General features: G+C 35.3%; 14 protein-coding genes, 2 non-coding genes and 2 pseudogenes across 33 annotated transcripts; 4 read left to right on the forward strand and 14 right to left on the reverse strand.

The window, feature by feature from the left end:
• Nucleotides 1-4,312: 4,312 nt before the first annotated feature.
• Nucleotides 4,313-6,038, forward strand: LOC108983401 (NAC domain-containing protein 2-like). Its single transcript, XM_018955011.2, has 3 exons — nt 4,313-4,736; nt 4,903-5,177; nt 5,297-6,038. The coding sequence occupies exons 1-3, from the start codon at nt 4,577-4,579 to the stop codon at nt 5,732-5,734; spliced, it is 873 nt and encodes a 290-aa protein (XP_018810556.1). The 5' UTR covers nt 4,313-4,576; the 3' UTR covers nt 5,735-6,038.
• An 8-nt stretch (nt 6,039-6,046) lies between these two features.
• Nucleotides 6,047-9,091, reverse strand: LOC109017898 (annotated as a pseudogene).
• Nucleotides 9,092-14,772: 5,681 nt separating this feature from the next.
• Nucleotides 14,773-15,408, reverse strand: LOC108983380. Its single transcript, XM_018954982.2, has one exon. It carries the CDS (start codon nt 15,406-15,408, stop codon nt 14,773-14,775), a length of 636 nt encoding a protein of 211 aa, XP_018810527.2.
• A 1,641-nt stretch (nt 15,409-17,049) lies between these two features.
• LOC108983396 (aspartic proteinase Asp1-like) lies at nt 17,050-21,395 on the reverse strand. Of its 2 annotated transcripts, XM_018955006.2 has the most exons (8): nt 20,680-21,395; nt 20,445-20,559; nt 19,674-19,897; nt 18,634-18,858; nt 18,396-18,534; nt 17,843-18,040; nt 17,671-17,740; nt 17,050-17,395 (listed from the first exon to the last, which is right to left on the reverse strand). In XM_018955006.2, the coding sequence occupies exons 1-8, from the start codon at nt 20,898-20,900 to the stop codon at nt 17,283-17,285; spliced, it is 1,305 nt and encodes a 434-aa protein (XP_018810551.2). In that variant the 5' UTR covers nt 20,901-21,395; the 3' UTR covers nt 17,050-17,282. The 2 variants fall into 2 exon arrangements, with proteins under 2 accessions (XP_018810551.2, XP_035550582.1); XM_035694689.1 differs by having other exon boundaries at nt 17,096-17,395; nt 17,671-18,040.
• A 1,473-nt stretch (nt 21,396-22,868) lies between these two features.
• LOC108983395 lies at nt 22,869-31,938 on the reverse strand. The gene is made up of 7 exons (XM_035694688.1): nt 31,844-31,938; nt 30,670-30,735; nt 28,783-28,941; nt 28,242-28,696; nt 28,034-28,145; nt 27,210-27,938; nt 22,869-24,174 (listed from the first exon to the last, which is right to left on the reverse strand). The coding sequence occupies exons 2-7, from the start codon at nt 30,730-30,732 to the stop codon at nt 23,218-23,220; spliced, it is 2,475 nt and encodes an 824-aa protein (XP_035550581.1). The 5' UTR covers nt 30,733-30,735; nt 31,844-31,938; the 3' UTR covers nt 22,869-23,217.
• Nucleotides 31,939-32,989: 1,051 nt separating this feature from the next.
• LOC108983383 (aldehyde dehydrogenase family 3 member H1-like) lies at nt 32,990-43,118 on the reverse strand. 2 transcript variants are annotated; one of them, XM_018954987.2, is made up of 13 exons: nt 43,012-43,118; nt 42,723-42,867; nt 41,974-42,075; nt 41,631-41,883; nt 40,865-40,933; nt 40,651-40,747; nt 36,075-36,281; nt 35,792-35,907; nt 35,611-35,715; nt 35,365-35,537; nt 35,175-35,265; nt 34,591-34,740; nt 32,990-33,621 (listed from the first exon to the last, which is right to left on the reverse strand). In XM_018954987.2, the coding sequence occupies exons 2-13, from the start codon at nt 42,758-42,760 to the stop codon at nt 33,382-33,384; spliced, it is 1,641 nt and encodes a 546-aa protein (XP_018810532.1). In that variant the 5' UTR covers nt 42,761-42,867; nt 43,012-43,118; the 3' UTR covers nt 32,990-33,381. The 2 variants fall into 2 exon arrangements, with proteins under 2 accessions (XP_018810532.1, XP_035550583.1); XM_035694690.1 differs by lacking the exon at nt 43,012-43,118 and having other exon boundaries at nt 42,723-42,961.
• Nucleotides 43,119-46,591: 3,473 nt separating this feature from the next.
• LOC108983384 (aldehyde dehydrogenase family 3 member I1, chloroplastic-like) lies at nt 46,592-52,236 on the reverse strand. The gene is made up of 7 exons (XM_035695104.1): nt 52,009-52,236; nt 50,760-50,829; nt 50,112-50,282; nt 49,427-49,542; nt 48,745-48,906; nt 48,047-48,196; nt 46,592-46,831 (listed from the first exon to the last, which is right to left on the reverse strand). The coding sequence occupies exons 1-7, from the start codon at nt 52,234-52,236 to the stop codon at nt 46,592-46,594; spliced, it is 1,137 nt and encodes a 378-aa protein (XP_035550997.1).
• A 2,187-nt stretch (nt 52,237-54,423) lies between these two features.
• On the reverse strand, nt 54,424-58,385 carry LOC108983377 (annotated as a pseudogene).
• Nucleotides 58,386-66,830: 8,445 nt separating this feature from the next.
• LOC108983398 (multiple RNA-binding domain-containing protein 1) lies at nt 66,831-77,256 on the forward strand. 2 transcript variants are annotated; one of them, XM_018955008.2, is made up of 16 exons: nt 66,831-67,027; nt 67,641-67,748; nt 67,870-67,984; nt 68,766-69,454; nt 69,692-69,740; nt 69,851-69,933; nt 70,109-70,198; nt 70,292-70,415; nt 70,680-71,003; nt 71,932-71,996; nt 75,304-75,475; nt 75,593-75,697; nt 75,784-75,885; nt 75,965-76,138; nt 76,577-76,708; nt 76,800-77,256. In XM_018955008.2, the coding sequence occupies exons 1-16, from the start codon at nt 66,984-66,986 to the stop codon at nt 76,965-76,967; spliced, it is 2,544 nt and encodes an 847-aa protein (XP_018810553.2). In that variant the 5' UTR covers nt 66,831-66,983; the 3' UTR covers nt 76,968-77,256. The 2 variants fall into 2 exon arrangements, with proteins under 2 accessions (XP_018810553.2, XP_018810554.2); XM_018955009.2 differs by lacking the exon at nt 69,692-69,740 and having other exon boundaries at nt 69,802-69,933.
• A 593-nt stretch (nt 77,257-77,849) lies between these two features.
• Nucleotides 77,850-79,545, reverse strand: LOC108983378 (protein DOG1-like 3). The gene has a single exon (XM_018954979.2). It carries the CDS (start codon nt 79,059-79,061, stop codon nt 78,105-78,107), a length of 957 nt encoding a protein of 318 aa, XP_018810524.1. The 5' UTR covers nt 79,062-79,545; the 3' UTR covers nt 77,850-78,104.
• Nucleotides 79,546-80,076: 531 nt separating this feature from the next.
• Nucleotides 80,077-89,139, reverse strand: LOC108983389 (cyclin-dependent kinase E-1). 7 transcript variants are annotated; one of them, XR_004802553.1, is made up of 18 exons: nt 88,751-89,130; nt 88,218-88,328; nt 87,416-87,519; nt 87,280-87,322; nt 87,019-87,117; nt 86,099-86,168; nt 85,571-85,665; nt 85,421-85,454; nt 85,248-85,332; nt 83,237-83,314; nt 82,282-82,329; nt 81,888-81,920; nt 81,603-81,705; nt 81,307-81,525; nt 81,158-81,227; nt 80,710-80,755; nt 80,575-80,612; nt 80,077-80,399 (listed from the first exon to the last, which is right to left on the reverse strand). XR_004802553.1 is itself a non-coding variant. In XM_018955000.2 (17 exons), exons 1-15 carry the CDS (start codon nt 88,979-88,981, stop codon nt 81,159-81,161), a joined length of 1,422 nt encoding a protein of 473 aa, XP_018810545.1. In that variant the 5' UTR covers nt 88,982-89,130; the 3' UTR covers nt 80,077-80,399; nt 80,575-80,603; nt 81,158. The 7 variants fall into 7 exon arrangements, 5 of the variants coding, with proteins under 5 accessions (XP_018810545.1, XP_018810544.1, XP_035550559.1 ...); XR_001994859.2 differs by lacking the exon at nt 80,710-80,755 and having other exon boundaries at nt 80,520-80,612; nt 88,751-89,139; XM_018955000.2 differs by lacking the exon at nt 80,710-80,755 and having other exon boundaries at nt 80,575-80,603.
• A 9,946-nt stretch (nt 89,140-99,085) lies between these two features.
• Nucleotides 99,086-107,684, forward strand: LOC108981681 (fatty acid amide hydrolase-like). Of its 2 annotated transcripts, XM_035694385.1 has the most exons (21): nt 99,086-99,193; nt 99,369-99,499; nt 99,825-99,934; nt 101,051-101,111; nt 101,550-101,737; nt 101,938-102,067; nt 102,155-102,232; nt 102,372-102,519; nt 102,782-102,894; nt 103,107-103,182; nt 103,285-103,356; nt 103,467-103,521; nt 103,997-104,068; nt 104,207-104,287; nt 104,892-104,995; nt 105,073-105,165; nt 106,411-106,479; nt 106,753-106,817; nt 106,953-107,014; nt 107,119-107,214; nt 107,392-107,684. In XM_035694385.1, coding segments are annotated over exons 1-21 (1,869 nt in total). In that variant the 5' UTR covers nt 99,086-99,191; the 3' UTR covers nt 107,455-107,684. The 2 variants fall into 2 exon arrangements, with proteins under 2 accessions (XP_035550278.1, XP_035550279.1); XM_035694386.1 differs by lacking the exon at nt 99,086-99,193 and having other exon boundaries at nt 99,316-99,499.
• Nucleotides 107,685-108,751: 1,067 nt separating this feature from the next.
• On the reverse strand, nt 108,752-108,823 carry TRNAQ-UUG. The gene has a single exon. It is a non-coding gene; the product is annotated as a tRNA-Gln (tRNA).
• Nucleotides 108,824-109,752: 929 nt separating this feature from the next.
• TRNAM-CAU lies at nt 109,753-109,838 on the forward strand. Its single transcript is given in 2 exon segments — nt 109,753-109,790; nt 109,803-109,838. It is a non-coding gene; the product is annotated as a tRNA-Met (tRNA).
• Nucleotides 109,839-110,165: 327 nt separating this feature from the next.
• LOC108990436 (filament-like plant protein) lies at nt 110,166-117,249 on the reverse strand. 7 transcript variants are annotated; one of them, XM_018964407.2, is made up of 6 exons: nt 116,623-117,162; nt 116,460-116,484; nt 115,985-116,145; nt 113,895-114,075; nt 111,638-112,989; nt 110,166-110,689 (listed from the first exon to the last, which is right to left on the reverse strand). In XM_018964407.2, exons 3-6 carry the CDS (start codon nt 116,093-116,095, stop codon nt 110,348-110,350), a joined length of 1,986 nt encoding a protein of 661 aa, XP_018819952.1. In that variant the 5' UTR covers nt 116,096-116,145; nt 116,460-116,484; nt 116,623-117,162; the 3' UTR covers nt 110,166-110,347. The 7 variants fall into 7 exon arrangements, with proteins under 7 accessions (XP_018819952.1, XP_035550903.1, XP_018819953.1 ...); XM_035695010.1 differs by lacking the exons at nt 116,460-116,484; nt 116,623-117,162 and adding an exon at nt 117,169-117,249; XM_018964408.2 differs by lacking the exon at nt 116,460-116,484 and having other exon boundaries at nt 116,664-117,162.
• A 3,767-nt stretch (nt 117,250-121,016) lies between these two features.
• Nucleotides 121,017-124,495, reverse strand: LOC108990429 (trafficking protein particle complex subunit 2-like). 2 transcript variants are annotated; one of them, XM_018964394.2, is made up of 6 exons: nt 124,391-124,495; nt 123,827-123,913; nt 123,179-123,264; nt 122,998-123,059; nt 122,434-122,519; nt 121,017-121,383 (listed from the first exon to the last, which is right to left on the reverse strand). In XM_018964394.2, the coding sequence occupies exons 2-6, from the start codon at nt 123,905-123,907 to the stop codon at nt 121,291-121,293; spliced, it is 408 nt and encodes a 135-aa protein (XP_018819939.1). In that variant the 5' UTR covers nt 123,908-123,913; nt 124,391-124,495; the 3' UTR covers nt 121,017-121,290. The 2 variants fall into 2 exon arrangements, with proteins under 2 accessions (XP_018819939.1, XP_018819940.1); XM_018964395.2 differs by lacking the exon at nt 124,391-124,495 and adding an exon at nt 124,250-124,366.
• Nucleotides 124,496-125,413: 918 nt separating this feature from the next.
• Nucleotides 125,414-127,952, reverse strand: LOC108990431 (ammonium transporter 3 member 1-like). The gene is made up of 3 exons (XM_018964399.2): nt 127,274-127,952; nt 126,168-126,453; nt 125,414-126,008 (listed from the first exon to the last, which is right to left on the reverse strand). The coding sequence occupies exons 1-3, from the start codon at nt 127,934-127,936 to the stop codon at nt 125,488-125,490; spliced, it is 1,470 nt and encodes a 489-aa protein (XP_018819944.1). The 5' UTR covers nt 127,937-127,952; the 3' UTR covers nt 125,414-125,487.
• Nucleotides 127,953-131,623: 3,671 nt separating this feature from the next.
• LOC108990434 (probable magnesium transporter NIPA6) lies at nt 131,624-136,893 on the reverse strand. Its single transcript, XM_018964402.2, has 9 exons — nt 136,457-136,893; nt 136,294-136,350; nt 135,862-135,952; nt 135,586-135,746; nt 135,345-135,472; nt 135,060-135,197; nt 133,681-133,773; nt 133,469-133,586; nt 131,624-132,222 (listed from the first exon to the last, which is right to left on the reverse strand). The coding sequence occupies exons 1-9, from the start codon at nt 136,575-136,577 to the stop codon at nt 132,092-132,094; spliced, it is 1,038 nt and encodes a 345-aa protein (XP_018819947.1). The 5' UTR covers nt 136,578-136,893; the 3' UTR covers nt 131,624-132,091.
• Between the last annotated feature and the right edge of the window lie 473 nt (nt 136,894-137,366).

The raw sequence follows: 137,366 nt of genomic DNA on the forward strand, positions 1-137,366 counted from the left end.
TAACGCAACTCCAAAAAAGCCTTTAGGCCTCGTTTGGTTACACAAACTATCTAATCGCATATAATCTAATCATTACAACTTTCATAAACTCCTGCGTAAAATATAATAAATAATTCAACTTTTTTAAATTCTAAAATAAAAATAATATTATAATATTATTTTATTTAACTTTTAATTTTTGTCTAATCTCATATGTATAACCAAACGAGACCGTCTTATCAATTAACGGGCTTTTATCTCTTCCTCTCTTATCTCCGTATTTGTTGTGGGCTACAAATATATTTATGGGCTGGGCTTACAATATATATGGCTTGTGATATTCATACCCAACAACTTATCAACTTCAATGACCCCACTGTATATTTAAGATATGATCTTTATACAAGTCTTCAGATTCAAAACTGACTTCTGATATTCATGTATAACCTAATTTTAGTTATAAAAAAGAAAAAGAAAAAATGCTTTATTTCATTCATTTTGTGTGTTTATTTTCTCCCAACCCAAGTAATTTTAAATTATAAACCAGAAATATTTTTAATTTAAAAAAAAAAGTTGTAAATGAAATATAATTAGGAGGAAGTGGACATGAATCCAGCCGCATGCACAGTCGACAACACTGATGTCTGATGATGTCCTGGATAACGTTGAGAGTATCTGTTCCTTGGGACCGAAACGAATTAAGGCATATCTGGTCAATGTTGACAGCTTGTCTGAACTTACTCGGAAGAACCTTCACAGAAGGCAGCCAAAAGCTAGGTTAGTGAACCCCACCCCCACCCCACGTGTTCATTTCACTTGGACCAGCTTTTCTTTTCTTTATTCTTTCGTTTTCATCCACTGCTCAACTGTCTCCTAAGAGCATTGGCAATGGACTAGCCATTGCCAAGTCTAAAATTTGGCTAAAATCTTACATTTTGGCTTTTGTATTAATTTTTGACTATCACATTGGACTAGTCATTTTAAAGTCAAAATAATATTATTATAGTATATATTTTAATAATATTTGACAAATTTTTTTTTTCATATTTTGTAAATATACTTCATATATTTTAATAATATTTGATAAAAAAAAATTATACAACAATTCTTGAAACCAACAAATTAATTTTTGCTAACCTTTTTTTTTTGCTATTTATATTTTTATATTGTGTATTAAGCTAATAATGATAGAAAATAAATGTACCCTCAATTAGAAACTTTATCATAAAAAAAAAGTAATTTGACAAGAAAAATTACCAAAAAGGGAGGGAAAGGGAGGGAAATTGAGAAAAAATAATAAAAAACTCATTTGGTCCTTCAATAGTGTATAGCCAAATATAGCTAGGTGGGAAAAATTACTGTAGCTCAAAACTAAAATATATGGCTATAGCTAGTTCAATGTAGAAATTTTGTGATAAAAAAAGGTAAAATTTGCACTTGGCTTTGGCAATGGCTAGGCCATTGCCAATGCTCTAATGATTCTGTGTCTCTGACCCTCTTTTCCTTCTACATTCATTCATTCTTTCTTTCTTTAGTTTGCATTCAATCCTTGACAAAGCTCCACAAAACGGCGGCCACTAATGCACTCATGCTTTTTCACAGATTATATTATTTTAATTTTTTTAAAGACAATAATTTTTAAAAATAATTTATAATTTATAATTTATAAATTTTAAAAATATTTTATAATATAATAATTACTTAACGAAAATAAAAGTTAAATTATTTATTATATTCTGTGTAAAAATTTAAAAAAATTATTTTAAAATTTGAAAAATTTAAATTATTTATTATATTTTATATAAAAATTTAATAAAATTATAATAATAAAATAAGATGAGATAAATTGAAATGAATAAATTACGAATACAAATAAGGCCTTAATTGGACAAATCGTGAAAGGTAGATTGACGAGAAAAAGATCCAAGAAAGCTGATGGGATGTTGAAAAGGATTGATTATTATAAATTAAGGATCATGAAGATAGAGTGATGGACAAGGCAATTCGTGGAGGGGGCAGGCATGCATGCATGCATGGAGGTCGGCATTGTTCCGAGTAGCTTCCAAACTTATCTTCTCCATCCTTATCTTTTGTATGCATGTGATGTGTGTGTATGTCATGCACCACGTCAGATGCAACCTCTAGCTAGGGATAGGACCCGGACCAGGAGACACGAGTTTTCCACACCTACCCGCACCTCTCTGACTTTATCATCTATGTGGAATGTTCTGCCATCTCCTTCACTTGTGGCCGACCGTCAAAATGGCTTGCTTTTTCCTTTTGTTTATTTTTCCAAATTTGTTTTGGGTCAAGAGGGGTAGTCAAATTGAGCTTAATTAAGCAGCCTAAGGAATGGAATATTAGCAAATAAGAAGGGAAAGGAAGAAATCACATTAGCCCAAAATCTATTATTTTCTTCATTTTTATTCTTTATTTCAAGTTAACTTATTAAAATAATTTTCACCATATCCCAATCTATCTCATATTTCAAGTAAGATTCAAGTTGCGTCAAGTGAGACTTTGATCCTATACAAGTTGGTTTTAATTCGGTCTACTTAATCAAATTGACTAGACTATTAATTATGTAATAGATAATTATGTATTAGACTGTTATAAAAGATAAAAAATTTTACTCATCATTCCTACATACCACACGACATACATTATATTAATTTATTTTTCTCTTATCAAATGTATGGTGTATGAATGATGAATATAATAATTTAATTAGTTTAAGAAAAATAAATCTCCAAAAAATTAAAATATATATCCTTAAAATAATAATTAAAAAAGAAGAAGTTACTTTTGTGTACCAAAATCCAGAACTTGTTTTCTCTCTCGCTTTCGAAAATAAATCGTTGTCTCTAGGAGTTTGATCCGTTCACTGGGGAGAGGGGGGGTTGAAGCTTTGGCTTCGCCCACCTCCCTCTCTCACCAACCTTAGTCTCTATTTAGATTTTTCTTTCCTTAAATTTTATGTTAGTTTTTCACCGGTTGCACCGAAACTAGTTGATCTGTTGCTTTCCAATGAGCAAAGTCTGACACGCGCCCCACCATCAGCCTCCTCAGGTGCCGATCTTCAAGACGGCAGAAGAAATCTACTTATTCGAGCGGCACATAGACCTCATGCGTGGTCTATACTGTGAGTGAGTTTCACGTGCTACCACACTTGCAAAAGCTTCTTGCCGCCACGCGCAGCACCATTGGATCTTCCTGTTCAGTCCTTTCAACCCTTCCTAAGTGTGGTGCGTGTACTGTATGCGTCGGCACAACTAGTGTTGGCCCCTCGCTGGCGATTTGTCTCAGTTTTTGGTTGCTACACTATATTTCCGCTTTCTCTAATCAAAGATCAAGTGAAAGTGGATGTGATAGTTTCTTCCAGCCAATCCAGACCAACACGTTACAGCACACTCTTTTGTATTGTGGCTTCTAACTGCAGTTTAATAGTCTGTTCATCAGACTATATAAAAATCGTTACCAAACAGTTTCTCCTTGTGGGAATTGGGTGTTAGTCAATTTTTTGACTCTAATCACTCTATTTGTATTTTACTTTCATATTATAATGTGTGCTAACTTTAGAAAGATTGTAGAGGATTTCTATTCCACCAAATTTATGTCTTATATCTATTAATTTATTTACAAATGCTTCCTTGTCGAGAGAAAAAAAAAAAAAAAAAGTAGTTGTACAAGCGAGAAAATGATGATGGTAATTATAAAGGTTGTTCACGTTGCTCAAAAGTCCAACTTGAGGTCGATAAATATCTGAAAATATTATATTTTCTGTCCTAATAAAGACTATTAATTACTTAAAATTAACAGAGACTAATTGAGGTGTTGATGGGACTAATTACTTACTTAAAAATCATTCCGACCGCTGACGTTGTTGCACCAACGTGGGCGCCAAGGCACCTGACGTGTAATTCAACTCCAACGTTGAATTCCTCGGGATCCACTACACCGCCATCTCCGCTAAGAATGCCACAGCGGCCACTCACAATCGAGCATTTCCCATATGGCCAACACATCCTCACCTGAAAGTACGAAACAGCCCCGTTAGAGAGACGTGGCAAAGAACGACTGGGTGAAGTCACGATCAATGTCACCGAGGTGAGACCCGTAACAGTCAACGACCAACCTTTTCTTCTCCGGGGCATGTGAGCCGACTTTGAATGACGCGGACAAAGCAGGTGACGGAAGCAGTGACAGAATCGCCTCGAGAGTGGGACAGGCAGCACGCGCGTCAGTGTTGGATTCGCCTGTCGTCGCATGGCGCCGCCTCTGGCTGCGGTCAGCACGTTTTTTAATGACCACCAGATATGACCCGCACCACGCTCCGATCCCCAACCTTTTCCACCCCCACGTTGTTTATTTATCAATTCAACGTTCCTTGCTGGTATATAAAAGTCTCGGCATCCTGGTGTGCTCTGCACTCTCAGGTTATCCGGAAGACGAAACAACAAAGGGCGACAATTTTGGAAACACAGAGTGAGAGAGAACGAGAAGAAGGAGAGAGCTTGTTGGTATTCTAAGTCCACTTCCAGAAGAAGAAGAAAGGAAGAAGGAGAAAAAGCGAAGCTTGAGGGGATCGGAAAGGTGAATGACGAGTGAGCTACAGTTACCACCAGGTTTCAGATTTCACCCCACTGATCAGGAGTTGGTGAATCATTATCTCTGTAGGAAATGTGCGTCTCTGCCTCTCGCCGTTCCTATTATTAGGGAGATTGATCTCTACAAGTTTGATCCTTGGCAGCTCCCAGGTATTTCTTAAATTTCACTTCCACCTTTGCGTCGTGGGTCAAGCTTAATCTTACTTCAATTGGCTTAGAATTGTTCAGTTTCTTCATATAGATAGGTATGGGATTATGTATTTCTCTCTCAATTTTCATTTTCGTTTAATTTCGTTGTTTTTGTTGATTTGAGCAGAACTGGCTCTGTACGGTGAAAAGGAGTGGTATTTCTTCTCCCCAAGGGACAGGAAATATCCGAACGGTTCCAGGCCGAACCGGGCGGCCGGAAACGGGTACTGGAAAGCGACCGGAGCCGACAAGCCCATTGGCAAGCCAAAGCCCTTGGGAATCAAGAAAGCACTTGTTTTCTATGCCGGCAAAGCCCCCAAAGGAATAAAAACCAACTGGATCATGCACGAATACCGCCTTGCAAATGTAGATAGGTCTGCCGGAAAGAAAAACAACTCCAGGGTACATGTTCTTATCCTTATCAAACTGCGACAAAAAAACTGAGAGAATAGAAGAAGTAGAGATCTTTTCTTGTTCCTAAATTTTGGTCTAATTTGTTGGGTTTTTGGGTTCCATTGCAGCTTGATGATTGGGTCTTATGTCGAATCTACAACAAGAGAGGCACAGTGGAGAAAAACCATACTACGACGGAGCAAAAGATGGCAAGTTTCCCGGAAGTCGAGGAGCAGAAACCAAAAATTATGGTGCCGGCCGGGCAGAACATAGCACCGTCACCGATGATCGGTAACTACCAATTATACACGGAGACGACGTCGGATTCGGCGCCGAGGTTGCACACGGAGTCGAGCAGCTCGGAGCAGGTGGTGTTGTCGCCGGACGTGACGTGGGAGAAAGAGGTCCAGAGCGAGATGGATAGTGGCTTCAATTATTTTGATAATCTTCAGTTCAATTTCACGGATGGGTTTGCAGAGGACCCATTTGCGTCTCAAGTTCAGTACCAAATGGACCAGCTCACACCTCTTCTGGACATGTCCATGTACCTGCAGAAGCCATTCTGACTCAACGGTTGAGATCTATTTAGATGAATTGGGACCCTCCAAAATGTGGGCGGGCCCCAAAAAATATGTTGATTCGTTTTATTGTTCTATACAGTAGTACACTTCCATGGTGGGACCAGACAATCTTTGTCTGTGTTTGTGCACGTGCGAAAGAGATGTGCTGCATGATCCAGTGAGATCAATCTCTCAACCGGACGTGTTAGATCTTCTCTGTGTTAATATGTGTTGACCCATGTAGGAGAATTGTTGAATCTTTCAAATCTTTTGAAAATCATAGCCAAGCATATATTGAAATTTCTAAAAAGAAATTTCTGTTGCGTTTTCTTATTGATCGTTGGTGGTTGGAGGTTGAAGATTCAGACCTTTGGGTTGAAGGAATTGAAAAGGTGATTGATTTGAATGAAGAATTATTATAATAAAGTGGGAGGAGATAGGCACTAGCTAGCTAGGCAGGGTTACATAACAGATACAATCGACATCAAGTACTTGTGAACACTGCATATTGCTCTTAAGGATGTCTTTGATACAATAGCTCTTAAGGATGTCTTTGATGCTACCCAAGGTGAATTGACAATTGTTTGAGAAAGTTTCACTCATCACTATCATAGATCTCACCCATCTCGTCTTGCATTGAGATGTCTGTAAACAAAAAACATAAAACAAGAAGCAAAAATTAGAAAGATCCCCAACGCAGCAGACGCAGGCCAAGGGGGTGGTGTTGGGATGTTGAACTTTATGCTAACACTTACTTTTAGATGTTGGAAGCCGATCCAGTTTGTAGGGAGGCGGGTCCCATCCAATCAACTGCTTCTCGTTGTCATAGATCACCATCTTGTCTTGCATTGAAATGTCTGTAAGAGAAAAAAAAAAGTGTTAATGCTCCATTACTTGATGTATCAACCATTACCTCCAATGATGTTCAGACCCTGCCCTACTTCTGTTCCGTCTAGAATTCCCAAGCAAACATTCCCCTCGGGCTTCTGTGATAGTCGTCAGCATTCTGAAAGAGAATGAAAAAGAACTATGGAGAGAATAATCGTAGGACTTACCGAGATTATCAAATATGCTTCTGGGGGTAGTTCAAGCTGAATTTTAGCTTTCCCACCATTGGTGAAGCTCGTGAATGCTAAGGGCTTGAAGTATTTCCTGACATCTTGAAGGCTTTGGAATGGCATTCGACCTCTCCAACAAAGAGGGAGAGTCTTGTCACTCACCAAAGAAGTTAAAGCTTCATATAAGCCTGAGAGTTTAGGTAGGTATAGGAGCTCCCACTATCAAAAACTACGAGTACTATTCTAGGGTAGTTCACCAAAGAAATATCCTCCACCTCAGCCACTTAAAATATGTCCAAGGACGTTTCGCACCAAACCCTGCCTACTAAGCTGAGATATAATGCTGGACTTTCCATTCCCAAGGTCAAGTACTCCATCAAAGGGATGAGGAGATGACCGGGAATCTGATCATATCCACAGCTGTAGACAAGAAATTCAGAACACAATAATATCAGTGTACAGAAGCAACTCATGAAACTTATGATTAATTTGTTCTCACGCACATCACATATGGTGCACCTGAATAGCAGAGAAGAGCCCTTCTTATCAGGATCTGGTAACACTTGGTTATTATCTACATCCACCGAAGTGGCTATACCATTCAGAACTAGATGTCAGGATCACATAAGGTTTGCCATCTATCTTATATGGGTCCATTTGAAGATATAGGCGGCACAGTCAGGTCAATTAGATTAGACAAAACAACTCAGAAAAATTTAATTCATGGTTACCATGTTAAAACACGATCCTCGTACTTGACTATGCATGGTGTTTATCCAAACAAATTTTCCTGTGCTTTTCTCCTGAAATGAGTTATATTTAATTTCCAGTTTATTTCAGTTTTGCCATCTCTGGTCCTTAACAGCAATTGTGAACAACCTGACCCATTGATGGGTAACACTACCAGGGAAAAACATTTTTTTTTCCTGCCATTAGCTGTCGAATTACATTTCCCTGTCTCTCATATAGTTTTTCATAGATGAGAGCTCCAAACAATTATTGGGTCAACAATAAGCAGATTGGTTCCTGCTTTTTTGGAGTTGTAGGGGGCCTTTTCTTTAACCCTATTTTGGCGTGGAGTTGAAAGAACCATCAGTCTTATAGATATGGATCAAATTGTTACAGTTACCAGTTGGAAGTGTCCTTGGTCCTCAAGTTCATTTCCTATCATAATTTGCATCTTTGTATAAGAACAATTGTAGAAGAGCCCTTCCATTCAAAGGCATGATTCTCTGAGATCACTTAAAGAAAATTAAAATTAAGAATGAACAAAAGTAATTGAGATCAAGTACTAGGGGCCTACAAAGAAAACTAGAATGAATTTTTCGTCGTTAATTAATAACTACTAACATGTCTGACATATATGAGCAATAAGAAACGCAAAGAAACAGAGAAGATAGTGATTATTGCACAATTTGACAAGAATATAATAATCTATGAAAAGCTTGAAGAATTAGACTTTGTATTCTAGAAACTCTCATGGTCCCATGGCCTTACTAGGCCGGGCTCTAATGGTCCACATTTGAGTTTTATTTTAAAAAGATTAGTCAAATTTGTAATTTAAACAACGGTATACGCTCATAAAGCTCCATCATACCCTGTAAATATCTCGTGCGGACTTGACAAACAACCTTCACATATAATTCATCTACCAATATGGGGACTTGATGATTTGGGGTACCACAACAAATAAGCTTATGCTTGTTTGATGAAAAAGCTATATAGAATTCACTTTTACGAGAAAGAACACGGAAAACCGGTCATGACAATTTACCTCGATGCACTGGACGCAGGGAGCGTCATTCTGGAGCCATATGAGGTCACTACCAGTATCAGGATCAAGAAAATATGGCTTTGATGGCTGGCCTATGTTGAGGGTAACGTTGTAGAACCCGCCAAATACGATATTTAAGCGCTACATTCAATAGATTGTGTCTTAATAGGCTTGTATAACCTGGAAAACACTACATAAGTGGGCAAGAAGTTGTAAAAGTACGTACGTACCCGATAGAATACACGTTCCCGTAAACGGGGAAAACAATGGAGGATCCAACTCGGTTGAGCACCATTGACGATGTCGCTTCCGCTGGAAGCATCGACTTCCTCCTATCATCATAAACACAATACACACACACCAGCACTTGCAGCAGCAGCATCACTCCGACGTTCTCTTTCTTCATCTCTCTCTGTGCGTGTTTTAGATTTGTTCTGTGCCCCTCAATTGGCAAATGAATGGAGAGGAGTTGTAATGAATGAACTATGTGTTCGACAAAATGACTGGAAGAGAGTGGGTACGGACAATCAATTGTGCGTTCTTGGCGTTTGTGCATGAACCCAGTTCAGCCCTTTGAGATTATTAGAGGTGGGAATCTTCTGTATGGGTAGATGCAAAAGGAAAAATATAATTTTAAGTGATTATGTGTATTAATACGTGCATTCATTCAATATAATTGGTTATAAAGTATATTTTATTGAAAACAATGCTAATTTAAATTTAGAATATAAAGACAATAATATTAGTATGCAGATCGGTACGCAAACTTGTTTGTACATAATAAAACTCGATGCAGAAATAGAGATATTTTACTCACACCAAAATTTAACAAAATTAAATTTACTTAATTTTATGTGTTCCCTTATAGTGTAAAATTATTTTTATTATAAATTAAATCTAACGTATCATATGAAACTACGTTACTATATAAATTTACTTGTGTGTTTGTCGCAGTGGTGCAAAAAAGAGTCATACGACATCTTAGTATTACATCTTTAAGAAAATGATGGACATACAATTCTTTATGCAACTTTTTCCAACATTATGTTTTAAATGAAATGTATTTTTGTAAAATATTATTGTGAATATATTATATATGAAAAAATCTATTCATCATCTTTTTTCTCATCATCTCATGATGTGATATTAAATGATAAGTTCGTAAGTGAAATATAATAAATAGTCTCCAATCATCTAATACCATATTATAGAATGATGAGAAGATAATAAGAAAATAGATTATGAGTAGCATTACTCATTATACAGATATACAGTAAAATACAAACAATGGAGGAGGGGAATTCAAACAAACACCCCAACGTGCTTGATACAAAGTAAAGGAAAAAAAAAAAAAAAACGTGTAAAAATTTTAAGCTGGCTTGTTGAGTTCATCACATTTTCTTGACTTTGATGCACAAATAATATTACCGGGTAGCAAGTGAAACTATGCGCTTCAATGATTTTCATGACTTGCAACGAAATAAAATCTGGGTCTTCCTCGATCCATATCACTTCATGCTCAAATTGCACCACTGCCTTTGCTAGTGAATGAACCACTTCATTGTCTTCTCTATAGATGTACTGCACGTTCTAAATATGTCTTCAATGATATGTCCACAGAGAGACAAGTTCTCTTCTCCCCTGTTAATAGCATTCATCACCGCTTGGGCGTCCCCTTCCAAAATCACCTTATTCAACTCGAGATCATTACATAAATCCAGAGTCTGCCATAGTGCTAAGCTTTCTGCCAAAGCTGGGTCTTTGACTGGTTGCTTCTTATAACAGGCATTTGCCATTACTTCACCTTTTTATTCACGAATGACAATACCTATCCCCATGTTTTGTTCATTAAGAGAAGCATCCTAATTTGCCTTGATAAATCCTTGCATTGGTTTCCCCCATGTCTGCAACCTTCTTCTGTTAATATTACCCTCTGCAGATATTCCCTTTGCCCCTGATACTAGAGCCTTCTCATTCTCTTGTACTAACTAAAAATATTCAAGGATTGATCTTGCTGATCTGACTATATTGCTAGGGCTTTTAAACTTTTCTTCAAAAAATGAAAGAATTTCTTCTGAGCCAAATCATTCTCATTGTGACTGCAACCAAATTCAACTCCTCTTCTTTCAACGTTTTTATTAATTTCTCCCATGAACCAAGAAAGCTCTCTTCAGTGCTTGACCATTTTTGAGCAGGTCTTAAAGAATCTGCCCAAACATCCCTTGCTGCTGAACACTACCAAATGACATGCATAATAGTCTCCTCCTCTTCACAACATATCGGGCAATTGGGATTTTCAACTATTTTTCTTTTCCACAGATTTTTCCTCAAGAATGTCATTTCCAACTTTTCACAGAAATAATCTAACCACCCCTGGGACCTTTAAACTCCAAATGTTCTTCCATCTCGAATCATTAACCTGCTCCCTTCATGATTCTCCCCTTGTGGACCTCTTTCTTTCTAACTCCACAAAATAAGCACTCCTCACAGAGAATATGCCTTCGTTTAAGGGACCCCATATCATCTTGTCATCTGATCCCATCTTACTAAGAGGTATACTACATATTTGTTCAGCTTCCTCTTTCACAAAAATTGCATTCACCAACTCCTCATTCCACCCTTTTCCACTCTGATCCAACATCTCACATACCCTTGCATTTTTATCACGGATCTTAATAGAAGATTGAACACAATAAGAGGATAGAGAATTAAGCCATTTATGACCCCACACATTAATACTTTTGCCATTTTCAACCCTCCATCTCAAGCCTTCTTTCAACAAGTCTAAAGATCCCCAAACACTTCTCCAAATCATTGATGGCTTATACCCCAATTTGGCATCCAACAAATGCTTTGTTTTAAAGTATTTCTCTCTGAAAATTACTGCAACCAAAGAATTAGGATGCTGCAGAAATCTCCATCCCTGTTTTGCTGATAGGGCTGTGTTGAAGCTTTCAAGATCCCTGAACTCCAAACCTCATTTAATCTTTTGATTTCCCTACTTTTTCTAGCTTTGCCACTGCACCTTCTTCTCACCAGCTTGACTACCCCACCAAAATCTTTATAACAAGCTATTTAATTCTTTGCTCAGATTTCTTGGTAGTTTAAACACACTCATCGTGTAGGTAGGAACTGCTTGCAAAACAACTTTAATCAATATCTCTTTGCCAGCTGAGGATAGGAACTTGTTCGTCCAACAACTGATTTTCTGCCATACTCTATCCTTAATACCTTTAAAAGTGTTTAATCTTGATTTACCTACCACAGAAGGTAGACCTAGGTATTTTTCATAGCAACCACATGCCATTTGATCCCATAGCCCTCAATATTTGTTCCTTAACTTTTGACTTTGCATTTGAACTAAAGAAAATGGAAGTTTTTTCTTTGTTCAAAAACTGACCCGAGGCCCTCTCATACTTCTTCAATATCCCTAGTAGCTTGTTCCATTCCTCAATCTTGGCTTTTCCAAAAAGAACACAATCATCAGAAAACAACAAATGATTAATTTTGGTACCTACTCTTGCCATTGTCACCCATTTAGTTAACCCTCTAGCATCAGAATTATTAAGCAAAGAACTCAATCCCTCTGCACATATAATGAACAGGTAAGGGATAATGGATCCTCTTGCCTTAAGCCTCTTGTAGGTAAAAACCTTCTTCTCGGTCTGCCATTGATGAGAATTGAGTATGAGACAGAAGTAACACAACACATGATCAATTTTATCCATTTCTCACATAAACCAAGCTTCTTCATCATAGCCTCGAGGAAACTCCATTCAATTATGTCATAAGCCTTGGACATGTCCAACTTGACAGCCATGGTCCATTGTTTTCCTTTTTGTCTTGATTTCATGGAATGAAAGGCCTCATATGCCACCATAATATTGTATGTAATCAATCTTCCTGGAATGAAGGCACTTTGGGTAGGGGATATAATAACTGACAAAAGCTTCTTAAGTCTGTTAGCAAGCACTTTTGAGACTATCTTATACAAAACATTGTAAAGACTAATAGGTCTATATTCACTAACAACAATAGGATACTTCACTTTAGGAATAAGGGCTATGTGGGTAGAATTTAGCAAATTATCAAAACTGCCACCATTTAAAAAAGACAAAACAACTGCACATACCTTTTCTCCCACTATCTGCCAATGTTTTTTATAGAAACAGGTCCTTAGACTATGTGGTCTTGGGGACTTTAAAGGGCCCATTTGTTTTATAGCTTCTTCCACTTCAGTTCTGGTAAAACTTCTAGAGATGCTTTCATTCATCTCCACAGTGACTCTAGGCTCCACCACCCTCAAGCAATCTGTTATCTCTTCTACTATGGGACTAGTAGAGAGAAAAAGCTTATCAAAATACCCATTAAAGGCTTCTTCAATGTCTTCTCTACTGGTTAGGGATCTTTTTTGTTCATCAAAGTCCTGAGCAATACAGTTTCTTCTTAAAGGAGCACAAGCCTGTGGTCTTCTTAAAGCTTCCATCCATTTTTTATTAGTTACTACTCTGTCAAGCCTTTCCTTCGTAAAGGTTTCATCCCCATATCTGTTACTCCAAGTGAACTTACTTTCCATCCTAGATCAGATATCCCCCCACTCTCTAATGAATTTATGAAGTTACTCATCAAACTGTCCCCTCTAGGTATGCCTCCATTCTTTTCATCATTAGTGATTATCTCGTTGAAGTCTCCAATAACACACCAGGCTTGGTTATCACTAGGTTTAATTGATGATAAAAGATCCCATGCCTCTTGTTTCTTGTTTGTCTCGGGGTGACCATAGAAGCCTGTTAATAACCATTTTTGTTTCCCTTGTCCATCACAGATCCATGTACTAATGTGCATTTGTGCAAAGTTTAATATCTCCACCATTAGCCCCTCTTTCCAAAACAAAACTAGGCCTCCTCCACTTCCTATTGATTCAACCCCAAAACAACCATCCATTCTTAATCTCCTTTGAATATTCTCCAATCTACAGGTCTTCAGCTTAGTTTCCATCACAAGCACTATACTGGGTAACTTATCCTCTACTAAAGAGAAGAGGTCTTGAACTGTCCGAGGGTTCCCAAGCCCTCGGCAGTTCCAGCATAAGATTTTCATGGTGATTGGCGGGCTGTTTAACAGCCTTCGCCATACTCTCGGATGTTGTCACTTCAACCCCCACCCTACATAGCTTAAGCTTCTTTTTCACCTTCTCTCCTAAGCTTTTCTCTTCGTTACCATCACAAGGTCTTTTTGCAGGGGAATCAACATGTAAAAGTTCAGACACCTTATCTTTTGCACGAGCCCTCCTCTTCCATGCCCTCCCACTTTTCACTAGGTCCCTTATAACCTCTTCCTTTTCCTCCACATTGAGCACTTTTTGAACTGACTCACTGGAATGTTCTACATCTTCACTCCCTTTTTTTCTCATCCTCTTTGCCCCCTTCAGCTTCATTCAATCTCTCCTCTTCAGACCAATGTTTTGAATACCGTACCGGACGACGTACCGGTCAAGGCACTGGAACGAAATATTTCGGTACCGGTACCGGTACCGTTTCGAAATAGCGTTTCGGGATAACGTTTCGGGATAGTCGATATATAAATAAATTATATATATAAATATATATAAAAATTATATTTCAAAATAATAGTCTATATATAAATAAATTATATATAAATACATATATATATATAAATTATAAATAGTCTAGTCTGAATTAGGAGTTAAAAAATAAATTTGTAATTTGAAAAAAAAAAAAAAAACACAGGCCGAAATATCGGCCGGTACAGGCCTAAATTTAGGCCGAAACGGCCGGTACCGTCCGGTACGGCCGGTATTTTGGCCGGTACGGAACACATATAGTACCTGTACCGGCCGGACAGCCGAAACGAAATATTTCGGCCATACCGGCCGGTACGGTACAAAATTTAAAACTTTGCTTCAGACACTTCCTCATCCATAGCATACACTTGGTTTTCAATCCCACCTATTCTTGGACCCTCTCCTTGACTCATGCTCAACATCTATTTTCCTCCTTTTTGGGTCGACACAACCTCTTCTCCTTCATCATTTCTCCATGATCATTCCCTTCTGTTATCTCTACTAAAAACCTAATAAATCCTTCTCCTTCCCACTGAACTCACCCTTAGCTAGGCCCCAAATTATCCTCTAACTCATTTTTTTCCTTCTTTCTGTTTATCCTTCTTAGGACATCCGTGAGGACTATGGATTATCCTACCACAAGATAAACATCTATGAGGGAATTTCTCATACCTGAAAGAGACCCACATTTTGTTACCTTGGCTGTAATTGTTCTCCCTCTCGCTAGTGGTTTGGTGAGATCCATTTCGATAAAGACCCGGAGACAACATCCCCATCCACTCCCATCATCTTGCACGTCAACATCCACCACCTTACCCATTGCACTTCCCAACTGCTCACCTCTTTTCTTCGTCATGTAAGCTAAGGGGAGATTATGCTTCTGCACCCATAAATCCTCTCGTTCAAAAATCATCTTCAGTGGAGGAATGAATCCATCAAATATCTGCAGCACCATCAATTGGTTGTTGAATAGCCAAGGTTTCCCTCCCCATACTTTATGTTTGTCTGTATGGGTTGCAAAGATGATGACAAAAACATTCTTCCCCACTTCTAGAAACTTAGCCACCCTGCTTAACTTCCAAACCTTTGCAATCGTAGATTCTATAACACCTTGACTAATCTTTCTTTCCATCCACACTTTGCCAACCAAGCTTCTATCTCCCTTATTCTTGATCTCCTCAGGAATACTATCGTTCGGTTCTACATTCCGCTTTTCTTCTTCCATTAACCTGAGCTTTTCCCATTGTTCTTCTAGGCTTTTCATCTTCAGCATCCACCGTCGTGCCCAATGTACCTTAGCCTCTCTCCTCCCTCTGCCACCAGTACTGCACAGACAATCTTCCTCCCTCTATGCTGCCAACTCAACACTCTCTACCACCAATTCTGTTTGAATCTTCCTTAGGTGTAGTACTGCTCACTGAAGAAATTTATGGGCCTAACTCATTTTATAAAACCGATTCTACAAGATAGGATTGCTCATTGCTTATAAACATGTCCAGGACCTTATCCACAGCCAATGTGAGATTATTCTTCAACACCCTCCCTCACGTGCAAGCCATTATTTTTTCTGGTCCTTGTCACAGGGTAAGTAGTGTGGGCCCCCATTCGTTCTGTGGCAGGCTCTGATACCATGAAGAAATTAATAGACTTAACTCATCTCATAAAATCGGTTTAACAAGAGAGTATTACTTATTGCTTATAAACATGCCCAAGACCTTATCCACAGTCAATGTGAGATTATTCCTCAACACCCTCCCTCACGTGCAGGCCAGTATTTTTTTTTTGTCCTTGTCACATGGTAAGTAGTGTGGGCCCCCATTCGTCCTGTGGCAGGCTCTGATACCATGAAAAAATTCATGGGCCTAACTCATCTCATAAAACCAGTTCTACAAGAGAGGATTGCTCATTGCTTATAAATATGTCCAAAACCTTATCCACACTCACTTCTCCTCTATTTTCTCTGACAAAAAAGAGAGAGAAGACTCTTGGTAACATGTTGAGATATTGAATATCTCCAGTGGAATTGTGCTAACAAAATTGTTAATTCCGTATGCGATGATGATTATATTGGTCAAGAGGTCAAGAATCTCTCATTCCTTCCATCCTTTTGGAACAAAAGATTGATTGTATTTGTTAAAAGTAAAAAAAAAAAAAAAAAAAAAAAAAAGAAAAAAAAAATTAAAATTAAAGAAGTCAAGAACCAGAACGACAAGTAAAGGTGTAACCGGTCCGGTTTTGGATATATTTTAAAATCAAATCGGTATACATCGATTTTAAGATTTGAAGAACTAATACTACATTGGTTAGACCCCTAAACAAGTACTTCTGGTTTTACCTGTTTCGGTCCGATTTTTCCAGTATATTATATATATAGTATATAGTATATAGTATATATGATATGTTATATATATATATATTATAGTATATAATAATATAGTGATAATATATTGTAGTATATTATAATATATATTATAATTATATTATAGACTATAGTGATAATATATAATTATTTATATAGGATTTGAAAATTTAATGTTATTTTAATTAGTAATTTAGCATATAATACAATATTATTTTATATATAATTATATATATTAGATATAAAAATTATATATAATATATAAAATTATATATAATATTCAAAATTATATAAAAAATATTTTATATAATATAAAAAAATTTTAAAAAATATATATATTTATATGAACTAATCCGATGTTAGAAAAATAAAAATCGGAATTGGACTAATTTTGACCGGTCTTGAAAAAAATAAAACCTATACCGAACTGAAACGATTTAGAACCGGATTGGACCAGTGCACCATTTTTTTTTTCACCCCTAATAACAAGAACTTCAAAATAAAAAGTAAATATGTATGCATGAGAGCTGTTCCAGTTGAAATATGGGGGAAATTCTTGGAACACTCTTTCCCACTCCTTAAAAAGTTTTCCCTAGTTTAAAGTAGCACCGCATGGATGGTAAATTTTATTGAATTAATCAACAACTATATCTGTAAATTATTAATGTTAAAAGATAAAACCTTCTACCCTTTTTACCATATACATAAACTAGTACACATAATTATTTTCTTAGCCATATTTACATGTGTGATAATAATGAGAAATTGACTCATTATTTTCACCAAATCCTAACAGTTTTAGGTTTTGGAATCCGATCACACTTGTCAGACACCCATCCAATCAACTGCTTCTCATTGTCATAGACCACCATCTTCCCCAGCATTGATATGTCTGTTAAAAAAAAAACAATAAAAAACGTTTTAAGTATGGGGATGTATGATTTTATGATTGTGGTAGGGTAATGTTACATACAGTCGTGAAGTGTATAAACGTCGTGCAATCGTTTTGAAAAAAGTGAGATCCACTATTAAAAAAATAATTTTTTTTATAGAGGTTCCATATTTATTAACTTTTTTTCAAAATGATTGTGCGACGCTTGCACACTCACGATTACAAGTATCATTTCTGTTTTGGTAATGCTCCATGACTTAATGACCAGCAATTACCTCCAATGATGTTCAGACTCTGCCCTACTTCTGTTCCATTTAGAATTCCCAAGCACACGTTACCCATAGACTGCAATAAACATGTTGTTTGAGTGTTTTGATACACAGTGACTTGCTTGCAACTGAGACATAGATCGAAAAGAACAAAGGAGAAAAGAAAGGTGGGACTTACTGAGATAATCAGATAAGCTTCTGGGGGGATTGCAAAATGTTTAGCTTTCCCACCATTGGCAAAGCTCAATGCTAAGGGCTTGAAGTATTTAACCACATCTTCTATGCTTTTGAATCGTCTTCGACCACTCCAACAGTATGGGAGAGTCTTGTCATCCAATGCTTCTCTTAAGTGCTTTCTAGGTAATTCTCTCTTCACCTACAACATCATATAAGCAAAAAAATAAAAAAATATATATGATTTTTACTGATGTTTAATGTAAAACTAACTTTTTTAGTAAGAACAACAACTATGGTAGCAAAATCTTGGAACGATCATTTGGTGAATGGTAAAATAGAAATATAGCACCAGTGTGAGTACAACACAACCATATGATATAAGAGGAGATGAAGCATCTATTCTCTATTAGCATTCAGGAATTGTGCAAGTAATTCAGAAATTCTTGAAAAGATTAGATGTAAGAGATAAACTAGAGCCTAATCCACATCATTAGTATGAACGTTGGGTGCTATTTTAGCTCTAAAAGATTGGAGAAGATACAGATTTCACTCACCAAAGAAGTTACTGCTTCATAAGCCTTGGAAGTTAGGTAGGTGTAGGAGCTCCCACTATCAAAAATTACAAGTAAATTTCTAATTTCAGTAGGCTTCCCTCCAAATATCAGTTCTGCAAACCCCGGTGAGTAATGTTCGCTGACATATATCACAAAAGAGTGTGATAAGAAGAAGAAAATATGAAATATAATGAGGAGTTTGTAAATTGAACAGAGGTGATCCAGAAGGGCTAATTACGGATGATTGCGTGACATTGATGTCCAAACCACACGTGAAGCATCATAAAGGTCATTCCCAAAGAAGAAATAGCCTCCGCCTCGGCCACTTAAACAATGTCCGACGACATTTCTCACCAAACCTTGACTGCTAAGTTGTGATATAATGCTGGACTTTCCCTTGCCAAGGCCAAGCATTCCATCAGAGGGATGAGAAAATAGACTGGGACTCTGATCATATCCACATCTGTAGACAATAGATTCAGAACATTATGATCACAGTGTACAGAAGCAACTAAAAAACTCATGATTTGTGCTTACATGAATTACATATCGTACACCTGAATAGTAGGATAAGAATGCTTCTCATTTAGCATCTAGTAACACTTGGTTATAATTATAATCCACCATCCAAATATACCTTTAAAAACTACATGTCAGGATCACATCAGGCTTCTGATTTATCATGTATGGGTGCACTTGAAGACATGGTGGGGATAGTTAGCATAGTTAGAGGGGACAGAATAATTTAGCATAATGTCATGATCGGTTATCAAGTTGAAACATAGCCAGAAATAGCATACCCAAATGAATTTTAGCCTAAATTTCTACATTTATTCCAGTTACACCATCCCTGAATTCTAAACAACCACTATTACATGAACCGGGAAAACATGAACAGAAAATTTGCTTGCAGTTTACTGCTGATTGCTACATTTCTCTGTTTTTAACAAGATAGCTGCCTTGAGTTGAAAAGAGCCATCATGGACTAAAAGAACTCAGAACTCAGATAAAAGTCACATTTGGAAATACAGTTATAAAGATTAAACATGCTATTCAAATTATTTTAGTTAATATTTGGAAGTGACATTTGTCCTTGAGCACCTTTCACATCATAATTTGCAACTTAGTACAAGAACAGTTAGAAAAAAAAAAGTTGATGTGAAAGGCTTGCAAGAAAAATTCCATTTAAAGGCATGATTCTCCAATATTACTTCAAGAAAATTGAAAAATTAAGAGAGTGAAAACAATTGAGATCAACAAAGCAAGCAGAGTAACAACCCAAGGGCTAGATGAGGTCTAAGGAGTCCTCCATTTGTTAAGTTGAGGGAAAACAAATCCTTGACAAGGAACCCCATGGATGAAACGCCATCTGCATAATCAATCTCATAGTCACATTGTTCTGGGGTTTCGCATTTGTAGTCACCGGTTGGGTGCAAGGATTTACAAAGAGGGTCCTTACAGGCTACCAGATTGTTAGTGTGCCTGTAAGGTGGATGGGGAGCCTACAAAAAATGCAGAAAAATAAAATGAATTTGCTGTTGTTAAGAACTATTTACTTGCACTAAGATACACGGGCATTTAAAACACTATTGCATCCGGGATAATATGAAACTTTCAAAGACAAGAAATAGAGAAGGCGGTGATGATGTTAAAATAAAAATATTTAACATACAGTATAATATATATATATATATATATGTAATTACTTTCAGAAACATTTGTTTAGATCTCATATTCGGGGCCAGTTGGCGGAAGCCATCCATGTTAACAATGTATATTGAATCATATCAGTAGTAATAAAGAAAAATTGCTCAAATTTGCACACAGTTCTGGTGTTACATGCAAGTTATTCGATGATATGAAAATTTCCTCTTTTCTTTTTATATTTCCATAATTTTAATAAGCATTAGCGACCACAAATTAAACCCCCTGTCCACTTAATGCCCGTGAGTCATGACAGTTATAAAACTTGTGCGTGCTGGATGAAAAAGCTATGAAGAAGTCATTTTTACAAGAAAAGAGCATAGAGGACTTGTCTTGAGCATTTACCTCAGTGCACTGAACACAGGGCTCGCACTGGAGCCATGTGAGGTCACTGCCGGTATCAGGATCAAGGAAGTATGGCTTTGATGGCTGTCCTATGTTGAGAGTAACGTTATAGAACCTGCACAATACAACAGAAGCGTTAAATTCAACAGATTGCTGGATATGGGTTTAGAGTCTTGACACATTAAATGGAAAATTCTGAAAGCGGGGAAGAATTATATAGGAAGTATGTACGCACCCAATAGGATACACGTTCCCGTCAACGGGGAGCACAATGGAGGAACCAGCTCGATTGAGCATCAGTGACGACGACGCTTCCGTTGGTAGCATAGACTTCCTCCTATGATACTGCTGCTGCTGATCAAAGTAAGAACCTGATGACGATGATATCTCGCATAAACTCAGCGCAAACACCAGCACTTGCAGCAGCAACATCACCCCCACCTTCTCTTGCTTCATCTCTCCCGTTCTCTCTGTGTATACTCTTTCCCTCAGTTAGCAAATTATGAGAAAGAGCGAGTTGTAATGACCGAATCTGTGTTTGATAGAAATAGAAAAAATTACAGATAAGATGGATCAGGATCAATGAATCGTACGTTCTTGGAGTTTTGTGCATGAACCCAGTTTTATATTTTGAGGTGATTTGTGGGTGGAAAGCTATATACTACTTGGGTGTGGATAAATGGGTCATCTAGTTTTAGGATATTAGCATTACTTCTGATCAAAGGATGGATAGGTATTGCTTGGCGGTTGCTCCCTTAACTCTGTTTAATTGCCATTCTTTTCTTTGCTGTTTGGTTTATTAAAACACCCTTTATTGGACTAAAAAAGAAGAAGAAAAGAGAAGAGATTTCTTCTAATATTCTTTATTCCTTCCCTCCTTTGAGATCGGAGGATTGTATTAGTGGGCTTTTGAAAGTAGTTTTGTTTCATAGGAAAAGAATAAGTCAACAATTGTTTATTTTGTCTGCACAAATTAGAAAGGTAGAAATAGAAAGATGAGAAACCTCAGAATTAAAAAGGTATAAGGGTTTCAATGTTGAGAAAAGTACTTCCAGTTGAAATATGGGAATTTCTCGGAAACTTCCCTGTGCATAAGCATTCTCTCTCTCTCTCTCTCTCTCTCTATTATAATAGCACATGCAGGAAAAGGAAGCTTCCATCCTTGATGCATGGGAGTATCTGCTATACCTTTAAACCTTTATACAAAGACAGGTATTACATGCTCTTTGCAATGTTAAGCGTACGATACCGTATACATATAAACACACACTCCAATATCATTTTCTGGTTAAAATTTGGGGAGGGGAAAGAGGCCGCCTCGTTTGTTTTTACAATTCTTTTCAATTCATTTTATTTCATCTTATCTAATCATTATAATTTTATCAAATTACCACATAAAATAAAATAAATAATTCAACTTTTTCAAATCCTAAAATATTAATAATATTTTATTCAACTTTCAATTTTAATCTCATTTCATCTCATATGCAAAAATTAAGGAAACTCGTTAAACTCAATGAAAAATTAATATTGATGCTAAACATGTGATACATTTGAAAAGAGCAGTACAGACATCAAATTACTCTTGATAACCAACAGGGCAAAGTAATAAAGAATTGAAGTTTGAAACATGCTAAATATGTTATGAATCCACCCAGAGTATCCAACGTAATGATGGGAAATCTATCCATTTTTCCACTTTTATCCAACTTTATGCTCATATAGAAGCTTAAAACGAAAATCTGATCATCATGAGGCCTCCTCGTACTTGAGTAGGAAAATAAACAAGTCACAAACGAGCAGCACTCAAAAAACCTTCAGCCTCTTGGTCAAGGGGTTATTAATTTTTCTTTAGCGTGATGATATTTTTCTGAAGTCTATTGTGGCAGGAAAAACAGCAAAGTCAAGGCCTATCAATGATGAAATTGTTCAACTATCCATGGATCTAAGGACCAGCGCAGCAGCATCAGGTACGAATATAGCAGGAAAGATGGGAGTACTGTTAGAATATATGCTCCTTTCAGGAATCTAAGCAACATATTTGTATTTATGCACATTCATCAAAAGGAGGAAAAAAAGTATAGGTGTCCGTCCTCCTCAAAGCATAACACCCTTCACCAATTTCACAAGTTACATGTAAACCTCTTTGACAGATTAAGCAAAAGGCAGGTGAGCCCTCTAGAAAGTAGAAAGGGATCAAAGACTGCACTAGCACTAACACGGCCTGAAAATCTTGGAAGATTTGCCTCTCCTTCATTCACAAGCTAAGCCAGCATAAGTTTACAGGAGCTTATTGATAGCAACAAACTCTCAGCGAAAATCTAATGCAAGATGTTATTCCATTTGGCTTTGATCCTTGAAATGCAAAGTGAAACAACAGTAGCAAAAATGACGAATCAGACAATGTTAATGTATGTAACGATTACACTAATATAATATTTCTATCATTGCAGCCATCAAAGACTTCATCACACAATCATCTTTAACAACTCGCTACTCTTAACATTACTATTAAAGAGAGAATGGATAGATATTTCTTATGCACATCTTCACTAGAAGAAATAAAAACTGACGTCCGTGATTCTACAAAAACAAAAAAACCCATCAAATGCTAACTCTAGTAACAAAATTGCAAGTTATAATGCTAGTGCTACAAAAACAGAACATTCAAGTAACTATTGTTACTATCCAGATATTGCTGCAGTCCACTTTTGAAGGCCTTTCCAATGCTTCACTTGCTTCGGTTTGCTATTCAAGGACAATGGCTGTCTCATCATGATTTCTGCTCCAACCTCCTTTTCGGAGGCCTCCCTCGTCCTCTAGGTTTTAATCGCTCCTGCAGCTGTGAAGGTACTGATGCTTCTTCCATAGTTGTAGCTAAAACTTGTTTTCGTTTGGGAGGCCTCCCTCGACCCCGTCTGTCAGGCTGTTGCTGCTGCAATTCATTGTGTTTCTGATTACCCAAGGGTATTGACACCTGCAGATCTGCATCTGCCTTTGACATGGTTGTAGGAAGCTCTGTCTGCCCTTGACGCTCTGCTATTTGATGATCATTTTGGTTCTGAAGCACTGTGGGCAGTGCTACCATGGCAGTAGTAGTAGGATCTATATCTCCCTTTGACTTAGGAGGCCTCCCTCGGCTTCGATGCTTTGGCAGCTGAGGCCCATGATGATGCTGATCATCTGAGAGCAATAATCCCCCCAAAGCCACTTGCAAATTTGGCTTAAATTTTGGAGGCCTCGCTTGGCCTTTGCGCTCAAGTTGTTGCTGTTGATTGTGCCAATTTTTTGAAGGCAATGAATCCCTCACGGTATCATTTACAGCCTGTTCAGGTTGGGAAGCACCTTGGCTTTGATGACTTAACTGCCTCCCCTGGTCTAGATACTCCAGCTGTTGCTGCTTACAGCGATTCCTATGTGCTAGGGGAAACAACGGCATGGCAGTTTGATCTTCACCGTCGTTTTGTCTGTGAGGCCTTTGCCAGCCTTGGCCCTCCTCCTGTGGCTGTTGCTCATGACGATGCATATCATGTGAGGATAATAAGTCCCCAATTGCTGTCTCCTTTGCCTTTAACTTTAGAGGACTCGCTTGATCTTTATGCACTAGTTGTTGCAGCCTGTAGTGATGCTGCGAGGGCAATGATTTTATAATGGCATTATCTACTGCCAGTTCAGTTTGGTATGCGTCTTGGCCTTGAGTTGGTTGCTGCTCCTGCTGCCCGTGCTCAAGCTGCCAAATATAAATGAACTTGAAATTATGTTTGGCATATTCTATAGTTTCTTTTGAACTTTAACTAAAGATTCCAATCTGTGGACTTTACTATTACATCGATCATCAATGGGCATTAGCTAAGAGATCAACAGAAGCTTTTAAATGATGTCATATTGCACTCAAGTGCCTTTGCCTAATTACAATCATTTCCATGGGAAGCCTGGAAACGAAGTCATGTATCTTCATTGATTGTTATATTAATAATATGTAATATTTTTGGTGAATTATTGTACACAGTACGTGGTGGGGATGATTGACAGTAGCGGACTATTAGGTTATCCTGATAAGGAGTCAAGGAAGTGACTCTCATAAAATCTCGGAGGTGGAGTCTGAGCCCCAATGTATTCTATACTCGTACTAAATATGAATAGCTAATGGCTATAGGAAAAGAAGTCAAACATCATTGCCACCAAGCATTAAAAGTACCTCTGACTCACCACCATTGGACAGCTGATGGCTCCAGGCAGTAGCTGTCTTTGCAGTTGTCGCCATGTCTATGGCTTTATTTTATCAATTAATTGAACTGTGAATTCAATTACTTATTTGTTTCATATTTTTTGTGTCTTTTTTGATAAGCAAAGACATCTTTCACCAAAAGAGGAGGAAGCTCAAATACAGAGTATATCAAAGCTGCCTGAAATTCAGAAGTTCTAAAAATTCAAGTTGTTAAACAGACATTGCCTACAAAAAACCATACAATCATTTTTTTTTATAGGTAGAAATCCATACAATCATACAGTGAATTAGAGATTGATTGAATCACAAATTGGTTTCAAATGGAAAATATGGTAAGTAAAACATCCAATTCTTAATATAAAATATTTTAAATACTTTGCTTAAGTCCTGCAAATCTCATCGAGATGTTTAAAAACTAATATTTGTTATTCTGTTATATAACCTCTTGGAAAATCACATAAAAATTCGTGTCAATATATATCTTCAAAGATAATATTCTATCTTGTATTTTATAGTATCTAATAACGTTTACTAATTGGTTACAAATAGAGTATATATTTAAAAACAAAATTTGAATTGGTCACAAATAGAGTAAGAATTGGTCAAAAAAATCTTGAATTGGTCACATCTCGAGATGGCACAATGTGATCTAACCCAAACAGGCCAAAGATCATGTTCCATAATATATACTAGCTAGCTCGCAATTGAGTAGAAAAGATGATACACTATTTCCCCCAATTTCCTTACACATGTAACACCAATCAACTACTACAACTTGCCACTTCCTCATGTTATCCACATAAAAAAACTTCCATAAAGCTGACGTCCATACAAAAATTACTTTATTTTAAGTCATTTAAAAATTATATTTTAAAATAAAAAATATTGATTAAAAATAAAAATGAATAAATTATTAAAAGATATAAGTTGATTTTTTCAACTTTTTATTATTTGTTCTTTTTTTGCTTGAGGAATTATTCATTTTTTTAATATTTTGTTTTTTAAGAAAACTATTTTTCTTTTTCTATTTTTAATTTTAAAAATATATAACATTTTTATCTTTTTCGCCTTTTTACTTTATTGAAAACTTTCTTATATTTTCAATTTTTATTTTTGAGCAAGGGTATTCGATGACTATTGGGGTAATTGTAAATTGGTGGTCGTTTGATGGGTGGTTGTGTATTTTCCCCAAAAGGAAAATTTCTCAAAAGACTAGGGTTAGCTTAATTGGGGCAGTTTACCAAAGATAAATGCAATATTGTTTCTGTCAACTACTAATATCTCATGCCACCAAAAAAAAATTCTCGAACCAACAAGTTTCACCAAGAACCTGTATATCAGAATTTCTTATTCCCACAAGGTTATCCAGCAACAAGTTGACTTACTCACATATGTACTCGGATCAATTTACTTCTCTCAAAACTTCTTTAAGAGTATTTTATCTGCAAGTATTTGATGGGTGAAATTCTCATGCAATCAACAATAGGATCCTAAAACTCTAAAAGCTTATGCCTCATGCCTCAAGAGGATTATTCCCTGCCTCGTATAGTTGGGGATGGGTCTAGAATTAAATTCTGGAATGACTTATGGTGTGGAGATTGAATCCTCAAAGAAGCCTACCCAATACCATACAACATTGCACAAAGAAAGGCGGCCTCAGTAGCAGAGCTTATGGATCTCTCTAGTGGTTCACCCCAATGGAACATCATTTTCCTTAGAGCTGCCCAAGATTGAGAAATTGACACATTTACAAATTTCTTCAATCTTGTACACACTTGTAGTATGCCTGGAGGAGCGGATAAGATGATATGGTCACCATCCAAGAAGGGGAGATACAATGTACAGTCGTACTATAAATCTCTTATGACACACTCTACAAGAACATTCCCATGGAAGAACATATGGAAGACTAAGGTCCCCCTAAAAGCTTCTTTTTTTGTATGGACAGCTTCGTTAGGGAAGATTCTCACCTTAGATAATCTAAGGAAATGCCACTTCATTGTATTGGATTGGTGCTACATGTGTAAGAAAAGTGGTGAGTCTATGGATCATCTATTATTGCACTGTGATGCAGCCATGAGTTTATGGAACGATATATTCGCGAGAGTGGGACTCAATTGGGAAATGCCGAGAAGGGTTGTTGAATTTTTGGCCAGTTGGCAAGGAATCCAGGGTAATTCTCAAATTGCAGCTATGTGGAAGATGATACCGACTTGTCTATGGCGATGCATATGGATGGAGAGGAATGGATGGAGAGGAACGGTTGGAGCTTTGAGGATTGTGAACGGACAAATGGATGAGCTTAAAACTTATTTTCGGCACACTTTATTCCATTGGTCGATTGTAATAGACTTTAATGGCATGAACGTACATGATTTTCTTGTATCTTTAGACAGTCATGCCTAGGTGTGGCTCTTCTATATGTCCCGTGTACTTGGCTTCGCCTATTATCAATAAAATACTTATTTACTGATTATTCCCTATCCTCGTAAATAGCTCTCTGTAAAGAAATCTGGACAAATTTTCATTTCTTTTACCTGGTAATCATGTGCCTTTCCCTTGCCACGAAGTGTAGCTTTCAGCTGCTGCTCCTTTTGACCTGATGGCTCCAGCCTTGATGATTTAAGCAACAGGGGACCCCCTGAATATGGAAGCTCTAGTTGCTCTACATACCCCAGCTCCAGCGAGTCTGAGAGTACATCAAGAGAATTCATAATTGGTAACAACTCCAATGGCATCGGGTGGCTGCAAAGTTCTGAATGGTCTTCAGGAAAGTCCAGTAGCTTCATCCCAAGCTGTCCTGAGGCCACGTTGAGAGAAGTTCTTGATATGGACGCCTCTTGCTCAACATTTTCTGTTTCCGTTGCTTTTAAACAAAATTCTAATACTCTCTCTGAATCCTGAAGCTCTTGCTGCAGCTCATTTTTGAGACGTCTTGAATTTGTTAGCACATCAGAGGAAGTTCTTGTTGGTTTTGTCTGGCATTCTGGCACCTCTTGCTGACCACAGAATTTTTTAACTTGCATTTTCTTTTTTATAGATTTCTCCTGCAATGTTTCTACTTCATGCCGTGGAGGCCTTCTTTGATTAGAAAACTCAACTTGCTGCTTGTGATCGGGCTTCATTAGATTTTCCTTCTCTTGTTCTTCCATCACAGGTTTTAGAGTGTCATGCTTTGACACCTGACTGACACTTGATGAGTTAATAATATCCATCAGATGTTCCTCAATCTTCTTTGTCCTCTTCAGCAATTCTATAAACTTATCCTATCATTCGGAGTGTAATTTAGTAAAACCAAAGCTTTGATAAGATGAATAGAAAGTGGTCATCAAAATATTCAGACACACTTCTTAATATTTACCTTTGAGAGAAGTGATGAGCCTTCATTTTCCAATCTCCAGCCTGCAAAATAAGAACTCTGGGATCTCACAACAGCTTCACCATTCTCTGGCTCCTTGGATAGGTTCAGATTACTGTTTATTAAACAAATAAAGGGGGGGCTTGTAAAATCAAGAATACAGACAAAAAAGGGCACAACAAGCATAAATAATAAATTGAAAGGGGCAAACCTAAGGCCAACCATCTCACTCCTCCCTTCAGTTTGCAGCTTATTTTGTTTCTCAATAGCTTCATTTTTTTGCCATTGTAGCTCAATTAACTTTTCAATTACTAGAATTTGTTCTTCTTGTAACTGAATCTGTTTTTCAATATAATTGGCGTGTGGCACTGGTTCACTTCGTTCTTCTGCAGGCTTTTGTTCTTCTATTGGTTTAACTTGACCTTCAGCTCCATTCAACTGCCAGCGCTTCCTTTTCAGAGAATTTTTGTTTCCCGTAGGCAGCATATAACAATTTTCAGAAGTTTTAACAATCTCTCCACTCTCACTAAGCTTATTCAAATGATGCCTCAAAAAACTTGCATGAGCCCACGGCAAATCCTTAACATCTTCCTTAATAAACTTTGATATTGCTTCCTCAGTTGAGCCCTCTTCCTCATTCAATCCTTCAATTGCTCTCCATATCATCTACACGAATTCACATGTAAAGGCAGGACATCTAAAAATCATCAGAGAACTAATGGAGAGCACAATCAAAGAAAAAAGTATAATACCAGAGCATAGGTGGGATGATCAGGAGTGTGCAAATCAGAGAGTTTCTCGCAAACACATTGTTCAATGTGCTTCCTGAGATCTGGTCTGAGGGTATTGTAGGTGTATAAACTTCTATACTTTCTCATTGCAGCATCAATGATCTTGTTTAACTTTAGTCTCTGTGCATGGCATAAAAAATATGTTGTCATCAGGGGTCTTGGAAATATGTGTAAACCCAAAATATAAATTAGCCCATATAACAGTTCAACAATAACTGATTCAGCCATCTGTATGAATGGCTGAGCCATTTAAATTATCTAAGCTGTGTCATAAAAATAAAGCTAAAGGTTAGGACACACACTGTGTACATGACAAGTGGGTCTTTTTATTGGATAACAAGGCCCTTAATTAATGATAGCATATTAATGGAGATGAATTTAGCAGGAAGGATTAAAATCATTTGTGATAGATGCATCATGAAGAAGCAATTTAATATGAATTTACATCTTACTTGTTCCAACTCTTTCTAGTTCAGGCTAGACTCTTTCCTATAGGGTTAAAGGCTTTTTGCCGATTAATATTAAAATACAAATAATCTTACAAACTTCTAAAAATATCGTGAACTTGTGATACCACATTGCTTTAAAACCAAACCAAAAAAACAAAAAAAAATCAAAACACAAATGCCTTATGGGTAAACTTGAGATAAGGGAGAGCATCAAGTATATAATTTTGGGGAAAGCACATTTTGTACTCTCAAACTACCGACATTTTTTCAATTTGCACCCCCAAACAACAAAAGCCATCAATTTTCACTCCAAACTAACACTTTTTGGAGTTTACACCATCGATTGTTATCTCACTGGCAAAATTGTGCCACAAGTCCTATTTTTCATTGATCTAAACAGCCAGATTTAAATCAAGGGTGTAAAATTGTAAATTGCCAAAAATTGGTAGTTTAGGGCCGAAGTTAAAAAATGGGTAGTAGTTGGGGAAGCAAAATGCACTTTCCCATATAATTTTTAAATATAATTTCTGATTACCGTGCTCTTCTTTCTCCAATGATATGTGTTTTCTACCAGTTTGGAGTGTGGCTGGCAATGTGACATGGGTTTACAGGTGTTCAATCTGCCCAACCACCACTTTATTGACAAGGAACACTGTGATATCATTATAGCCCATAAACACGCAGAGGCTAAATGAATCCTATGTATAACAAAATACAAATATTCAGACCATTGACTGAGATCAGAATTAATGAAAGCGCAAATTCGCTCTAATCTTTTCATTCTTCTTTGCCACCCCAATGACAACTTTTCCATAGAGGGAATTGGAAAAAAAAGAAACGCTACTAATGTCAAACATATTTTGAGGAAATTCCCAAATTAAGTTGAGTTATTTGCGAGTATATAAGGATTATGAAAGAAAAGGAAAATCTCTTGAGTATATAAGGAAACAGGTTAACAAAAATATGTTAGTAAAAGGAATGAATCTGGAGGAGGACTAGCCCAATCAACCCCAGGAATAGCTCTACCAACCAAATGGACTCTTCATCTCCAATCTCCAAATACAGCTTCAGGAGCAACATTTTCCCAACCAATGGGCCCTTTAAATCCCGTAATTTTTAGCCATACAGCCTTGTCTTTTAATCTTAGGCACAATCCAAATCCAGTTTTATACAAATTTTCACAATTCTGGGCATTTTATCAAAGCATGAGTTATAACAGCCACAATTTAGTTATGAATATGAACTTGCACCAAAAATTGAAGCAAGCGACCCAATATAGAATTTACATAAATGTTTGTATGCCTGTGTGTGCGTGCATGTACAAGGGGCAATTTAACAGACCCAGAAATAAAAATCACATGTAGAATAATTGCACTGAATTGGACAGGGAGAAACCTACATGATACGGGCCCCCATCAGTTTCCGCCCCTGCTTTTGCTTGTTTATTTTCTGCGTTCTGCATTGACTGTTAAAATAAAAGATAATCCAATATGATAAACTTCAAACCAAAAGACAAAGAAACCCGGAAACAAAAGGAAAAGAAAAAAACAAGAATGAACATTATCACTCTGATTGTTAAGCAGAATCAGAACTGAACTTCAGACTGTTAATCCTAGCGTCAATTATTTATACAAATTGGAATTCTCGATCAAAGTTAATAATTTTGATCAATTGGATAACATATCTCAAGTGGACGACCATACTTAGAAAGCGAGATTACAGTCATTATTGCGGAGCGGAGCGGATCGTCACAGCGTTCAAGAAGGGTTCCAAGGTTATTTGAAAAGGTTTGGTTTTGGTTAAGGATGTTCGTCCTAGGTTTTTGTCGGTTTTCGGGTAAAGGAATCTACTGTGCCGCCGGCTGCATCTTATTCCCAAGTCGTTCCAAACGGCACTTGGAAACAGAGAATGGGAAACAAAGGTAGTTTCAGCTGGGGTTTGATGGCAATAATCTGTATCTTCGTAGGCCCACGAGTGGCTTCAAGAAAGGAAGAGGAGGGCGCTGATGGAAGAAACGCCATGCACCTTCCCTTGCTCCCATTGATTGTGGTAATCTTTCCTAAAAGCTTGGTATTTAACACATCCTGCACACCCTCCACGTCTGCAACGTAAATTGTCATTTTTATCATAGCGGGGGGGTGAGGAATGGCTGCCAACGGCTCTGAAGCTATCACAATCAAACTGGAGCTATAAAGATCAGAGAGAGAGTGTTCCGAGTAAAACTGGAAGCCTGGGTTTGATTTTCATAAGGGATTTTAGGGCCTTTTGGTTTACGTTTGAATTTTAGTTTTCCGAAAAACAAAGAGGAAAAATGAGAATGGCGAAGTCTCAAGTATGGCAATCAGTTCTGCTATGGTGTACGTCTTTGAAACTAATAAATCGAATACCACAATCGAAAATGCATTGTATGCAACTGGAGCTATAAAGATCGGAGAGAGAAAGAGACCAAATTCTATTCGGGAAAATTCATTAATGCCATGCCCAGAAATGCCATGCGGCTGTTCAATCCTTTCGTTCTTGAATGGCAAAAACTGTTTAGATCAGAGAGAATTAGAAAGGAAAATTATGATTACCTTCCTCTGCCACCAACGGCTAGAAGTGCTATGCGGCTGTTGAAGAAGAAGGAAGAAGAATAACCACTGGGTCGGAAATGCTATGCTATGCCCAGAAAAGCTCTGTGACTTCTGTTTGTTTGTTTGTGTTTGTTTTTTTAATTATTAATAAAAGGCTCCACGTCACCACCTCCACGTTGAACTGTTCCTAAAATCTTGGCAAGTCTGTTTAATTGAATATTTGGATAGAAGATACGTTTTTTTCTTTTTTCTTTTTTTTTATTAGAAAATACGTATTTAATATCATGATATTGGGCCATGCAATAAATAACGTCATAAATGATTTTTAAGTAATGGTTGAGAGATTATTAAATAAATAAATTTTAAAAAAAATTGATAAGAATACAACCACTATATCAATATGTTGATAGAAAAAATAAGAGTAATACTATTATATTCTCTAATTTATATCACTCATTTTATATCTTTGATGTAGTACACGTGGTGCCACGTGATTTATTAAAAAAATTTCAAATACAAATATAAAAGAGTAAAAGGAATCTAAGATTTTAATCTTTTATCTTTTTGTATTTTCAAGTTCCATTTTGTTTTGAATATATATATATATATATATATATATTTTTAAGTTTTTTTTTAATAAGCCACATTGCAAGCCACATGGGTAAGGTGAGTGATATAAATTATGGAGCATAGTAGCATTACTAAAAAAGTAATAGAAATAAGTAATGTTAGATACAGTCTTAGAGTGTGCAAGTTTCATACACTCTCTTTGAAAAAATAAGATCCATTATTAAAAAATAATTTTTTCTTATAGATCCCAAATTTAATCATTTTTTTCCAAAAACGTGTACCGGAGATTTGCACATTGCAAATATCATTTCTGAATAGGAATATCATGAATGAAAAAAAGTATTATATTTTATAATGTTTTCAAAGAGTTTTGATTATAATATTTATTTTAAAAAAATATATATATATATATAATATGTATAGATTAAATATGATTTGCACCCTCTTGATCTTAGTAGAGTTGCATGAAAAAAGGTAAATCTTTTCTTGTCTTGCCATTTCGGATTCTATGAAAGGAATTAATACGTTGAAAATAGAAAGAAAATGAAAGAAGTTGAGAGTTTTGAGTCCTCTTGCTTGACCAAGCCACATGCAGGCAACATCTTTTCCTCTCTCTTTTCAACATCTTTCCATTGTACTTTACATTAACAGTACTTCAACTTCCCATACTTTAATTCACCAAGTCCAACTGCATGCTAAATACTGGTTACAGATTACAATAGCAAGCATCCCACCTAATATATTTGTGATACCAGATCCACCACCAACTGTCCATGCGATTGGCATCAACTAACCTTGCATCAAACTGAACCTTGAAACTAAAAACTCCAGACTCATTAGTGCATTGGCAGCCATTATGTATTCATTATGCAGAACAAATCTGGACATTGATTATATGAAACAGACATGCATGAGAGAACAACTGGAGAAAAACGGATCTTCGTTGTGATTCGTCCGCGTCTATCTTTTCAATCTCTTGACCATCCAATCAAAGCAAGTATTATGGAAATTATGTTACCACTGATCAGGGCCTTCAGTAGTCTTTGCTTTTCGGGCGAGTATGGTGGGTACCTTATGGATGCATCTCCAGCAAAACTTCTGTATAGAACTGCCTTCTTATGGCTAAAAGCATCAAAAGAGAATTTCCCATGGTATGAGCCCATTCCACTCTCCCCAACTCCACCAAAAGGTAAACCCTCCGTAGCAACCTGCATTGTGAAGTTTATAACATATAAAGAAATGGCCAATTAGCTTGAACACAGGTAAAAAAAGAATGCATCTGTCCAGATGTTGGAACATGTGTGTGTGTCTGCATGGAGAGGCGTTTTTGCTTGTATATTTGTAAAGTAATTTATTCTATAATTGACAAACTCTGCAATCCTTCAAAGCTAATTCTTTTTTTTTATTATTATATATATTTTGAAGTGAGAAAAGATATTTGCAACCATGAATTGTGCAATCACCACGTAATTACTTTGAAAAAAGTGAATAAAACATGAGACCCTCATGAAAAAAATTAATTTTTTAATAGTGGACCCCACTCTTTGTCAAAGTGATTACGCGGCATTTACGCACTTCACGGTTGTATGTAGAATTATTCTTTTGAAGCACTTTGAAGATAATTTCTGAAGGTATAAGACACTCATGTTTCATGTATTTTCATGGTCTCCTTGGATACCAATGTCACAAGTGGCCAAGTAAAAATTGGTGACGAGTACGTGTGATACTTGGAACCTCATCTGTACTCTTTCGTTTAAATCTGTACACCTCATTCATATCCATTACTTAGTGCAAGTCTGTGAGGGAAGTGTTTTAAATGTCTATGTCATGCTTTGTACTGCACAAAGCATAACACAAATACCTGTGAAATTTAAATCCAGAAATTAAATGATTCTGTTCACTTGCTCAAATTTACTAATCTGCTCTTTCACTCAGAAAGAAAGTTGATGCACTAGTAGGGTCTTACACATTTACTGATTTAAATATCGGCCAATCATCAAAAGGTATTAACATGTTTAGTAGATAGATATCAATTATCCAGATCAGACTAAACTAATGAGAAGATAACTATTTTGGTTTGTATCGATATCATAATCCAACCATTTCTATAGACATGAAATAAGATCATGATGGAATAAATTTGGCTAATCTATAAGTTTCAGGATGAGAATAATCACATGCACAACGGTATCATTGATGAGCATTCCTCCTGAAGATATATTTTGCACAAAATCCTTCTTCAGCAGCTCATCATTAGTGAAGAGATATGCAGCAAGAGGCTTTTGTTTCGAGTTGATCACCTCAAAGCTGTCTTCCAACTTCTCAACCTGTAACAAACCAGAAGAAAAGTTGAAACATTTATACATGTCCTGAATCTCACTAAAGTCACTGCTGACAATAACTTCTTTTAGAATCCATTGCCGTGCAAAAATCTTGGCAACGTGAAGCAAAAATTATGCAGGAAGAAGAATTGAGGGGAGAAGGTCTTCCATTTGACATGAAGAAGAGCAATGGTTACACCACCATTAACTTTTGAGAAGGAAGAATAGAGGGAGAGTGAGAGAGAGCATTCAAAGTTGGTCTTTATCATTTGGGAAGGATGAAGCAGGGTAGAGTAGCAAGGACAGTTCTTTTTACTCACGAGATGACTGGATAGAGTCATTAGTTGACACTATCAAAATAGATAGTTTTCTCCACAGACAATAAGCCCTTTACATAGTCGCAGAGGAAGATGTAATCTTTAAGTAATTATAAAACTCACAGTGTGGATGGGCATTAAAGGCCCAAATATCTCCTCCTGCATTATCTGGGAGTCCTCTGGGACATCCAACAAAATGGTTGGAGCTATCTTTCTGAAATAAAAAATGACAATTCATGGAATGATGGTTCATCTAACTTTTATAAGACTGTCAATAAGTTAAATCAAACAAGTAATTAACTACCATACTCACAATTGATTCTCATCCCTTTGACCTCCAAACACAACTTTATCAGATACATTTTCCTCATCCAACAGCTTTACCAGACGAGCAAAGTGGGATGAGCTCACAATGCGGGAAATGTCTTTTGATTTCATTGGATCTTTCCCAAAAAATTGCTCCAGTTCATGCCTTAAAGAATGTATCTATATAGCAGGAATGTATTAAGAAACATGCTACTGATACATATCATTACTGTCTTCCAAGAGACAACCTTACCAACTTTGGAGCAAAGGCATTTGTTGTTATGATATAATCAACACCGATACAAGCTTGCCCGTTATTGCATGCCCACTTGCCAGCAATTATCCTCCTAACAGCAACCTTATGCGTGCAAAAGTGAAATCAATTATAGAAACTAAGATGGAAAACATAATTCAAGCTCTAGGAAAAATCTTACTTGTAAGTCAATGTTTGAATCAACAACAGCAGGGCACTTTCCTCCAAGTTCCAGGATTACGGGTGTAAGATGCTTTGCAGCAGCAGCCATCACGATGCGAGCAACCCTTGCACTACCTGCAGAAAACTCAAAAGTTACTACATAGAATATTAAATATGAGTAAGTCAGGCATGCCAGGGTATCTTACTGCAACTGCTGTTTATATGTATAACTACTATCAACGTTTCAACATCCTAGGATTCAGAAGAAATTACAAAAACCAATAAAGTGCAATAAAAAAAACCTGTGTAAAGTATCTTATCCCACTTCTGCGCAAGTAGTGCAGTAGTTTCATCAACAGCCCCTTCAACAACTCTTATGGCAGAATTGTCTAGATATTCCTGTACTAAATTTGAGAGCAGCAATGATGTGGCAGGAGCAATTTCTGATGGTTTTAAGACCACAGCATTGCCAGCTGAAATGGCTCCAATGACCGGATCAAGAGATAACACTAGAAAATAGACACAATACATGTTACTTTAAAAAACTTACTTTATATGAGGATAGATTAATAATAGGAACCTATTATGTCATCGGTGCAGAAGACACCATAAAGCCTGAATTAAATTCAAAGGAAAAAAAGGTTAAATTTATTTTGCAATGTCATGTAGCATTGATGAGTACAAGTTAACCAATTCAAAGAAGGAAAAAAAAAGTCCAGCTGTTGAATTATGAAGCTGATTACATGTTCTTAAGGTTTCTAGTAATAGAACCATGGATGTAAGTTCAAAATTCATGAATCCCCAACAGGTGGACATTTAGCAGCAAAGCATGCTCCGGTGTCTAAGTGTTACATGTTTGCCCATGCTCACATGTCTTGCTATCGGTCAAATTCAAAGGTTATGAGATCTAAGTTCTTGTCAATATTGGTCTGAATACCTCTTTCCATTGTTTTCCTTCATTTATATAGAAAAGGGTTACAACCGAGCACTGATTCTAGCGCTTAATTGCTGCTGGTCTTACTATACACGTTAGCTGCTATTTACACGTTAAGTCTATTTACTGTACACGAAGAGTCTATTTACTATACACGTTATCTATTTATCTGCTATGCTATTATAGAAAGCATCTCTGTAAAAGTATCTCTGTAACATCCCCCCTCAAATTGATGCTGGTGGATCAAGAAGCATCAATTTGTCAACCAAGAACTGATGCCGGTGCCGAGAAAGAGCTTTAGTGAATATGTCTACAGTTTGAAGTTCAGTGGAAATGTGAGGGAGTGTAATCACATGTTTGTCAAAGGATTCACGTATAGAATGACAATCGACCTCGATATGTTTCATACGCTCATGGAAGACAGGATTAGCGGCGATCTGAATAGCATTGGTATTATCAGAATGAAGAGGAGTGGGATGTAGCTAAGGAAAACCAAGTTCACTCAATAAACCACGAAGCCATGTGATCTCAGAGCATGTGGACATAGCACAATACTCAGACTCAGTAGAGGACTTGGAAACTCTGTCTTGCTTCTTACTCTTCCAAGAAATGAGTGCATTGCCTAAGAACATGCACCATCCAGTAACAGAGCGACGAGTATCTGCACATCCGGCCCAATTAGAATCACTATACCCCACCAACTATAAGGAAGATTCTTTAGGAAAAAACAACCTGCGTGTAGAAGTGCCCTTCAAATATCAGATAATGCGACGGACAACGGCTAAATGAAGATGTCGGGGAGCCTGCATAAATTGACTAACTTGCTGTACAGCAAAAGAAATGTCAGGACAAGTAATTGTCAAGTAGTTCAAACTCCCAACAAGTTGCCGATACAAGGATGGATCTGATAGAAGCTCCCATTCTTCCTGACGAAGCTTAAGATTTACCTCCAATGGAGTAAAAACAGAGTTACCCGATTTGAGACCACCTAATGAAATAACGTCCTGCGTGTATTTGTGTTGGTGTAACAACGTACCAGTTGGAGTAAGTTGTACCTCAAGGCCAAGAAAATACTGCAGGGGACCAAGATCTTTCATGTGAAAATAGGCCTTGAGATGATGTTGTAATTGCTTAATTAACTCAGTATCGGAGCCAATGATCACAATGTCATCAACATATACGAGAAGCAATACGATTCCTGCATAAACTTGCGAAGAAAAAGAGAGGAATCAAACTGACTCTGAGTAAAATGAAAAGCAAGCAGGTTAGAGCGAAATTTTTCAAACCATATACGCGGAGCCTATTTCAGTCCATACAATGATCGGCGTAGCCGATAAACCTCTAAGGAAGGTGTAGCGAACATGCCGGGAGGTGGGGACATATAGATTTCTTCCTTCAAATCTCCATGTAGAAAATCATTCTTCACATCTATCTGCAGGAGAGACCACCCTTGCGACGCGGCAAGTGCCAAGATAGTCCGCACAGTAGTCATTTTGGCAACAGGTGCAAATGTTTCTTCATAATCAATACCATACTCCTGTCGGTTCCCAAGAACACGAGACGGGCCTTATATCTGTCCAGTGAGCCATCAACTAGAAACTTGATTGAGTATACCCATTTACAACCAATAGCTTTGACATCAGAGGAACAAATTATAAGGTCCCAAGTATGATTGTCTTGAAGAGCTTCGATTTCCTCTTGCATGGCTTGCTGCCAACACGCTTGGGTGGATGCCTGGGTATAAGAGTGAGGAACAGAAATAGTGTCGAGAGTGGCAGTAAGCGAGATATGAGGAAAACCATACCTATCTGGTGGATGTGTAACCCGAGTGGATTGTCGAGGTATAGGAACCGCAGAATCAGATGATGGATCAGTGTCTGGAAGGGGCGTTGAAGAAGGGGGAAGACGTCGATGATACACCATACCTGGTCGAAATCGCTTAATAGAAGAAGACACATCATCAAAAGCGGGAAGAAGAGTAATAGGAGGATCAGAATTAACCTGAGACTGAAAGAAATATTGATTTTTGAAGAATATCACATTCCGTGAGATTCGGGATTTATTTGTATGAGCATCATAACAAACAAATCTTTTCTGAGTAGGACCATATCCCATAAAGGCACACGTGACAGAATGTGCAGCAAGTTTGTGACGCTCAACAGGTGGCAGATGAACAAAACAAACACACCCAAAGGTATGAAATGATTGATACTCAGGAGATATGCCAAATAATTGAAAAATATGGAGAATCATAATCTAGAGTAGTAGTAGGCAAACGATTTATCAAATAGATAGCAGTAGATAATGCTTCTACCCAGAACTTAGAAGGTACAGAAACAGCACTTGTAACTCCCAACGAGTGCCGACAGCCACAAAGAGGCACGGCCACCACGAAAAACCACTGAGAGAAGTGGCCCGCACTGAAGGACAGAGTCCGACAGCCACCAAAAACTCAAACCACAAGGTTTGACTCCACAGAAGTCGCCGAGACCCACTAAGAGCAAGAAATAACTTGCTGAATCAGAGAAAAAAAAAATTCTCCCAAGAATAGCGAAAGAAAATCGCACCCTGTGATTAAGACCAACGCGACGGAAATCAGAGTGGCTCTGATACCATGTCAATATTGGTCTGAATACCTCTTTCCATTGTTTTCCTTCATTTATATAGAAAAGGGTTACAACCGAGCACTGATTCCAGCGCTTAATTGCTGCTGGTCTTACTATACACATTAGCTGCTATTTACACGTTAAGTCTATCTACTGTACACGAAGAGTCTATTTACTGTACACATTATATATTTATCTGCTATGCTATTATAGAAAGCATCTCTGTAAAAGTATCTCTGTAACAGTTCTAACAAAGGTGTAGGAACAAATTTCAGTTTCCAGCAACAGTTCTTTATATCAGTGATATGTGTAACAGATGGGATCTGCATAAGGAGTTGGAGTTGGAGGAACACCAGCTGTTAAATTTGATTGTGCATCTACATAAACAGTTTTTATGTATGGGGTTGTTTCAGTATAAATTAATAATAAACAAACAGGCACCTCTTTCTTTAAAGGCTAGATAACAAGCTGTTGGAATTGAACCCTATTCAACTGGTGCATTTGAATAATATCCTGTTGGACCTGATAAATTGATCATGCTCATTACCTTCCTACCTCTACAAGTTACTAGTGATTCTAGAGATAGGTATTGTAAAAAGTATCATAAGCCACTAAACATGATAAAATGGTCTGTTTAATTCTGTCTAGAAGACAGCAGTTTAAACCTATGCAAACCACAGAAGCATAGAGTCATCAGCAATATCTTACAACAGTAAAGCAAAGGTACTGTAGTCACCACATTTTGATCTACCATCAATACACCACCATCAGTTAAGCTGTACTAAAAAAAATTAACTTCAAATTTGAAGTCAAGGCTTGCGCAATGTATGAGCAGGAATTTATTAAAAAAACATGAAGAAACAACATTTGGCACAATATCGGACCCTATGCATGAGAAGTAAAAAATCATGTAACTAGACAAACCTACAGTCACATACATGGGAGTTTCTCCCAGCAGAGCTATGCAGTTTCCTAATGAAAGTATAATAGCATAAACCTATGTATCGATCCAAGAACAGGTTTGAGCAGCTCAATGGTGGGTAAATACAGACCTATAACAAGTCCAGTTATCTTGAGAGGGAAATGTCAAAACAAAGATAAAGACCGTAGCTGGAAATTCTGAATGCCTTCTTCTGAGAGCTCTTCTAATTAAATAGCAAAGGGACAGAAAGAACAAAGAAAACTGTCGTTCCACCTCTAATACAAAGTTGTTATATATAGTTCTTAAAGAAACACAAGAAAACAAATGTGATTTCTAGGGCCGTGAACTCAGAAGTGCAAAAATTATGGTGTGTAACAAGTTTCAGATTGCATGAAACCGCATTCTATTTTACATACAGAAAGGAAAGTTCCATGTCGAGATGACCAACACAACTCCTAAAGGTTCTGACACGATTTCTGCTGATGAAGGATATGTGGTAAGTGAAGTTTTGACCTGAAAAATATTGACAATTTGCATTACGTAATGTTTGTGATTCTTTAAATTTGAGGACAGTCCCAACAATACATATCACAATTGTTAACAACCATAAGAGTAGCTACAATTAATCACCTTTTCTGGAATCATCCAACTGCTCAATTCTTTTAGTGCCAACTTACATGAGGATTTTACCTGTGAAATCTGCATCAAACATCAAGCATATTGACTACAGACCATGTGAGGTAGAAAAATTCTATTCATCATCCCCACACACCATATTTTTTTTTTCTCTTACCAAATGTGTGGTATATGAATGATAAGTAGAAGAATTTAATTAGTTTAAGAAGAATAAAACCCAAAAACAATTTCAAAAAAATTAAAAAACAAAATGTGGTGTGTGTGGATGATGAGTAGCAAAGCTCATAGAGGTAAATAGGTGAGCAAAGAAGTAAAAAGAAATGGAGAATCTGCAAATACATACCTGCATTCATATATTGTGTGTGTGTTTAAACCTATTGTCAGGTTAGTTCTCTTCTGCAATGATCCCTTGAAAAACATTATATTCTAGCTTCCCCAAATTAGCTCTGATCTATAAAGCTAATCAAATTGCACTATTCATAATTTCAGGGAGAGAGAGAGAGAGAGGAGTTGCCATTTTCAACCACGTGCAAGTAACACGTAGCAGGAAAACAATCTTGAGAGTTGAGTTTCTTAACTAAGATTAAGTTATAATATGTTCAATCTATCCATCGTTATCTTGGTGTTCATGTGGAGGGGTCTCAAAGACAGCCTACCCTTTGATGTAAATCTCAAGAAATTTCATATATTTATAGCTTCCAAATCTATCCAGCGCTATGATTGCTTTTGATATTCATATAAAAGAATAAAACACGAGTACCTCGGAAATAAAGGCCTCGAAAGCGGGCTTTGAGAGGTCCTTATGAAGAGCTTCCGTAATCTCCATCTCCTTTTCTTCAACCATCTTCTCAATGCTCTTCAACTGGGACACTCTCCATTCGTAGCTCCTTGTCTTGCCGGAGTTAAAGCTCTTCCTAACCTCCTTAACTAGTAGAGCCGTTTTGTCCGCGTCAAACTTTGGTTTCTCTTCCACCTCCACCATTAATGACAGAGTGGCTGAACAACTTTTAAAGCTACAACATACAGACAGACAGGTGCGGACGCGCGCAGGAATCAGTATTTTGTGGATACCAAGAAAGTGCAAAGATAGAAAGACAGGTTACCCAGACGATGTTCTGATAAGTTTGGGGAAGGAAACTCGTGTTTGATTGCTCTTTCTTGTAAAACGGTAAGAGAATGCCCTGTTAGCTCCAAAACCAACTGCACTGTATGTATAAGACCAAAAAACAAAGTCTTATGAGTTTCTGCTTGCTTTCTCTGTTCTGTTCTCTGAAGCACTTAATGTGTATAACAGAGTGTCTCTTTGCTTGATCATGGAATTTCAACTGCTCAATTTCTACTACATATATTTTCTGTTAAATATATACAGCAGTAATTCTGCAACTGAAGATTAAGAAAAAAAAGAAGAAAATATACTATATCTACAGTATCTCGAAATCATTCTCTAGCTCACACAACAGTCGAGTTTTAAAGTAAACAACGAACAAGAGACTGTAAGCCACATGAAATCTGATGGACCCGTGAGTGGAAATGTTAGAGATCACTTTTTGGAGTTGAGGGGTGACAAGCCACAATTGTAAACAGTTAACACTTCTCTTCCCTTGTGTGTGAGATACAGTTACAGTCTCCTTTAGTTTTCAGATTCTTCTGCATCTAAAGTCTCCTAAAAGTAAATCATGTGAATTACTAGAGGAAAATTGAAAAGAAGACCGAAAGCATTGCATAAACAAGAAAGTCATGCCCATGTTCAGAAACTCCATGGTTCCTTGCAGTATAAGTTGTAAAAATCAGATATTCATGAATGATGTTGTTGCAGAAGCATCAGGTTAAGAAGGCAAGAATAAATACATACCTGTAGTCCCGCAAGAGCTGGAAGGTGATGCTCTCCATGATGGAAAGAGGGAGTGAGTGAAAGACAGAATGGTCGCTGAAAGCAAGCTTAAATGCCTTTTGAGCTTGGAAAAATCATCTGCATTGAAAACGTGGTTTTGTATGACCTGACAAAAAACGCAACACAATGATTTCTCTCAGCCATTAAAACATGAAGATAACGTTGAAGAAGCTTTGATTTGTCAGGATATTTGACGCAGGTACTTCTTCTAACATAAAAGAAAAAAAACTATTATCCCACGCATTCTTACCGCTCGACCGCTCGTCCCAGTTCCCGTGAAACAATAATGGTGCTTTTGGTATCCACCCACTTAAGGGGTTTCGTTATCAGAGAGCGACAGATAGCTAAAATGGACGTGAATGACCACAGTGGGAAACTCTGACTCATAATCAAACGTAAAAACAACGAGACTAGTACCTTTCAAAAGATGACTTTTATAATTTATATATATATATATATATATATATATTATATGTGTGTGTGAATTTTGTTACTTATAATTTTTACACATTATATTTATTTTAATTTTTTAATTTTAATTTTTTTAAATTAATTTAATTTTTATATTTATTATCCATACATCACACATTTAATAAAAAAAAATTATATATAATATATAGTATAAAGATGATAATTAGAATTTATATATATATATATTATAGTACTTGTTATATGAATTTAAAGCCTTACCGTCATCATATATCTTCTGTTTAGATAAAATTAAAAAATATAGAGCGGTGTTATTCCAATGGAAAGTTTGGTATTGAATAGATGCTGAATAGTGTAAATAACTTTTTTTTTTCAAATATTTCTTAAATCATTTTAAAAAAATTTATAAACTTATTAAAAAGACATTTCATTAACTATTAAGTAAAATTAAAATACAATTCGATAGAAAAAATATCAAAATACATATTCGGTGAGAGTAGTGTTTCTCAAAAATAAAACTAGGCCCCTATCAAATTTATCAAAACTAATACAAGTAGACCCTCGTAATTCTTAAGACTTATATAACATATAATTATATAAATTAACATAATTGCTACAGGTACCCGGGATTGCGTACCGTTTGAGGAACTGGCTGACGTGGCCGGTATTATTTATATTACCAAAAAAAATCGAAAACAGATGCAGAAGCAAATCAAACCCATCCCCAAAGCCATAATCGTCTCAGTAGCTACAGATCCCCCAGCGCCAAAATTCAAAATCAGTCTCACTTGCAAAGCAAACCAAAGAAAAAAGCTGTAGCGTCTCTTGCAAAATCGGTCTCACTTGCAAAATCAGTTTCACCTACAAAGCAAACCAATATCTGTCTCAAAAATCAAACCCACGACAGGGTACTTGTAGCGTCGCCGAACCCCATAGTCTAGGAGAAAGATCTGGATATGTGCCGATGGTCTATTTCTAAAAAAGAGGTTGTGCCCGTACTGTGGGTATGAGCATCGTTTGGCCTTTTGTTTTACCTTTTATATTACCACTTCTGCATATGAAAATAAAAGAACATAGAGATTAAATTCATGCAAAAAAAAATAGGGCTTTTTTGTTTTGATTATGAACATTTTTGTTGGACCATATCATTGCTAAAGTCTCCCAGTAGTTTTGCATAATGTAATATTGATTTATTTTGCAATTCTTCTCTCCATGGATTTTTTTTTCATATAAAAGCTATTCTATAATATGAAGATAGGAGTGCTGTGAAAAAAGTGAGAAGATGAAGATGAGAAGAAGATGTGCAATAGATGCAAAGAAGTGAGACGAAAAAATAGGTCTGCACGAAGAACCTGATCTTGTTCATCTCCATGTTTGAACCAAATCGCAGTGATTTTGGGTATAAACGAAATGCCCCATTTCATTTTGTATACGTGGATGGCCGTGTATGCCGGGTTCTCCAACCCCGGGTGCAAGTAGCTTTTTTCATAAATTAAATCGATATGATTTTAAGTATCATCATTTGTCACCTTTTATATTGCGTAAAATGTGATAAGTTATGAACAAAAAAAATTAACAAAAAAGAGTGTGTGAGGTTTGTGAAAGCAAGATTTGAGGGTCGAGGATCCATGTTGACATTGCCAAAAAGAAACAAAACCATTATCCCTTGTCTCTTTGATCAACATGTAAAGATGATTCGGTTGGGTGTTCAAGATCGTTCAAGAAATTGAGTTTGTCACTGAGAGAAAAAGGAGACGTGCTGCATCGTGGGAGAGAGAGAGAGAGCACGCTCATTTCGACGATGACATTGATAATGACAAGATTGCTCTAGATGTCAATGATGTTGTTCTTTCCCATCACAAGCAAAATAGGAAGGAGAAGGAAAACAAAATCACTGCATCAAAGACTACACTACATGTACAGACTCTCCACCATAGCCAGAGACACGGGCGTGGACTTGTACTCCCCACCCCCACCTTTCTCTCTCTCTCCGTCTCACCTCCGATCCTTTGTTACGCTTTCCAAATGTCTTTTCAAACTAGCATTTCCTCTGGCAAGTTGAATTGTTACTCACAGGTGGTCGAATAGACACCATGGATGGCTTTTCTCGGTCTCTGGCAGATATGGGTTAGACCCTTTTCAAAACCAAGCAAAACCCATCTCTGGATTCCGGGGATAGGCGAGTTTCGGTTGGCAATTTGATGTATTTGTTCGGGAACGTTGAGTCAAACCGGGTTTACATTGTTCTAATGGCGAACGATATCTTCTATCTGGCTTGTTAATGGTATTTATTTGATATGATTCTTGGTTTCCTGGTTTTCTTTCGGCTACTTTAATTGCCCTGCTCTTAAAGTTGGCGACTTTATGGTTTTAGCTGGCTGTTTTTGTTCAACTTTTTCTGTCTTCCTTCCTTGTGGATATATAGGTAGGTGAAAATTGGAGTTCAAGTTTATGATTTTATGGATTTAGGTGGACTCTTTTAAGCAAATGCATGTCGTTGGTTGGTCATTCTTCTATTTTAATTTGGGGATTTTGAGGAGTAATAGATTCGTATTGCCAAAAGCAAAAAGTATAACTTTTTATTACCGAAAAGAAAATAGTTTTCACAAATAAATGCAAATCCATACGAAATCATTTTTATACACTTTAGAAGCTTCCACAGGTACTTGATAGAATACAAATTCACACGCCACAAAAATTATAAAGATTAGAAATTTATGATCTTTCATAAGTACTTCATAACATGCCACAAGAAGTGCTTACCATGATCATACAAATATTCTCCAACGGTTGAAGACCCAATCATTGATCCAAAAATTTTAGGACTGTTAGATACTAATTTGGTTAAGCTTTTAACTCTCAGGATCATAACATTTCATCACACTTCCTAATACGACGTCCACAGCAGCCCACTCTATCGACACTGACTCGGTGGTAGCCCTTTTCGTTTTGGTGGCTTCACTCATCTATCAGTATTCAATGACTTAATACCATGCCCGCATATAGTACCAAGGCATTTTAATTCAGCCTATATGTTGCCCCCTCCGTGACTTGAACTCGTGACGTGGTTCTTGCTCTGATACCAATTGTTAAAGACTCAATTATTGATCCAAAAACTCTAGAACTGTTGGATACTAATTTGGTTAAGCTTTTATTATAATACCAATTGTTCAAGTGATTTGCCATAGACTGACCTTTCATAAAACTGAACCTAGAAACTACAACCGTGCTAAAGATATCTGTCAAGAACTTCAGATTCATTGATGCATTAACGATCTTTATTCATATGCAGAATATATCTAGGCAATTGACCTTTTGAAAATATATATTCATTCAAGAAAAAGAAAAAGAAAAAGAAAACGAAGAAGCAACTGGACAGGCAGAACTTCAATGTGACGTTTTCAATCTTTCGACCATCCAATCAAAGCAAGTATGATGGCAATTATGTTGCCACTGATTAGGGCCTTCAATAGTTTTTGCTTTTCAGGCGTGTATGGAGGGTACCTTACAGAGGCATCTCCATCAAAGCTTCTATATAGAACTGCCTTCTTATGGCTAAAAGCATCAAAAGAAAACTTCCCATGGTATGAGCCCATTCCACTCTCCCCAACTCCACCAAAAGGTAAACCCTCTACTACAACCTGCATTGTGAAGTTCATAAGATGTCAATGAAAAATTGATCAATTAGGTAGAACACAGGCAACTATAAAATGTGAGTCCGAATTTCGGAACCATGTGTACTTATAGCTGTATCTGCTTATATGTGGAGTAAATTAAACTAATACACAAACTCTGGAACCTTTGAAGACAACTCTAAAGTTAGGTCACAATAATATTTCATGCATTTTCATGTTCTCCTTACACACCAATGTTTCCTGTGAACAAATAAAAATTTGGGAGTAGTAGATGTGACACTTTGATCAACTCTTTAAATTGTGAAAGTCTAATTCAATACTGTACACCTCATCTATATCTGTTATTTTGTTTCAAGTCTACAAGTGGAGCAATTTAAATTTATATTTCCTGCTTTGGTCTGCACAGAGCATAAGATACAAATATTTGTTAAAAGTAAATCCACAACTTTTAATCATTTTATTGTGTTCCTCAAATTTACTAATATGCTCTCACTCTGAAGAATTAAATTAGCATAGAGCTTATTTCTGCAGAATTTTGTTCATAATATTTTTTTTATAAGTAAAAATATTATATATATCAAAAGAAGAAACCAAGTACACTTAACAAGAAAACACCTTGCCCAAAATGACCCAAAAAGCCCAGAAAACACAAGACCCGACCCCAACTCCTTGTTTCCCGTAGAACTAAAACTCTACCCGAACACCCAATCCCAACTCCTTGATTCCTCCATTTAGACTTCCCTCTAGTTGAGCTACCACCCTTAGCGTCGTAATTGATTGCCTAAAAAAGACGTTGTAACTTCCTGCTTTTTTTGAAACTTGATTTGGTTTCAAGCGCTTGGGTTGCCTTAATTGCAGTGATTAGTTCTTTAAATTGGTCTTCACATCTTTCATGTGAAATTCCAAAAGAGGAAAAAAAGAATAAGAATAACAGAAATGTTGACAGCATGATTTGAACCTGCGCAGGCAAAGCCCAACAGATTTCGAGTCTGTCTCCTTAACCACTCGGACTAATATTAATGATCTTAAAATTATGGATATAACTATTAGTCAATCATCATAAAGCTTTTTCACATATGCCAATCATTCAGATCAGGCTAAACTGATGATGATATTTTTGTTTGTATTGATGTCGGAATCCAACCGCGACTGTATATATGAAATAAGATCACGCTGGAATAAATGTGGCTAATCTATAAATTTCATGACGAGAATAATCACATGTATGATGGTATCATTGATGAGCATTCCTCCAAGAGATATATTTTGCACAAAAGCCTTCTTCAGCTGCTCATCATTAGTGAAGAGATATGCAGCAAGGGGCTTTGGTTTTGAGTTTATCACTTCAAAGTTGTCTTCCAGGTTCTCAACCTGTTGACAAACCAGGAGAAAAATTGAAAGTGTCTATATATCTTGTGTCTTAGTGAAGGCACTGCTGACATGACTTCTTTTAGAATCCATTGCTGTGCACAAATCTTGGCCATGAGAAGTGATACTTTTACAGGAAGAAGAGCTGAGGGAACGTGACCATTTTGACACGAGAAGCAATGGTGTCACCACCATTAACTCTGTGTGTGTGTGTAGAGAGAGAGAGAGAGAGAGAGAGAGAGAGTGAGCATTGAGGTGTCTAAAAATTTAGGAGATGATTGGAGAGAAATAGTGAGTTTACTTCATCAATATAGAGCACTTTCTCCCTGACAATATCACTAGGAACAAGCCTTAGAGGAAGATGTACTTAAGAAAAATGTTACTTTGCCCACTCTATTTGCCTCCTCATTTTGACACCTCATGTATTTTAATTTTTTTTTTCTTTACTTAATAATTAAGAAAGTGACTATTAATATATTGATATTTTTTTAAATTTTTTTTTGAAATGTTAAAAAAATTGAGGAAAAATAAAAAAGAAACTTTTAACTAACGGTAACAATGAGAAGTGCACTCTGAGCGGCAAAGTAGCACCGCTCTGTACTTAATATAACTATAGTGCTCACAATGAGAATGGGTACTAAAGGCCCAAATTTCTTCTCCTGCATTATCAGTGAGTCCTCTGGAACATCCAACAAGATGGTTGGAGTATCTTTCTGAAATAAATTTTAGGACAACTAGTGTAAAATGGTTTGTATAACATATGTAAGCATCAGCAAGCTAAATCGACTACTCACAATTGTTTCTCATCCCTTTGACCTCCAAAGACAACTTTATTGGATACATTAATCATCCTCATTCAAGAGCTTTACCAGAAGAGCAAAGTGAAAGGAGCTCACAATGCAGTAAATATCTTTTGATTTCAGTGAATCTTTCCCAAAAAACTTCTCCAGTTCAATCCTCAAAGAATGTATATGTAGAGTAGGCATGTATCAAGAAATATACCATTGAAGCATGTCATTTTTAAGCTTTGTCTTCACAGAGACAACCTTACCAACTTTGGAGCAAACTCTTTTGTTGTTATAATATGGTCAACACTGGTACAAGCTTGCCCATTATTGCATGCCCACTTGCCAGTAATTATTCTCCTAACAGCAACCTTAGGTTTGTAGAAGTTTAATCCATCATAGAAACTAAGTTGGAAAACATAATTCAAGCTCCAGGAGAAACACTTACTTGTAAGTTAGCGTTTGAATCAACAACAGCTGGGCACTTCCCTCCAAGTTCCAGAGTTATTGGTGTAAGGTGTACTGCAGCAGTAGCCATCACAATGCGACCTACTCTTGCACTACCTGTAGAAATCTCAGCAATTACTGCACAAGAGACGGCTACGTTTAGATGTTGAGCTGAACTCAATTCTTTATGAATTGTAGTGAGTTGAGTAGTAGAGAGAGTTATATGAAATCCATCTAAACTGAGTTTAAAATGTATTTGGATGTTAATATGAGTTTAATACTTTTTATGGGAAGTTGAAAAAGATTGTGGGTCTTACATATAAAGATGTCTTAAGTTGAAAAAGGTTATGGGTCTCACATGTAAGGAGGTTTTGAGTTGAGATGAGTTTAGTAATTTGAGAGTTGAGTGTTTAGATGTTAGACTCAACTTAAAATTAGACTGAGCTTAGCTGAGTCTTGTAACCAAACGTAGTCTTAATAATTAAAGTGAATGTTTTACTACTCTTATATCTCCAAACTGCATCAAGGGCTGCACCGTAGAACTATAATTGACAGTGCCTCCTCCAAGATGTAACTATGGCAAGGGAGTTCTCCTGCAACTTCTGTTTGTTGATACAAATATCAACGATTCAAGATCTTAGGATGTCAGAAGAAATTATGTAAGCCGATGAAATGCTAAAAAAAACCTGTGTACAGAATCCCATCCCACTTCTGATCAAGTAGTGCAGTTGTTTCATCGATGGCCCCTTCAACAGCTTTTATGGCAGAATTGTCTAGATATTCCTCTGCAAAATTTGAGACCAGCAACGATGTAGCAGGAGCAATTTCTGACGGTTTTAGGACCACAGCATTGCCAGCTGAAATAGCTCCAAATTCCAATTACCGGATCAAGGGATAACACAAGAAAATAGATATATTATATGTTAACTTAGACTGAAAAAGAAAACTAATTTGTATGCGGATAATGCCATAAAACTTGAATAAATTTTATAATAAAAATAAAACGTGAAGTTTATTTAATAATATTGCAAAGCATTGATCAATGCAAGTTAGACAATTTGAAAAAGGAAAGAAATTAAAGGGTATTGATTCTGATGTAGACTGCGTGAAACAAGATTCTCTTTTACATACAAAAAGGGAAGTTCCATGCAGAGATGATCAACACAACTCCTAATGGTTCTGACACTATTTCTGCTGATGATGGATATGTTGTAAACGAAGTTTTGACCTGAAAAGTGTTGAGAATTTGAATTAAGTTATGCTTGTGATTGTTTCAAATTTTGGAGACAGCCACAACTTGTTATCTAGCAATAAAAGTAACTACTTTTAATCACCTTTTCTGGAATCATCCAACGACTCAATTCTTTTGAGTGCCAGCTTACACGAGGATTTGACTTGTGAAATCTGCATCAATCATATTAATTAATTGACTTCATGGGATAAATATATTAAGCTTAAATATATTTTGTTGCAGAACAGAATTATCCCAAAGAGTGGAAAAAATTATATATTGACGATCCAAGCCAATTATTTACAGATATAGGAAAGTTAACAGATTTAAGTGCATTTGCAAAAAAAAAAAAAAAAAAATTAGCGGTACCTAATATATACAGATCGAGTTGGGTTTAAAACAAGAGCGGTGCTACTCTGCCGCCTGCAGGTGCCCGCCCGTTGTTCCCCCTAGTGCAAATTGTACTTTTTTTTTCTTTTTTTGCTTTTTATTTCAAACATTTTTTTAAACATATTTAAATATTTTTAAAAAATAAAAAAATACAAACACACTAATAGTCACTTCTTTAACTATTAAGAAAAAAAATTTAAAAAAAAAATTAAATGCACGAGCGGTCAAAATGAAGGAGCAAATTGAGGAGGCATAGTAACATTATTCTTAAAACAATGGCCATTTTCCTAACCTTGCCACCAAAACCTACTTTACATTGAATGCCTTCCCATCTCAAGATTGTCTGTTGCAGCCATTCTAAAAACCTGCAGTGTAAATGGTGTATTTTTATGTGTCAATGTTGAAGAATAATTTCACATTACCTGTAAATAAGGTCTTGGACATGTTTATAAGAAATGATCAGTCATATTTTGTAGAACCAGTTTTATGAGATGAGTTAGGTCCATGAATTTCTTCATGGTATCAGAGCCTGCCACAGGATGAATGGGGGCTCACACTACTTATCCCGTGACAATGACCAAGAAAAATACTGGCCTGCACGTGAGGGAGGGTGCTGAGGAATAATCTCACATTGCTTGTGGACAAGGTCTTGGACATGTTTATAAGAAATGAGCAATCATCTCTTGTATAACCGGTTTTATAAGATGAGTTAGGCTCATGAATTAATAAGATATAATTATGAAATTTGACTGTTAATTTAATTTCAAGACTTAAATGGAAAATAGATAGACATATGAAATGAGTATTACAATATTCATCGTTGTTAAAATGCATTTTTGTGGACATTGATCCACTTAATATGTTTATCTTTCGTTGACTAATTTTGAGACTCTTAAATTCGTTTTTACGAAATATTTTTCAAAATTAATAACAATAGACGAAGGAAAAGATTTGATTTGTACCACGCAAAAAGCTTCTAATCCAGGCTTTTGAGAGGTCCTTAAAAAGAGCTTCAGTAATCTCCTTCTCTTTTCTTCAAGCATCTTCTCGATGCTCTTCAACTGCGACACTCTCCATTCAAAGCTCCTCGTCCTGCCGGCATTAAAGCTCTTCCTGAGCTCCTTAACAAGCATAGCTACTCTGCCTGCGTCAAACTTTGGCTTCTCTTCCACCTCCACTACTACCGACATGCTTGCTGAACAACACTTGAAGCTAAAACACAAACACAAGTAGGAACTAAATATTCAGTTAGCAAATGTGGATACCAAGATGCGCAAATTAAGATAGAAAAAGAGGCTACCCGTACGAAGTTCTGACAAGTTTGGAGAAGGAAACTCAAGTTCGAGTGCTCTTTCTTGTGTTAAAACAGTAAGAGAATGCTCTGCTAGCGCCATCATCAACTGTACTGTATCTATAAAGAAGAAGATTAAAAACAGGAACGAAAGCATTGCATCAATAAGAAAGGCACGCCTTTTTCAGGAACTTCTTATAGAGTTATTTGTAGTGCTGTTAGAAAGGAGCAGAGATTCGTTGTTGAAGAAGTATGATAGGCAAGAAGGCAAGAACAGATACCTGCAGATTCCCAATAGCTGGATAGAGACCATGCCCTTCTAAATGAAAACTGAAGAGTGAGAAAGAGAGAGTTGCAAATTAGCCTCCTATAATTGGTAACAGAAAAATCATACTTAGATATTCCTTCTTGAGTCTGGAAAAGTCACTTGCATTGAGAGTCTGGTTTTGAATCACCATGCACAAGAGAATGGAGATAATGTTGAAGATTCTTGGTTTTATTCGATTTGTTGGAGTCAATTTGGGACAACGTCACAACTTGATTACAACATAATATCTCCTGGCTGGTCCCCATATAATTAGAGAGAGAGAGAAAAAAAAAACTGTGGGGTGAGATTGTGAACCATACTTGAACACATATACAAAGAGATTAGATAAAAGTAAATCCATAAACTGATATGATCTTATGTGATCCATTATATCTATATTACAATAAAAATAATTTTACAATTTGACGTACTGTATCAAACCACATCAGTTTATAAATTTACTTTTGTAAAATTACTTTGTGGTTAAAGTATTTCTTGAAATAGACAATACCATAATATCCTCTAAATTTGGCCACCCCATTCACGCCATGGCGGGAACCACTAATGATAACACACATGATATGCACTCTAACCTAAAAAATGAGATTTCTCGAATAATATACTAGACTTTCTTCTCTTAGTAGAAGTGATAATGTGTCATATTTATTGAGGAGTAAAGCTGGTTTGGATAACATGCATATTCATCTCTCAAAGGTTTTTCAAAATGCAGCCATTGGAGATGGCCATTTAATGAGATAATGGGCAAAGTAATTAGTACTTCTGTGAATTTGTGAAGCTGATCAAAGCAATTTTCTTTGATTCTCTGATCAAGCCATGCGATCATTCTAAATTGTTGTAATGAGTCAATGACATCCATGGAGTCACCTTCTCGGATGAGATTATCCGAGTTGAAAGCTAAGGCCTTTTTGGCAGCAAGGAGAGCAATCTTCCACCGAACTACAGGTGATCCATGCAAGAGTAGCTTTTGAAGGTCATGGCAAACAACAACTAGTATCTAGAAGTCTTGAAGCATGACTACGTTGAAGTTGAGTTTGATTGAATTTGGTGAGTGTATATTTACCACGAGAGATTGTCCTGATCGGGTAAGGTATATAATTTCTAGAACATACAACACTCTTTTCTCGGCTATATTTCGATGCTTGCTGCCAGAGAAAATGTCCCAGCGAGAGCCATGGATCTCTTTAATATGAAGAAGAAACAAGCAGAAATCCCTATGAACCTATAACACCCCGCTCCTTCCTTCTAACGTAAGTAAATTTCGATGACGAAAATTATGTAACAATCTGCCCTTTCTATCTAGCGATTGCAAGCCTCGTTATGCATGCCGAACCTCGATGGTGTGTTTCTAAAAATATTATGTGATTTCTAAAGTACAAAATAGTAATCGATTTACTCCCAACATCTCTTCCAAATTGAAAATATGCGTTCTGAATTTGTTACCTACAAAACTTAAAGCCCTTAAGAAACTCTCAAAATTCAACATTTCCCATGCAACAAGTAAAGCTAAGAACCTACAATTAATACACACACACTGAGATAGCTTGCACATGAATAATATTGGTCGTGAAAGGGCTACTTTACAATAATGGGCTTATACACGAACGCATTTCAAATAGTCTACCAAGAACTCATTTTTTTCGTTTATGCATTGAAGACATCTATCAAATGGAATGTAGTTCTGCCACCACCCCACCCCCCAAAACAAAGAAAAAGAAACAAAAAGGTGATTAACATGGAATAAACATTATGCTGACATAATCACGTCGCATGAGCTCCATGGGTGCGTGAAGCCCATATACCAAAGATAAGAAACCAGAAGACAAACAGGATTGCCCAGTAGCGTGCAGGTCCATACTTGATTCTGGTAATCACAAACTGCATAATTCATAAGCAAATTTAGGCCACGTCCCAAAGGTGAACCAAGATTTTTAGCATATATACATCATATCTTCTTCTCTTCCCTCAATGATATTAATTTAAACACTTGCAAGCCTTAAAAAGCCTCTTCTATTCCATAATGAACAGCCGTATATAGATACTCACAGGTTTTATCTAACAGTAAACAAGTTGCACATTCATAGGCCTATTGTTATGTTCTCTGGGTATTATGTGTATCAGTGTACGTGCATGTGTCTGTGTCTGTTTGAAGAATTAACAATAGTATGATGGATAAAACCTCCCTTTTAAAGTGAAAACAAACCAAGAGCATGAATAGAATGGATGAAATTGACCTTTATTTTTTTTTAACTTACAAAGCACCCTACCCTGGTCCCTTCCCTCTTCTTTCTCCATCATCTTATCTTAGAAACTTTAACTGTCTTCCTCCAGATAAAGTTCTGAGTTCTTTTCCATTTGCATCATTCCCTCAAATCTGTGTTAAGACAACTAGACTATAGGAAGCTGATAATTTGAACACCGATGCAGGTTCAGCAGGAACATAAGGCAAACAAAAAGGGCTTTGAAACCTTGAGGTTTTTACCTACCCAGAAGAAAAAGCCTTAGGCCCTGTTTGAATACGCAGTTAGTCTCATTGCATCCCATCTCAACACCCAAACACTACTACTTAAACACAAACACTTTTCAATTTTTCTTTCATACTTTTTCATCTAATCATTACTAATCATTACAACTTTCCTAAACTTTCATATAAAACACAAAAAACAATTCAACTTTTTCAAATCTCAAAACAAAAATTATATTAAAAAATTATATTCTAACAATATTTTAATTTTATAATATTTTTATTCAAAATTTTCTCTCATTTCCCAAAATCCAATAAAAATCTTAACCCTATTTCACTACTATTCACGAACCATCTCATTACTATTCACAAATTTTTCATCTAATCTCATTTGACTATTCAAGCAAGGCCTTAGATTTAGATGATTCCAACTCCTTGGGATTATTGGCCTTTTTCCAAAAGAGTTGTCTTAATCATTTGCCCATTTTTAATCCAAGTAATGTTTTTGTCTCAGATGAGGAGACTTGAGATGCACATGTGAGTGAATGAGTGAATGAAAAGTGCACATAAAAGGTCTGAGCTTTCTCTTTTTATTTTTGTACTGTGGATACCGTGAGTGAAAAATACAATTCTATTATCCAAAGCACTTATTTTTGTAGTATAAACAAGTACTAGATTGCACTTTTGAGGAGAAACATAAATATGCTAGAAACAAAAAATAAAACCACTAAACTCTACAAAGGAAATTTTCTCATGCAGACACAAACACTTACACACACACAAATCTTTTCTAATTCATTATTGTTTGGAATCTAAGAATTTTCTTTGGAGAGAAAGGAACAAATGTAGCGTTAAAGACTGAGAAGTCAATGGCAGATAGCTCTAAGACATACCTGCACTTTTGTAATTGCACATTAAGGAAAATATGTAGCATAGATATTAACCAACAAATATTTAAAAGCAATCTCTTATACTCTCTTTTACTTTTATTATCCTTTGTCACTCACATCAAGCAATAACAACTGGCTAACACATTCAACATCACCATAGCAGCAGAGGACCTCAAAAATCATAAGCACTCTAGTGCTTATTTGCTGATCAAGAAAGTTTGTAAACCCTAATTAAGTTTATTTAATATATCAAACATATGCCAATAAATTAAACAAAGCTAATAAAAAAAAATATTAAACCCAATGCAAATGAGCACAGAAATGGAGGAGAATAAGCTACTTACAAACCGAAAGAAAACCACAACTGTTAGGGCACAAATGCCTCCGAGGAGAATATGAAGGCCGCTTCTGGCAGTTTTCTGCACATAAAAGTGGAATCTATCAAATAAAGCATATTGTTAAGACATGGTGACTGAAGTGTAGAAGTGATTCCACAAGTATCACAAAATCATTATAAATGGATACATTAATTGTATAAAAAAACCATTCAAATGCAAGCAATTTCTTAGTAGTTAAAAGCAATAGCTTCTGACCAAAATCGTAAGCAACCAATATTTGTTTTGATAACTAGGACAGAAAAAAAAAATGTCAATAGTCTATATGGTCAAATTCAGAGTTTCATTCAAAATCTTACATCATGTCTTGCAAATGGGTCAAAGCGCCATTTTGCAATCAAGTGAAAATAAAACATCTTGTAAAGATGAAGAAAGTCTTATCAAATAGAAGCGGGAAAAGAACAATGCTGCATTGTATAAATTCCATCCTCAACTCCTCAACTATTGAAGCATATTAAGTTCAGGAAGAGTAGCTCATCATGGAAAAATAAGAAAATACATAATCAATCCAAAAAATAAATACATCCCAACACTTGAGATATTTCACAAAATTAATGTCCACAACAGGAACTCTCCAGCTCATAAAGCTGTAACTGTCAACATTATAATCCCTCTAGACTTGGTCTCACAACACAAATTTTGGGGATACATCTGTTGAAATATGCAAGACTTCTCCCTAAATATGTTGATTTGTTCTCATCCCAAGTTGCATGTGCAACTCCAACAGCGGGACAATAACTAACATGATAACATATATATAAAATGTTCTTCTTTCTTTTTAAAACAACAAAATAGAAGAAAAAAAATGACGTTCCCAACTTTCCTATCATTTTCATCACCTTCTGTATCGCCTTGAATGGCACAAGGTGCCTATACTTGTGCATGTACTTTAGTCCCGACTCCAGACCAAGACTTAAAAATACCTCTACACAAAAGATGAGATAATAACCACACTAATTGGATTAACATGGGAATGCAAAGTTCTCTATCTGCACTATGTCATAATAAGCTAAAAAAATGCTTAATCTGCTACCATACCAACACTTAGGGGGAAAAAAAAAAAAAGCGCACCTTCCCAACACGAGGGGCGATGAGCCATGCAAGAGTAACAGTAAGAAGTCCTGTAGCAAGCAGAATTCCAATACCTTCCACAACCCACTTGGTTGCAGGATTTTCATCAGGGACAACATCTTCTGAGACAATATTCAAAGGTTGTTCAGAAAAAACCTGTGAAACTGCAGCATAATTGTTATAGTTATTATTATTATGTGGATTAAACCACAATGAAATCTCACTAAGTTGTTGCCTTCGGATGGTAGCCACAGCATCAGGATCTGCACCTTGATTTGTAGGCACCAGTGCAGGAGTTGGTTCTCCAATAGCAGTCCTTTCTCTCAATGATCCAAATTCCTTTAAAGAACCCACAACCTTTTTGAAGTCGGCAGTTCTAATATTTTTTGCAACATGTCCACAAATTTCACAAACAGTGGATCCATGATTAACAAACCATTTTAGAGCGCAGGCATGGTGTACTAAAGCAAGGTCATTTTTGCAAGAACAACCAAGCTCTACCAATGTGTCTTGATGGTGACCTAGTCTCATCTCCAAATCTATACTACAAATGAAAACCTCCCCATCGAAACTAATAAACTCCACAAGCCCAGCTTCTCTTCCAATGTTCTTTTTTAGAGAAAATTTATTTTCAACGTCTTTCAAAACTTCTTTTCTATTAGGCTATGCCTCCCCATAGCTTTTACTTGCTTCTTGTAATGGATGAGTGATTCCCAACAAACCTAATACAACATCTCCCCTTGTGTCAGGTTCAGCACATTGGCAGACACGATGACATGGCAAGCCTGCCTCCTTGTCTAGACTATGGCGTGGGTGAGTCCCTGATTCTTCACTCTCAATAGGTAAGCAATCCTCGTTACTGATTCCATCATTTACTGTATGCAACAAGTTTTCCTTTCCCATTGGTAACTGAGTTTGTGGATTCAAACACACAAGTTGCACTTCAGATTATTGCACCATTTGGCTTAAATAAATAATTCTTTCTTAATCAAGTTCTGGAGGTCAATGTCCCCATTGTGTGTTTATATGGAAAAAAGCAGTTTGTAGTGCAACACAAATTCACAAGTACATCAAAATTTTGCTCCGAATGTAAAATAGGCTCGAGCCATGTAGCAGAACTTAAGGCTGTGATGCAAATTAAAAAGAGAGACACAGATGCAGAATATATCCACAATTTTATCTCCAAATCCCTTTTCAGAAGTACATGATATGAAAAACTGTCTTCCTATGACTTGAGGCACTACAATTTCTACTGCACCTTTGATAAACATTATGGTAAGTGCACCGACGTGTGGAGACAATATGTCATCATTAAAAATTAACAACCAAAACAGCCAAAAGATACGCTAACCAAACCAAAAAAAAATAAGCAAATGATTATATTTCAAGAATACTCATAGAACTTGTGAGTTTGTTTATTTAATAAAAATATTTCAAACATTAAGTGCCTTTAAAAGCCAGAATGGGGTATCCGAGATAGCATACGTATAAGAAAACCTCTTATCAGCCGTTGACAAAACCGTTTGTCTCAAATATTGTAGGGACTCGAAAGATTCTCATGAACACCAAATATAGCTCGTTAAAAAGTCTAATCATCTTGGAATTTTAGAAATACCATTTCACTTACACTGTAGAACAAAAGGAGATAAAAATCTTGGGATTGAAATTATATCTTTAAATTGAAGTACAAAATCAGCTGGATTCTCACACCGAATTCAAACTCTTCATAAGATCCCCACTGAACTCTAGTACACTGAACCAGTAACATTGCATCATAAGTAATCTATATAGCCAACACTTCCAAATTCAGGTAATATTGGTCAAGAATTGAAATGGGCAAGTAGAAATTTACCGGTGCGCAATATAACATGTGGAGTTTTTTTCCATATATATATATATATATAAAGTGATGGATCACACTTGTAAACAAACCCAGAACCAAAAATCATGACCCATTGTCAACCGAATGAAATTTCTTGGTACAGAACAGAAACAGATGAAATTGAAAGGAAATGAACCTCTTTGAACACACATACGTAGCTTGGGAGAAAAAATGGGTATCATATACCCCCAGATTGAGCACCGCAACGAACCAGAACTGTAGCAACCCTATCTTGCTCTCTCAGGATTCTCTCTCTGAGATGGGACCTTTCTCTGTCCCTATCCTTTGGAGCTGGAGTCTTCCGGGAGATGTTACCACTCGCCAAAGAAAACGTGAGTGTCACATAATTTACCTAAAAACATAATCACTACCGCGTTTACTAGGATTTTTCCTTTTTTCTCTTTCAATGAATCAATCATAATTCATACTCGTTGAAGTCTCTGCCTTTACTAGTCGACTGTCTCGGTCACTGTGGCGGCCCCAACCCCCATTTGGGATTAGATGGTAACTGAAATGTCGGGACATATAACACATGATTACACATCTTTCATACATGACAAATAATATACAATGCACCTAAATACACTAACAGTATGCAATAAAATTACAGCGGAATAATATTAAAAGTCATATAATCTAGATAATGCGATAAGCAATTACAAGCACATGGTACCGTTGCTAAGTAAAATACCCAACATTGTCATCTTCTCATAAACATGCATCATATAAATATTTAGTATCCCAAAAGCGTAGAGTATTTTAAACTCCCAAAACACGGGCCTTCTCAAAATATTGTTCCTTAGAAAGTTGAGACCTTAAGTCATAAGTTTTCCTACAAAATATCTTAGGTTCTTGTTCTCTTCATTACTACTGTTCCATCAGGAGTCAGACACCAAAAGACCCTATGTGATTACTGAGACTCAGGTGGTAACATTTCTAAGTCTTTCGCTGTTGCTTTTGCGTCAACTGACGCCTTCAAGGCTCGCTCAAGAAAAGTATACAACTGGTCTATGTTCCACCAAAATTTTAAATTTTTGGAAGGACAAGAGATTGTAGCATTGATCTCAATCTCACTAACACTAGCTAGAATTTTCTTGAGAAGCGAGGCCATGTGTTTCAATGCGTCTGCAGTATAGTTGTAAAGTGCATGCACAGTATACTCGTCCTCTATCATAGAACCGTCAAAATTCATAACTCTCGAGAATCTGGGGTACCTGTCACAACTTCTACCATTCCGATTGAGGAATGGTGGTGGAAACTACCACAATAAGATTTTGAGAAATCTCAGCAAGTAAACACGCAACATACAATAGTTAACACAAGCATACAAAAGGTATATCATGAAATGCGTGTATGGACATGTACTTGACATATGACTTGACCGGAACTTGACTTATGCACTTACCATTTTTTTTAAAGACTTGTAATAGAGACATTGACATTTTCATAAATACATCTTTGACTTTCTTTTTCACATTGATCTTAATCAGAACTTGCCTTGTCAGACTTATCACAAGATTTTCATCAAATGATCCATAACATATGAGCTATCATTCTTGTTTAGAGGGTGGACACATCACGATTTCCCTTTGCACCGCGTGTTACTAGTTACCGCATCATCAACGTTCCGTGCACTGTGAAAAATACGTCTTAAACAGAGTCATTTCATATTAACTCGACAGTACTTCGTCATGTTACATGTCTTGTGCACCCACTAGCATTAGGCGCTTCTTCGCTTCGGAATTCTTTAAAAAGAATCAATTCGAGGCTCATCGACGGTTCTTTGTCGACTCAGGGGTTACCACTTCATTCTTAAGCACTCTAGAGTAGACAGAGGAGTTCCATTAGGACATTCCCTGTCCTAGCACTTGTGGTCGTGATAAAACTTTAAGGATGAGTTTGGATGTTGAAGTGAGTTGAGTTGAGTTGAGTTGAGATGATAAAATATTGTTAGAATATTATTTTTTAATATTATTATTATTTTAGAATTTAAAAAAATTGAATTGTTTATTATATTTTATGTTGGGATTTGAAAAAATTGTAATGATGAGTTGAGATGAGTTGAGAGTATTTTATGATCCAAACGCAGCCTAAGACTATTTTCTTTGAAAACACTTCTCCTAAATGCATGTGACATGAAACTTAAGACATACGTTCTTATACTTGACATATGACATATGAAATGTCATGCATGAAATAACCAATTATAACATGTTTGATTCATGGCATGATAACATAGGTCACATGAGATATTAAAACACAAACATGGAACTATAAGAAAGGGCCTTGGCCGAAACATATAAGTGCAAAGACATGAAGAATCATCACTTAAACATGCTTCAAACTTCAAACATATTGTTTAGAAATCAAGGTATGACGAAACAAAGCATGAAATCATAGCATTAGGCTAAGATCCATAACCTCTAAGACATAGCATAGCCGAATCATCAAGTATCACAAAATAATATCATTGGTTTCCTTAAAACCGAAACATGTGAAGGACATTCTTGCCATTTTTATCTAAAACCAAAACATGTCATTCATGTCATATTCATATTTCAAGATCATATAAACATATTCAAGCAAGCAAACAATAAATAGTAATCAAAACAACCATAACAATAAAATGATTTACACGAATATATATATAAGTATTAACCAAGAACAAGTTGAGTGTGTACTTACAAAAATCCACGGAATGAAATATAAGCAAGCTGTAATCCGAAATGCATTATATTATCATATTCATATTCCAAGATCATATAAACATATTCAAGCAAGCAAACAATAAATAGTAATCAAAACAACCATAACAATAAAAGGATTTACACGAATATATATAAATATTAACCAAGAACAAGTTGAGTGTGTACTTACAAAAATCCACGAAATGAAATATAAGCAAGCTATAATCCAAAATGCATTATATTAGAAAGAGTGTCTAAAAACTCTAATCCATGTTCTTGAGTGTGCGAAGGTTTCTAGGGCACCACTAGGTTTTAACCCATACGGCCTTTAGGGTTTTTGGTCAAAACCCCTTCATTTCACTTGTGTTTTCATACAAAACTCAAAGTAGGGTAAGAAAATATAATGTTGGTTGAAAACATGGAGGATGAATACCTCCCACCATGCAGCTTCAAAGGTTTCTAGAAAACCCTAATTCGGTTTTTATGAAAACGTGTGTTTTTACCATTTTTGAATTCCCTTGAGATTTGCATCTCATCTAGAGTTGGAAAAGTGGTATGTGTCTGTAGAAACTAAGAGGAAACTGAGCCTTACCTTGTCTCTCTTTGAAGATGGCGAAATCTTCTCTTAAAATGAAATCTTATTTGTTTGGTTTGAAATAAAATGTGAGAATCTTCAAGTGAGAGTGTGAGAGTTGTGTGGAGAAGATGATGGCTCATGCAAATTCTGAAAATGACAAAGGAAAAAGCCCATAGGCATGTACTTTCTCCCTTTTTATAGTGGTCTCTTCACTTCCCATTTGGTTGCCTCCAAAACCCTTGCATGAGTGACAAGTGGCATAAGTTTATTCTCCCCTCCTCCTCTCCATTACCAAAAAGCCTTTTAGAATTCTCACATTGAATTGCATTGGGAAGGGACAAACTTGGGTGGCGTGTAGGGCTTCTTCCTTAGCCAAAAATCCCACATTTTTCCTTCTATGCCCTTCCCTCTTCTTACACAAGTGAAAATTCATCAAGAGTACTTGTGTAAAACGTTCCATGTCTCTTCATTTTCCCAACAAGCAATCCTTGGAATAAGTGGCATATTGCCCTTTACTGCCCACTCTTCTCCTCTTCTTCCCATTTTGTTGCTACATCTTCTTTTTGCTCCTTCCCAAGGTGACTCCTCATATGCCGTTGGTTCAAATTGTAAACTAAGTGACAAGTGGCATGTGAAAAGGTGTTGGTGAGTGTAGTGGCCGAATTTTTAAGGGTATATTAGTCCTTTTATGCAAGTGTCTCTTCATCTAATCTTCTAGAAATTCTTCACATGGTTGACACTTGGCAAAAACTGAATATGTAAGCCAAATTTTGAAATCCCCTTGTGTCCCTTCGGTTTCCCATGCAAATCTCCTAGAAAATCCCTTTTTATCTTCCCTAGGCTCCCTTTTCCAAGAACATCTACTTTGGAACTCAAAATTGAGCCAAAAGAATGGGTCTAGGCATGTGGGAAAGGGTTTGGTCGAAAATCTTTTAGTCTTCCTAGGTCATCTTGTCTCTTGTCTCTTCTAGAAGGTCTTTAGCATGCATGACAAGTGGCAAATCCCTTTAGGGTAGGCATGTAAGCCATCATTTGGTTCCATACACTTCTATTTCCCCCCTTAGTCCATTGTCATGACTAGATATATAGTGCAACACATATATGACACATGACATTAGTGACTAGGGTTTGAATAATGCTCTTAAGGCCATTGGGCTTAGGTTTCCTTTTAGGGTCGAATTATACAAGGCATTCTAGGGTTAATCCTTACTTGGGCTCAAGTTGCTTAAATAAAAGATTTTAAGGCCTTTCATTTCACTTAAAAAAAATACTAAGGCTCTTAAAATATTATGGCAACTAAAAATAAATCTATGAACCATGCTTAGTCAAGCTCAGGTTATCACAATCACCAACCTCAAAATTCCTACTTTCTTCCTCTCCACATAACTCTTGTGAAATAAGTTGGGAGCATTTACTATTTCATGGGGCCGCCTCGCCTCTTTAGGTGTAGTTTGGATAGTAAGATGAGAAGAGATAGTTTTAGATAAAAGTTGAATAAAATATTGTTAAAATATTACTTTTTAATATTATTATCATTTTAGATTTGAAAAAGTTAAATTGTTTATTATATTTTGTGTGAGAATTTAGAATAGTTATAATGATGAGATGAGATAAGATGAAACGCTTTCACTATCCAAACGAGCACTTCATTGCTTTTTTTTTTTTTTTTTTTTTTTTGTTTTCCTGAATAAGCCTCTTAAGCCTCGTTTGTTTTCTAGGCCCATGGTGTAGGGTAATGAATAGTGGCTGATGAGAAAAATTTTTCTTAATATATATCATAAATTCATAGTATACTATATAAATATCATAATATACTATGCTATATATAGTTTAATATTCATATATTAATATATATAATAGATTCATAGTATATTATATAAATATCATAGTATAATATACTATATATAGTTTATATTTATATATATTATAGTATACTATATAGTGTATTACATAAGTATTAAAAAAAAAGGAAGCCCAGCAAGCCGAAACCCAGCCCAGTGGGCCAGAAAGCCCAGAACGGATGAAGAAGCCCAACTGCCCAAATGAATCAAAACAGCGTCATTTAGTTGTTTTTATTTACATCCAACATCCAGTAATTGAAACGACATCGTTTCTAGATGTATAAACGACGTCGTTTCTAGGTGTATAAACGACGCCGTTTCAACAATATAGGGTTAATGACCCTCCATTCCCACGCCTTTCTCCCATTTCGTCGATTTCCATACCCCTACTTTAAGTCGTCTCTCAGCCCCATGGCCTCTCACACAGCCCTCCCCTCTCTCACGTTTATTTGCCGTCAACAATCCATTTCATTGACATCTCCCCTTTCGTGGCTTTTTTCTATGTTATTTTGTTTCATTGCACTTTTTTTTTTATTTAATAAATATTACTTTGTGTTTGATTTGTGGTAACTGGTATCTGAGATTTAGGGTTTTTGAAATCTAGTAACTGGCCTTCGTGGTAAATGGTATCCCGAATATTACTTTTGTGTAATTGTGTTTGATACGTGTTAACTGGTATCCTAGATTTAGGGAACATATTTTTTATTTTTGAATTTACAGATTCATACTCTATAGTGCATCCACATTTCATAGTCTATTCTTTGGAAACACTGTCTTGGTTTTTGAGATGTGATGATCAAGAAAATCTTGAAACTGCTTTATGGTATTTGCCACTTGCCAATACTCATGAAACTGTTATATGGTATTTTCCATTACTCGTGATTTTGGCTCACAATTTGCAGCAAAATTAATAGTGTATATTAAAATCCTCATTACTCATAATTATTAGGAAAATTAAACATAGGGGAAGGATATCACTGATAGAACTGATAAATGCCCTATATGAAACATATACTTGTGCCTTAGATTGCAGACATGGGCCTACTGCCCAGGACTGGCTTGGGTACTCTCATTGATTGTTTTTTATTTGGTCTGAAATATTAAAATTGTCATATAATCACTAATCAATTGCTGAAATGTGTCATGTAATCAGTATTTTTATTAAAAAATCCCAAACCAGATTTTGGAGTGTATTTTTACCTAAATCAGTTTTTATACAACAGATTTTTTTAATAGAACATTTTTTTTATAGAACATATATTTTTAATAGCATAGTTTTTTTTTTAATAACATATTTTTTTAATGACAAATTAGCACTGCACTTGATTAAAATCGAAAAACTGGACCAAACCGGTAAAACCGGTTTATGAGGGTAACCAGTGCGATATCGGTTATTGAAAATGCAAAATTGGTGTATACTGGTTCGGTCTCAAAATTTGTCCAAAACCGGACCAAACTGGACCCGTTACATCCCTAGTGTCGTGTTCATGTTAGGTTCACAGGTCGTGTCACATATTTCCACCCCTAATCGAGAGTTTATTTCGTGAATATGTTTATTTTTAAAGCATTTCCTTAACGAGTCAATAAGCCTGAATGCTAAAACCCTTGGAAGTTTGGGGCATGTCGCATTACAGGAGTTGTGGCAGACAAATGAAGACAGAGCCAGGTAGCAAAGCTCGTAGACAGGAGTTCTGAGGCGGTGACGGAAAAATGCTTTTTGCACCCAGCTGTAACAGGCCTAAGGAAAAAGGCTAAAAAAAACTAGGGTTTTGCTCACTTTGAGTGGAGCTCCTCCAAAACAGGAGAATGAGGGAAGAGAGAGAAATAGGAAAATACAAGAAAATTGTAATTTCATTCAACATACCTAAGTAGAGGTCATTGTCCAGCTTCTAAGCTGTTAGCCTATTGGTAAGAATAAAACAAATAGAGTTAGTCTATATATAGTCTCCAAAATGAGATTGCTCATGCAAGCCCATACAATTATGTTTAAAAAAATTTTAAAATTACAATAATATTATTTTTAAAATGATACTTTTTTTCTTTTTTACTTCATTTATCAATGAGATTGCATACGCAATCCCTTACTCAAGACTGCAAATAGAATTTCTCAAACAAAATAGACAAAGCAACAAAAGCAGACCATATAAGGCCACAAACGAAATAAGGCCGACAAGCCTGTCCAACATAAGAAAACAATTAACAAACTGGCCCAAGGGAACATGCTCCCGGCCCACTATCTAACCGAATACTAATTGAAGTAAATAAAAGGCCTCCAGCGTCCATAAGGCTTGGCCCAGCCCACTAACCCCATCTGTTGACCAACCCTCCAGCGTCTATGCTTTGACCGAAGGCTTCGTCGAGATGCTCCTCCTTCACTCAGAACCCTTTTCACTAATCCCACCTTTTGACTGCCTTGAGAAACCCTAAGAGTGGCATCTGGTAAGCCGTGTGACACCAGCCTCGCCGGAAACAGTGTAAGAACCTGTGGACCAGCGAGAAGAAGAAGGTAGAGCAATGGAGGATGACTTTAAGACATCCACTGTGCATCCGCCACTCGGGTCAGTCTCTCTCTCTTTCGCTCTCTTGCACACAACATCATAGTGTATACAAGCGCACGATTCTTCTGGGCTATTTTAACTTATTCTATTTTGTTCTGCCCCTTTACTCTTGAGAGTATTTTTTCTTTTGATGAGTAAGCAAGTTTTTTTATAGAATTAGACATAGCCCAAGTATACGGAACAAGAGCTAGTCGTGCTTGTGTAGAGATTCAAGAAACTATTGGAGATTCAAGCCATTAAAACCTATTACAATTGATCAATGGAATAAAGTGTTAAAAAAGAAGGTTTTAAGCTCTTCCTCTAACCGCTCAGTCTTTGCGAAATGGGACGGAAGTTCATTCATTTGAAATCAGGTTTATGTTTTTGTGTGATTATATAGAAAACCTTTATTCATCTCCATACCTAGAGAGGAGAGACCAAAAAAAAAAAGGTAGTTTATCTGGATTTTCCCCGAGGATATACAGGTAGAAAGAACGTTGAAAATTTTAATGTATAAGTATTTTTCTCAATGCCTCCCCGTCCCCTTTTAACATGGGCAATGGACTCGGTTTGTACTTTAAGAAGAAATGATTATTTCATTTGCATATTATTTCTGTCATATTGCTGTGAGCAGGTCTCGGATTTGTGTGAAGAGTTTGCCAAAATATGTGGCAGAGGACCACCTTCGAGAATTGTTTTCTCAGAAAGGAGAAATTACGGATGCAAAGATAATGAGAACCAAGTAACACTACACCACTTTTTTATCTCTGTTTTTTTGTTTAATAGTTTTATTGTTTTTATTTTCTGAGTTATATATTTGTTGTTAATCTATGCCATTTTATTTCATTTGTGGGTTTTTCTAGGGATGGTAAGAGTAGGCAGTTTGCTTTTATTGGGTTCCGGACAGAGCGTGAAGCTGAAGATGCTATCAAATACTTTAACAAGTCTTACATTGATACTTGTAGGATTACTTGTGAGGTGCACATTGCTGTTCCACTATCTTTTAGCATTTTTTTATTATTAAATTTTCAAAATAGATGTTTGCTAATTCTGTATTTGAACATTGATGATTACCATAGATTTGAAGTTGCAAATGTAAAGTTCATTAAGAAGTCCCACAATTATCTAAAATAGATGATTGTTGTATTGGTACCCGTAAGAGTGAAAAACACAATATAATTTGGCTGTAAACTCTAGCTCATATGTGCAAAAATAACATCGAACCCCTAGGGCAAAAAACATTTTCTCAATGACGTCCTTCCTACATATTTTTTCCTTGAAAGGCACCTCCAAAGGAAGTCCCTAGTACTTCACGGGTAAAGTCATCACCCTATGCCCCAAAAATCTAACCAAGCCCTTGATATCTACCATGACCTCACAAGAACTAATTACGACTTTGCCAAATTGATCTTCAAACCTGAAGCAACTTTAAAGCATAAGAAGCAGTAGCATAAGTGATGGAAGTGATTCCAGTTAACATCACAAAAGATCTATGTATCATCAGCAACAAGGAGTCCCTTATCCACAGAAACAATCAACATTCTACTCAGGTCCTCCATAACAACCATAAATATTAAGGGACATAGATGGTCTCCCTGTCCTTGTCTCAACCCTTGAGAGCTGCAAAAGAAATCGGAGAGAGATCCATTAATAAGAACAGAGAAACATCATAATCAGATAATTGAAAAGTGATATTTGCTTGATAGCAGGCTAGCGAGCCCCCTTTGCATACATTCACAATCTTTTTGCTTACTTTCAGATTGCTCGTAAAGTTGGGGATCCAGATATTCCTCGTCCTTGGAGTCGGCATTCTTTGAAAAAAGAAGATAAAAGAACTGACGAGGGGACAAAAATTGCTGGTTCTAAAAACTCAAGCCTTGCAGGATCTAAAGGAGAGAGAGAGAATCTTAAAAAGAGTTGTGAGAATGATGACCCTAAACTTCAAGAGTTTCTTCAGGTCATGCAGCCACGTGTGAAGTCAAAATTGTGGGCCAATGATACATTAATAACATCTACTGCTGACCAAAATGGTGATGTCGGCAAGAGGGAAACTCAAGAAAAGGAGGAACGCAAAAAGAAATCAGTTCCAGTGCACATTGAGCTAGACGAATCTGACATTTCTGATAATTATGAAGCTGAAAAATCACCTAGTCTTGGTCACGATGAAGTCATTTCAGATATGGATTACTTCAAGAGCAGAGTAAAACAAAAATGGTCAGACTCAGAAAGTAGCGATGATGACCACGACAATGATGACGAAGAGGATGAAGAGGAAGGCCTTGAGAGCCAGGATACTCATGAAGTAGAGGATGAGGAGGAAGGCCCTTCACAGGACCCCGATGGTAAAATACCTAAATCATGTCACCCATCATCAAGTTTGAAAGATGATAAAGATGAAGTTCTTGAGACTGGTCGCCTTTTTGTCCGAAATCTGCCATATACTGCAATGTACTCATCCTTGCTTCCTGTTTTTTTCCCCTTTGTGTTTGTGTTTCCTGTCCAGTCTATTCGATACAAATTTGGTTTTACTAACAGAAAAGAAAATGATATGTTTAGTACAGTATATGAAATCAGTTTTTGTATTGTCGCCGACATATATTTGTAGTGTTTATTACCCTGCCTTGGTCGAAATATTTATCTTTGTTTCTAATTCATTTTGTTATTTTGATGTGTTTTTCTTAACAGTGAGGAGGAACTGGAAGGCCATTTTAGTAAATTTGGTGATGTCTCACAGGTCGAAATACTTATCTTTGTTTCTAATTCAATTTGTTATTTTGATTTGTTTTTCTTAACGGTGAGGAGGAACTGGAAGGCCATTTTAGTAAATTTGGTGATGTTTCACAGGTCCATATTGTTATTGACAAAGATACAAAACGGTCCAAAGGAATAGCTTATATTCAATATGCAGTTCCAGAATCTGCAGTGAGGTATGTAGTTTTCTTTCTGTTACAACGAGCTGCTTTGGCTACTCCTGTGATGAGTTTTAGTTCCTAATTGATGATGCCATTTAAAACTTTGATGGATCTTGTCATTTCCTGAAACTGAATTTATTTGTTTCATCGATTTGTTTTATAATCATTACATATTTTACTTGTCAAACAGGGCATTAGAAGAATTAGACAATTCAATTTTTCAAGGCAGATTATTGCATGTTATGCCAGCAAAACAAAAAAAAAATTCTGAGCAGCAAGAGTAAGTAGCATTGACGTGTTTCAATTTTTCAGTTTGCATCATTCATCACTATCTGCTTTCATTGAAACTGGGACTTTCACATTACTTGTTCAGGACTGACATTTCTGCTAGTCAAACTTCAAAAACTTTTAAGCGAAAAAGGGAGGAAGAGCGGAAGGCATCTGAAGCTAGTGGAGATACTAGAGCATGGAACAGCTTGTTCATGCGCCCTGATACAGTATGTATATTAACCTGAGCAGTGTGTTTAGAAATACTCAATTGTGAAGTTTAGTTTCATTATTTCTCTCTCTGCACATTTCCAGAAATAAACAGAGGATGTTTGTTTTTGTTGTTTGCTTTATCTCATTTCTGCCCAATACTCCTAGCAATAGCATTGCGTAGTAATTGACCATGCATTGCTGAAGTGTGCTTCTGAGAGTTGATTCTGTGCTTTGTTGTGAAAAGTGAGGCTCACCTTACATCTTCTTTGGTATGTTGACAGGTTGTCGAAAACATTGCTAGGAAATATGGTGTAAGTAAGAGTGATTTTCTTGATCGGGAGGCTGATGATCTTGCTGTACGTATAGCTTTGGGAGAAACTCAAGTGATTGCAGAGACTAAAAAGGCTCTTACAAACGCTGGAATAAATGTAGCATCTTTAGAGGATTATGCTGCTGGGAAAGTTGATAGTGTGAAAAGAAGCAAGCACGTTCTGTTGGTGAAGAATTTGCCTTATGGTTCTTCTGAAAATGAATTGGCGAAGATGTTTGGCAAATTTGGGGGTTTGGACAAAATTATTATCCCTTCAACAAAAGCATTGGCCTTGGTATGCATTCATGCCTTTTTTTTTTTTTCATTTGTATTATGTCACCGAATGTTCCTTTGCAAATGTTGATGCTTAAGAAGTTTCTATTTTTTTGATCATCTTCTAGTTAAGTTACACATTCTTAATTCTCAGTATTTATGTACTGGAACCATGTGCTGACTAGAACCTGTCTAAGGCAGTTAACAACCCGGGAGAGTGGCCATGTATTGAAACTGTGGGAAGACTAAGATGCCAAGTTATCATTTATCTAATGTTATTTTATTTTATTTTTTACATTATCCCATGTTGGTGACTTTCGACTATCATAATCAAAGGGCCTATGTATATGATATCCTATGTAGTTTATTGTTCTACTTATATGATGGAGATAGAATTGCTGAACTTGAAGATCTCCTAAAATGGATTTTTGCCACCGTAATAGTGGGTAAATAGGAGTTTTGGGCTAATCTCCTTCTGCAGAAGTTAGTGTATGTTGGGGGCAGGGGGTGTTGATGTTGTTATTGTTGTCTGAGAGACCTATCAAAAAAAAGATATTGTTGTCTGAGAGAGGAAATTTAGATATTTGCATTTGGACTCCAGCAGATGGCAGGCTGGTAGGGAAGAGGATCTGACTCAGGCTTGGGAGTTTTAAGGTCTGGGTTGGCTGGCCTGCAGTCGGAATTTGACCACCTATTGCAATTTAGATGGAGCCATACTGTTATTGCTCCAGGTAATTGGAAATGCTTTTTGACAAGGTTTCCTTCTTGGTTGTCTGCCATCAATGTAGTGTATTTAGCTAATTTCTTCTCTGTTAAGTTTGAAAAGTGTTCCTGTTTACCTACAAGTGGGTGAACATCATGATAATTGCCACAAGTAAACATCTACATCATTGAGGAGTGGTATGTTAATAATTTATTCTTCATTGATCTCTTTTTGGATTATATTTCAGGTTGTATTTCTTGAACCAGCTGAAGCTCGTGCAGCTTTTAGAGGTTTGGCGTACAAGCGCTACAAGTAAGTTTATGTTTGTCTCTAGATGCCAATTGAATAGCTCCGAAAAAAAAAAAAAAAAAAGAGAGAGAGAGAGAGAGAATAAATTCTGATGAAGCAGTAGCTGATGAAGTTCTTATCCAATATATATTCTGAATATTGGCAGTGGATTTTGTTTGTCTGCTGAGCTTTGGAACCGCCCTTCCTAGACTTGATCTAATATTACTTCTGTTTTTTAAATTATTATTAAATTTCGAACAACTTAGCGAATGCTCCTGTTCTAAATTGAACACTTCGGCCCCAGTTCAAAGTTGATCTCAACTCATTTCATCTCATCTCATCTAATCATTACAACTTTTTCAAATTCCCACACAAAATTTAATAAACAATTCAACTTTTTCAAATCCCAAAACAATAATAATTTAAAAAAATAATATTATAACAATATTTTATTCAACTTTTAACTTTTCATCTCATCTCAACTCATTATCCAAACCTTACCTTACTCCCACCTTTAGAATAGAGTGGATGTAATGCTTGGGTTTAAGACCCACTGGGTGCATATATGACATATAGAGCAAAGAAAACACTTGGAGAAAAACTCAAATGCTTCAAAACGATACTCTTCAATCACATTTTGTTTGTCTGTCTTAGTAATTCTAGAATGCAAGTAAACATTATCATTTTTTGTTTTCATATGCATATAAAAAAAGGGGGGGGCATGAGAAACTCCATCGTGATTTCCTTTGAAGTGGGCTGGGGGATGAGTTCAAATCCCATCTGGTCTAGTGGGATAAGGTATGCTCTCCAGTCTCTACCAGTGGGTTGGGAATTAGAAATCTGAAGGTATTAATCGAGCTATTCTTGGGAAATGGTTGTGGAGGTATAACATGGAAATAGAAGCTTTATGGAAGTTGGTAATTGACTTCAAGTATGGTGGTTTGTTGGGTTGGGGGCACTAGGGAGGTACAAGGGGTTCATCGAGTGGGAGTCTGGAATCACATTAGACGAGGTTGGGGATTTTTGCTCGATATACTAGAATTGTGATGGGAGACGAATCTAGAATCAAATTCTGGTATGGCTTATGGTGCGGAGATAGAGCCCTTAAGGACACATTCCCTATAGTTTTCAGGATTCCACGTGAAAAAGAAGCATCAATGGCTGACCTCATGGAGATGTCTAGTGGCTTAGTCCATGATTGGGAAGTTGGCAACTTTTCGGATTTTTTCAGACTCTTGTACTCCATGAGGTCGAGTACTCAGGGAACTGACAGTTTGTGGTGGGTACCCGCTAGAAAAGGTACATTTTCTGTTTGTTCCTTCTATAAGTCCCTCACACATCTGTAGAACAATCACTTTCCATGGAGAAGGATTTGGAGAAATAAAGCGCTTCCCAAGGTAGCATATTTTGTTTGACCAGCTTCTTTGGGTAAGATTTGACAATTTACGGAAATGCAAGGTGATTATGTGTAGAAAAAGTGACGAGACTGTGGATCATCTTCTACTGCATTGAGGTTGCTAGAGCGATATGGGATGATGTTTTGAGAAGGTTAGAGCTAGCCTGAGTTATGCCTGCTATTGTGGTCTGGCTAGTTGGACGAAACTGGGTTGTTTTCCACAAATCACAACTGTGTGGAAGATGGTTCACATTTGTATTCTATGGTGCTTATGGAAGAAACGTAATGATTGGACTTTTGAAGATACGGAGTGCTCACCGAGGAGATTAGATTACTCTTTGTTAAAACTTTATTCCTATGGGCTAAAACTGTAGATTTCAATGGCCTAGACTTTCATGACTTTCTTGTTTCCATTTCTTCCTTTTAACTAGGTGTTGCCTCTTGTATAGTCCATGTGTACTTGGGCTATGCCTATTCTCATTAATACAATCGTTTACTTATAAAAAAAAATTGTTGAGCAGTTTGTTGTGGGAGTCAAGTTCAAATTTAGTCAAGCTTGATGGGTTCATGTGGGCCAAAGCTATACATTACATGGATGTTCAGTGTTCGTAGGTTGGAGGGTTTTCTGGTGGCCGTACTTATGTTCTTGACACGTACAAGAAGGTGAAGGGTCCAAGAAACACAGTTGCCTTGGCCAAGTCTTGGCGTGAATTCAATTTGTCTATTGTAGCTCTGAAGTGAAGTTATTACTAGTCTGCTTCCTTTATTTAGAACCAAAGCTGGATATTACCTTTGAGTTTAACCGTTTCATGGCTTCAACCTTTTAAACTTTCAAACAACTTGGAGTTCGAGCTGACCCCCCTTGTTTCCAGTATGAGCTGCTAAAAACATTGTCAGTCAGGTGTTACCTTGGATTGGGGTGTTCCATTTTCAACTATCCCCGCCCCTCCAACCAAGGGGCATTGGAATTTACATGAAAAGGAAATAGATTTTAGACTTCCCCAAAACCCAAGCCTATACTTTTGTATATATAGGTAATTAGATCTGATCCACCCCACCCCAATACTACTGGCGTGTGGCCTCCACGTGCCTCCATAGCTGCGCGCAAGAAACTGCAGTGCACCACCACTAAACCATTGCCTCCACCAATGGCACCACAATTTGTACAACGGACTGTAAGAAACGTCATTTAAGACTTCGCCCCCTTTGTGGGGAATGGGTGGGGACCAATTCTTTGGTCCCAAAACCCAATTTATTTTCCTCTTTTGCACTGCATTTGTTGTAATGGGGTGTTTGTTGGGGAACCTCACCCACTCCTCATGTATCTTGATCCTTTTATGTTAATGAAATTCTTGCTTTAGAAATAAAAAAAGGTAATTGAAGATTTCATTAAAAAAGCCACAAATGGTGTATGCCAAGTACACTGGAAGTATACAAGAGAACATCTAACTAGAAATAAAGAGACAAGAAATTAATGAAAATTCAGTCTATTAGGCTCCCTATTATCCTCTAGCGATCCTCAAAATCATTTATTTCCCTTAAAATACTCAATACTAGATAGATAGGACCATCTTCCACGCTGTTCTGATTTTTGAGCTACCATATAACCCTTTCCAATTGGCAAAGAGATCTTCTATTCTTTTGGATGTAACTCAAGCCAACTCAACTCGGCAGAATATAAGCTGCCTGAACCACTCGACAGAATTTATGCTGCCTGAAACAATGTCAGGGTGCTTCGGTTAAGCTGAGGTCTATCATTAGAACTTTACATGACCTGTTGACTCAAATTTGCATTAGAATACTTGTTTTTGTATTTGTTAGAATTCTTATGGTTGTTTTGAGTGCATTCATTTTTTTTATTTTCCCTATTTGGATTGCTGCATCTAACTTTTTGATGGTCTAGGAGTTTCTTACCCTTTATTTTTAATTTAATAGGGATGCTCCACTATATTTGGAATGGGCTCCTGCAAATATTCTTAATCAAAGTTCAATATCCAAGACTGATGAAAAGAACAATGCCATTGGTGAGCATGATGCCAAGAGGATCATGCTAGAGCAACAAGTGGAAGGATTTATTGACATGGATATTGATTCTGATAGAATTGAGGTTTGATATGCATTTCTTACTTGCACCTTTGTTTTTGTTTCCCCTTCGATATAGGATTTTTGTCTGTATTACATTTCTTTTTAACTACCATGCTTTCTTTTTATTATTATGATTCAGTCACGATCTCTATTTGTCAAGAACCTGAATTTTAAGACATCTGATGAGAGTTTGAAAAAGCATTTTATTGAACACGTGAAGAAGGGAAGGATTTTAAGTGTCAAGGTATTTTCCTAGTCATTGTAACTTTTTTAATGAGATTTATATTTCATAGTATTCCTGTTTTCTTGAGTATGTCTGGTCACATGCAGGTGAAGAAGCACTTGAAAAATGGGAAGAATGTGTCAATGGGTTTTGGTTTCATCGAGTTTGATTCCGTTGAGACAGCCGCTGATGTTTGTACAGATTTACAGGTACTAACAGACAGCAAATGACTTGCATTTTGCATGCAGTTTGGAAAACTTATTGTGGCTCTCGCATTCTCTCTTTCAGGGAACTATTTTGGATGGACACGCACTTATCTTACAACTTTGCCATGCTAAGAAAGATGAACGGGTGCAGAGAACAGTGGAGAAGGATAAGAGTTCAACTAAATTAGTTGTAAGAAATGTGGCATTTGAGGCAACAGATAAAGATCTGAGACAGCTATTTAATCCATTTGGCCAGGTGATTCGTTACATTAAGTTGCTTGTCCTGCATTTTGCTAAATGCAAATATAAATTAAGGCAATGTTCTTACAAAGCATGAGAAGTTTGGAACCTTGATTTCTATATTAGTGTTGAATCAACGTTTGCAATTAGTTTTAAAAATCAAGATGCAAGAACAAAGTGTCTCAAGGATAAAAAGGTCTGGAACTGTTTCAAATTAAGTTAATATCCATATGTCAATTAATTTCTCCTTCTATCATCTTTTGCAATTAACGAAGCATGAAAAAGTTACTTAATGCAAAAATGCAACTGAGAAAGCAGTTCCTTCCCCCCCCCTCCACTGACTGATAATGTGAGGTTTTATCACTCACGAGCGAGAGTTTTTTTATGAATGATGAATTGTCGTATGACAAACTAATGTTTTTCTTTTCTTTTGGACTTTCACGTTGTTGTGCAGATTAAGAGCCTAAGGCTTCCAAAGAAGTTTGGACATCATAGAGGGTTTGCATTTGTGGAGTATGTTACAAAGCAAGAGGCACAGAATGCGCTTCAAGCGCTTTCAAGCACACATCTCTACGGTCGGCATCTGGTAAGTTCTCTAGACGTGGAGACCACTTTGCCCCTCCACACAATGGGAAAATTAAATTGTGACAACTGACCCCCCCACGAATTTTTTTCAGGTTCTCGAGAGAGCAAAGGAAGGTGAGAGCTTGGAAGAATTGCGAGCTAGAACAGCTGCTCAATTTGCTGAAACTGGGCTTCAGAATCCAACCAGTTTATCCAAGAAGAGGAAGCACATGGCTGTCTTGGATGAAGGAACAATGAGGTTTGAAAAGAGTGCCGATTAGCAATATAAATTATAAGTTGAGATAAGTTGGGATTAGTCAGGATGCTGTCCTGGACACTCGGTGCCAATACAAAAAAAAAAAAATAGTTGGTAGAGATATAGAAGATCCGGTTTGGTTCTTTTCCATCAATGTCCTGTATTATTATAGTTAATTTATTGAGGTGTAAATTGCGGTTTTTTTCTTGGGGGCTGGCTCCATGTAACTCTTCTTGTGTTGTCCCATTTTTGCTTGTCTGATTTCGCAGATACTTGTCTGATTTTGTTATTATTATTTTAATTTTTGTAACTCAGTTATTTTGTTTTGGTTTCTATGAATGGTATAAGGAAAATAACATTAATTAAAGAGAACAAATCATGTTACTTATCAAATACACTGTTCATATGAAAGCACAAAACCCATAATGAATTTGTATCCTGCCATTGATGTCGTGTGCTTTTCTTCAAGCAATTTATAATAATTCAAGAGAGGCTAAACCTATATTTTAGAAAGTAAAGTGTTAAATGTACTTTAAAAAATTAAAAAATATTTTTTTTTTTTCGTGTCAGTTATTGAAAATCATGAAATTTGAATTTCAAAATAAAATTAATTTTGTAAGTAAAATTATAAGTAAAAGTGTAAGCTATTTTAAAAAACTAATCAATATTATTACATTTGATACCTCTTAAATTCATAATAAAACCTAATAATTAATATTTTTGTTTAATACAGCATTCCAATATGATTTATTTTAAATTATGTATTGCACAAAAAGTTGAGTTATTATAATTTGCATGTTTTGAAGTCTTATGATGCAACTTGTTTTGAATGTTAATATAGTTTCTTGCTTGGTTGGAAATAGGTTACTGGAAATTAAGAAAATAATATAAAAAAAAAATGTATTTGAAAAAAGCAAATAAATAAATAAATAATAATAATATTACATTAGTAAAGAGAAAGAGATTAACTAATCTAATATGGAATTCAAATTTAGCTAAAACCTAAAAAAAAGTGTTCAATTACCCAAATTATACCTAAAACTTATCTAAACCAATACTCTCACACGACAACTAATTTTCTACTCGAAAAAGGGTAAATAAAAAATAAAAAAAAGGACCAAAAATAAAAAAACATTTTGTTAATTCCCAAAGTGGGATGGGATCAATGGCCGGCAGTGCCATCCTTCTTCATGCCCCAGTCATGTAATCTCAGGTGCAACTCAGCAGCTGCAATCAAGAAATGGACGGCCTGGATTGGAGTAAAAACATCGAGAATCGCCTTTAGCGTTCTCAACCGTAGATCATCTGCTCTCTGCAAGATCTTCTCCAAGCCCTCCTCCTTCAACGCCAGAACCGACTCGACTCGCTCCTTCTCAATCCCACCACTCCTCCTGCCTTCCCCCTCGCTCCTTATCAACTCCGTCACCGCATGTGACAACTCAACCATTGCCGAGTCCGCTACCGTTTCCTGGTGCTTCGCCATCTTCTCCGTGATTTCTCTCTCCTCCCTAATGGTTCTCCTCTGCAACTCGTCGACCTTGCTCAGTTGACTCGGCGAGAGATCCCCCAAATCGCCACGACTATTCATCCCTTGAACAAAACTGGCTAGTTTCTCCTCGGCTTGCTGTCCGGACTTGGAGTAGAGCAAATGAAAAGCCATGCTGGGTCGCCACCCTCCTATCCACATGAACGCGTTCTCGAGTGCGCTTGTCCATGGGGCTCTCAGCACACCTATCGCATCGTGCTTGGCGCACCTTGACTTGGCCTGATAGTATTGCTCGTAATGCTGAATGACCCGGTCGATGAGCGGGCAAAAGTGGGGCTTGTCTATGATCCGAACCTCATCACGATCAGCTCGATCCTTTGATTTTGCAGCCATGTTACTGGCGTTAGCTTGTTCGTGGTGTTTGGATGCAGATATGAGGTCCTGGAGGTTTTTGTTCTGCTCCACGATCCAGTGCTCGAAAAACCTCTGGAAGCTCAGGAGCTCGGACTCAGAAGTACTGCTGCCATTACCAATGGCCGATGCTACGTCGTTGCCACCGTTAGAGAGCTGTAAGGACATGATGGGTGTGGCGGTCTTCAGGGAACTTGATGCAACGTTTGGAAGAAAGGACATGGTGGGTGATGAGGTTTACAGGGATAAAGATCGAGCACCCTTTAAAACAATGACGACAGTCATCCCAAAAACAATGGGCGGCCTTCATTAATGTCGGTTTACAGGTATCCACTTTCAATACTCAACCGATCGACGCGAGTTTTCAGATTTTCTATGTCAATGAACCCTAAAAACACAAGGTTCTCAAACGGGACACGTCGGCTAAGCATGAGAATATAAAGCGGAAACACAAGGTACTGCCGAAATGGCTTACTTCGGCGTCATCAGTACTTGTCGTTTTCTCTGAAACTTTGAACTTAGGACCAGTAGATGGTCATATAAAGATATATGCAGGAGTCTGTACTGTACTCTTCACAAATTTTTGTCAAACTCACACTCAATGCCTACTGCTTTTGTCTTCCTTCCAAGGCAAACAGAAATTCATTAGGTTGAGTTGAGCTGGATTGATTTATATGATGATGCTATAACAATGTAGAGTAAATATTTTAAATTTTTGGGGAACCCATATAGAATTTTTGAGTGATATTAGATATATTTATAGCTCTTTTGAAAAAAAATAAGATATATAATTAAAAAAATAATATTTTTCATATGGTTTTGAAATTTATTCAATTTTTTTAAAGACTTACACGATATTTGTATATCTTAAAATTACAAATATCATTTATCTTAATTTATTATCGAGCGGATAATACATTCTCCATTCCACAGACAACCATCACATCTTTATTTGAAGACTATAAGAAGAGAGTATCATATTAGACTTATCAAGAGGAAGTATCATATTAGAAAATAAATGAAGAATACTCGTACAAAAGATTTAGGATTGAGGCATGTTCATGATGGAAATAGTCTTGAACATGAAGAATGTAGTTGCCCGCTGGAGCGACACCTGTAAAAGAACCTGCTCATCAGAAGTTTTTGCTCGACCAATAACATGATCATTGGAGCGAACATGATGAAGGATCGATCCATACAAATTAAAAACAATTCCACCAAGAACATAATAAAAATATAAGCTTGTGTTACAAATGTTAAGCTGTATTGGAAAGAAAATCTGAATTTTGTTCATTGGTCAAAGTTTTCCTCAGTAAACAATACAATACAATACATCATCAGTGTGAGAAGATGAGCCTCAACCAAATAGTTCCCATCTTTTTTAGGCGAATGAGATCTCCTAAACCTACGTAAATTTGTTAAGGTGGCATAACACCACAATACAACAAACATGTACAGTAATTTGGTTCACATTTAGTGTACAAAGAAACGTGCTCCATCAAGCGTGTAGTTTGTGCTTCTGTAACCTTCTTTTACCTCCCCTTGTACTGATCGGTATTCCTGGCAACAAAAGTGAAATTAGAGCAGAGAATAATGAACTCTGCGGCACTTGATCTTGATGTTCTGATGACTAGGAATGGAGTGAAGAAAGGATGAGTTTAACAGGTCACTGATGCAAACCATCTAGACTTTACATCCTGAGAAGTAACGGATCGTGAGTTCGGGCATGACGTACCCCAAGTTATCTTTCACTTCCCCTTACACCTGCATAACCTAATTATCACACGAAATTCCATGCAAATGAATAATAAAGACAAATCTCCTAAATAAATCATTAAGTTATTGATGAACCAACATATGAGGATGACACCTCTTTTCTTCATTTCATGTTCTAGCAGAGTTGCACATTTGGAGACCTAAAATATTCAAATCAAGATCATGCCCCCTTATGCCCAAAACTCATTTCACGAGTTTTCATTAAAGAAACGTGAGTTTCTTGTATTTACATCATAAGGAAAAAAAATAACTGGCAACAAGCATATTTGCCAGGACAGGAAGATTAATCTATAGATTGGCCTGGGATTAATGAAAATATTTGACGCACTTTCAGAAAAACATGGAAGGAAAGAAGGGGCCTGGGGTTTGTGGTCATATTTTGCAAGAAGACAACATCACTGACCACGCACAGATTCCATACCATATTCCAGAAATAGGAAAGTCAGGCTGCATCTAAACAATACATCATTGATATAGCATACCTACAGAAAATATGAAGTACACGGGCACAATCAACAAAGGGAATTCAAGACTAGCATTACCTCAGAGGCGCCTTGATTTCTGCTGTGGAGGGTATATATTTGTCCCCATTCCTGGGTCTTTCCTTCTCAACTGCTCAAGAAACAATGGGGCATCACAAATAGGAACTAACTCTTCCATAACAAAAAACCTAGGACTCAGTGCAATTAACCTGTTGCTGATGGGCCTGGGCAGGAACACCCCGCTGCATTGGAATGCCATTAGGATTCATCCCACCTCCCATCCCTGCCTGAGATGTTATATTATAAGCCGGCATGCCCTGAGGTTGCATCCTTTGCATGCCACCTACAGCCATCTGCCGAGGGACAGATCTCATTGTCCCTCCATGAGCACCAGACATGGTCCCAGAAACTGCATTTCCAGATGATACCTACTCCATCGAATCAGGGAATGAGTAAGCAAGTATCATTCACAGCATAAACATAAATGGCATGCGCACTCAAATACCGTTTGTGGAGGTTGAAGACTAGTTGTCCCTTCAAAATCTGTACTTGTATCCACAGGACGAGTAGGATAGTTAACTTTCTCTCCAGTTTGGCATACCAGTGCACTGGAATTGATGTGACATGTATCTTGTCAAAATGAACGAAATATAGGTGTGCTATATGAACCATTGAAATATACGTGTGCTATATGCTTCAATATTTAGTCCATTAGAAGATAAAATCTTCATATACAGAATTTGGGAAAAAATACTTGAGGGAAAAGATATTTTTAGAAATTGACCCTTACTTCCGCCCTGGTAGAGGATCATTCCGGAAATACCTGAAAGAAAACATGACTGACACTTAGAAAGTGGTATCAAGAAGAATATGGATGCTATAACTCCGCCATCTGAGAATGTTTCTACAAGATAGTTCAAGGCATATAAAACTCTAGTACTAGTGGGAATGCCTTAAACTCGATTAACTTTTAAGGCATGTAGTAATGTTTAATTTTTTTATTTAAAAAAATTAACAAGAGTGTCCCAGACATTTTCCCAACTAATCCTTGCACGCACGCACACAGGACAATTATAAGACCGATCCAAACCCTAGAGTTTTATATGCCTGGGCACATGTTCGGGCAGGCGCCACACCACAAAAATTGTAAGTAATGAGAGAGAGAGAGAGAGAGAGAGAGAGACTCATGTTCCAGAGCTTGTGAAGCAGTTAGACGCTTCCGAGGATCATATCTGCATATAGAGAGACATGCAAGAATAGTGTAGTGATTAAGAAATTGTAGAATTAACTTGATTTCTACTGACAAAAGTGACACAATCAGATGCACAAACACTATTGCTGTATATATAGTATTTTGTGATTTTTTTTTTTTTTTGAATAGGTTAGTATTGTGTGAATTAAAACTGCAAATCCAACAAATTTTAGGCAGCAGGTTTTCCAATTGTTGCAAATTGAGCACCTTAATCTCACTGCTGCCACTCCTACAAGTAAAGTACTCCACAGATATGAGCATTGAGTTTGTAATATAAGCAAATAATCTTTTCAGAATGGAATGATGAGACTCATTCCCTATGTCCTTGAAGTAGCAGTGCCTTTAGGTGTACCGTGGCTTCCTGATATTCATTGTGCAAAAATAGGTGGCAGAGTGACAGGGCAGTTTGGGTGTAACATAGTTTTAGATGGTGGCAGGCAGGTGGTCCATGCAGACACAGGCATTGGAGTCTCATCAGGGGGTAGTGGCAAATTGGCAGTGGATGTCTCGTGGGGCAACTATGGCATATGGAGGTGGGTATCAGTGCTGTTTTGTTCAGTTTTATTATTATTATTTTTTTAATGGTAAGGTTATCATGATAATGTTAAAGCAATACAAATTGATGAGTCTTTTATTTGTGGCCAATGTGGCAAACTTCGATGTCATATCATTAATTTCGCATATGCCACAGATAGATAATTTTGAGCCATGTAATCACCTCAGTCAAAGCTTATAGTGACATTGACAATCCAAATGAATCAAACAGACTTCACTGAAACTTTTTGAAACTTCAAAGATGTATTCAAACTCAGACCAAATTCTTAGGAACCAAAAAAGTTAAGCTAATAAGATAAGAAATAAATAGATAGGAAGAATGCACCACATACTCCAGCATCCTAGATAGGAGGTCATATGCAGGAGTTTTTGGAGAGAGATGAACGACATTGTAGAGTCCAGTATTTTCACTGTGAAAGGAACAAAATAAGAACAATAAGGAACAAACAAACAGAAATTAGATTAATATATGAAATATATATTGAAGTCAAACATTTACTGTTTGCAGATGATACGCTTATTATGTGTGATGCCGAGACAGAACAGTTGAGGGCTGTGAGGGCATTGTTGCTTTGTTTTGAAGCAGTGTCTGGTTTAAAAGTGAATTATGACAAATCTGAGTTGGTGCCTATTGGAGAAGTTCAGAATTTAAGGGTAATAGCTGGTATAATGGGTTGTAAGATAGGGTCTCTCCCTATGAACTATTTGGGATTACCTCTGGGTATAGCCCCGAGGGCGCTTTCTATTTGGGATACTGTGATTGAAAAAGTAGAGAGAAGATTAGCAGGTTGGAAGAGAATGTATTTGTCAAAAGGGGGCAGGATCACGCTTATTAAAAGTACGCTTTCCAATCTACCAACTTATTTCTTATCCTTATTCCCTATACCGGCCAGCGTAGCGGGACGTCTTGAGAAGATACAAAGAGATTTTTTGTGGGGGGGCTTAGGTGAAGAGTTCAAATTCCATTTAGTCAAGTGGGAAATTGTATGTCGTCCAATCTCCAATGGAGGATTGGGTATTAGAAATCTGAGGATGTTTAATCGGGCACTACTTGGCAAATGGTTGTGGCGGTATAACAAGGAACCGGATGCCTTATGGAAGATTGTGATTGAGAACAAATATGGTGGTCTCGAGGGGGGTTGGTGTACTAGAGAGGTGCGAGGGGCCGCTGGAATGGGATTATGGAAACACATTAGAAGAGGATGGGTGGTTTTTCATCAACATACAAGATTGCAATTGGGTACAGGTTCAAAGATCAGATTTTGGAAGGATGTTTGGTGTACCAATTGTACTCTACAAGACAGTTTTCCTACACTTTTTGAGATTGCAAATGCTAAAGATGCCATGGTGGCGGAGGTAATGGAAGTTGAAGGTAGAAACATCCTTTGGAATATCAATTTCTTCAGGGCAGCACAGGATTGGGAGATGGGGAGTTTTATAGACTTTTATAGCCTTTTATACTCTTGTCGCCCAAATACCCAGCATACAGATGATTTGTGGTGGTGTCCAACAAGGAAAGGAGTCTTCACTGTTAGCTCCTTTTACAAGGTACTCACACAAGTGCCTGACAGTCAATTTCCTTGGAGAAAGCTCTGGTGCAATAAGGCTCCTCTCAAAGCTTCTTTCTTTGTGTGGACAGCGGCTTTGGGGAAGATTCTTACTACGGATAATCTGAGAAGACGAAACATAATCATAGCAGATTGGTGTTGTATGTGTAAAAGAGGGGGTGAATCGGTGGATCATTTACTTTTACATTGCGAGGTAGCCAGGACTATTTGGGATGCGGTGTTTAACAGAATAGATCTAGCATGGGTGATGCCAGAAACTGTGATGGATGCTTTGGCCTGTTGGACTTCAATTCGAGGAATGAGACAGATTAAAGCGGTTTGGAAGATGATCCCAAACTGTATTTTGTGGTGCTTATGGCAGGAGCGCAATGAGAGGATTTTTGAAGATAAAGAGAGATCAATAGCAGAGCTAAAAATGTTATTTTTTAGGACCCTTTGTACTTGGGCTCATGCTGTGGACTTTAATGGCATGGAGTTTCATGAGTTTCTAGTTTCTAATGTTCCCACCTAGTTAGGATGGGAGCAGCAGAACTTTTCTTTGTAATTGACACTTTTTGGATGAATATATACTTATTTTACTTATCAAAAAAAAAATATATTGAAGTCAATACACAACTCTTGCACTTGCCAAGAACTCGTGACCTCACCCTTCACTCCTTACTAGGAGAGGAGATGTCATTTGATCCAAGGTTCATTGGCATATGCACATAAGTTCCTTGATAACTATTTTAATTTTAATACTTGATTAGAAATATAGCAAGATGGAAAAACTTACTACTTGTGCCCTTGTATATGCTGTAAATCTTGTTGCCAATGCGGAAGATTTGCAAGTGTTGGCCACTTTTCTGGCGTGGGATGGCCTTATGCAACAACCATGAACTGTATTATAGCTTGGCAGCATACAAAAGGAGAAAATCATCCCAACGTGGAAGTAAACAGAAAAATTACCTAAGACCTTGAATATCTTGTCAAGTTGATCAAGCTGCACAAGTGGAAAAATACAGTGTGTATAGTACAGACTAGAAAATTACATCTTGGAAACAAGAAGTTGGTTAAAGAAGCTAAAATCTGAAAAGATAAGTCATCAAAACATTATACCTGGAAAGGATTTGGATTGCCCTTGACTTCTACACCTTGAAAAAGTGGCTTCAAAGTCAAAAGCTCAGCAAAAATGCATCCAACAGCCCACATATCTAGTTGCAATATTAAGGATGTACCACTTTCTTAATCTGCTACAATTATACTGTCTCGTCAATAAGCCAAAAGGCTTAACACAGAAATTCATTGTGAGCACTTGTCAGCATTCACTTCATTTATTATATATTAGTTATACATTTTCTTCCCAGTCAATCTTGATAATGTAACAAATTCTACCATGCCATGCAACCAACATTGGTATGAACCATCATTTCTGCTGTAAGTACGCATAAGATACGAAGCACATCAGATCAAACCTTGACAAGTACCATTCTAGTAAAACTCAAATTTGAGACATACACATAACATAAATAAGCACAGACCTCAGTGGAAAATTTAGAGGAAATAAAAACATCCACTGGAAACATTGCTTGCACATACTACATGGTCTTGCAAATAGTAGAATGCAGAATATGATCACGAGGATACCAACAGCACTTGTATAATGCTTTGCCCCAAGGAGCAACTCAGGTGCACGATACCATATAGTTACCACAACCTGCAGGAAATAATTAATAAATCAACTGCATGAAACCCAAGTATCACGGGGCTTTGAGGATGGGGGGCAAGCTTTTCATTTGCAAGATCCCAAAACAAGTAAAATTCTTATACAGTTGTAAAAAAAGAAAGAACCCAGCATAATACAAACATTTGAACATCCAACTATTCAGCATATGACCAACAACCAAAATGAATCCGAAACCATCTGGACCCTCTATGTGCCAAAGGTCAATTCATGAATCCGTACGCATGAGGCAATCAAGAGAGAGGCTCCTCATAATTTCTTTTGGTACAACTAATAAGAATGGAATAGAATCCCCAAGGTTCAAATCTCCTTGGGTGCAAACAATCTCTAGGGGCCATCGGATTGGGGGATTTTCCCCTTGAATTGCCCGAGGCGCACTAACGGGAAACTCCTTGCCAAGGACTTGTACACCCCTGGGATTAGTCGGAACGTTGTTCCTAGACACCCGGTACCAATAAAAAAAAGAATGGAATAGAAATATTCTTCAGTAAGGACAGGCAAGCAGTTGGCGTAAGACAATTATTTCTTTTTTCCTAAAAACTGCTTTTTTCACATGGGATTTTCAATGGGCATCAGAGGTTTCATTCCCATGACCCTCTTTATTCTTAGACTGAGGAAAACAGGCAACAGATTTTGCACATCAACATTGAAATTTCTGATTTTCATGAAGTGTGTTAGCCTTATTCTCATCATGTCTACCCAGTGCCTCTAAGATGCCTGCCTATTACTCATTCTCATCAAATCTTACCTATAAAGGAATAAGAGAAGATTACATGGAAATAAAAACAATGTCATGCTTGAGGGCACAAAAGATGCCTCTTACCCCATTGTCAGATAACGGCTTCAAGGGAGCTTGGTAAATTCTTGCAAGTCCAAAATCACCAATTTTTACAACTCCTTGCTCATCTCCCTCACCCATAACCTGTTCACAAAAGGCTTGTGTACATTCAGCAGCATGTGCATACAGTTACCATAATAACATCCAGCAAGCATGCATGTACAGACACAATTTAAAAAGAAATAACAGCTTTAGGCAGTAAAGGTATTCATTACATAACAGAGGAAAAAAGTGATCAAACATTACCAGGATATTTGATGGCTTTAGATCTCGATGTATGATCCAATTACTGCAGGGATTTCCGACCTTATAAGTGCATTGACAATGATGACGTTGCAATGGAACTGAACAATAAACACCAGTGTCGCAGAAGTAGACCTACCTGTGGAGATAGTTCAGTCCATTGAGCAACTGCCAGAGTAACGATTTAACCGTGTACTGGCTGATGACATGGTTAACCTTGTCCCTATGATGTCTAATAATTTCCTGTCATGCCATAAACACAAATGATGAAATTATATTGCTAAATGTCAAAAATGAAAATGTAATGCCCTGTAAGAAACGCTGAATTGCATCCTTTTCGTGTTTTCAAGATGCCAAAAGTAAAATGCATCATCTAGGAAGTATAACTAGCTCATAAGAATAATGAGAATCAAGTAATAAAAATCTGTTGTTCTTACTAGCTAATTCATGGCATGAGGGCATCAGACATCAACATAATGTCACCAAAAGTGAAGGAAAACTACATGAGCTTGTCCAAATACTCAAATAGAACATCACAAATAATCTATATTCCCAAAAATAAAACCAGATATTGTATAAATTCCCAACTTTTTTTCTGTTGACCCTTTGGACCCATCCACAGAGTAAACCCACCCATCCACAGAGTAAACCCAAGATACTCGCCGCCACCGCCGCCTGTTAGAACTGAAAATCCCCAACTAGAACATTGCAATTTTTTTCCAAAAGAAAAAAATCTAAATACACGAAAATCAACCCAGGAATTTGCATAGGATATCATTACAACAGTTTCTTTGGCAGTTCGAATTAACAAACGACATGATCCTAAAATCAGCCATAGTTCGCAACATTACAAATCCAAAATTTTTTTTCCAAGTGCCTGTATGCTTTAAATCTCTCGGCAAGAAGTGGGAATACCAAAATTAAAAGAAAATCGTACTCACATAAAGGTCATGTTCGGCGTAGTCGAAAGCGAGATACAGCGACATGTCGGTGTGATTGATGTGAACATTCACAAGCTTCACAACGTTCTCATGCGAAATCTCCCTTAATAACTGATCAACCACCACAAAAATAAGCATATATGTACTTATTTAATGCTATTTATCGGAATTCACAAGTTAAAGATTCCATGCTACTCCGTTTGGATCCTAAAGAGGAAATTAGGGATACACACACGCACACACACATATGGAAAATTAGGATTCCATGCACCTATTGTTTACTTCCCAATTCGCAAACAAAGAAAAACATAGATAAGTTCAAATCCACTAACTTGGATGGATTTAGTATTAAAACATAAACTATTCAGCTTTAGCTCGCAAAACCATCTAATCTTCCAAGTAACTGTATTTTTGTTTTCTTCTGAAAAGTAGAAAGGGGAAATTTCAAATATTTTCCATTTAAAATTTCCTCGGGAACCAAACAGAGAGGGGGAAGAAATAAGGAAAGAAAGGGAGGGAGGAAAAAGGGGCACCATGATTTCGCGGATGGCGGTGGGGGAGACGCCGTCGCCGTCCTTGGACTGCTTGAATTTCTTGATGGCGATGGACTTGCCTCGATTGGCGGTGGGCGACTTAATCCTGGCCAAGAAAACAAGCCCGTAGGTGCCCTCCCCGATCTTCCCAATCAGATCGTACTGCTGAAGCCACTCGGGCTTGTTGTTGCTCGAAAGGCCTCTGTTGTTCGTGGCGTTGCCATCTCCCATGTCTGATATTGCCTGCCTGCCGGCCGGCCGGCCTAGCAATACACTAGTAGTGTGTTTGTGGATTGATCTTTCTGTGCGTGCGTTCTTGCTTGCGAGCGTGCAGAGAGGAATATGATCCGAGAGAGAGAGAGAGAGAGAAGACAAGCCGAGTGAAGAGGCCAATGTGGTTTTTTATTTTATTTTTCTGGTATAAAAATTCTTTAGACAACCGCCTGCATCCCCGCCGCGGAATCGGCTCCTACGTGGCAAACAAAAACGACGCCATTTCATTTTTTGTCCATTCCCCTTCGTTCCACGACGCCGTTTCGTTTCATTTTTGTCAGTCCCCCCATCGATCTCCACCTAGTTGACCATGTAGTTCTTCATCTTCACTTTTAGCAGAGCCATATTTACTGCCGCTGGTTGAAAAATTATAGTCTTATGAGGATGAACAAGAAATGGGTTTGTTTCTGTGTTCGTTGTTATTGTGAATGCGAATATTTCTAGATTTGGGGTCTTTGAGGATTGGGACAAGGTTGGTGTTCGTTTTTTTTTATTTTTTGTATTTGTGAATTTTAGTGTTTCTTTAATTACTGTCGAATCTCAGAACGGTTGCTCATAGATGTATGTGAGGGAGAGAGAGTTGTGTACATGTGCTTGTTGTGGGTAATGATCATTCATTTCACTAAATTTTTAATTTTTTTATGAAATACTATTAAAGTTTTTATTTGGATTTGCGTCTTGCTCTCTCAAAGGTTTCGATTTTGGATTAATGGGGTCAAAGATTTGCATGAATGCTTCATGTAGAGCAACCTCCACGCATAAATGGAAGACAGGCTAGCCTTTGCGATTCGGTAGATTCATCGATCTCTGTCGCAATTGCGGGTAATTTTCATTTTCTCCGTCTACTTCTGCTCTTGTAATTCAATGTAATTTCTTTATGGGGATGATTTGATTTTTCCAAGGCAAGTTTTGGGTTTATGGAGGTGTTGAATTGGACTTTTTTTTCCATAGACAGTCTCGGTGCGTTGCTTTTGAAGTTTTTCTATTTGTGATAGAAAAGTTGAAATGCTCGAGTTTTCAGACGCACGACGACAATCAGATCTCCCTCTCTTGTTTTGAGTTTCGCTCTCTTGCAAGCTTCCTGATAGAGAGATTTTGATTTTCCTCCTTTCTGCATATTTTTTTTCCTTTTTTTATATAATATTAAAATAATTCTACATACAATTATAAAATACGTAAACGCCACGTAATCGTTTTGAAAAAGAGTGAGATCTATTATTAAAAAATTAATTTTTCTCATGTGTGTCTCATGTTTTATTCAATTTTTTTAAAGTGATTACACGACAATTATACAATTTACGGTTGCAAATATCTTTTTTCATAATATTAACTACTGAAGTAGCAATATGGTCTCGCGGTGGAGACGCAAGCCGGTTGTCCTAAGACTTATTTTTTTTTAATATCTTTAATTATTAAAAAAAATATTCAACTTTACTAATAATAACTTTTTTACAATTAAAAAAGTGAAAATCTTTTAAAAAAACTAAAAATAATAGTAGAAGAGTAATAGAAGAATCTTCCCATTAAACTCATAATAAAAAGTCAAAATCTCAAGTGTGTTGGATAACATGCAAATTGTAGTGGCTTGTCATCTCTCCTCCAACCAAAAAATAAGCATTTATTAAGAAAATAAATTATATATAAAAAAAAATAGATACATAAAATGAATCGTTCTCTCTCTCTTTCTTGAAATGCTGCAAAACTAAATATATTCGTTAAGAAGTGAGGAACAAGATGACTATGTGACATCAAAATTATGGATAATACCCAACAAAAGCATAAAAATAATTATGGGACAACATGAGTTATTTGTGGCTGAACAAAGCAATGGACCAAGGTATTTCACCAGTTGCCGGACCGGGACGAAAGAAGTTGCATGGGCCTTATGCTTCTTTGGCCAGATAAAGAAGATGTTCTTCTCTTAAGTTTGAATTGAGTTGAGTTGAGATGATAAAATATTATTAAAATATTATTTTTTAATATTATTATTATTTTAAGATTTAAAAAGTTAAATTATTTATTATATTTTATATTAAATTTAAAAAAATTATAATAATTAAATAAGATGAATTTTTCATATCGATGAAATGCCATTTCTTTTTGTTACAATCTTTATGGCGATGTTTGGTTCTTTTTTTTATTATTATTATATTTTAATTTAAATCATTTAAAATCAATTCAACACTTATCTTAACATTCAGACGCAACATCTCAGACAGTCACCAACCAACCTTAAATCAGACCAACATTTTTTACATTCCTAAAAAAGGAAAAAAAAAAAAAAAAACCTTTTGAGTTTTTACTTTTTTAACTCTTAATTAATTGTGGCTCCCAAGAATTCTCAAAATAGAAGCCCAGTCCCTTAGGAGTTAGGTTCAAGTCCTAGCATCTTGAACTCTGCCATATACAACCAACAGATTAATTGCTGTGCCGTTTTACTTGTGTCTTTACGGGGACAAACATTAATGGCCAAACCTCTCGATCTTTATGAAAGGAGGAGGATGAGAGGAATTGATGCATGGGCAGTAGGTTTATGTTTTTGTTCGCGGACTCCATGATTGAATGCTTGCTTTATCCTTGATGAGGACCACGACGTACACTCTGACTTCCAGCTAGCCATCTACCTCATGTTCATTATGCATTTCCACTCCTACAGTTCCATCTTTATTTTTTGAAGGATAAGAAAAATCAAGCTGTTATTGACATGCATTCCATTCAATCTGGATTCCAAAACTGTCATAATTTTGTGGATCGCAGGAGGAGTTGTGCTTGAGATTTAGGTTGTGTTTGGATGTTGAAGTGAGTTGAGTTGAGTTGAGTTGAGATGATAAAATATTGTTAGAATATTATTTTTTAATATTATTATTATTTTAGGATTTGAAAAAATTGAATTATTTATTATATTTTATGTTGAAATTTAAAAAAATTGTAATGATGAATTGAGAGTATTTAACTAACCAAACGAAGTCTTAACTTGTGCCATGTCTCCTAGCTAGCTAGCTAGGAGTGATCACTAAAAGCTAGAGACAATAAAGAAAAAGGTTCCAGCCTGACTGAACTTTTTAGTCAGGCCTGACATTCTGGAGCCAATCTTTCCTTCTCTGAAAGTTTTGAGGATCTGCTGTAATTATAAGAGAAATTATATGTATAAATTTTAAATAGATAAATTTTATAAAAATTTTTATAAAAAAATAGATCACATTTTAAAAAAATAAAAATAAAATAATTCTTTATTTGTGGGACTCATTATTTTATAAAAGGTTTGTATAGATTTGTTTATTTAAAATTTGTATCTAATATTACTTAATATAAAATTATTGTCTGATCAAAGGCCTTTGCTTCAAGTTTAAAAGAGCAAACCTGTTTGAAACTTTGTGGCTCCATCGATTAGACTGTCCTGATATATTTAGAGTAATAATAGATACAGTCATAAATTATACTTTCTCTTACTTGTTCATCTTTTTTTCTTGTTATCAGAGTTTTTTTACTTCTAACAATATGAAATTACGACTTAGTTCATTTATAGATAGAAAATTTATTTAGTTTAATGTAACACGTTAAATTGTAAAATTTTTTTATTACAAAATTGTAAAAACTTCTTTTTTTAAAAAAGGGCTAAACATGTTTAAAAGGTCCTTTGGTCAAGATTTGAATCTCCTCCATAAATTGAGTCCCAACAGATGGAGAATTTAGATATTTAGAACTTTACTTGTAGCATGTAGGACAGGGAGTCAGGGACTGTGTGCAATACCTTAATTAGGGCAGGGAGTAGAGAGGAGACAGGTCCCTCACCTGTCCTATATAAAAGATAAAAAAAATTATAAGGAATGTTACGTACAAGTTATTTATAAAAATGTGAATCTCATAAGTGAATTTTTTTATGCTTTTTCATAATAGATTCTATTTTTTTATAAAAAACTTATATGAGATTTATATATTTAAGATTTGTATATATTATTTCTCAAAAATTATATATTCAAGAGACAGTAGGAAAATTGTTTATAATTATGGGTGTTAAATTGTGTTAACAGATCGTGTCAAAATATGTATATTACATTATATGAGTTAACCTGAATACGATTCGTTAAGTTTATCGTGTCAAAATCTTAAATCCTAATATGATCTATTAACATAACGGATTGATAAAATACGACCTATTTTGGCCTGTTAGTGAATACTAAGAAATAATTTAACACGACACGACTTATTTCAACCTGTTTATGTAAAGAGGTTGAATAGACCCAAAATTAACATATTTGACCTGATTAAGTTTAGTATAATTTTAAATGTTAAAATTACAATATCTATAAAAAATTATATAAAACTAACTACAAGTTTAAAATTACAATCCAAACAAAAAAAATATCGAAATTAAAATTTCAACAATTTTATTTTTAGGTATCAGGATATAATTATAACTTTAACTTTCTTAACGAGTCAAAACAAGTTAATCTATTATCAACTTATTAAGCAATCGTATCTTAATTGATCAATCCATTTTAATCCGAACTCATTAAAATTAAATCTAAATATACCATTATCATATGTGTTCGTGTTAAATTAACAAAACGTGTCATATGTTACAACCTCTATTTATAACCACTTGATATGGACAAATCCTCTATTTATAACCACTTGGACAAATCCTATAATTGTCAGCATCAAGGGTCAATTAGTGGTTGAACATCCTAGTGATAGCTACTTGCTAGATTCATGACACGTGGCCTTGATGAGAGAGAAAAAAACAATTAAAAGATTCAAATTTTATTGATTTCTCTTTCCTTTTCTTGGTTACTAAATAAACATGTATTTCATTTACCTGTGGATAAATATTTCATCCAACTCTATAATCTATTCTATCTCGTTACTTTAAATTATGAAAAATTCTATTTATAAGTCTCATACATTATACATCATTCTTTTTATTATTTTTTTAAATTTTTTCTCTTATCACATATGTGGTATATAAATAATAAGTAGAAGAATTCAATTATTTTTTAAAAAAATAAAAAATAAATAAACGAAATTGTGGTGTGTGAATCTTATGAATAACAAAGCTATTAACTTATTATGTGGACTTAGAGTGCACGCGAGAAATCTAATCTAATTAACGGTTTCATGTCACTTTTAGTGTACCACTTTGTCTTAAGATATAAATATAAATAATAAAATTGATATTTTTTCATTAATATAAATTTTTAAAATAAATTGTGATTTTACATTATATTAGAATATAAATTTTGAGTTCGAATCTTAACTCTACACTATCTCATTTAATTAAATATTTCACGTATTTAGCTCATTTATCGAGAGCGAGTCTGGTTCACATGTGAGAGAGAGTATCCAAAAAATTTAAAATAATAGAAATAAATAGATTTTATTATTTATATTGATATCTTAACAATCACTACTTCCCGGTAAGAAATATAATCTAAATCGTGTGTACACACACACAAAGCAGTATATAAATATATATAACAGTTTGTTATACAATTTATAAGTAATAATTCAGGTTATTGTGTTGGGTTCAGGCCTTATCAAATCAGATTTGAATCGTATATAAAGTAATTCTAAACAGGTTATAAACAAGTCAGATTCTCAAATTCTAATATACTAATTTCATATTGGATTTGCAGATTGAGACATTAATTTTAACTCTTAAAAGCTAGGCGTTGAATATGGGTTGTATCAATTTGAATTTTGATCTATATGAGTCAATTCTAACCATTACTCAACTCCCATGTAAGTGGAAACCTATCCCCTCTAAAAGAAAATTAAATAAATAAGAGAGAGAGAGAGAAATGCAAATCCCAAAGTGGAAAAGGATAGTCAGACATTTTCTATTGATGCAATGATGAACACACGAGGAGGAATGGACCAAAAATTGGATGATTAATAGATAGGAGTTTTGTTAAGTACAAATAAATTAGCGTATTAATCTATGTATTAATATTGTTATCTTTATATTCTAAATTTAAATTAGTATTATTTTTAATAAAATCTATTTTTTGACCAATCTTATTGAATGAGTGCACGTATTAGTGCGCAGAATCGTTTACAATTAAATTTTTCTAATAGATAAACCAATCCAAGCAAGTTGAAAAAAAAGAAAATGTGGAATGGGCAGACATAAATCATATAATGGGGCACTTCCATTATAAGAAAAATAAGTATTTGTGACAGATTATTTACGACGAAAATGATTATTTATAATGAAAATAAACTCATTTTAATAGAAAATAGTTATTTTTACAAGAAATAACTGACAACAATTAATCAATTTGTTAATAGTGTTCCCATGAAGATTTGGTGAGACACAATAGAGGTTGAGTGGGTGAGTGGAAGTCCCAAATCAAGAGGTATCTCAACGAGTCTTTTGCCCACAATAAGATGCAAACTAGCTAGTATATTCCACTTAGATTGGTAAGAAAAATCCACCTTATTTCAACCATTTATCTTCTTTTTTTTTTTTTTCTTTTTTTTTTCGAATGACTTGGTCGTTGATACGACAATATCTAAATATGAAAGTGAAGTGAAAAATAGATAGACACATGCATTAGGCCTTATAACAAATACTATAAGGTTTACTATCTCCTTTAAGTTAAATTATGAACTTGAAAATCTCAAGTGGGAGAGAGAAATGCACATTATGGGTGCCCTACAATGTGTTTCGGATCTTTCGACCCATAAATATATTTTTGGTAGTAATAAATGTTGTAGGGCACATTTATATAAATAAATATATATATATATATATATATATATCTCACTTGAAATCTTTTAGTTTTGGCAAAAAATTGAGAGAGTTAAAAGCATGTTTTGATGCTTGGAGTATCTCATAATTTTGTAAATAGTAATAAAATAATTTGAATGAAGATGTTTTATTTATAAGTTTTGAAAAGGAAAAGTTGAATAAAAATATTATAGTTAAATATAATTTTTTAATATAATTTATTTTTTAAGTCTGTAAAGGTTGTATTGATTTTTGTATTTTGTTTTGAAATTTAATAAAGTTATATTGATTTTTGTATTTGAATACTGATTAAGTAATGATGAGATGAAAAAGTTATAAATTTGAAATTGAAAAATATTTTATTTTAAAGTGATGTTTGAAAATTAAATTATAACATGTTTCAAAATTCTCAGCGTTTCAAAACAAACCCTCTCAATTGAATCTCAAACTTGAGAGAATCTTAATATGAAATAAATCATTAAAAACCATATCTTCTTATTGCTACGTTTTAAACTCTATTAGGTCATGATAATGTAAGTCTTGGTTAAGTCAATCCAACCCCATTGCTCTTGGTGCACCCACCTTAGAAGCAAGTACTCTCTTTTTAAAACACGTTTCCTGGACAGGTGCAAATTTTTCCATCCTGCAAAGAAATCTCATGCAAATGGTCATATTTTTTGAACCAATTCTCCAAGCTTTAGACTTTAGTGTTAGGGACGGTAACATTTCATAGTTTGGCTTGACCCCCACAATCTTAATGGTACGTTTGGCTAATGACATGAGATGAAAAATTTTTAAAATTTGTCACAATTTCCTTCTCAAATATCACTCAAAAACATAATATTTTTCAATTTTAAATTTTCAACTTTTTTCATCTAATCATTACAATTTTTACAAACTTCAAAACAAAGCACAAAAACTAATACAATTTTTTCAAACTTTAAAATAAAAATAATATTAAAAATTTATCTTCAAATAATTTTTTAACTTTATAATATTTTTATTCAACTCACATTTCTCAAAATCCAATAAAACTTATTCACTTAAGTTGTTACACTATTATTCACAAACCATTATATTATTATTCACAAATCATTTCATTACTATTTACAAAATCTTAAAATACTCTAAGCTGCGTTTGGATGCTGTGATGATTTCAGATAATTTGAGTTGATATGTGAATAGTAGTATATATATTTTGTGGATCTCATTGAGATGCATTTGAATGTAAATATGTTGAAATATCTATTAGGATGTATAAAATAGGTTATGATGAATTTAACTTTTTTATGAGAAGTTGAAAAAGTAGTAGGTTCCATTAATAATCGGTTTGGAATGAGTTGAGTTCACTCTAACAACCAAACATAGCCAAAGGCCTTATTTGGTTATACAAATCATCTCATTTAATCATTCTTATTTTCCCAAACTTACACATAAAATATAATAAATAATTTAACTTTTTCATAACTTAAAATAATAATTATATTAAAAAAGTTATATGATAATAAGATTTTATTCAATTCTCATTTCAATCTCATTTCAGTGCATCTCTTATATGTAATCAATCGTGGCCAATCCATCTAAAGTTGAAAAAAAAGAAATAGAATGGTGAGAATATGCATCTAAAATAAGTGGCAATAATAAATACTTAAATAAAATGGTCCAGGGGAGTCCCACGTTGCATTAATTTTATGACCCATATATCAGCCAGTTTTGGGGTAAATGGTCGTGAATAATTGTGAGGTGTTGGTGAACATTTGGCATATATATATATATAGTCTAGTTTTTATTTTCATTTGGTATAATTATCTTATTGAAAATAAAAATTATTTGTACAAATCTCAAATATATAAATCTTGCACAAATATTTATAAAAAAATGTATTCCACCTTAAAAAATAAAAAAAAAAAATTATTCTTTGTTAATAAAATTTATCTTTTTATAAAACGCTTATAGTTAACATTACTCTATCAAAAAATTCGGTTCAAAAAATGAACTTTTATTTTTTCAACATGACAGCTCAGCCAAAAGTTTCTGCTTTAATTAGTACTTTGCATAAACTTTAGGAGCTGTCTGAGTTTTTGGGAAATTATGGTGCTGGAAAATCTTGGTCTCATGTGAAGAAAGAGTCAATGTCTCTCAAGAATAATAAATGGGTTTGGTCTAGATGGTCTATGTCTCATGTGTAACATTGGTTACTTAGGTTACGTTTTAAATGTTAAATTGAGTTGAATTGAGTTGAGTTGAGATAATAAAATATTATTAGAATATTATTTTTTAATATTATTATTATTTTAAAATTTAAAAAAGTTGAATTATTTATTATATTTTATGTTAAAATTTAAAAAAATTATAATGATGAATTGAGATGAGTTAAGAGGAATTTAGTAACTAAACGTACTTGGAGTTGGCCTACACACGATGATCATGTATAATGTCATTAATGCCACAATTAATTCATTAGTTTCCTTTAGATAATGGGGCCACATTAGTTTATTATGTTTTCAATATTACTTTGCTTTAATTTTTTTAATTGCATTAAAGATAGTAAATAAATCATGAGCTTGAAAGCCTATCGATTAGGATTTATAATGGGTTTGGGATACCCCACCGTTTTTTTGGTTGGAACAGTTTTTATAGTTCGAAGATAGATAAATTACATACGATATGTGTTAGAAATTCAAACTTTTTACATATAATATATAATATTATACAGCTTATAGACAATGTCATATCTCTCCGAATCGTAGAAAGTATTTAAACTCAAAAAATTATAAAAGAATTAATTCGAGCATGGTCAATTATTTTCGTATCTTAAATAATTAAACGTAAGAAATTATTGTCACGTTCCAAAACCAACTTGGTGATCAATCTCATTTGCAGTAGATACATCTGATCTCAAAAAAATATGTGAGCTTTGTGCAATTTTACTTCTTTTTTGAAGGGTTAATTGAGTAAGCTTCAAGTTACAATAATGTTGCTTCTAGTAGGGTAGACGTATATCCCAAAGTTCTAGACTTCTCCAACTAATTCCACACCACACTCTCTCGAAAACGACTCATTTCTCGTCAGTTACTATTTATCTATAATCGATTTTCTTCATAGTATCAGAATCTACTACAGGACGAATGGAGGCCCACAATACTTACCTCGTGACAAGGAACAGAAAAAATAATAGTCTGCACGTGAGGAAGGGTGTTGAGGAATAATCTCATATTGGTTGTGGACAAGGTCTTGGGCATATTTATAAGCAATAAGCAATCCTCTCTTGTACAATCGATTTTATGAAATGAATTAAGCCTATAAATTTCTTCAACTAATACATATCATTCATCTTTCCTCACACTCACTTCCATCTTCCAAATTGCTGAAATTGTCATCCTGCGCACGCCCATTTATCAGCATCAACAGTTGCAGTGAAACAAGCTCTGAATCATGTATTTTGTTCTATTTTTTAATGATTGCTTTTGTCTTTTTCTGGAGAGTCAAAATCTTTCTTGGCGTCCTCCGCCCCATCTCCCCCTGTCTCTATATAACATACAGCTATCCATAGGTTTGTATAATATAATCTCCTCCTTGTTCACTCCCCCTGTTTTCTGGTTTTCTTCCCAGGAAACCACCCAAAAGAGCATATTCTAGGAAAATGGGTTTGTTCGGAGAGGAAAAGGTTGTCTACAAGCCGGTGGAGGAGGTTGATGTTGGTCCTAAGAGTGATCATGTCTATGTCCGAGCCAATGTTAAAGGTTCTTACTTCAAATCTCTACCCCTTCGATCGACCATCTTTCTGCAGTTTCTTCCTTCTTCCTCTTCTCATCTGTTTTCGCATGATTCTTAACATAAATTTAGATTTTGGTTGATTTCCTAAGCTTATTTTATTCAAAAGCATGAATCTTAATAAACATAAGCATGTTTTGTTGCTCATCCAATAAGGAGTTGCAGATGATCAAAGTCAAAGCTGCAGTTCTTTGATAGTGTATCCCCTGTTTTACCAGTAATTATTACTTTTGTTGAATTGCCTGAATTTCATAGCAAATATAGCTACTGATACTCTGTTTTGGTGCAAGGCAGCTCCTAGAATGGCTGGACTTGTGGTCAAAATTTTCGTCTGGTTTCTGGAGTCAAGGATCTTCGGGACGTTGTTGTTGTTCATATTGAAGAGAAACAACCTAATTCACAAGGTATTGAGCTGTTATTTTTTAATATTTTTTAAGCACTCTATTAATATAATTAATTGTATTAATTTTTTTTAATATGTAACTAATCGCATAAATAGAATATATAAAAAATACATAAAAATAACTGTACATTAAATTTTTATTATAATTAATTAATTATTTTAAAATATAATTTACTAATTAATATATCCATATTTATTAAATATGATAAGATTTACAATTCATATATCTATTTTAAATTTTAGCGTTCAAACTCAATATTTTTTTTTTGTAATGCGATAACATTTTTTTATAATTTTTCTCTGGTTGTTCTTAATTGAGCTTCGGTGCCAAGAACCTGCACGTGAAATCTGATCTTAAATGATTGCATTTATATCTGAACTGCCGGGATCCGCTTCTCTTTTTATATTTTGTTTTTGTTTTTTTTTTAAATTACTACAAAAATTTCCAGTTTACTCACCACGGGCCCAGAACACAAGAGTTGCTTTCAGGCCCCTCCTACACGTGATGACAGTGTTGGTTTTGGGCGAGGCATGGGCCACAAATTATTTGCATTAAAATAAAACATAAGAGTACTAATTTTGAAAGTTATATTATTAATTTTGATATTTTTCAAACCATTTTATCTCGTTTTAATATTTAAATATATATATTTTTCATTTTTAAATTTAATCATTATAACTTTTTTAAAATTCTAAATAAAACACAAAAAGCAATTCAATTTTTTTAAATCAAATCTCAAAATAAAAATAATATTAAAAAATTTTATTCAAATAATATTTTAATTTTATAATTTTTTATTCAATTTTTTTCTCTCATTTTTTAAAAGTTTAAAATTACTATTTATAAATTATTTCACTATTATTTACATATTTTTCATATAATTTTATCTCAACATCTAAACGTGGTTTATCTTATTTTTTTACTAAGTCATGTCTCATATTAAGATAAAAGTGAGTGATATAAATTAGGAGTTGCAGTAGCATTTCTTTTATTTAATATCTAAGAATTTTGGAATTTTGGTTAAACATCACCTGTAAAGTAGTGTACTTCTCCCAGATTATGGCCTGTAAAATTTTGTATTGAAATACCTTAAAAAGTGTATTTCAACTTTTGCAGTTCATAACGAATGCAGAGCTAGAGGAGCCACCTCTCTATGTTCCCCTACATCCTTTTGAAGGTCATCCTCTTATCCTTCAGCTTTCGTTTTCATTTCTGCTCTCGTTTTTGGACCTTAACTGGGTTGGGATTCAAATATAAAAGACAATGTGCCACAAATTGTGGCTTAAACTAACATTAGCTAGTTCTAATATTCTAAAACAGTTGATATAGTTTCACACTCTTATGTTTTTTGCAATTTTATCACTGGGAATTTCATTAATTACAAATTTCTGAAAGAGGGAGAGGACTCACCAAGGTCCTGCACCTAATTTTCCTCCATTCTAGTTATGATTTCCATCAAACTAGATGTGTGTATCGCGAGTTGGGTTCACTACACAATGTATTGAGCTGATGTCTTGAGATTGACATTAATGTTTAAACATTTACACTTTTGATAATAACTGTATATAGTTTTTTTTCCCTCTAGAAACTAAGATCTTTCAGTTTATGATTGCAGATGTGAAAGAACAGGAAGTCAAATGCATAGATTCTGATTTATCTCCACCTGAAAAAGTTCAGCAGGCAATAAATTGTTTGCCTAATTCTTCAGGAAAAATACTAAATGGTTTAAAATCTTCTTTCCATCACTGGACAATATTGGACTATTCAAGAGCCTATATATCTGGAGAAATAACTCCTTGGATGGTATGCCAACTTTAGCTAATTGTTTTATGGTGTATGTTCTTCTTTCCCTACTTACATATGTACTCATCAAGTTGAATCCTGAAAATCAATTTTAAAATGCTTTTATAAGTTTGCTTATGCCTTTTGCATGTGTGCTTGTTGTAGCTACTGTATTCTGCTATACTCAATGGGTTTGAGTCTTGACTTTTCCATTTGTACAGGTTGCAGAGAGATTTATAGCTGCTGTACATGAATCTTCTAATCCTCCATTGCAGATGTCATTCTTTATCAACTATAATGTTGATGATATCCTAAAGCAAGCAACTGAATCAACTCTTCGGTATAAACGAGGTACTCATCCCTAACAGAATGAAAAAGGATTATAAGTCTTTCTAATGAATACACTAACCCTATCATTCTCATTATGATCTTCTCCAGGACAACAAATATCAGTTCTAGATGGAGTCCCGATTGCTATAAAGGATGAAATAGATTGTGCTCCATATCCTACAACAGGTAATGAAAACATTGACTAGATCAGTACTTTTTGGGTAAGACCAGGTCTATATCATTCAATCCAATCCTAATTTTCTTAAGCAGTTAATTTCTTTGTTCTCAAATAATAATAGCCTAAACTAATAGTTGGTTCTTCTAGGAGGAACAAAGTGGCTACACAAAGTAAGATCTTGTACAGATGATGCATGTTGTGTTAAGCGCCTCAGATTATGCGGTGCCATACTTGTTGGGAAAACCAATATGCATGAACTTGGGGCTGGAACAAGTGGCATAAATCCTCACTATGGGTAAGAACACTGGCTTCGGAGCTTCTTTTTTAACAACTCTATAATTAGGGATTGATTCTATATATTTGGGTCTTAGTCTCCATTTACTATTTTGCTTCATATAGAGCCATAAAGATTGAATTCATAGGCCAACCATCCACCTTCCCCTTTTCAACTGAAGATTAAGATGATTTATTTTCAGTATCATATTCCATAATCTATTCATTTCCAAATATTGACGCTGCAATGAAAATGAAAAGATGTCCATTTATGACTTCTGTAGGGCTACTAGAAATCCATATGATATCAACAAGATCTCTGGAGGTTCTTCTAGCGGATCTGCTGCAGTAGTGGCTGCAGGATTGTGCCCTGTTGCCCTCGGTGTTGATGGTGGAGGTAAACTAGTTCTATGCTGAGAAAACTTTCAAATAAATCTATCAGCAAAAATCCATCTTAGTTGCTTTGCTGTTCGTTGTTTTATCTTGCAGAATTATACAAGAACTGTTCTAGAAAAAGCTTTTATGAAGTTGTTACTGTATAATATTAAGAACTTATGATCATTTGTATAATATTAATTAACTGGAGGCTTCATCTTTATCAATGCCCAGGATCTGTGCGAATGCCTGCAGCTCTCTGTGGTGTTGTTGGCTTGAAACCAACTTTTGGGCGCATACCTCACTCTGGGTGAATATTCATCATCACATAATCTATCTTCTAGTAATAATGTTTTCGCTGTATAATTTGGAAGGTATATGAGTATTTAAAGAATAACTAGCTGTTTTTCAGTGTTCTTCCTCTGAACTGGACAGTTGGGATGGTTGGAATCTTAGCAGGCAGGATTGAGGATGCATTTATTGTGTCAGTGTTCCTTATTTAGTTGTTCTCTTGATTCTGGATTCTCATTTTTCCCCCCTTTGGTTCCTTACATGGATTCTATGGTATAATGGTCACCATTTTAATATTTACAGTTATGCAGCTATGAGTGGACGGCTTCCATCGGATCAACCCAACTGTTCTATGCATGTAAGAACTTGTTGCAATTGTTTGAAAACAAGTGTATTATTGTTAGAAATATATCTTCTTTTTTATTGGCTCTGACCTATTCTATGCATTCATCCATACATGCATAAAATGCTTTCTTTCTACATAGAGGTAGACACGCACACTAATCTGGAATAGATACAAATGGGACATCTAAACTTAAAAGATATCTGATTGAGCTTACATTTCTCAGATATTTGGGACAATGCTATGGCTATTTTCTTTCCTATTTTTTTAGTAATTAAAACTCTGACATCAAGGCAGTTCAAGTATAATTGGCCAACACACACACACACAAGCTGTAGAAAGCACTTCTAGATGCCATCTTTCCCATATAGGCTTTGCTATCTATGTTTTATCTAGAATGCTCTATGCCATTCCTCAAATTATTAAATTATGGATAGTTTCACAAACAAATCTGATTCTTGGGCCTTTTTCTTTTTGGACAACCTTCCAGCCCAAATTGCATTTTCCACTGCTGAACTCATCTAAGCCTATCTCTGATGTCAAATTGGCAAAGTATGCAGAGGTTAGAAATCTTTTTCTCAACCTTACAATAAAACAATCAACAATGCTAACTTTCAATAAAAGTTCATGATTCATTAATTCATATCACATCATTGTCTTCTGATAATATTTCATTCAAACCACTAATTGGGTCAATTAGTGGTTTAACGATTGCAGTGATGATATCAGAGTATCCTGTTCTCAATCTCTAGACAAGCTTAAGGAGCACTACGGTTGGAAGGTATCAGCAATCAAAGGCTCCCTATCTTTAATTATTTATCTATATGTTGGTATAATATATTTTGCCAGAAATAGCTTTTGGTAGTAGTGCAAGAAAGTTGAAATTCATTTAGTTAATAAATTTTATTTAATATGAAAATTATATTTTTGGTAAATTAATACTTTTTTCCTATAAAATTAGTAGTCTTTTAATTTTCCTAACATGTATCTTTTTTGTTTTCTCAAATTTTTTTATTTTTAAGTTTTGTGATCAATGAACTTGTAGATGTTATTGGATTTTAAAAGTGAAAGAGTCTATCCATTATGACTATTAATGACTAGAGTAACGTTGGCACACTATATAAATAGTCTTGATCTATTTCTTAGTTCAAGTGAAATTTGTGAGGTTTCTCATCACTAATATCACAAAAAGTAGAATAAGGGGATAGAAGATCAAGTTACTCAACCAGATTTAAGAGATCAAAATGCTAATATTGACACTGTTTTGAAGGTTCAATTTATTGTATAATGCCTCAAGATAGTCACATAAATTCGTTTTTATTTGATAAATTTAACTATTTCTGCGAAATAGTCATTCCTTGCTCCTGCCATGCTCTGTCTGTAAGATTGTAGAGGTGACTATACCAGAGATAGAAGCAATGCGCCTGGCACATTACTCGACAATTGGATCTGAATGCAGTACTTCCCTTAGTTCTCATCTAGAAAAGCTGTATGTTGTCTTACAGGACTTCATTTTCTTCAGCTTTATGTTTTAATAAAAATGCTGACATTATGAACACATTACAGGAATCCTGCAGAATTAGGATGGGATGCAAGGGTAGCACTTAGCGTATATGGTTCTTTCAGCAGCAAGGAGTATATAAAGGCACAAAAAATGAGGTAGTGTTTTTGCCTAGTTTGGATTACTTAAATTGAAATATCAACTACGAGGAAGGTTTAGGAGAGTTTTTCATGAGTGAGAACCTTGTTTGGCTTCACACGAAATCCACCTGAGTCAGCTTACTAATGGGATGCCAGATCACGAATCCATTTAATTTTCTAGGCTGCTAAACTTTTCTAATTTTCAAACCATCATCTCTACTTATAGAATATATCTGATGATGAAGATGTCATTTTGCAGTCTATATCCTGTATCATATCTACTATTCATATACATTACCATCAAGCTTATTCATTTTACAAATGCATTATCATCAAGGGATGAAAAATAATTGGCAAAGCTTTCCAAGTGCACATTAAAAGGCATACAGCTCATAGTAGTGATGGAGTAGATTAGGGTTCCAATTCTTGCTAGTTTCCAAGATCCTGAATCCAGATTGGCATGGTTTTCAGGCCTCTAAGTTATGGCTGAACTTTGGCCACTTTGGTTGACTTGTTTCAAATTAAGAAGCTTTATGATGTAGGAAATAAAGAATAACCAGGTTCAAACTCTTGAGCGTATCACTAATGGTAAAGTCTTACAAAAACTTCTATGTTTTGAGCACTGGTGTGAAACAATATATCACAGTTTCAAAAGTAACTCAAGTTTAAAAGGCTACCAGGAGTTGTGATTCTAACACATACTGTCAGAAAAATTCCTATATGTTTGAGATCATATTTAAAATTAACCTTCCACTTGAATCTGGCATTAGATGATCATAGTTTGATTCGCTAATTTTCCAGCATTTTCATTTTGCTTCGAAAGCTTCCAGATTGTATTGTTTACTCTTATTTTGGAAAAATCATACTTCTACAGATTATATTATATGTATGATTAGTGCAGATGAACATCTTTTTGGTTCATATGCTAATATCCTAGCTTGTTAGGTAGTAACACTTCTTTTTGGTTAATATGCTAATATCCAAGCATGTTTTCAATGCTCATGGAATTGGTCTTATTCCTTCCAGTTTTCAAAAACTTTCCTTCGTCAAACAAATTTGATCAGCACCGTATAGTGTATACCATTTCAGAAAGCAGAAAAAAGTAATAGAAAATGCATCTAATTAAGCAGGAATGCTTTGAAACATTTTAGTTCATTATCTGCACTTCATAGGCATGAATCCACATGATTAGAGCTACAGAATTTATAGATTTGGTTCTAACATCATTCCCACTGTGACACTAGCCTGTTTGACTATCCACAGGAACCGCCAGATGCAGATTCATATGACTATATTTGCCCAGGCTGATGTCATTGTTTCACCAACAATAGGGTATTCTTTGCTGCTTTAGTCAGATCTCTTTCGTTTATTTAAGTTACCTGTCCTCTAAAAGTTAGAAGTTTTAGTTCCCTACCTGATTGCTTTTGTGCATTTTAAGCACTTGCCTTCAGTTAAATTGAGATGTTGACCTAATCCCAGGATACGTGACTGAGATGATATTTGGAAGGAGAAAACAAATAAACAAAAAGAAGACCCCAAATAGTTTAGTTTTCCCGTGTTCCTCCAATAATATCTAATCGTTAGTGTGTATAATCAATGGGACAGTGTTACTGCATACCCAATAAAGGATGATGCTCTAGAGACCGGAGAACTCGACTATGTAAACGGAGGTATTCAATGCCTAATAATTCTCAAATTTTTCCTTTCTGCCAAGGTTGTCCATTGGAGAGAAGCTCAAAGCATGATTAGCTTCATTATGAAAGATAAAAGAAGAAATTGAATTGATAAGTTTGCCCCTATTGCAGCTGCACTAGTTCGATTTTCGATAGCAGGGAATTTCTTAGGATTGCCGGCAGTGACTGTTCCGGTCTGATCTTATCATCCTTTTGATCTTTCATTCATATTTTACAGCAGGCTATTCCTTTGTAGGTATCTTGATTAATTCTTTTTTAACCTAAATTTTCTTGATAGGTGGGATATGACAAACTGGGTTTGCCGATTGGCCTTCAGTTTATTGGGCGGCCATGGTCTGAACCAACATTAATCCACATAGCATCAGCTATGCAGGTAGATTAGAGAACTTTTACCATGAAGTTTTCTAGCTAGTTTCTTTCTGTTTCTTTTCAATTTACTTCTTTCCTTTGTTTGTGAGGTTCAGATCATTGAGAAACTTGAATGACAACTGATCAAAGTATTTACATGCATGCTGCTAACGACTAACATCTGGAGCTAATTTCATCACAGGCCCTCTGCAAGTCAAACTACAGAAAGCCAGAGGTTTTCTATAATCTTCTTAACAGGGATTAATGCACGAGGAACGTCCACAACATCACTACAGATGGTCACTGAAGTTTGCAAGTTTTCTTCCCTGGATATAATGCTCCTCCTTAGTGCATAGATTGATTTTGAACTTCATAATAATATGTAAAATTATTCACCAAATTGACTGGCTCGTAAGTGTATAAGGGCATCCAGGTAGGTTGAAGAGCTTGCGATTGGAATTTAATAAATATCTATGCATTCACTATTCCTGTTCAGTTCCTTACTCATGGACTAATAATATTAGCATTGGACTAATAAATTATTCCTGTTCAGTTCCTTACTCTAGGTTGAAGAGCTTGAGCATTAGCATTAGATTCATCATTTTTATTTTCAAAATTTGATGAAAAGTACATGTTTTTCATAAATCCAAAACATTCATATCCATAATCCTATATTGGATTCATCAAAATAATAATATAATATTATTTTTTAATAATAATATTTTTAATTTTTTTTTTTCATATTTTACAATTACACTAACTATATGTTAATTAATAATTTAATTAATTATTAAATTTTACATATATTGTGACTCAAAATTGAAAAACAATAATTTAAGTAAATAAAATAATGGTTATAAAGTGTGAATAGTGAGTATTCAAATTTGAAGATGAATTGAAATGCATTGTAGCTCAAAGTTTTGAATTTTAGTGTTTGGTGAATTCAATGCAGTGATTTTAAACATATATTCATCAAATTTTAAAAATTGAAGTCATTTTATGAGTTCAATGCCAATGCTCTTAAAAAGCTATTCTGTTGTGGATACATGGAACTTCTAAACATTTTTCTTCTCCTACCAATCAGTCAAACTCTAAATAAAATTAAGAAAAACTATTATCATCAGCTATTATTCACTGTCCCAGACCTTATATAAAAAAATAAAAATAAAAATTATAGATATTAAATGTGAAAGTGAATAGTGATTGATGCATAGAATTACTCTAAAATTAATTATAAATTGTCTCATATATCTGACACAAAGGACGTGTTCACCAGACATGGAAAGAACAATCTTTTGGGTTTTCATGAGCCTATTATTTCCTTTTGAACAAAAATCACAGCTTTAAAGAGGCCTGCTAATACGAAAAACTGCCCATCTATCTTCTGTTGGGTGTTCACAACAGTCAAGATATCACACCGTTCAAAAGCAGACTCGAAAATGCTCATATTCTCTTCTTTGTTGCTCATATTCCTCCCTGTGCAGCAAGCATTTTCTGGTTTAAGCAATAAATAAAAATAGAAACTTTCGAAGGAGAGAAGCAAAAAAGGAGATGACTTTGAAAGGTCCTACCGGGAGTCGAACCCAGGTCGCTGGATTCAAAGTCCAGAGTGCTAACCACTACACCATAGAACCCTTCTTGTGAACTTTACTTCGTTTTATTTTATTAACTTTTTGACAAGTTGTTGAAGGCTGCAGAATTCACCAATATGTAAAGAGTTCTATTACTGATCATCCCGGACACTACACACTATACTTTTCTTTAATTTTTTTTTATTCTTTCTAAATTAATTGAATTTTTCTACTTATTATTCATACACTACACATTTAGTAAGAGAAACAAAATTAAAAAATTATGTGTAGTGTGAGGATAATAAGTATAATTTTTTTATTTTTACTGTAAAACATGCACTAGAAGAGGGAATTGAATCCATGACCTTTATAAAACACAGCTCTAGTCCCACTCTTGGGGAATCCAGGATGAGAACTCCATTTTCATTTTTTAACAATTTTAAAATTATAGCATTGCTAGTTAGAGGTCTAGGCAATTTGGGTGGTTGAAATTATAATTGTTTTTGAGAGGAGGGTGATCCAAAATCTCCATATTTTTTAATGGAAGAAAAGTCCATGGTCCTTACAACTCTTGCTTGGCAGAGAGGATATAGTATTAGAAGTATTTTTCTTTTCTTATAAGAAGTGAAACTACTTATAAGCATCATCTATTCCGCTCGCGAATTAGATGAAATAAATTAAGAAAATAAAGTTTTGTTTAAAAACTATACATATCATTATTTTGAAATGAGATGAATTGAGACAATATTTCATTAAAATCATATGCTTACCCTAATCCTAATAATCTCATCTCCCTTAAGTTGGCACTTGACTTTCTCCATCTTACAACTTAAGATTTAAGTCCATAAACAGCTTTTAAGACTAAGATGTGAAATTTGAACTGACAACAAATTATCCATAAACTTCAATCGGTTGGACATTAACCAACAAGAATGGGAGTAAATTGAAAATTATGATTAGATTAATTAAATATGAATGGAGAGTCATCCAAAGGGGTGGTGGCGCAGTTGGCTAGCGCGTAGGTCTCATAGCTTTCTGAGTAATCCTGAGGTCGAGAGTTCGAGCCTCTCTCACCCCAATTAATGTTTTTTCTTCGTTATTTTAACATTGCACTGAACAAGTTTCTGAATTAGTTCTAAGGTTCAGAAAATTTTGCCATTTCCCAACTTGTCAACCAAAGGCAATGCACATTAAGCTCCAATTTTCAATTTCCTCTTTTTTTTTTTTTCTGGGTTGCAAATGGCAGGATTTGAAACGAGATCATTCACCATATATACATAAATTTGGACAGAAAAGGTTCATGCATGACACAGGTAACTCGGTCAGCCATCAGAATCTGTCATGCAGGACACCAGCCATCATTCACATCCATGCTAGTCTATGATCTGACTAACTGAAACCGAGAGCAGAAAGGCAGTCGAAAGCAATCGAACTTATGTATTATTATATCTCCTTCAAAACTTTATGTTCACCAAGATGCACCATCTGAGTGAATAAATCAGTTGATTCCCAAGCATTTTGCGGCAGCTTTACAATGAAAAATTGAAGCCTGTAATTAGTTTTCTTACAATTTCCTATATATCTTTCTCACTGATTTTCATTCCAACTCACACTCTCCCTTCTAGGGAAAAACTTCCCAAACCCATTTTGGGTCTTTTCGAAAGCAATGGTTGGGTTCAGTGAGAATGATGACTCCCTTTCACTACCACTCTTTGAAAGTCTTGTACCGTCACCCCTTTCACTGAATTGCAATTTCAATGGATCCCTACCATTTTTGGGACCCTGAGTTCCCTCACCAATGAGTTCCAGTGGCTTCTCAGAGTCAGTCAGGAAGTCTTCCAGTGTCGCCAGAGACTTCAACTGCTGGCCTAGCGATGCAATTGTTTTCTGGCACTCAGCAAATTTACCTGCTGCCACTGCAAGTTCCTCCTGTCAAAAACATCAAGACATCAAAACCAGTATATTGAAGAAATCAGTTAGCACTTAAAGATTAATTGTTTGTTACACCAGCAAACAACTGCATTTAGCTGGACATGTCATCAGATGCAACTCTATCAGACATCTAAAAATCCATATTTGATAGGGATCAATGCTCTCTCGTACCCCTAATTCATAGTAGTAATTTAGTCGTCCCGTTCAAGATATAACTTTTGAAAACTTGTTTAATTATCTTTTAGAAGTACTTACTATCTCCGAAGGCACATTTGCAAGCAGCATCCTGCAAAGCCAACTCAACTAATATGGGGCAGCAAATCAGCACTTTTCTAATTTATAAAGCATAATTGCTTTGATTTGGTTGGGGAGACATCTCAAAACTTCTAACAAAAAAACTTCTTACATTTTACTCTGCGGAAAGTAGTTTAGCAGAAAAAGCAAAGTTCATATTGGAAGTCAAAACTGAACTTGAAATTAATTGGTAGTTCTGGAAGCAGGACCATGCAAAGTCTACTAATTAAAATGAGTTAGCACATTAACAGTCATACCAGATCTTAGAAAGTAATAACAGTTTCACTTAAATATTGCAAGGTAGAACATGCCATCTTTAAGGAATAGTTAGAATGCTCTTCAATCTAGATATAAGCAAGGTTGCTGCTTGCACTTTCTTTCCCTTGTTAAACTTGAGAGAGGTCATAAATAGCAATGTGAAGTCGGAGGTCATTCCAGTCATGGACTATCAAATTTCATTCATGGACATTAGACAACCAATGTGTCATTAATGTTAGTGGTCTTGTTTCACAAGAGGAAAATAACGGGATTTGCTGCATCTGAAGTATATGAAAATAGCAAACTTGGATTTGCTTGATTTCAGGTATATCTTTTTATTATCCTTCATTCCAAATAAGGATAGATTGTTTATCTTTTTCGTAGAAAACTGACCTGTTTTATCATCACTTCATCGTTATTGCTTGCCACTCGCCGTAGCTCTGCTTCACGGTGGATCTCGGCTTCTCTTTTCATTCTTAAAAATTCATCCTCCAATTTCTGATACTTGGCCACATTTTCAACAGACAAAGCACGCTCCTTCTCGACCTCCTCCTCTAATGAACCAACTTTAAAAAGCAAGGTTTTGACCTCAGCTTCAATGATTCTGAATTGCGACTCTGCCGTTTCCTGCTTTGTTTGGCTGGCCTTTACTTCTTGATCTGCAGCCTGCTTTAATTTGTCTAGAAGAGCTAACTGAGTCTGCAGCTCTACCAATTTCACCTCTGCTTCCTCTAGCTGGCTCTGTGATGTCTCAAACTGCTTTTGGGATTCAGTTAAAGCCACCTTGAATTCCTCTTTTTCCGCCTCTAACTTCTCCAACTTTTCCTCCAGTTCCGCAGTCCTGTCAATCATGGCCTCAAGGTCAGCTTTTATATGGATTTCACCAGCATTGGCTTGATCCAAAGCAGGCCCTGTCTCAAGGCAACAGCTTCCGCTTTCTGTATCCGGCATTGCCACAAGCCTTTCCATTTCAAGGAAATCATCCATGAGATTGATTTCTACTGAAGGGACCATAAGGTTTCTTCTGACTTTCTTGTTCTTAAATGGATTAGGTTCTGAGATTAGAGTGGATGCCCATGAGTCAGAACAGCTTGGTTCACATTCGTTAGGCTCCAAGCCACTAATTTTGCGCATATCAACTTCAACTGCCAGTAGCCTTTCCCCACAGTCTGACTGGCTATCTGCCAAAGATTCTACACAAACAGAGGCAGCAAGGGACTTGTGATCATTACCAGGAAAAGCTCTACGAGCCATGGCTTTTAGCCTGCGGCACTCAGCTTCAAGTTTAGCCACCTTCTTAATGCTCTCTAAATGTTGTTTGCTGGCTGTTTCAGCAGCTTGCGTGCTCAAGTCTCTCTCCATAATCCTGATTTCTATCTCCTCCAATTGAGAAAGGAGCTCAAGTTTGAGGGCAGAATTCTCTTTTTCTGCAGCCTCAAGCTTTAGCTGAAAATCAGGATTTTCTGAGGCAGTAGTTGCAGATTTAGCAGCCTGAAGTTGTACCTGAAGTTCAACAAGCTGTCTCTCAAGCTCAGACTTTGTAGATTCCCATTCACGAGTTTTCTTTGCAACAACCTCAGTGATATTCAGCTCTTGTTCTTCTCTGACCTGTCTAAGCTGCCTCACACATTCCTTTAGTGCTCCATCAAGGTGATATGCACGATCTTCAAGTCCTGAGTTCTTCTTCTTGGCAGCCTCAAGTTGCTGCTTTAAAGCCAGTACTTCATTTTCAGACTTCTCCCAGCCTAGCATTTGAAAACATAATTGAAGAAACCAGTATGTTATGTTACGCACACTAATGTAACAAGAGAGACAGAATTGTAAATCAAGGCTAAGATAGACTTGGTACCTAAATTTGGACAAAGATTTTTCTCATAACCAAAAGTGTCAAAATGCTTTTCTTTGTTCTCTGAAAAACTTTAAAAGGTAACAATGTTGTCCTTCTGTCCATTGGTCAAGAATCACAGTGCACAGTGGCCAAAGGAGGGGCGATGTAGCACGATTATAATCAGACGCGTATGAATGTGTGATGAACAGAATAACAACATTGCTACAGACAAAATTGGAACATTTAAAATGTCATGGGTGGAAATCAAACCAAAGCCACATTCTAGAGATAAAGAGTGTATTTCATTCCAAAACCTATGAGTGAAAACCTCTAATAAAGAGCATCTTAGCAACACCCAAAAAAAGGGAACAAAATTGACTTCCAAAACAGTATTAGCCCCTAAAAAAGATTCCCCTCAATCTTGAACTTAGAATACCGATTTAAATAAAAATCTCATTCCTACAATTTTAGTCTAGGAAAATTTAATGCCATTACCACTTAAATATTCATAAAAACTTGATTGATATGATTTTGTGAGAAAGACATGACGAAAACACTCTGTTTTGAAATAAACATAATAAAACGGCATCTCGAAGATCTTTATTATTTGAACATAAAGGGAGAAATTACTTGTACAATACCCTCACACTTCCCTCAATATTGTCTAATGCAAACTCTGTCAGAAATCTAATTTTGGGCTTTCAGAAATGGTCCGACCCTAATTGTACATTTTCACACCACAAGTTCAAATTGTCCACCATAAAAAATTTGCTAACATGTTTAAGAGAAGTTTCATGAAAAATGGAGCTCAATGATGAAGACCTGAGACAGCTTCTTCAGCAACTTTGGCATGCTGCTTTACCAAGTCTTCTTTGGCACTAATGTTTAGAAGAGCAGCAGATAATTTTTCCGTTAAGGTCTTCAGGCTATCATTAACTTCTTCATCATTGCTTGCAGCTCTAGAAGTGACATCAGGTGATTGAGTACTTTGGGTTGGATATGCCTTTCATGACAATTTAAATTAAAAAAGAAAATAAGATTTTCCCTTCCTTATCATTAAAGGACCAAACCAATCTAAAACATATAAAAGAAATTTAACAATGCAACAGTTTAAGATCACAAAGTTCATCATCTTTTAAAGAAAGAAAAATTGAATAAAGGATGCACACAACTCTGCAAGTTTCATATAAATAAAATCTGGACCACTCAAAACTAACGAACGGTATCTAATAGTTAAATGACTACTATTGTCAAAGAAAAAGAGAAAATAAGGGCACATTGGATTCAGATCACTTTCCTACCAGTGGTGGTAGCAAGAGAACCTACATGTAATTTAGCCATCTATTCACCTCTGCTACCGGTGGCACTCCCAGAGCACTTTATTTGCACCATACCATGTAAATCAAGTGATCTACGAATTCTCTTATTGCAAATCAAATTGTTTCAGGAGACCCATTGTTTCATTGTCTTGTATCTTTGTTAAGATTGGTTGAAGTAATTACAAAAGGAGGGACAGAAGATAATCGAAGTATTGAGGAAAGAAGACTTCACAGTGGAAGGAAGAAATAATGATTGAATTTAATATGAAGAGAATGAAGAATGACAAGAGAAAAAAAAAAACAACAACAACAACAACATTCAATGAGGATGATGAAATAAGAAGTAAATACAAGAAAAAATCGACCAAGAATACAGAAGGAATACGTGAAGTTACAAAAGAAATCAATGAGGGAAAAAATTACAACGTTCAGAAATCATCTCAAAGGGAAGTTTATATGAACTAGGGAAGGGTCCAAATATAAAATGCATGCTAAAGATGTAGCCCGAATACCTGACTAATCTTGCCCATCTGCAAAATTATTAAAATATTTGTTACCTTTTTCTTGCTTATGGGGACAAGGCCATCAAACTATATCTATAGTAACAAATTAGAAGTCAGGGGACAAGATAGCTTGAGTTTTCCAATATTGTTTCCCTCCTTGCTTCTGTATGAAAATTCCTATTCCATGGGTATTACACTTGAAACCAGAAAAGGTACGGTAATGGGTTGAATATGCCAACTAAGAACTTTTGTCGATAATGATGTTTTCCAGTCCATGTCAAACAGTGCACTGAATATTATGAGAGCTAATCACATAGAACAGATTAATCAGAGAGAAATTCATTGCAGACTCATAAATACTTGACCCACCCCAAACGCTCTGCCAGCTGCTGATTACAGTTTTTCCTTGCCTTGGTTTGTACTTTAACTACTATAAAACCATGCAAATTGCTGGTTTAGGAAACATTTTTGCTACATAAATTTGTATATTCAAGCTAGACTAGGCTGCAGGTTATGATGAGTTCAAAAGGTTTCTTCAGATCTAACTGGCTTCAGCTGGCCTCAGAAAGAGAAAAAGATGCAATCAATTAAGAGACAGGTGGGATCAATCGCCACTTACTGCTGAAGATTATTTGGGCCCAAGGAAAAATGTCCTATGTGGCTCACAAGTTACATCAACTTTCCAGGGTTACTAATGAATTAGAAAACGAAAATTGAAAGAAAGTATAAAAGGAATGCCAATACCATCAAGAAGCCTTTTTTGCACAGAAACCTCAATGAACTACTTGAATAGCAGTGAGGATTTGAAGAAGGAAGTGGTTTCAGGTTATGATATGATGGGACATTTGTATAAGAAGAAACCGTGAATGCATTTGAACAGAAAATAGTAGTCCTTACCAAACGAGTGAAAGAGAGGGAAGAGAGGGACTTAATTGGAAAATAAATAAGCACTATCCATACAATGGACGGACTATATAATCCAGTTCGACAAAAGCATAGGAACATCCCGATTGTCCATAAAATTCAGCAATCCAGTTCACCAAAAGCGATGGCATGGATGCATCTCCCACACAGTGCTAATATCACCTACCTGCTCATCAGAGAATCTTTCAGAATGAGGAGATAACGATCCTGAGCTCTCAATCTCTCCGGTACTCTTCTCTGAAGACTTTCTTCGCCATAGCCAGCTCCGCCGGTCCATTTTGAGTCCCAGCTAAACAGCAACTCAGCAGCCTGTCACAAAGTCTTCATCTACAATTTCATAGAAACCACCAACCATAAGTTCCACATTCAGAAACGACACCACAACAACAATATCAGTGCTAACTAAATCCGAATCTCTGTGCTTGAAATCTTAACGAAAACCAAAAAAATAAAATCTAGGAACCTTCATATCATCCATAACTACAAACACAGGCGTGTCTGGCAAGTGGGTTTGGTTAGTATGGGAAATTCACAACTTCCAAACATTGTAAGCAAAACAAAAGGAGCAAAGAGATGAATCTATAGTGTTCAACCAAAAAAGGTTGGATAGAGTTGTTCTGGTAAATATCAGCTTTACTTACGATTCACTCCCCTATCCAATACAACCTGCATAAAATTAACAAAATTTAACCTTTTTAAACCAATCCGGAAAAAAATGGGTATTTTGAATAGAAAAGCAAACTCTAAATCGAATACAGAATGCATTGGAGATTTTATTTGAAGATTAATTATGACGATAATTACTTGAAAAACGATATTCTAACAAACCGTCAACAGGCACCCACAGAGTTCTCTAAATTTTACTCCATACGATGTGTGCGCGCGAGCTTGTTTGCGAGCGTGACAGAGAGAAAAAATGAGGAAGGGCCACATAAAATAGACAACACCCATATCAAAATACCCGAAAGAAAACTGAGAAACAGCAAATACCCACTTCAATTTTGCTCAAAAATAGACTCCCATCAGAACCAAACGACAAAAAAAAAAAAAAAAATTCAACAAAAACCAGGCCCTGAGATCAGAGGGGACGGCAAAAGAAATATTAAAAAATAAAGAGTTGGAATGCAGAGAACACGAAGAACGTGCAGAGATGAGGAATGTCATGTCAGCCACGTATGGAATGAAGGAGGAAATGTGGAGAACACTTGGACAGTACTCCGCATTTGTTTTTTAGCTGACTTCTGTGATTGTATTGCCTTACAAAACAAGTCGAATAAAGTAGAAGTGCAGGGCTATTGTGAAGAACACTGAAGATGTAGTAGTTAGGACAATGGCTGCGTAAAACCATACTACCCCAATCTTTATAATTGCATTTTTGGGCTTCGCTTTTACAGACTCTTCCTGCCTTTTCAAACGGTGCTTCCATTATTCCCGCCCATGAACATTACCTTGGCTGCTTCTGCAACTTTTTCTGTACGTAGGTAGCCTCACTAGAGCTATATAACCAATAAAAATATAGAGTAGTGCTACTATACCTGCCAATTTGGTGTAAATTGTACTTTTTTTATTTTAAATATTTTTTTTAAATAAATATCAATACATTAATAATATTTTTTTAATTATTAAAAAAAATAAAAATATCAATAGATTAAAATAAAAGATAAATTAAAAAGATATAGTATAATTATTCAAAAATATATGTCCGCATAAAATATCAAACTCTTACGTATTGTGGCCACAACTTTTATGTTCTTTTCTAATAATAGCATCTGCTAAAAGTCAAGATAAATCTTAAAGGAAAATTCATATTTTTGTAATTATTCAAAACATTCCACTCAATATTTTGTTTGCATCGCTTTTAAAAGAACAATTTTACATTCTACTCAATATATTATCGATATGGAAATTGATTGGGTGACTTTTAAATATGCACTCCAAATATGCCTCTTTATATATTTTATTTTTTTGTTTTTGTTTTTTCTTAATGATTAAGGAAACAATTATTAAAGAATTTGTAAATTTTTTTTAATGGGTAAGGAGGTTTAAAAAAAGAGAAATGCTCTGCTCACCGTTGGGGTCCCTTTAGTATTTTTTATTTTTTTACTTTATAATTAAGTAACTGTTTTTTAATAATATTATGAATTTTTTTATTTTTTAAAAAATATTAAAAAATTCATTTAAAAAAAACAAAATAATAAAAATGCATAGAATGGAATAGCGGGAGCTCCAGCGGTGGGCGTAGACCCACTCTTAAAATAATATTTAAAAAAAAAAAAACTTCAATTGCACTAGAAGGCATATTTGGGGTGCACATATGAGAGTCATCCTAGCATTGTCCTAACGATATTCTACTTAAAAAGTAATATGAGATATCATACGTTTATGAATTTACTTTCATTTTATGTTATTTTAGAGGAGATAATGTCGAATAAAATTAAGGTATTTTTGAAAGTGTTGGTTAGTGCTATTGATGTAAAAATACCCTCTAAATTTATATACTATAACATAATGTCAAAATAACCTCTAAATTTAAAGAGCTGGATATTGCCAAGCCAAATTAACTATTGGCTTGCAACAATGCTCACATTCATGGATGATTTTACTATTGACTTATTCCATTTATTTTTCTACTTATTCATATAGACATATACTGTTTTTTAAATGCTCTTATTGCGTTTGGATGTTGAACTGAGTTGAGTTGAAATGATAAAATATTATTATAATATTATTTTTTAATTTTATTATTATTTTAAAATTTGAAAAAATTGAATTGTTTATTATATTTTATGTTAAAATTTAAAAAAATTATAATAACGAGTTGAGATAAATTTGAGATCTAAACGTATCTTTATTACAAAATTGTCGAGGTATATTTCATATAAATCTTTAATTTATTTTTTTAAGAAAAAAAAAAACGTAACATCCATCCATCTTTGAAATTTGTTGGTACTAAAGCCATTGTTGTTCCCATTGGTAATGTCCTATTTACCTACCAAAAGCAGACAATGGTTTTTTCATGAGACTATGCTAACAATATCTTGTTAAAATCCCAATTTACAATCAAATTTAGGAATATTTTTGCTCCTATGCCTTGAGCTTCTATTAAATTTAGAGAATCAAATTTAAAATTTCTACATTTGAGCTTCTATCTCTCTTTGATTTATTACCATGAAAATAGGACTAAACGATGATCGGCCCGATTTAGAAAGTGAAAATATTTTATCTTATCATTATAATTTTTTAAAATTTTTATAAAAAATATAATAAACAATTTAATTTTTTCAAATTTTTAAATAATAATAATATAAAAAATATATTTTAATAATATTTTATTTAACTCTTATCACATTTCAACTCACTATCTAAATGACACCTTATCCCCTCATCAATTTTTTGTCCTCAAAATTTTTTCATCTAGATATAAAAATCAGAACTTTTTCCTATAAGGTATAGATAACTTGTTTGACTTCAATAATTAAACCACCCCACCGGGATCTGCACGCTAATTATTTTTTCAATGAAACCAATTAGTCATTTACACGTTACAAATAAAACTGCCAAGTGTCTTTCGTTTGATGGAACTAGATTTAGGCTCCATTACATTAGTGCATGATTATTTTTAGTCATACATATATATATATATATATATATACGATTTACTAGATACAAATAGTTTGACGTATCAAATTGCATACCAACACTCACATAACTTATTTTATTAAAAAATATATATATTATATCTCACAATAAATAATTTTATCTTTAATTCGTATTGTTTTATTAAACGAATATCTTATATTTAATATTGGTACGTAAAATCACTTGCAATAAAATTTTTCATATATGTATATATGACACGTTATAAGAAAATATTTATAAAACAACTATTTATTATAAGAATTGATCTATTTTTATTATAAATAATTATTTTTATCGTAAATATTTAGTTATCGAGAATTATTATTATTTATTTTTATTTTTTATAATGACAATTCAATTGGGTTATTGAGAAGTCAAAGAAAATAATTGCTACATTGATTTATGTGCTTTGTCGATCATAAAAAAGGACTTGGGATGTCCTTAAAAGAATATATATTTTTTTAATTTTTTTGGTATGAGTCTAATCTGGTTTTGTTTTGATTTTGATTTCTTATGTGACATCCGACCAACATATCGAGTTTGTTGGGATGTGGAGGTTAATTAGCTTTTACTTTCTTACCACCCAAAACCAACCCTTTTTGTTTCTTTAGTTGTAATAATGATGTCCGAAGCGTGTGTTCGTTTTTTTTTTTTTTTTTACTTTTTTCTCCTCCGCAAAATAAGATTTAGTTTGGATAATTAGTTGAGATGGTTTATAAATAATAGTGAAATAATTTGAATTAAAATATTTATGAAATTTTGAAAAATGAGAGAAAAAAATTGAATAAGAATATTATAAAGTTAAAATATTGTTAGAATATAATTTTTTAATATTATTTATATTTTAAAATTTGAAAAAGTTGATATGTTTTTTGTGTTTTATTGGAAAGTTTAAAAACGTTATAATGATTAGATAAAAATTATATGAAAAAGTTGACTATCTATAATTGAAAAGTGTTTATATTTATGGCGTTTTGATATTGAGATAAGATGAGATGAAATGAGATGAGATGGAAGCAAATCTCTATCCAAACCAGGCCTAAAGAACAATGACAAGTACATAACATTACCTCATATTTCATTTTAAATAAAAGGTTATTATGTAAAATTTAAAATTTAAATAAAAGTTTTAGTATTCTAAATGATGTAACACTGGTATAGTGGTTAGCCAGCTAGTAATGATACACGTATAATCATTTTTACAACCTTTTATATAATCATGTTTTAAACTGAGAGTATTTTTATAAAACGATATTATTTTTATAAGTTATTTTACAAAAATGTCCTCATTTAAGATATGGTTGTGTAAAGAACTATGAAAACAGTTGTATGTATATAATTTTCTTTAGCTATTCCCTAGTTTGTTACTAAAGATGTTTTGACGCCATTTTGTAGTTAGCAGCTCAAAAGAGGGGGGTGTTAAAGATATCAATTTACACCAATTATTAGTCTTTTTTGCCTTTAAAAAAAGTGCATTTTGCTAGGGTTCAAAATATGCATGCATTTGATCCTTACAAATAATAAGTAGATTGAAGGAATGCTGCAAATTGCTAAACAAAGCAAAATCAATAGAAATAACCATGAAATCAATCATTAGATACAACAGATATGTGTCTAAACTGTGAAAATTTCGCATGGAAGTTATAGATCATTACTCGGGATGAATGCATATATAGAAAGATCTGATGTAACCATGCGACAAATTCTTACAACCACCAAACCATAGACTTTGAGATTATCCAGGATCAGAAAATAGGGGAGATCCAACTCAAGCCATTGAAACTTGCAACTCTCCATAATCGCATGAGCTTGAGTCTAACAGAACAAGGACCTCTACAGATATTTTCGTCCAAGGCCACGAACTTTTGTATCAAAGTGCGACGATGTAATGCGAGAACCAGGCAAGTATAGGGGATTAAGAAGAGTCTGCAAAATTGCCAGACACCATATTAGCCAATAAACAATTTCTAATAGCCATTAATCTAGCATTACTAGGCATAAATATTGTAAGAGAATGCAGAACCATCAGAAACACCACTACTGTACAATATGAGGAATTGAGAAACCAAAGGCCAATAAAAACTCTGATTGTCATTGATCAGTCTAGATTCAGCATGAAGCACGCATTATAGCATAAGATGGCTTAAACTTGCATCTTCAATATAACCATTTCAAAGAAGGGAATTGAGATAGAACATACAATCAAAATGGTTGTATACAGCATATATGTTGTTATTTTCTGGTAGGTTATCTAATGGTGCTAACGGCATTCACCCAAGGTACACCTGTTATCCTCTTCAGAACAAGTTGAATTGAAAAAAAAAAAAAACTAACATAAGTGGATAAAGGAAAAAAAAAATGTAGACCCAACCCGTGGGGATGAGACACACCTAACAAATTGAACAGCAAAGCAGATAAAAGATTTACGTTAAGGTATTTGCAGGAGAGATACTAATCAAGATTCACATTTTGCAATTTTTCTGTAGAAGTTACCCTTTTTCATTAACTTTGGGGGTTTTACGTTTCTGTTTATATTAAGATGCTCTTTGTTGGTTTTGAGCAATTATAAACATCCTAATCTTCACTTATAAAAAAAATAAATAAATAAACTTCCTAATCTTCAAAACACCATTGGCACAGAGCCACCAGAACGAGCACGCATTTTCCTACAAGAGCTTCCTGATTAAAAGAAGAAGTTCTACCAGTGGTGGCCTTTCCAAGTGCAGGAAAGTGGGCAATTATCAAAATTTCACTACTGATACATACTGTAATTATAGAATGTGCAATAGCTACATATCATTGGGAGTTCATCTCATAGCATTCGAAGGCTTCATGAAAAGGACAAGAATAGCTGCTCGACCAGATCATCATCATTCTTAAGGAGATCCATTCTACCAAAAGAACATGTAGCATGCTAATAGAACCAGTATGAGAGGGAAAAAATGAATTTAATAGAAGTTAAAACCCATAATTTACCTTAATATAAAGCTCATGAACCTCTTGGAAAAAGCTCTTAATTCCATCATCGCTACGAGAGTCGTGAAGCAGCATAAATCGCGTATGTAAGATTGGTCAAAGAAAAATTCATATTTCCACTCATATACAGCAGAAAATAAAAATACTTTTCACTCTCACAGCTCTGTAGCATGGTGAAACAAAACCACAGCGACACCAGTGACAGATTGGGTCTTGATGTGATAAAGAAGACAGATGGGTGTCAATTAGTTTTTTATGTCATTGTCAAGTTTTTAATAACTACCTTTCTTAAGCTAGGCAAAAGTGGGTTAGATAATTGTACAAGGCCAACATAGTTCAGCTTCAACACAAAACACATACCACAGACAACTAAGCAATGACCCGGGGGGTTTAACTTTGCTCAAAGTTAACATTATTTCGAGGGTGGTGACTGCCTTAACAATACATAATGCCAACATCGAATATGTAGATTATTTTCAATTAACTTTATATCATGACAAAAATAGAAAGAAAATATTAAAGTTGTATGCCATCTATGAACTAGTCCACAAGTAGAGAGGATATGACCAGCTGTAACATATACCGAAACCACCAAATCATTAAATCTGTCGATTGCTTTTAAGAACCTGCATCAAGAACATAAGGACGGAGATTGTTAGGAGGTCCAATGAGTATAATGGAGCAAAGTATACATGTTATTCGGGAATACATTTATATATAGATTATCTTGTGTAACATAACTCACATGGCACTTGTAGTCCATGCAAGGTCCTGAACAACATCCAAAGCTGCATGTAATATGAACTGATGCAGCTGAGCAGCATCTTCTCTCTGTTATGAGGTGATACAATGCCGATGTTAAATAGCTGGTAGGAGGACCGTAACATACAAACATTTAATAAGTTCAAAAAAGAAATCAAAATAGAGACCAAAGAATCATGATAACTACATAAGGCAGCAAGGCAGGTAAGATAACTCTAGCATGAAAAATATATAACGAATTCAAATGCAAACTATCTTCAATCATGATTACATTAATCCAAAACATGCTTAAAGCATTATATTCTTTTTCCTTTTCTTGGTATCTGAGATGATGGAACAGAATTTAGATTCCACGTTGAGGTGAATGTTAAAAAAAGAATTTAACCTAAAACAGAAAACCTTTTTTTTTTCCAGGAAGTAATCAGCTTTGAAACTATGATTACTTTAGTAGTGCTTATAAGACTATAGAAGAGAAAAACCTAAAAGTCACAAGAAACCATATGCCTTCCCAAGACAACGTATACCAGAGATATCGAGAGAATACATTTACAAGGCACGAAGAATTTATATTTAAAAAAAAAAAAAAAAAACAAAGAAAGCGAGATACAAATATGAATGAAGAATGGCATACTTTAGCAGCTGATCCGAGTTCAGTTTCATATATAGGGATGTCATTTCTGCTCACAATGATAAAACAAGCCGTGGTTGCCATCGGTACCTGAAAATATCAATAGAACATCCAAGTTTTATTACCACGAATTATGTACTTGTGTCTAAAATTTCAATGGAGTCAGAGCATAACATCGTCTAAACTATGAGTCGAATACCACAAGAAAAGGAAAATCAGCATAAAATTCAATGAAGTACAGCTTGGTGCATTATAACCAACACAAAAAACTGAGCATGGCATCGTATCAGGATGCGAAACAGATAGTATAAAAAAGTGGAGATGGAAATAAAAGAAGAAAACAAAATATGCGTGCAAATGGCCGGCATATATAATCCCCATGAATATAATATGTCTTGCGCATTTCTTCGAACAACATTCCATCACCTCCAATTCCTCCACTTGAAAATACTTTTACTCGTCCCAAATCTATGAGCCCCCAAATCCCAGATATCATCTCCAAAGATCGAATTTTTTAATCAGTCATGCTCGGATCTGATAATGAAGCAGGGGTAAGAGAGAGTGTACCTAATCCAAGGGCAGGTTGTGCCGAATGAAATAAACTCTTGCAGCTAATTCGTCGACCACGAAGGGGAGAGCTCGACTATGGCGCTACGAAAGAATTCTTTCGTTGGCTGGGCTTGGGCTGATCGCGACGCTGAGGCCCAGTGAGCAACAAATCAAAATGGTTCAAAATGTACAAGATTTATTGGATAATAAAAAATATTATATAATAATCTCATAAATTCACGTAAATTTATTTTATACATCAAATTATAAAATTTATTAATTTCTTTTCATAGATTTATTACTTCAATTCAAAGTTTTGCTTTAGAAAAAATTGAACTATTGTCGGAAATTAAATCTATTACTATAAGCTATGAAATGTGCGTCCATTACGATTTTAAAAATTATAGCTATATTATAGTTAAGAGAATCACCATCTCCTAAATAGATTTTAAACTCTTTGGTTATATAGTATATATACTCCAACAACATTTATTATATAGTCCAATAACATGATCTATTTCTTATAAATTTCTTACGAGAGATGATGACATTGACAAGATATTACTTCGTTTGGATTCGAAATTCATCTCATCTCATCATTATAATTTTTTTAAATTTTTACATAAAATATAATAAATAATTTAATTTTTTTAATTTAAAAATAATTATAATATTATAATAATATTTTATTCAACTCATATAAAATCATTTCATTTATCTATGAATCCAAACGAAATGGGGGCAGTCTCCATATAATACTCCATCCCTTGCATGATGACATGCTGATCACCACTAGTCTTGTATTTTCTCATCATCTTCCTATAAGGGATTGGAGCTCTCTAAAAATGTTTAAATGGTTCTGTAGTTTCACTCCTTAATAAACATGATCAAACGTCGCATTTAACATCTCAATCATGCATCGATATCACAAATCTTTCGTCCATGACACGAGAGGTAATCATCACACATGAGATGTCACGCACAAAATGCTTGGTGTGAATATATGTAATATAAGAAAGTTAGAAAGAAGACAAAAGATAATTAAGCACCCACCAATTCGGAGACTTGAATTAAATTTGGACAAAAGACTTAATTAGAAAGCGAACTTGCGCCCCCTAGACCACCTGAGTAGCACCACTAGATGCCTGGTGGGGCAATTTATCATCCGAATATTTAGGATCTTGCCTAGAAGGATCATAATCGCCATCACCCCACAACGCGTACGCTTCCTCGCCATGAACGGCATCATCCCCTATCTGTAATTCTTCCTCTGACATGCGCAGAGGGGTCACCAAATTTATCACGTTGCAGATAATAGTGGTGACCACGAGGTTCCATCCAATGATGAATAAGCCACCCACGATCTGTTTGAGGACCTGCTTTCCTCCGGATCCTCCGTAGACGCCTCCCCTGGAGCTTGTGATGGGCAGAAAAAGCTTGCATAGCTGGGGCTCTGCAAAGATCCCGGTGAGGATTCCGCCCAGCAACCCAGCCACGGCATGGGTGTGGAAAACGCCGAGCGTGTCGTCAATATTCTGGAGAAGTTTCGACCTCTTGTGTACGATCATCATCGTGAACCATGGAACACTGCCTGACAAAATTCCCATGATTATTGCTGCCCATCCTTGAACAAGGCCTGAAATGGACGATGCATGTTAATCCAAAACTATTGCAAGCTCAAAAAAACAAAAAAAAAACTCTGACAAAATCCCAACTTTCTAAGGAGAATTCCGATGATGATAAGGAATCAACAGAGGTACGTAGTACTAGTCATTATTATAAGCTGTTATGTCACCTGCACCAGGTGTGATGCAAACGAGTCCGGTAATCATGCCCTGAACTGCTCCAATGACAGAGGGTTTATTGAAGAAGACGACGTCGAGCCCCGTCCAGACTAAGAGGCTGGTAGCGGCGCAAATGTTGGTGTTAAGGACGGCCATGGAGGAGTCAATATTGGCTGCATAAGGATCTCCACCGTTGAACCCCGCCCAACCCATCCACAATAGCCCTGCTCCTGCCAACATTAACAATACGTTGTTTGGAGGAAATCTCTCTCTGTCTTTTCTTGATCTTGGTCCTACCTGTATTATCAAACCGCAAACTACCGCTCAGATCATCTTGACTTACTGATCACGCGGCTGTTCATACTAGCTAGCAACTACGACAATCCAAACCAAAAACACATCTTTTTGTCATTTTCCTCCAAAATTAAAAAAATAGAATTAATTTTAGGGACTTTATTTTTGTTTAATCAATGATTATTGATGCCCAAAAATAAGTTTAATCTCATAATATCTCATTATTATTTGTTATTTTATTATTATTTTTCACATATTTTTTATTACTATTCACTACTATTCAATATTATATCATTAATTTTTCATTATTTTTTCAACCTAAATCTAACCCAACCTGAATGACAGAAGTACTCATGTAGTTATATATATAATATAGAAAATGATTTACACAATATTTTTCACAACATTTTATATAACTATATTTTAAGTGAGAGGTATGCTGTACAACTATGATTTACACACAACATATAATATTCATCATTTCAAATAAAAAATTATCTAAAAATTAATTCGAAATTAAAACAAGTGGGATTATTGAACGATGCACAGATCAGTTCTCATCGATCCTAGAACAGTGCATCTATTTTCTTAGAGAAGCTTTTCGAAATCAATAATATAATCTGCAAAGATTCTACGTGCACAGACCAATTGAAGAACCATGGCCTGGTTTATGAAGTAGAGATTCATGTTTTGGTTATTAGATAACTGTAGTAGTGGGGAGACAAGTTCTTAAATGAAAAGAGAACCCTACGTACACAAAGAGCAAGCATATATGTTTGGGAAAAGTCGTAGTAGCTAGTACTGAAAGAAAGAATTGACTGACCCAGTAAGCAGCTGTGAATCCGGCAATTCCTGAAGAAAGATGGATGACATAACCACCTGAATAATCCATGACACCCCAATGAAACAAGAACCCTCCACCCCACAAGCTGAAGGCTCCAACAGTGTAAGAGAAAGTAAGCCAAAGTGGCACAAACATCATCCAAGCCTTAATGTTCATCCTCCCCAACAGCGATCCCCCCAAAAGTATGATCGTGATCGCAGCAAAAACACACTGAAACCACACCATCGTTGCCATGGGGTAGTATGGCCGAATCATGGCCGTCTCGAGCTCGCCGTTACTGAAGTACTGATTAGTTTCAGGCAGCGTAGCCCATTCGAGGAGAAACTTTTGTCCGAGAGCGGGGCCGGCTTTTCCCCAGAAGGGAAGGAGCTTGTGTCCGAAGGACATCTTGTATCCCCACGTTACCCAACAGATTATAACGGCAGCAAAAGCGTATAAAGCCATGAAAGCCGAATTCACGGCCCACTTCTTTTTGACAATGCTACCGTAGAGTATGACAAGACCAGGCACGCTCTGCAGGCCGACGAGGGTCGCCGCTATCATCTGCCACCCGTTATCGCCTTTGTTCAACCATGGCGGCACCGCCAAAGACGTGCCGGCCTGGTACGCCTCAGGCACCGAGTTTGGCGGAGGAGCAGCCATCTATCTTCGGCGTTGCGTAAAAAGGACTGGATTAATTTCATATAAATTAAAGAATATATAGGGAGGAAAAAAATGGTGCAAGTCAAAAGGGGATTTTATCGTATTGGCCGGCATGATTCATAAAAACGACAACTGTATTTGTAAGGGGAAGAAAAGACAACCTCTTAGGTCCTTCTTAAACGGGAATCTTGCCTTAAAGGCCAAGAAGTGAATATTCTCGCTCAGGAATCCTTGACCAACTGCGCGAGTACAGCGGCTTAGCCCATGTGTTTGTGTGCGCGCGCTTTTTTTTTTTTTTTAATTATGAAAAACCTTAATTTTCCTTAATTTTGTTTATGATACCAAATGATAGTTTAAGGTCATGTCTGTTTTTATAATATTTTTCAACTTATTTCATCTAATCATTACAGTTTTAAAATAATTAATTTAATTTTTTTAAATTTTAAAATAAAAATAATATTAAAAAAATATTTTTTAATAATATTTTATTTAATTTTTAACTTTTATATCAATTTATTTCATCTGATTTCATATGTAAAAATAAACGAAATTGACTCAATTATCTGAGATGAGATTTTTCTTACAAAAATCCAAAAACACAAAAATCTATGAGATGAGATGATCAATAAGTCCAACAGAGGTGAAAGTCCATTATTTATAAAATGAAACAAGATAAAATGTCATAAGAGCATTTCCAACAAATATGTAGGGTATAATATTTCACTTCTGTATCAATAATAATAATATCATTTAAATGATAAGATTTAATTTATAAGATTTAAATTTTTATTTTTTTTAAATTAAATTATATAATATAAACACTTTATTATATTATCTATACCAGTTTAGAAATATAATTTTTTGAAATAGCCTAAAAAAATTATGGAAATGAATATTTAGTAAAAGGACTATTACCATTTTTTTTTTTGGTGCTATTTGGTGTCAGATTCCAATTCCAGGTTTTCAGAATTCAACAAAAGCAATAATTACCGGTAAAACAGGGGATACACTATCAAAGAACTGCAGCTTTGACTTTGATCATCTGACTGCAACTCCTTATCTTTATTTAGATTCATGCTTTTCAGGAGATCCACCGATACAGGGACAACACATCGCACGATTACAATCTGCATGTGTAAAAGATTCTTATATAAATGTATATTTAGCTAAAGGAAAAACTAAATTGTTATTGCTTAAAGCATTTTTATTGATTTGATCAAATTTATCTTTAAAATTTAATTAATATTATATTTATTTATTCTATTTAAATTTAATATTCATGTTAGATTATTCATTCACTCTTTATATAATAATAAAATATTATTAATTTAATTTATTTTTTATTTAATTTATTTTTATCACATTTTGTAGTTCTATCAATTAAATATTAATAATAATTATATTCTAATTAAATTAATATTAAAAAATTATATTTTCAAAAGTCATTTAATGCTAATAACAACAAATTATTTGATTAAACTAATCAAAATTTCTATCTAAATTTCTTAATACCAAACCAAATAGTATTTTTGTTTTTGAGTGAGAAACTAATATTTTAATGTTTGTTGGGAGTGATAAATTAGTATTTTAATATTTAGTGAATCAATTGTAGTTCTCCATCTTTAACCAACCACTATAGCATGAATCTAAATTATTTTAGATTTGCCCAATTCAATGTGAGATTTATTTTATATCAATTATACAAATTTTAACCAATCTTCTCATTTAGCCAAACCTATGAAGATGCTCTTAAAGATTATCCTTCATTATGGCAACCCATGTTTGGTAAGTGAGATAGTCTCGTACTATTTTATTATTATTAAAAAATAGTTTATTACTATTCACAAATAATTCATTATTTTTTTATTACTATACACTATTTTTTTTAGTACTATCTACAAATCAATTGAGATCATCTAAGCATCCAATTACATGTGTTTGGTTCTTGGAGTGAGCTCAACTCATCCCAAACTAATCATTTAAGGGTTCACTATTTTTCAACTTCTCATCATGAAATTAAATTCATCTCAACATACTTCATACATCCAAATGCATATCTCAATATATTTACATTCAAGTATATTTTAATAAAATTTATAAAATATTATTATTTAAATATTAACTCAAATTATCTGAGATCATCTCAACATCTAAACGTATCTATTCATTTTGAGTAATTGAGAGAGAGAGAGTTGCTCATTTATATATGTCTGCTTGTGTAGTAAGTCACACTCAAATCATATTTAGTAAAATTTTGATAATTAATTACTATAATTCACAACTTGCTTTATCAAATTCAAACCAATCATTCTAAATAATATTATTTTTGAGAATTGGAAGAGGTTTGAATTTTAGAAAAAAATAGTTTGTCCGTTAAATGTGACTGTTTGGAAAAAAAGAAATTAATTTTTTTACTTAATAATTAAGAAAATGATTAAGTGTATTGATGTATTTTTTTATTTTTAAAAAATATTTAAATATATTAAAAAAATTTGCAAAAGACAAGTATCATTTACTCTGAACTGCACAGTAGCCTAACTCTTGAAGTTTATAAAAATGGGACCACCCTCTAGGCCTTGGTATTCCTCAACGACCGATTGCATTTTTTTTTTTAATAATAGAGATCATTTTCATGCGTCGGCGTGCTATTATCTTCTTCTTTCTTCTTCAGCATTTATAATTTTTTTTTTTTAAAAGATATATTAAAAATCACTTTCATTTGGTCTCCTTCCTCTCATATAAAAATACAACTCCCTGACGTTTTCCAATTGGAGGGACCGAATGATGCGATCCTCCACCGTAAAACGCCATCACCTGATCATTACAAGGGGCAGTGACAAGTGTTTGGCTTCGTTTGTTATTCAAATCATTTTAATTCATTTTATATTATCTAATCATTACATTTTTATAAAATTTTCATATAAAATATTAAAAAATTTCAAATTATATTAAAAATTTATATTTTAACAATATTTTATTTAACTTTCAACTCCTATATCATCTCATTTAATTTAATTTGTATAACTGAACGAGACCTTAAGACTTGATATACTTTCGAAACTAAAATTCAAAACTTTAAAAACCCCCCGTCAGTTTGTAATATACACTCCATGAAATTATATATTTTAAGTGACTTCGTATCTTAATCATTTAAACCTGATATGACATTATCTAAAGAACAATATTTTCCAAATCTTAAAGATTCAAAGTGGGATAAAAAAATTAGAAGTGCTATTGCGACGAAAATAAATTTATAAATTGACATAATTTTATATAATATGTTATATACACTTTATAATAAAAATATTTTTATAATCCAAAGTACCTAATTAAATCCCATCAGTTTGTAAATTTACTTTTATAAAATTTCTTTGTAGCTATAACACGAATCTAAAAAAAAATTATTGTCGATAGTGTTTTCATTCCATTTTTCCATTCAAAGATATAAAAGAAACAGCCAGCATTTACAGAAACTGTTAGTCCCAGGTAGAAGCATTGGCCTGGGATGTTCGAAATCACTTTTTGTATTTGCCAAACCATATTTAACAGTTTATTCTGATCTAATGCCTATATTACCACTAATTAAAAATACTAGGAAATCGAAGTGGAAGCTTACCCATTTTTTGAACGTTTGAAAATGAAGTATCAAACAACAGTCTTACAGCAATCAACACTAAACAAAATATGGGGAATAAATCAAGTAATTAATGTTATAGTTTTCAATGCAATTTAAATAATTATGATTACATTGGCTTACAAGGACTAACTCATTCCTAAAGTCTGCACGCCTTGCTAAAAGCCACAAGAGGTAAGAAGGAGAAATCACCGTGTAAGGGATACTGATACATAACTACTTCACAAGATGGGCACTCCAAAGACTTTGTTTTGACATGCCAAAAGAGGTAAAATGATTTAAAAAATTTCTGCCAAAAAATGACTACATTTAAAGAAAAAAAAAAATGGGTCTGCACAAGCATATATGAATCTCGACCTAGATGGCTGGGATCTAACGCCAGATTCAAAATTGGTGTCCAAAGGACATTAAGTTACTATAGCTTGAGAATTGCACTGGAACAGAGATGGTCATTCATACCGAATCAGAAAGATGAGATGTATCAAAAGATTCAACGTCCAAGCCCTGCCTTGAATGTTATATTACTTGAAATAGTCTTGCCGCAAAATTGTGATAAAACTGGGGGGTGATCCATCGTCATCCTTCTGCTTCCAGAGTTCCCCGTTGCCTCCAATGTACCATGATACTCTTGGAGATAATGGTGTATACAAATCTACATGTTTAGAACCGTCAGACATGGAAATAGTTATCCAGGATAATTTTTTAAACAATACAATCTAATAAAATTTAAATACAGCATAATTCAGAGCTTTCTTATAGAGACTTATGTTACTGCTCTAATCCAATGCTTTCGATGTGGAGAAAAGGCCATCACATTTTTCTTGTAAGATCTTGAGTGTAAAATATTTTTGTTTGTAAAGCATTGTGCTTTTGGCAAAGCACGTTCAAGCACTCAAAATTTGAAGTCTCATTATATTGCATGAAAGGCCTACAACCTCAAACCCATCCGGCATGGTTTCCTCATTTGAATCTAGAACAAAAGAAGCTCCCTCATATACTTCCTCCACATTAGAATCAATGGTAGAAAAGAGGTTCAAGTCCCATGAAGAGCTTGTTAATCAGCCCAGAAACAAAAAGGCTCTTGGCTATTTAGGCTGTTGATGGTAAGAAAATTCTAGAATATGACATTGTATAAACCTTGAAATGGCATCTCCTGCCTAATAAATAGAGTTACATAGTGAAGTTGTGGATTCAATCCTACATGGATCCGTCAGTTGCATATAAGCAACTCAATTTCGTAAAAACATGAGCATACGTACTAAGGCACGGATCTATTACATTCAATCACAATTTTTGTTTTAAGTTCATAGGGGAAAGGGTTGACAGAACACCAATTAAATCGTGGTCATTATTTGAATAGCCAACAAAAGTTCAGATCCAATCTTATGCTAAAGAATTGGAATGCATTATAAATCTAGGTCATTAGAACCTATTAGGTCAACCCTACTCCAGTAGAGTGGTAGTTGTAGATTATTTCTCTTATATGAATAAGAGGAACACAAGAAACCATTTTTTTTCCTTTTGTAGGTGGGTCCAATCTATTGCTCTTTCCTTGTGCCTGTTAGGCCCAAGGGCATTTGTTTACAGGTACAACACTGGTAATTATGGTATATAAATAGACTGAGAAGTTCCTAGGAGGCAGTAACTTCTAAATTGCAGCAGTTTCTACTCTTGCTAACAGTTAAGTGCACACATTGTTACAAGTTCCAGACGCTCTATACCTGTTTTTTATTGCTGATTTTTTCCAAGACACTCTTTTAGAAGTTTCACCCTATTGCAATCATCTGATTACAACACACTCTTTGACAATAATTGAACAAACCAGTTCAAGATATACAACATGCAAAACTTCTGAAGGTTGTGCAAAGTTTGCCCACTGATATAGATAAGAGACATGCCTGTAATGATTGGTGAATCTGGCTCTCTTGTACTATGCAATATAGCTGTCCCAGATAACACAGTTATGAACCCACAAAGCTCTGATGCTATGCTACTCGCACTTTGACCAGAATAGTCCTGAAAAGTATACAAAACAAAAAAGTTCAGAAAATAGTAGGTATATTGGGTACTCACTCCCCCTCTCTCTGTGGACATTTCTGAATGAGGATACCTTAAACATTATTGCACTGGCAAGTATTGTAAAAGATGTGAACAAGGCATAATAGATCGGAGAAACAACTGCAGTGTTGAAAGTATCTAATGCCTGGAACAATGCCAGAGTCAGTAGATATAAGCATTTAACGCATCGTCACAACAAACACACAAGATTAAAAAATGAAAAATGAAATAAAAAAATAATTAAAAGAATACCAAACATTTAGATAAACTTCACAGGCATATTTGCACTCTAATTCAAGCAAAATTTCACGTATCCTTAATTTAAACATTAAATTTTTGCTTCCGATTAACACAGCCATCCTCTCAGAGCCCTATTATGAATACTAGAATGAACCTCCTTGAAAGCTCTTTAACCAGAAAAGCCAGCATACATCCTCTTGGTAGTGTTTCAGTGGGAAATATTTTTTTCTATAAAAAAAGGATTAGAGGCAAAAATGAACCTCCCTTTTATAAAAAAATACAAACCAATAAATTAAGAACATAAATGAATTTACACAACAGCACTAGAATCTTATTCAATGGGACCAAGGTGCCGACTTGTTTTTTCTAATTTTTATGAGCCGCTAGAAATAATAAACCATTAGATTTGCATTGCAGATTGTTCTAATTTTTTTTAGTAATGCTAGATATAGTCGTGGGTTATGTAAACGCCGTACACTCATTTTGAAAAAAAGTGGAGTCCACCATTAAAAATTTAATTTTTCATGTGGGTTTCAGATTTACTCACTTTTTTCAAAAGGAGTGTGCAGCAATTGAGCACTCTATGACTGCAAATATCATTTCTCTTTTTTTTTTTTAGCGGGCATGGGGTATCATTGTCGCCATATTGGACACAAAGTCTTACCTTAGATTGCTCACACCAAGAGAAGGATAGGAACAAAGAAATAAATCAGAAAATAATTATCTCTGAAAAGCTTAAGAAGAAGTTGAAATGGGAAGAAATAAAGGGCCCAAGTAGTCCAAACCCATATCCCACCAAGTTAAAACAATCCTTTTCTGGAAGAACTTCAGCACCAAAATAACAGCTCCCGTTGAATTATAATAAAGGCCCAAACCAATAGGCAAGATTCTGACTTTATGATGTCAGATCTCCCCCGCGCCCACTGCTCTCTCTACATATGTGTGTGTGTGTGGTTATCTCCAATAGTTGGCTGTTCTTGTCAAATAAACAAAATTTTCTGCACTCATTACCAAAATAGCGCCCCAAACCAGATCTTACAGGAGGTGCCTAGCAACTTCAGTGTTCAATATAACCAATATAAAGCACAATAACTTCAAATAAAAACACAAAGATAAACAAACTGTTTTAAGTTCTCCTATCGCATATATAGCAGTTTGAGACATAATTGTGCAGAAATGACTTCTACTGACCATGTTTAGATAATTTAATTGGGTGATGATACAGGTAACTGCAACCGTCCCAAAAATCCATGTCTGAAAGTATTCAAGCTGGTTTGTCCCCTCTAATGTGAGTTTGATTGCAATGCCAATGGCTTTTATACTCATTACCTGCAAAAGCTAAAACTCAGTTACATATTGGAAACCATGATGTCACTTGGAAGAATAGAATGATAGTTAGAGCACGTAGCATGAACAAGAAAAAAAAAAAAGTAATTTATTTGAGATCAGTAAGCTATAGAGCCAAAAATAACTCACTGTCAACGATCCGATTATGGAGCATATTCCTATATAAATCATTATATTGGTTTGGCCATAGCGAGGTGCACCATGCAGGATCAGTACCAATGCTATAGCTACAGCAGATGCCGTATACAAAAGAAATGCTGGACATAAGAGAAAATCAGTCAGGAAATAAGGTGGAGAAAGACATTAGCATTCCATTTCAATAAATATATGAGATGCACAATCAATTATTGACAACAACCTTGCAGCATACCTGGTTGGGTTGCTAATGCCCAGATTTCTTCCACGGAATTAATAGATTGCTCTTCAGGTGCATGGAGTACAATCACTGTGGACCCCACTATACAGAGAAGACACCCCAACATACCCATTTTCTGGAGTTTCTCCTTCAACAAGAAATGTGCTAAAACAGCGCTACATCATTTCCATGCACACACTTTCAATTTCAACAGAGATTATAAACTAAGACAGTTTGAAGGTCTGCAAAGAAATATTAAAGAAAATGCCACTCGCTAGAAATCAAATATACCTAACTATAATACTCAATGCACCAAGGGGCGTCACCAGCACAGCAGGTGCAAATATGTACGCTACAAAATTTGCTATCTCCCCAACAATCACTGTAAGTTTTGCAAAAATATTATATCAACAATAGGCACATAAATCAGGCCCTGGAGACTAATAGACTAGGAAAGTAGAAAATCAATGGCCTAAGTGACAACAAGAAAATGGAGAAGCAACAAACAAAAGAACAGGAATTTCTGAGCCCTCAATTCACAATTATGTCATAGGAGGTGAGCAAAACAAAAATATCGCCCAATTGAGCATCGTACAATTACTTGGCCCAATTGAGCAACCCAAAAAAGAATGACTTGATCGAGCTTAAGTACCACTACTTGGCTAAATCGAGAAACCAAAGATGGTTAGCAGAATGCAGAAGCGGAAGAAAACAGTAGCTTACTTGTTATCATCCCGATCCACCATAAAGGCTCTAAAAGATAGCCATATCCTCCAACACCTAAGACGCCAAAAAGCAAATCAAAGAAGGACCACTAACATAAAAAAGGAAAAATAAGAGAGAGAATAAAAATTAGTGTGCGGAAGGTGAAAATGTGGGAGCTTACTAGCGCGAGGGCCGTTGACTCCGGCCCGGCGGAGACCCTTCTTCTTGATGATGAAGCTCGCTCCTATGAAGGCGCTCGAAACCACCGCCAGAACGAACCCTTTCAAAGTACTCGAGTACATCTAAATCAACCTATCTATATAAAAATACGAGAATTATTCGCATGAACAATAGTATTGATGAGAAGACCGGTGCATAACAATCACTGCGACCAAACCAGAGGATTCAGAAACCCTAAGACTGCGCAGCTGGACCAGTTATGCTTGCAACAATATTGAATCTTCGAAAAGCTTGACGGCCCTTCTCTTTTCCCTGTTCTCTATTTTTTTTTTCCTCTCAATTTTGCGCTGTTTGGGTCCCGGGAAAAAGGAAGAGAGGGCCGTTAAAAGTGGAGGTAAAAAAATCTGTAACCTGCCAGTCGTCTCGACGCCAACTGTCCGTACCTCGTGCCGGGTGGGAAGTGAATTTTATCGGAGAATATTTTTGTGCGATATATTTTTAGGTAAAATTATTTTTATTATAAAAAATATTTAATGTATAGTTTAATTATGTTAATTTATAAATTTATTTTTATAAAAAAATATATTTAATGTATAGTTTAATTATATTAATTTATAAATTTATTTTTATAAAATTGTAAAATTTATTTATGATTATAATACTTTCCTTTTATACTCAAATTATGAATTAATATTTTAAATACAAAAATATAAAGATATTACTTTTTTTTTATTATCCTCTTATTATTTTATGACGTAATATTAGATAAAATCTTCATAAGTGAAATATAATAAATAATATTCAATAACCTAATATTACATCATAAAATAATGAGAGGATGATAAAAATTAAGACGATAAGTAGCATTACTCTTTTCAGATATTTCATTCCTAAACATCACTTACAAAAAC

The sequence above is a fragment of the Juglans regia genome, chromosome 10 (assembly GCF_001411555.2).
Source record: "Juglans regia cultivar Chandler chromosome 10, Walnut 2.0, whole genome shotgun sequence".
NCBI classification, from domain to species: domain Eukaryota; kingdom Viridiplantae; phylum Streptophyta; class Magnoliopsida; order Fagales; family Juglandaceae; genus Juglans; species Juglans regia.

Excerpts from the sequence above, each read along its gene's own strand:
- LOC108983401 (XM_018955011.2), top strand. The coding sequence starts at position 4,577 with ATGACGAGTGAGCTACAGTTACCACCAGGTTTCAGATTTCACCCCACT. Across the intron at positions 4,737-4,902 it reads TGATCCTTGGCAGCTCCCAG|AACTGGCTCTGTACGGTGAA; the intron begins GTATTTCTTAAA and ends TGATTTGAGCAG. Across the intron at positions 5,178-5,296 it reads GAAAGAAAAACAACTCCAGG|CTTGATGATTGGGTCTTATG; the intron begins GTACATGTTCTT and ends GTTCCATTGCAG.
- LOC108983380 (XM_018954982.2), bottom strand. The coding sequence starts at position 15,408 with ATGAAAAGCCTAGAAGAACAATGGGAAAAGCTCAGGTTAATGGAAGAA.
- LOC108983396 (XM_035694689.1), bottom strand. The coding sequence starts at position 20,900 with ATGAAGCAAGAGAAGGTGGGGGTGATGTTGCTGCTGCAAGTGCTGGTG. Across the intron at positions 20,560-20,679 it reads GGGAACGTGTATCCTATTGG|GTTCTATAACGTTACTCTCA; the intron begins GTGCGTACATAC and ends TGTATTGTGCAG. Across the intron at positions 19,898-20,444 it reads CCTGTGTTCAGTGCACTGAG|GCTCCCCATCCACCTTACAG; the intron begins GTAAATGCTCAA and ends CATTTTTTGTAG.
- LOC108983395 (XM_035694688.1), bottom strand. The coding sequence starts at position 30,732 with ATGCAGAACGCAGAAAATAAACAAGCAAAAGCAGGGGCGGAAACTGAT. Across the intron at positions 28,942-30,669 it reads CTGATGGGGGCCCGTATCAT|AGACTAAAGTTAAACAAGAT; the intron begins GTAGGTTTCTCC and ends TGCCATGCACAG. Across the intron at positions 28,146-28,241 it reads AGTGAGATGGTTGGCCTTAG|TAATCTGAACCTATCCAAGG; the intron begins GTTTGCCCCTTT and ends TTTAATAAACAG.
- LOC108983383 (XM_018954987.2), bottom strand. The coding sequence starts at position 42,760 with ATGGAGAGCATCACCTTCCAGCTCTTGCGGGACTACAG. Across the intron at positions 36,282-40,650 it reads GACATGGAACTTTCCTTTCT|TGTTATCTCTTGATCCGGTC; the intron begins GTATGTAAAATA and ends TCTATTTTCTAG. Across the intron at positions 35,908-36,074 it reads GGATAAGATACTTTACACAG|GTAGTGCAAGGGTTGCTCGC; the intron begins GTTTTTTTTATT and ends AGTTTTCTGCAG.
- LOC108983384 (XM_035695104.1), bottom strand. The coding sequence starts at position 52,236 with ATGTCGGTAGTAGTGGAGGTGGAAGAGAAGCCAAAGTTTGACGCAGGC. Across the intron at positions 50,283-50,759 it reads GTTGGATGATTCCAGAAAAG|CTGGCAATGCTGTGGTCCTA; the intron begins GTGATTAAAAGT and ends GAGCTATTTCAG. Across the intron at positions 49,543-50,111 it reads GGATGGGATTCTGTACACAG|GTAGTGCAAGAGTAGGTCGC; the intron begins GTTTTTTTTAGC and ends AGATTTCTACAG.
- LOC108983398 (XM_018955008.2), top strand. The coding sequence starts at position 66,984 with ATGGAGGATGACTTTAAGACATCCACTGTGCATCCGCCACTCGG. Across the intron at positions 67,985-68,765 it reads CTTGTAGGATTACTTGTGAG|ATTGCTCGTAAAGTTGGGGA; the intron begins GTGCACATTGCT and ends GCTTACTTTCAG. Across the intron at positions 75,886-75,964 it reads ATGTTTGTACAGATTTACAG|GGAACTATTTTGGATGGACA; the intron begins GTACTAACAGAC and ends TCTCTCTTTCAG.
- LOC108983378 (XM_018954979.2), bottom strand. The coding sequence starts at position 79,061 with ATGTCCTTTCTTCCAAACGTTGCATCAAGTTCCCTGAAGACCGCCACA.
- LOC108983389 (XM_018955001.2), bottom strand. The coding sequence starts at position 88,981 with ATGGGAGATGGCAACGCCACGAACAACAGAGGCCTTTCGAGCAACAAC. Across the intron at positions 87,520-88,217 it reads ACGCCGAACATGACCTTTAT|GAAATTATTAGACATCATAG; the intron begins GTGAGTACGATT and ends ATGGCATGACAG. Across the intron at positions 83,315-85,247 it reads CATATACAAGGGCACAAGTA|TGAAAATACTGGACTCTACA; the intron begins GTAAGTTTTTCC and ends TTCCTTTCACAG.
- LOC108981681 (XM_035694385.1), top strand. Across the intron at positions 102,233-102,371 it reads TGCTCCATATCCTACAACAG|GAGGAACAAAGTGGCTACAC; the intron begins GTAATGAAAACA and ends TGGTTCTTCTAG. Across the intron at positions 107,215-107,391 it reads ACATAGCATCAGCTATGCAG|GCCCTCTGCAAGTCAAACTA; the intron begins GTAGATTAGAGA and ends ATTTCATCACAG.
- LOC108990436 (XM_035695010.1), bottom strand. The coding sequence starts at position 116,095 with ATGGACCGGCGGAGCTGGCTATGGCGAAGAAAGTCTTCAGAGAAGAGT. Across the intron at positions 114,076-115,984 it reads AAAGATTCTCTGATGAGCAG|GCATATCCAACCCAAAGTAC; the intron begins GTAGGTGATATT and ends TTGTCATGAAAG. Across the intron at positions 112,990-113,894 it reads TGCTGAAGAAGCTGTCTCAG|GCTGGGAGAAGTCTGAAAAT; the intron begins GTCTTCATCATT and ends TTCAAATGCTAG.
- LOC108990429 (XM_018964394.2), bottom strand. The coding sequence starts at position 123,907 with ATGGCAACCACGGCTTGTTTTATCATTGTGAGCAGAAATGACATCCCT. Across the intron at positions 123,060-123,178 it reads GCATGGACTACAAGTGCCAT|GTTCTTAAAAGCAATCGACA; the intron begins GTGAGTTATGTT and ends TTCTTGATGCAG. Across the intron at positions 121,384-122,433 it reads TTCATGAGCTTTATATTAAG|ACTCTTCTTAATCCCCTATA; the intron begins GTAAATTATGGG and ends GCAATTTTGCAG.
- LOC108990431 (XM_018964399.2), bottom strand. The coding sequence starts at position 127,936 with ATGGCTGCTCCTCCGCCAAACTCGGTGCCTGAGGCGTACCAGGCCGGC. Across the intron at positions 126,454-127,273 it reads GATTCACAGCTGCTTACTGG|GTAGGACCAAGATCAAGAAA; the intron begins GTCAGTCAATTC and ends TTGATAATACAG. Across the intron at positions 126,009-126,167 it reads TTGCATCACACCTGGTGCAG|GCCTTGTTCAAGGATGGGCA; the intron begins GTGACATAACAG and ends CGTCCATTTCAG.
- LOC108990434 (XM_018964402.2), bottom strand. The coding sequence starts at position 136,577 with ATGTACTCGAGTACTTTGAAAGGGTTCGTTCTGGCGGTGGTTTCGAGC. Across the intron at positions 135,747-135,861 it reads GCATTGAGTATTATAGTTAG|CGCTGTTTTAGCACATTTCT; the intron begins GTATATTTGATT and ends GAAATGATGTAG. Across the intron at positions 133,587-133,680 it reads CCAGTGCAATAATGTTTAAG|GACTATTCTGGTCAAAGTGC; the intron begins GTATCCTCATTC and ends TATACTTTTCAG.